The sequence below is a fragment of the Papio anubis genome, chromosome 2, assembly GCF_008728515.1.
Source record: "Papio anubis isolate 15944 chromosome 2, Panubis1.0, whole genome shotgun sequence".
In the NCBI taxonomy this organism is placed as follows: domain Eukaryota; kingdom Metazoa; phylum Chordata; class Mammalia; order Primates; family Cercopithecidae; genus Papio; species Papio anubis.
This window is the reverse complement of record NC_044977.1, coordinates 192,600,826-192,744,093: the sequence shown is the minus strand read 5'-3', so window position 1 is coordinate 192,744,093 and position 143,268 is coordinate 192,600,826. Positions and strand designations below refer to the sequence as shown.

General features: G+C 45.0%; 3 protein-coding genes, 2 long non-coding RNA genes, 2 other non-coding genes and 1 pseudogene across 19 annotated transcripts in view; 2 read left to right on the top strand and 6 right to left on the bottom strand.

The window, feature by feature from the left end:
• The window catches only part of TCTEX1D2 (Tctex1 domain containing 2), a 24,043-nt gene extending 21,544 nt beyond the window's left edge, over positions 1-2,499 (bottom strand). Inside the window, exons 1-2 of one of the 2 annotated variants that reach the window (XM_021935072.2) lie at positions 2,178-2,499; positions 1,393-1,526 (exon numbers count right to left, since the gene is read on the bottom strand). In XM_021935072.2, coding sequence (XP_021790764.1) covers positions 1,393-1,526; positions 2,178-2,311 — 268 coding nt within the window. In that variant the 5' untranslated portion in view covers positions 2,312-2,499. The remainder of the gene's footprint in view (positions 1-1,392; positions 1,527-2,177) is intronic. The other variant, XM_009202037.4, reaches the window with a different exon arrangement.
• Positions 2,500-7,432: 4,933 nt separating this feature from the next.
• TM4SF19 (transmembrane 4 L six family member 19) lies at positions 7,433-22,449 on the bottom strand. 3 transcript variants are annotated; one of them, XM_031663944.1, is made up of 5 exons: positions 21,925-22,449; positions 11,184-11,385; positions 10,733-10,810; positions 8,155-8,324; positions 7,433-7,883 (listed from the first exon to the last, which is right to left on the bottom strand). In XM_031663944.1, the coding sequence occupies exons 2-5, from the start codon at positions 11,382-11,384 to the stop codon at positions 7,703-7,705; spliced, it is 630 nt and encodes a 209-aa protein (XP_031519804.1). In that variant the 5' UTR covers position 11,385; positions 21,925-22,449; the 3' UTR covers positions 7,433-7,702. The 3 variants fall into 3 exon arrangements, with proteins under 3 accessions (XP_031519804.1, XP_031519805.1, XP_003895388.1); XM_031663945.1 differs by lacking the exon at positions 21,925-22,449 and adding an exon at positions 21,051-21,398; XM_003895339.4 differs by lacking the exon at positions 21,925-22,449 and having other exon boundaries at positions 11,184-11,555.
• Positions 7,755-11,108, top strand: LOC103882515. The gene is made up of 3 exons (XR_644379.3): positions 7,755-7,867; positions 8,128-8,316; positions 10,541-11,108. It is a non-coding gene; the product is annotated as an uncharacterized LOC103882515 (long non-coding RNA).
• Positions 22,450-36,724: 14,275 nt separating the features above from the next.
• UBXN7 (UBX domain protein 7) lies at positions 36,725-115,309 on the bottom strand. 9 transcript variants are annotated; one of them, XM_031663936.1, is made up of 12 exons: positions 115,165-115,271; positions 112,602-112,742; positions 89,553-89,700; positions 84,991-85,058; positions 75,821-75,886; positions 73,665-73,777; positions 55,931-56,077; positions 53,430-53,520; positions 52,639-52,766; positions 46,391-46,790; positions 45,904-45,983; positions 38,065-39,684 (listed from the first exon to the last, which is right to left on the bottom strand). In XM_031663936.1, exons 2-12 carry the CDS (start codon positions 112,690-112,692, stop codon positions 39,523-39,525), a joined length of 1,494 nt encoding a protein of 497 aa, XP_031519796.1. In that variant the 5' UTR covers positions 112,693-112,742; positions 115,165-115,271; the 3' UTR covers positions 38,065-39,522. The 9 variants fall into 9 exon arrangements, with proteins under 9 accessions (XP_003895385.2, XP_031519802.1, XP_031519799.1 ...); XM_003895336.4 differs by lacking the exon at positions 112,602-112,742 and having other exon boundaries at positions 36,725-39,684; positions 115,165-115,309; XM_031663942.1 differs by lacking the exons at positions 84,991-85,058; positions 112,602-112,742 and adding an exon at positions 106,495-106,569 and having other exon boundaries at positions 36,725-39,684; positions 115,165-115,183.
• LOC116273957 lies at positions 75,981-76,085 on the bottom strand. Its single transcript, XR_004182452.1, has one exon. It is a non-coding gene; the product is annotated as a U6 spliceosomal RNA (small nuclear RNA).
• On the bottom strand, positions 79,046-82,848 carry LOC110742682. The gene is made up of 2 exons (XR_002520663.2): positions 82,700-82,848; positions 79,046-79,520 (listed from the first exon to the last, which is right to left on the bottom strand). It is a non-coding gene; the product is annotated as an uncharacterized LOC110742682 (long non-coding RNA).
• LOC108584757 lies at positions 113,988-115,877 on the top strand (annotated as a pseudogene). The gene has a single exon (XR_004182386.1). The product of XR_004182386.1 is annotated as a collagen alpha-1(I) chain-like (transcript).
• Positions 115,878-135,190: 19,313 nt separating this feature from the next.
• On the bottom strand, positions 135,191-135,292 carry LOC116273923. Its single transcript, XR_004182426.1, has one exon. It is a non-coding gene; the product is annotated as a U6 spliceosomal RNA (small nuclear RNA).
• Positions 135,293-143,268: the final 7,976 nt, after the last annotated feature.

Sequence of the window (143,268 nt, the reverse complement as noted above, 5' to 3'; positions counted from 1 at the left end):
AGTGACCCATGTTCACGCCACTGCACTCCACCCTGGGCAAAAGAGCAAGACCCTATTTCAAAAACAAAACAAAACAGACAGAGAGACAAAGAGAACAGGGTAGAAAAAGCACAAAATATGCTCTACAGATGTAGTTTGGTAGGGTGGAGGGCTGAGTAAGGGACGTAGTTAAGGATGAGGGAGGAGGGATGGACTGCGGGTAGTGGAGGGCTGAGTAAGGGACGTAGTTAAGGATGAGGGAGGAGGGATGGACTGTGGGTACTAAATGCCAGGCTGAGGAACTGACAGCTTGGGGGAAGAAACAATCAAGAAATAAGGGGAAAGGCGTCCCTGTACTTTCTGGCCTTTCTGAATACTAAGATTTTTTGGACAGTGGTTCCCTATAATGTTTTATTCCACATCTTCACTCTTTCTCACCATCTGTAAAAACTTACATGAGTAAAAGTCACCAAATAATTAGAGAAGACACGGAAGAAGTTGTATTTGATGGAATCCACAGCTAACATTCTATTTAAGTTTTTATTTTTAATAGAGATGTTTAATTTTTTTAATTTTGCTTTTTTTTTTTGAGACAGAGTCTCGCTCTGTCACCCAGGCTGGAGTGTATTGGCACGATCTCAGCTCACTGCAACCTCCACCTTCCATGTTCAGGTGATTCTCCTGCCTCAGCCTCCCAAGTAGCTGGGACTACAGGCGCCCGCCACCACACCCAGCTATTTTTTTGTACTTTTAGTAGAGATGGGGTTTCACTGTGTTAACCCAGAATGGTCTCGGTCTCCTGACCTCGTGATCCACCCGCCTCAGCCTCCCAAAGTGCTGGGATTACAGGTGTGAGCCACCGTGCACGGCCTTTATTTTGCTTTTTAATAGACATGAGGTCGGCCAGGCGTAGTGGCTCACGTCTGTAATGCCAGCACTTTGGGAGGCCGAGGCGGGTGGATCACCTGAGGTCGGGAGTTCGAGACCAGCCTGGCTAACATGGAAAAACCCCGTCTCTCCTAAATATACAAAATTAGTCAGGCGTGGTGGCACATCCCTGTAATCCCAGCTACTCGGGAGGCTGAGGCAGGAGAATCGCTAGAACCCGGGAGGCAGAGGTTGCAGTGAGCTGAGAACGCACCATTACACTCCAGCCTGGGCAACAAGAGTGAAACTCCGTCTCAAAAAAACAAAAAAACAAACGACATGAGGTCTCACCATGTTGCCCAGGCTGGTGTTGAACTCTAGAACTCACGCAATCTTCCTGCCTTGGCATGCTAAAGCGTTGGGTTTACAGGCGTGAGCCACCATACCTGGCCCCAATGTCCTTTGTTTAAAGATGGACAGGGGGGCAAATGGGTAACACTGAGTCTTTGAAGAGAATGTGTCATTTCCAGTTATCAGCATGATTACCTTTTAATTTATCTTTAATGTTTTCTGATAAATGTTTTGTGAGCTGAGGCATTTCTTCTGGAGAATATTGAGCATTTGCCAGTTCCTCCTTGAGCACAGCATGGATACAGTCTTTCACCACAGAGGGCCTGAACCTGAATGGAAAAATTTGTGAACATCTAGTTGGTGACTCCAAAACCCCAGCTTACCTTCACACCTCAACTTCTCCCATCTGTCATCAGTACCACTTAATCCTTTTTGATATTTTTTATTATAAAATATAAACAAATTAAGACAAATCATAGGCCACATGTGTATCTTCAACCTGGACCTGCACTGAACTTCAACACATTCCAACTGATGCTCCATCTGGAAGTTTATTAGGCAACTCAATACATCCAGTAATGAGCTTCTCATACTCCCCTCTCCCTCAAAATAAAATATATATTTGTTGTCAATCTTGTTCTGCACACTTTCACAAAATAAAATAAAATAAATAAAATAAAAAATACGGCAGAATGGCATTCTTAGTATTCAGAACCTTTTCCCAAGATAACTAAGCATATCTTTTCTGTGTTCATTCTACCCAAGGGAAAATTTCTGTATGAAATTTGTATCACTTTTTCTGTGAGTTACCAAGAGAATAAAAATAAACAAAGAAATTTGTATCACATTATAATCAAAACTCCTGGTTTCCATATTTGCCAAGCATCAGATTCAGCAATCCGGTTTCAAACAACAGAGGAGACTGGGACGTGTTTTTAAATCTGCGTGCGTGAGTGTGTAAAGTGAGTGATGTTACAGACCCAGCTGAGTGCCCTCTGCTCCGGCCCGTGAGCCTTAATCCCGGGAAGGTCTCGGTGCGGTGGTCTAAGGGCCTCCGGATCCCGCCTCGTAGGACTTTGCACACATGCAGCTCCCGCGCCGGGAGGGAGCCCATCCTGGCACCCGTGCGCACACGGTAACCCTCGAATCACGGCTGAACGGCATCCCACGCGATGGCCTCCTGCCCCTATTCCACCCATCTCCTTACTCGGGACGCCATCCTGGGTTTCCCAGGGCCAACCATTCCCGCGGCGCCACCCTAAGACGCGCCCGGCGCCCCAACACTGTGGCCGCGGGTGGGGTCCCCTGCGGCAGGAGGGCCGTCCGGACGTCAGAGCGGGGCCGCCCTCCCGCCTCGCGCCCCCCGCCCCGCAGACTCCGCGCGTCCCCCGCGCTCCTTTCGTGGCCCAGGTCCCAGGCGAGCTCCGCCCCTCAGACCAGCGCGCCCGAGGTCGCCCCGCCACAGCCCGTCCTCTACCCGCCTCTGCTGGAAAACAGGCCGCAGAATATAGGTGTTCTCCGGCTCCGAGTTCTCAGCCTCGGGGCACCCTGTCGCCCACCACCAGCCACCCTGGTGGACGTGGCCATGGCTTGACCCCTTGTCCGCGCGGTTTCGGTGACGGCTGCCTGGCGGCTGGCAGCCGCGCCGGCAGCTGGAAAGCGTCTCCAGGGTCAGGGCCGCTCTCCCGGCCTGCTGGAAGCTCCTGCGAGCGGGAGTGCCTGCCTCCTCCCGCTCCTCGCCCCGCCCCTCCCCTGCCTCGCTCCTGCCTCTGCCCTGTCTCGTCTCTGCCCCACCTTGCCTTGCCTGCCCTGCCTGGCTGCCAGCCCTGCCCTGTTGCCAGTCTGGTCTCTGCTGCCAGTCTGGTCTCTCCTGCTCCTCCCTGCTCCTGCTCTGCTCCTTGCCCCTGCTCCTGGCTGCTAGTTCTGGTTCCGCTCCCTGCCCGCGCCTGCGCACCGGCTGCTGGGCGGGAACTGGTCGCGGGTCCGGACGCTTCCGCCCGCCTTGGGCGGTATCGGCCGCTCAGCGGTCGGAGAGCCACGGGGCCTGGGAGGCCTGGACCTGAGGCACAGGCTTGCGCAAAAATCACAGGGGCCGGGAGCGGGGGCTCACGCGTGTAATCCCATCATTTGGGGAGGCCGAGGCGGGCGGGTCACCAGAGTCAGGAGGAGGTCAAGACCAGCCTGGCCAACGTGGTGAAACCCTCTCTGCTAAAAGTACAAACGTTAGCCGGGCGTGGTGGCGGCGCCTGTAAGCCCCGCTGCTCCGGAGGCCGAGGCAGAATAAGCTATTGAACCCGGGAGGCGCAGCCTGCGGTGAGCCGAGATCAAGCCACTGCACTCCGGCCTGGCGACACAGCGAGACTCCGTCTCAAAAAAAAAAAAAAAAAAAAGGAAGGAAAGAGACTTAGGGTGCATTCCCTGCTTTTTAAATTATGTATTTATTTATTTTGAAACGATGTCTCGCTCTGTCGCCCAGGCTGGAGTGCGGTGGCGCAATCTCGGCTCACTGCAACCCCCGCCTCCCGGGTTCAAGCCATTCTCCTCCCTCAGCCTCTCGAGCAGCTGGGACTACAGGCGCCCGTCACCTCGCCCGGCTAATTTTTTTGTATTTTTAGTAGAGACGGGGTTTCACCATATTGGCCAGGCTGGTCTCGAACTCCTGACCTCAGGTGATCCACCCACTTTGGCCTCCCAAAGTGCTGGGATTACAGGTGTGAGCCACGGACCTGGCCAGAGCCTGGGGTTCTCTAACTCGTTTCTGGGGCCTGCCCACCACTTTTCTTGCCAGTGCCCATCTTCCAGGTTCTTCCCAGGCTGCTTCTGCCTGCCTTCTCCTCTTCCTGCCCATCATACCACACTCTCCCACCAGCATGTCCTTCATTCCGCTCTGACTCTTCTCACCACCCAGCCTAACCTGACTGAAAACCCCGCAGCAGGAGAGCAGGAGGCCTCTGCTTCTAGGTGCCCTGTGAGAAGCAGCTGTGAGGTCGGGCTCACACCTGTAGTCCCAGCACTTTGGGAGGACGAAGCGGGCAGATCACCTGAGGTCAGGAGTTTGAGACCAGCCTGGCCAACATGGTGAAACCCCACTTCTATTAAAAATCAAAAAAAAAAAAAAATTAGCCAGGCGTGGTGGCGTGCACCTGTAGTCCCAGCTACTGGGGAGGCTGAGGCAGGATAATCAATTGAACCCAGGAGGCGGCAGTTGCAGGGAACTGAGATCCTGCCACTGCACTCCAGCCTGGGTGACAGAGTGAGGCTCCGTCTCAAAAAAAAAAAAGGAGCTGTGGCATTACAGTTCACCACACCAGCCTGTGGATACCTCCGTCCCCTGTTCGCTGGGCCAGCTCTCTGAAGACTCAGCTCAGGCCGGGCGCGGCGGCTCACGCCTGTAATCCCAACACTTGGGGAGGCTGATGCAGGCAGATCATAAGGTCAGGAGTTCGAGACCAGCCTGGCCAATATGGTGAAACCCCGTCTCTACTAAAAATACAAAAAAAAATTAGCCGGGCATGGTGGCGTGCGTGCCTGTAATCCCAGCTACTCAGGAGACTGAGGCAGGAGAATTGCTTGAACCTGGGAGGCGGAGGTTGCAGTGAGCCGAGATCGCACCACTGCACTCCACTCCAGCCTGGCGACAGAGTGAGGCTCCATCTCAAAAAAAAAAAAAAAAAAAAAAGAATCAGCTCCGGTGCAAGCGAGGCCTTCCTTGAGTTCTCCCAGGTGCTCTGCCAGGAGGTTTGTTGTTCCACCGAGCTCTCATTGCACCTGCGTGAGCTGTAGCATGGCCCTTTGCATATGATGCTCGAATCACTGGTAGATGTGTTTGTTTTCGACCTAAACAAGAGCTCTTCAAGAGCAGGGTAGCATCCAAGGGCAAGGACCACGTCTTGGTCACCTTTGGATCCGCAGTATGTATGGCAGTGCCAGGCACAGAGTGGGTACTCATTATATACAATTTGGGTTTTGCAGGGGTTGTTTTTTTGGCAGGGTCTCGTCGCCCAAGCTGGAGTGCAGTGGTGTGATCACAGCTCACTGGAGCCCCAACCTCCCAGGCTCAAGCTATCCTCCCACCTCAGCATCCCAGGTAGCTGAGACGATGTCACCTACCACCACCGTTGGCGAATTTTTTAGTTTTTTGTAGAGACAGTGTGTTAGGCAGTTCTTGCACTGCTCTAAAGAAATACCTGAGACGGGGTGATTTATTAAGAAAAGAGATGGCCAGGCATGGTGGCTCACACCTGTAATCCCAGCACTTCGGGAGGTCAAGGCAAGTGGATTGCTTGAGGCCAGGAGTTCAAGACCAGCCTGGCCAACATGGCAAAATGCCGTCTCTACTTAAAAAAAAAAAGTGCCAGGCATGGTGGTGGGTGCCTGTAATCCCAGCTACTCAAGAGACTGAGGCAGGAGAATTGCTTGAACCCGGGAGGCAGAGGTTGCAGTGAGCCGAGATGGTGCCATTGCACTCCAGCCTGGGTGACAGAGCGAGACTCCATTTCAAAAAAAAAAAAGAGATTTAATTGGCTCACAGTTCTCAGGCGTTACGAGAAGCATACCACCCACATCACTCAGCTTCTCAGGAGGCCTCAGAGAGCTTTTACTCATGGCAGCAGGTGAAGAGGGAGCAGGTGAGTCCCATGGTGAGAGCAGGAGCAGGCGAGAGAGAGGCCAGAGGTGCCACACGCTTCTAAATGACCAGACCTCGCGGGAACCCACTATTGCAAAGACAGCTCCAAGTTGTGAGGGAGCCACCTCATGATCCACACGCCTTCCGCCAGGCCCCACCTCTAGCACTGGGGGTCACAGTTCAACATGAGATTCAACATGAGATTTGGGTGGGGACAGACGTCCAAACTGTGTGGACAGAGGTGATGCTCCTCAGCGTCTAGTTGTTGAACTCTGGAACACCAGTGCAGAGAACGCTGGTGTCTTCGTCTGCCAGGCTGCTGTTACAGAATACTACCAACTGGGCCACTTAAGCAACAGAAATTTATTTTCTCAGTGCTGGAGGCTAGAAGTCCAAGAACCAGGTGCCAGCAGGTTTGGTGTCTCCTGAGGCCTCGCCCCTGCGCTTGCAGGCAGCCGCCTTCTCACTGGGTCCTCACAGGGCCTTTTTCTTTGAGCCAGTGTAGAGAGCTCTGTTCTCTCTTCCTCTTTTTATAAGCACACCAGTCCTCTTTAATTAGGGTCCCACCCTTATGGCCTCATTTAATCATCTGTTGTTTTTTTTTGGAGATGAGGTCTCACTGTGTTGCCCAGATTAGCCTCAAACCCCTGGTCACAAGTGATCTTCCCACATCGGCCTCCCACAATGCTCAAATGACAGGTGTGAGCCACTGCGCCCAGTCTTATTTCACCTTAATTACTAATTTAAAGGTGCCATCATGGCCGGGCGCAGTGGCTCACACCTGTAATCCCAGCACTTTTGGAGGCCGAGGTGGGTGGATCACTTGCAGTCAGGGGTTCGAGACCAGCCTGGCCAACATGGTGAAACCCTGTCTCTACTAAAAATAGAAAAATTAGCGGGCGTGGTGGCACGCGCCTGTGATCCCAGCTACTCAGGAGGCTGAGGCAGGAGAATCGCTTGAACCTGGGAGGTGGAGGTTGCAGTGAGCCGAGATCTTACCACTGCACTCCAGCCTGGGTGACAGAGCGAGACTGTCTCAAAAAAAAGAAAAAAAAAAGTGCCGTCACCAAAGACTGTCACAATGGGGGTTGGGGCTTCAACCTACGGATTTGGAGGAAACACTATTTAGTCCATAATAACTGAAGAACTTGAATTTAGAAGATGGGGGTTGGGGCCTGGCACAGTGACTCACGCCTGTCATCCAGCACTTTGGGAGACCAAGGTGGGAGGATCACTTGAGGTCAGGAGTTCAAGACCAGACGGGGCAACGTAGCAAGACTCCATCTGTACAAAAATTAAAATCAGCCAGGTAGAGTGGTGTGTGCCTGTAGTCCCAGCTAGTCAGAGGCTGAAGCAAGAGGATCACTTGAATGCATGGGTTCTAGGTTACAGTAAGCTATGGTTGTGCCACTGTACTCCAGCCAGGGGAAGAGAGCAAGACCCTGGCTCAACAACAACAGAAAAACAGGGAGATGGGGGTCGGGTGCTGACTTCACCTGAATTTCACTGTGTGCTTTTGTGTAGCAAGCCTGCCGCCCTCTGAGCCTCAGCTTCTCGACGTGTAACAAGCGGCCAGTTGTATGGGATTGTCAAGAAGCTGAAACGAGATCCTGGCTGGAGGGTATTTTATGAACTACATATTCCTACACAATTATAAAGACTTAGTTATTTGTCCTATCCATGGATCACCTGGAAGATTACAGTGTGGTTTAAAATGCATTCTGTCACTCAACCGACATGCAGTGAATTTTGTTGTCATTATTTCTCCAGAGATACCCAAAGAGAAAGTTGGTTTATAATTTGTACCCACTCCTTGTAGAAAGGATTCAGGCAACCAATGATGAAAACACCCCTGCTTGAACGAGAAGGTTCTGCCTGTCACTTCTCACAGAGGCTGCAGAAAAGGCCCAGGAGGCTGTTGATGACGTGAGCGACCACCAGGAGAAGCTGGAGCAGGCTGATGCACAGAAGGGCGGAGAAGAGGGACACATGCCAGACAACAGCTGTAGAGGGCTCCAGGCAGACGGAGTTCCAGAGCAAACGGTCATACAGATAATTCCTATCCCAAAAAATGAGGAGACCAGGGGTCGGGCAATAAGTAAGGAAAGCCAAACAGGCAACCCCAGTAGAAAACGGGAGCCTCTCCTGACTGGGTCATGGGACTGGGCTCCTGAGGGTGACCATTCCTGCTGCCTTTGCAATTTTCTGAGCATCAGAGGAGCAAGATGCTAGGATGTGTGACCCAAAGGAGCTTGTAGTTCATCTGTGTGTCTTTTTGTCTCTCCCTCTCTCTCTCTGAAAAGACCAAGCCCGAGCCTCCACCCATTTACCTACTATGCAGGTCTTTGAATGGGTAACCATATTTCCAAGCTTGTGTCTGATTGAAGGATGAAGTGTCAAACATGCAAAAAGGACCATCTTTCAGAGCAGCTCCAGAAGTGACAAAGCAAATCAGGGCTCCAAGTAAAGCCAGGCCACTTGACAACAGAGCAGTAAGCACCTGCGGAGGGAAGGAGAAACGGCGAGCTGAGATGGGGTCGCGGCTGGGGAGCCCGTGGGGCGGTCTGCACAGGTCTAACGTCTCTGGTCTCAGGCGTTCTTCTGTCCTGTCATGGGGGAGAATTCTATCCATGGCACACAAGATAGAAGCATCACCCAAAGTGGGGAGGCCAGTGAGCGGTTTCCAGGTAGAGCCAGGAAGGGCTGGGAGAGAAAGGACCAAGAAGGAGAATCGCAGACTCTTGGCCCCAGATCTCCCTGACTCAAGTTCGCCTGAGCTGCTCGGCAGGTTGGCATCACAAACCTTTTGCGGATTACAGCCGTTCAGCCTCTGAGCTAAAGAGGCAGGTTATCACAGGCCCGCCTCTGACTCTTCTGAGGAAAAGGTGCATTTTCAAAAGTTCCAGACTCCCAACTCTGATTTTTCTGTTTTTCAAATCAAGGATAAAAAGAAGGAAGGCAGGGAAGGAAGGAGGGAAAGAAGGAGGAAAGAAGGGAAGGAGAGAAGTGGGAGGGAGGGAAAGAAGGGAGAGAAACAGTGAGAGAGGAGCTGCAGTCAGACCCTGAAATGACTCCACTTCTGTCGCTGCATTTCTCCAGCCAAGAGCTCCCGTGGCGATCAGTGTGTGCCCTCACTGCCCTCCCAGAAAATAACTGGGTTTCCTTCCTTGACAGGTTTCTAGCCTGCTTCTATATTGCCTGCCTTCCTCCCTCCCTCCTTTTTTGAGATGGAGCTTCACTCTTGTTGCCCATGCTGGAGTGCCGTGGCACGATCTCAGCTCACGACAACCTCTGCCTCTGGGTTCAAGCAGTTCTCCTGCCTCAGCCTCCCGAGTAACTGGGACTACAAGTGTGCGCCACCACACCCAGCTAATTTTTGTATTTTTAGTAGAGACGGGGTTTCACCGTGTTGGTCAGGCTGGTCTCGGACCTTGTGATCCGCCTGCTTCAGCCTCCCAAACTGCTGGGATTACAGGTGTGAGCCACTGTGCCCGGCCCATATTGAATTCTTTCTTAGGGTTCTAGATATTTTTCTCCCTCCTCCAAAAATGTGTATTTTAAAAATCTGAATAACACCTACATAGCGTTTTTCTTCGGAGTCATGGAGTCATTTTCCCATTGATGTCAAGCTGGTTTGGAGTTGGGGAGGGACTGGAGAAAGGTGTATAGTAAGTTTTGACTCTGAGTTAAAAGATTCAAGATGAACTAGTAAGCCTAGGGCAGTGGTTCCCAAAATGGGGTCCCTGTCCAGCTGCATTACATCACCTAGAGAACTTGTTAGAAATGCAAAACTTCCTGCTCCCCCGACTCCTGAATCAGAAGCTCTGGGGAAGAGCCCAGCAATCCGTGTTCTGGCAAAAGCCCTCCAGGTGGTTCTGATGCACATTCAGTGTCAGAACTACGTGCCTCAGGGAAAGCCAGACGGGACTGAGAACAGACAGTGCATGAATGAGGACAGTGAAAGAAATGTGCAAGTGTTTATTTATTTAGAGACGGAGTCTAGCTCTGTCGCCCAGGCTGGAGTGCAGTGGCGCCATCTCGGCTCACTGCAACCTCCGCCTCTCGGGTTCAAGCGATTTTCCTGCTTCAGCCTCCCAAGTAGCTGGGATTACAGGCCCCTGCCACCACGCCCGGCTAATTTTTGTATTTTTGGTAGAGAGGGTTTCACCATGTTGGCCAGGCTGGTCTCGGACTCCTGACTTCAGGTGATCTACCCATGTCGGCCTCCCAAAGTGCTAGGATTACAGGCGTGAGCCACCGTGCACAGCCTATATTTAATTTTTTAACATGTAACTGAGTCAGTGGGCTTCCCAACACGTGGGCTGCAGATATCAGAGCAGGCTGTGGAGTTACCGTAAGGCCACAGATTTATGTCTGAGACCGAGTGTGTGTGTGTGTGTGTGTTACACACATATACTGAGATCTTTCAAGTTTATACAGTTGCTGCTATAATTAATAAGTTACAAATTTATTCTGGGCCTCAGTTTATCTGTAAAATGGAAGGGTTAGATTAGAATCTAGTGATTAGATGATCTCTGGAAAAGTTTCCTGTTCTAAGAAAATATTAGTTAAAATAACTAGGAAAATTTCCATCAATGACACGATTACAGTGTCATAACTCAGTCCATATTGTCCAGCACGCTGAGAGAGTAACAGTTCCTCCCACTGGTACAGACATCTGGGCTTCACTAAGCACTACTCCCTTGCCTTGCTCAGCTCCCATTTTACAGATGAAAGCCTGAAACTGGAAAGATGAAGCAACTTGCCAAAGAACTTAGCATTACTGAGGGTCACAGTGAGGACCTGACTTCAGGCCCCAAGACCAAAACTGCCTCTTTACCATCCTGCCTCTAGAGTAATAGAGGTGGAGACATTCTCGGTGTTAGAAGAGTGGAATCTGGTGCTTACGCTTCGACAGAGCCCACTCTTACTGAAGCAGCCGTATCTCCAGCCCATCAAGGAGATGAGGATAGCGGCAGTGAGTACCTGCAGGAGAGAGAAGAATGTTGAGATGGGGAAATTTACTTTGCCAGCTGTTTCTAGGTGCTGCCCACAGCTGTTGAAATAGAGTGGCTGGGCACCTCCCATGAACTCAGTTGTCCTCTTGACTCTGACTCCGGGGACCCACAGTTGGATGACTAGCCTGATCTAACGCTGTGGATGTGTGGATGTTAACTTTCACACCTGACCTGCCTGGTCCCAAGTTAGTCTTCCTGTCTCTTAAAGCTTCTGCAGACCCAAGACCAGCTTGTTAGAATAAACTTTCCTGCAAGGAATCAAAACACTTCCCGTGCCACCTTCCTGCTCCCCCTCCGGGATCTCTTTGAGAGTTCGCGTTCAAGGAACCCCAGACACTTACCATGAGGCCTCCTCCCCAGAGCCCAGTTCCCAGCATGGCGTGCTTGCCAATGAGGCCCCTCAACAGGTAGGTCACATCCCAGTTAGGACAGAGGAGTGCCATGTTGGCCCCAGCAGCAAACAGGGCTGCAGTCCCAAGGCTCAGCCCCAGGATACGGGAGCAAGTCCGTGAGCGTGCCGGCGTGCAGGGAGAGGACAGCATTCTGGAACAGATAGAGAGTCGCGGCAGCGCTGCTGTCGGGGGATGGGGGATGGTCCGTGAGCCCGTGAGCGTGCCGGCGTGCAGGGAGAGGACAGCATCCCGGGACAGATAGGAGTCGGGGCAGCGCTGCTGTCGGGGGATGGGGAAGGGAACTCCAGCAGCATGTGATGGCTGGGGGGAACACTACAGAAACCGCCACCTTCCAGGGACAGACCAATGAGCCAAGCAACCTGCTTAAAAACTCTGCTCCTTAGGAATCTTCCCCAGGGACTAGGATTTAATTGTTTCCTTTTCTGCTAACTCCTGTCCACACATACATAGTTTTCATTCCATCATATTTTGTTTATGCCTCTATTACAGCCAGTGATTATTTCTATCCGACAAAAAGAAATGTTTAAAGGTGGCTTCATGATGTCCATTGTCCCCACTTCTTTTTTTTTGTGTCGGAGTCTCGCTCTGTCGCCCAGGCTGGAGTGCAGTGGCCGGATCTCAGCTCACTGCAAGCTCCGCCTCCCGGGTTCACGCCATTCTCCCGCCTCAGCCTCCCGAGTAGCTGGGACCACAGGCGTCCGCCACTTCGCCCGGCTAGTTTTTTTGTATTTTTTAGTACAGACGGGGCTTCACCGTATTAGCCAGGATAGTCTCGATCTCGTGAGCTTGTGATCCGCCCGCCTCGGCCTCCCAAAGTGCTGGGATTACAGGCTTGAGCCACCGTGCCCGGCCTGTCCCCACTTCTATTCAGCGTTGCGCCGGTCCTAGCCAGCGCAGTACGAAAATAAAAGAAAGCAAAAGCCATACAGATAGGAAAGAAAGAAGTAACATTGCCGGCCAGGCGTGGTGGTTCACGCCTGTAATCCCAGCACTTTGGGAGCCCGAGGGGGACAGATCATGAGGTCAGGAGTTCAAGACCAGCCTGGCCAACATGGTGAAACCCTGTCTCTACTAAAAATACAAAAATTAGCCAAGCATGGTGGCAGGCGCCTATAATCCAGCTACTGGGGAGGCTGAGGCAGGAGAATTGCTTGAACCCGGGAGGCGGAGGTTGCAATGAGCTGAGATCATGCCACTGTACTCCAGTCTGGGTGGGTGACACAGCAAGACTCCATCTCAAAAAAAAAAAAAAGTAGCATTGTTATTATTCACAGATAATGTGATCACATTATGTAGAAAATCCTAAACATTATTAGAACTAACAGGTGAGTTTAGCAAGGTCATAGAATAAAAGATTAATATACAAAAATTCTATTCTATTGCATTTCTATATACAAGCAATGACAAATTGAGGATTGAAATTAAAATATATTTACAATAGCATAAAAATATAATACATATGGATGAATTTAACAAAATATCTGCAAGACCTATATAGTAAGAATTGCAAAGCATTGCTGAGAAAATTAATGGAGACCTAAATAAATGGAGACACACACCATGCTCCTGAACCAGAAGACTCGCTGACATGTTCTCCCTAAATTGATGCATAGATTTAAAGCAATCTCAGTCAAAATCCTAGGAGAGTTTTGTTATAGAAATTGACAACCTGAATCCAAATTTATATGGAAATGCAAAACAATTTTGAAGATTAGCCAAAGGAGTGTTGAAAAACAAAGCTGGAGAACTTACGCCATGTGATTTCAAGACTTATAAAGCTACAGTAACTGAAGACACTGAAGTCACGGCGTAAGGAAACATATATGGACTACTGGAACAGGCTGGAGCTCAGAAATAGACCCAAGCCATGACAAATGATTTTTTTTTTTTTCTTGAGATGGAGTCTCACTCTGTCACCCAGGCTGGAGTGCAGTGGCGTGATCTTGGCTCACTGCAACCTCCACCTCCTGGGTTCAAGCGATTCTCCTGCCTCAGCCTCCCAAGTAGCTGGGATTACAGGTGCCCGCCAGCACGCCTGGCTAATTTTTTGTATTTTTAGTAGAGACGGGGTTTCACCGTGTTAGCCAGGACGGTCTTGATCTCCTGACCTTGTGGTCCACCCGCCTTGGGCTCCCAAAGTGCTGGGATTACAGGTGTGAGCCACCGCGCCCAGCCGATAAATGATTTTTTAAGAAGATAACAATTCAGTGGGAAAAAGTCTCTTCCACAAATGGTGCTGGAACAATACATATGCAAAACAAAACTACCTTCACTGTTACTTCATAACAGATTCAAAAATTCACTTGAAATGGAGCATGGGTCTAAAAGCTTTATAAAATTTCTAGAATAAAACAAACACACTGGGACCTTGGGTTAGATAAAGGTTTCTTAATAAAATGCAAAAAGCACAATCCACAAAACATGATTAATCAGACTGCTTAAAATTTAAATGTCGGCTGGGTGCTTGCCTATAATCCCAGCTACTCAGAGGTTGAGGCAGGAAAATCGCTTGAACCCAAGAGGCGGAGGCTGCAGTGAGCCGAGATCACGCGACTGCACTCCAGCCTGGGTGACAAGAGCAAGCGACTCCATCTCAAAAAAAAAAATCATGCTAAATGAAATAAGCCAGACACTAAAGGACAAATATTGTATGATTCCACTTATATGAAATATTCAAAATAACAAATTTACAGAGAAAGAAAGTAGATTGGAGGTTACCAGGGACTGTGGGGAGGACAGAATGGGGAGTTATCGTTTAATGGTTACAGAGGTTTGGGGTTTTTTTTTGTTTTTTTGTTTTTTTTTGAGAAGAGTCTAACTCTTGTCACCCGGGCTGGAGTGCAGTGGCACGATCTCAGCTCACTGCAACCTCTGCCTCCCAGGCTCAAGCAATTCTCCTGCCAAGTAGCTGGGACTATAGGCGCCCGCCACCACGCCCAGCTAATTTTTGTATTTTTAGTAGAGACGGGGATTCACCATGTTGGCCAGGCTGGTCTTGAACTCCTGACCTCAGGTAATCCACCTGCCTCGGCCTCCCAAAGTGCTAGGATTACAGGCGTGAGCCACCACGCCCAGTGGTTTTGGGGGTTTTTTAGAGATGCAGTCTCAATATGTTGCCCCAGCTGGTCTTCAACTCCTGGGCTCAAATGATCCTCCAGCCTGAGCCTCCAGAGTAGCTATGACCAGATTTGGGCCACTGCCCACAGTTTAATGGTTACAGACTTTCTGTTTGGGGTGAAGAAAAGTTTTGGAAATAGATAATGGTAATGGTTGTACATCATTGCAAATGTAATTACTGTCACTGAATTGTACACTTTAAAATGGTTAAAAAGACAAACTTGATGTTACATACTTTACCACAATAAAAAATCAATTTAAAAACTTGCAATTACCCAAATGTGGTAATCCCAGCACTTTGGGAGGCCAAGGCAGGTGGATTACCTGATGTCAGGAGTTTGAGACCAGCCTGATCAACATGGTGAAACCTCATCTCTATTAAAAATACAAAAAATTTGCCAGACGTGGTGGCAGGCACCTGTAATCCCAGCTACTCGGGAGGCTGATGTAGGAGAATCACTTGAGCCCAGGAGGCAGAGGTTGCAATGAGCAGAGATCTTGCCATTGCACTCCAACCTGGGCAACCAGAGTGGAGCTCATATATATAAATAAATATGAATTAAAACAGGACTAGTAATATTTGGGCAGACGCACGTCAATGTGGATCTGAAAAAACTCAGCGTCATGACATCCGCAGGAAGTGGCCTGTTGCCACTGTGCAGTTCTGTTACATGTCTGTCTCCCCTTAAGGCTCTTTATTTATTTATTTTTAATTTTAAAAAATTTATTTTTGGCCGGGTGTGGTGGCTCACGCCTGTAATCCCAGCACTTTGGGAGGCTGAGGCAGGCATATGACCTGAGGTCAGGAGTTCAAGACCGGCCTGGCCAACATGGTGAAACCCCGTCTCTACTAAAAATACAAAACTAGCCAGGTGTGGTGGTGTATGCCTGTAATCCCAGCTACTCAGAAGGCTGAGGCAGAAGAATCACTTGAACCCAGGAGGCAGAGGTTGCAGTGAGCCGAGATCGCACCACTGCACTCCAGCCTGGACAACAAGAGTGAAAGTCTGTCTCTGGAAAAAAAAAAAATGTAATACAGGTGAGGTCTCCTTATGTGGCCAAGGCTGGTCTCAAACTCCTTGGCTCAAGGGCCCTCCCACCTCAAACTCCCAAAGTAGTGGGATTACAGGCATGAGTCACTGCACTTGGCCCCTTTAGGCTCTTGACACTCCTATAACACATTGCTTTGCACTTAATCAGAAATATGTGTATATAGGCTGGGCACAGTGGCTCATACCTGTAATCCCAGCACTTTGGGAGGCTGAGGTGGGTGGATCATGAGGTCAGGAGTTTGAGACCAGCCTAGCCAACATAGTGAAACCCCATCTCTACTAAAAATACAAAAAAATTAGCCGGGCGTGGTGGCGGGTGCCTGTGGTCCCAGCTACTCGGGAGGCTGAGGCAGGAGAATGGCATGAACCTGGGAGGCGGAGCTTGCAGTGAGCCAAGATTATGCCACTGCACTCCAGCCTGGGCAACAGAGTGAGACTCCGTCTCAAAAAAAAAAAAAAAAAAGGCTGGGCGTGGTGGCAGGCGCCTGTAATCCAAGCTACTCAGGAGCTTGAGGCAGGAAAATCACTGGAGCCCGAGAGGCAGACGTGGCAGTGAGCCCAGCCTGGGTGACAGAGCGAGAGTGAGAGCGAAAGAAGGGAGGCAGGCAGGCAGGCAGGCAGGCAGGCGAAGGGAAGGGAAGGGAGGAAGGAAATTATATATATATATATGAGATATGGATCAGAGGCTCTCTCTATATATGCACACACACATATACACATATAATGTATAATGTGTGTATATATGTGTATATGTACGTACACACACACGCAGTAGTCCTCCATATCTGCAGCGGATATGTTCCAAGAGCTTCAGCAGATACCTGAAACCACAGATCATACCAAACCTTGTATATTCAGATGCTTCTCCACTTATCATGGGGTCGTTCTCCTATAAACCCATTGTAAGTCAAAATATCCTAAGTCCAAAAGGCATTTAATGCTGGCAACATAGTAGACAGTACCTGACTCACAATGGTTCAACTTAGGATTTTATTTATTTATTTATTTATTTATTTTGAGAGAGGGTCTTGCTCTGTCACCCAGGCTGGAGTGCAGTGCACAATCATTGTTCACTGCAGCCCTGATCTGGGCTCAGGTGATCCTCCCACCTCAGTCTCTTGGGTAGCTGAGACCGCAGGCATGCGCCACCATACCTGGCTAACTTTTTAGTTCTGTAGAGACAGGGTCTCACTATGTTGCTCAAGCTGGTCTCAAACTCCTGGCCTCAAGTGATCCTCCCACCTCCACCTCCCAAAATGTTGGGATTACAGGTGTGAGCCACCGCGCCCGGCCCCAACTTACTTTTGACTTTATGCGGTGCAAAAGCAATGAGTATTCAGTAGAAACCGTAATCCTATCATAACGTGTAAGGAGTTAACTTATGATGGAGTTAGGTCCCTAGAAACCTGTCGTAAAGTTGGAAAATTAGAAGTCAAACCTTCATAAGTAGAGGACTGTCTGTACTATGCTTTTTCGTATACATACGTACCTACAGTAAAGTTTAATTTATAAATTAGACACAGTAAGAAGTTCACAACAACAATAATAAAATAGAACAGTTGTAACAATATACTGTAATAAAAGTTATGTGGATGTGGTCTTTCTCATTGAAAATATTTCACGTAAGTTTTTTGAACTGCAGTTGACCACAGATAGCTAAAACCTTGGAAAGCAAAGCTGCAGATAAGGGGGGATTACTTTACATCACACATAAATAATGAAATATTTCAGAGCATAAAGAATTAAACATTGGGGGAGGGCCAGGGCTGAAAAACTATCTATAGGTACTGAGCTCACTACCTGAGTGACGGGAATTACTCATACCCTAACCTCAACATCACACAATAGACACGTGGAACAAACCTGCATATGTATCCCCGAATCTCAGAAGTTGAAATTATATTTTTAAAATTTGCATCAAAGGCCAGGCATGGTGGCTCATGCCTGTAATCCTAGCACTGTGGGAGGCCAAGGCGGGCAGATCACTTGAGGTCAGGAGTTCAAAACAGCCTGGCCAACATGGTGAAACCCCATCTCTACTAAAAATACAAAACTTAGCCAGGCGTGGTGGTGTGCACCTGTAATCCCAGCTACTCAGGAGGCTGAGGCAGGAGAATCGCTTGAACCTGGGAGGCAGAGGTTGCAATGAGCCAAGATAACACCACTGCACTCCAGCCTGGACCACAGATCGAGACACTGTCTCAAAAAAAAAAAAAAATTGCATTAAAAAAGAATTAAACATAATGAGTAAACTATATGTAACTTGTGTGGGATAATTAACACCCATGTAAACACAACCAATTGTAAAACATATGTCATTACCCATCACATCATTGATGCTCCAGGTGTGTCCTCTCCAATCCTGCCTTCTTTCTGGATTCCTTCCTAGGAACCACTATCCTATATTTCATCTTCATGATACCCTTTTAAAAACAGTTTTACAACTTAGGAACTCAAAATTTTTTTAGAAACTTGGTTTGTCGAGTGTTTTCTATTTTTTCAGACCGTAGTTTTTTTTTTTTTTTGGAGACGAAGTCTCGCTCTGTTGCCCAGGCTGGAGCAGTGGTGCGATCTCAGCTCACTGCAACCTCCACCTCCCGGGTTCAAGCGATTCTTCTGCCTCAGCCTCCCCAGTAGCTGGGACTACAGCCGCCCACCACCATGCCCAGCTAATTTTTGTATTTTTGGTAGAGACGGGGTTTCACCATGTTGGCCAGGCTGGTCTTGAACTCCTGGTCTCAAGTGATCCGCCTGCCTCAGCTTCCCAAGTTGTGGAATTACAGGCGTGAGCCACCGAGCCCAGACAGACTGTAGCTTATGGTAAAGACGACAAACACTGAGACAGAACACTGAGCAGGCTGTTTAGTTTCAGGGTATGCTTTGGCTCCTCTCCCTCACCCTACCCCACAGCCCTCAGTGACTTTTGCTTCCTCTAATCTCAGCCCATGCTCATCTCCTGCCCCTCCCCTCCCCAGAGGGAACTTTTGGCTGCAATTCTTCGATTTCGTTATGATGAGTTGCCTTGACCGCATGCCCTGTCCATTGGGTATTAGCCCTCCAAGCCATGTCTCCCACAGTGAATAAAAAGCTTGTCCCAGATGAAAAGGAGTCTGGATCTCAGCAGAGGGAGGGGTGTCCTGGGAAGAGGTGAAGGGGTAGAGGAGAGGAGGGGTGCACAGCGAAAAAAGGAAAAATCGAAACAAATCGGAAAAATCAAATCTCAGAAAAAGAATCAAAAGGAAAAAATCAAAAGCTCAAAAATCGGAAAAACAAAATGTCAGAAAATTAAAGGAAAATCAAAATCCAGACAAAGAAAAAATCAAAAGGAAATCGAAATCCAGATCAGGAAAAAAGTCAAAATCTAAAAAAAATGTCGGAAAATCCCGAGAAGTCACGAAAAATCGCGCGAAAATCAGAAAAAATCCAGAAATCAAAAAAAAGTCAAAGTCGAAAGAATTTCTCATAAAGGCGAGATAAAAACTCGGCGGAAAGTCGAGACGCAAAGGTCAAAGGAAAGGAATCCGGAAAAGATCGCGTCAGAAGTCTAAAGTCCGAGGCTCACCGAAAGTCGAGGCTCGAAGTCGGAAGTCCGAAATCAAGAAGTCGTCGGAAAATCAAAATCCAGAAAAATATCCTGAAGATGGGAAATAAAAGGAAGAGGAAAAGGGTGTCCTGGGAGGGTGGAGAACAGGAGAAGTGGGGAGGGTAGAGTGGGAGAGGGAGAAGTGGGAGGGTGGGGGTAGGAAGGGGAGAGGGTCAGGGGAGGGTGGGAGGGAGGACTACGGGGGGCTGGAGAGGGGAGTGCAGGGGAGGTGGGGTGGATGCGGGTCGCGGTGACCGAGGTCAGGGCAGGATCAGGGTCAGGAATCAGGAAGGAATGGGGTGGCTGAAATCTGAGCCTGTCCTGCTCCTGAGCAGGAGTGACTGGGCTTGGCCCCCCTCACAGCGGCCCACAGTGCTGCGATGCCCCCTGCATGTCCACACAGCCTCCCTCCGAGATGGTCCCATCATGCAGTGCGAGGCTTTCAGTGTGTAATTCTGTGTTGAGGCAAATTAACCACCCAGGGTGTCAGCAACTCTCAACTTTAACCCACTGCCCACTCAGATGACTGACGGGGCCCAGGAAAAAGATGGGTGTGTGGTGGCCTCTCAAGCGGGCGCTCTAGATCATAGGGCCAGGAGACGCCCTAGTGCAGGAACACATTTAGTGCCTTCAAATCACACCACCTTTGAGAAAGGCCTGTCTAGACACTTCACCAACATCAACCCCCTGACAATCTACACAAACTTTCCCATCAGAAAAGTCTTTTTTCTTTTTTTTTTTTTTTTTATGAGACAGAGTTTCACTCTTGTTGCCCAGGCTGGAGTGTAATGTCCTGGTCTCGGCTCACTGCAACCTCCACTTCCTGGGTTCAAGCGATTCTCCTGCCTCAGACTCCTGAGTAGCTGGGATTACAGGTGCCCACCATTACGCCCGGCTAATTTTGTATTTTTAGTAGAGACTGGGTTTCTCCAGGTTGGCCAGGCTGGTCTTGAACTCCTGACTGCAGGTGATTCACCCGCCTCGGCCTCCCAAAGTGCTGGGATTACAGGCGTGAGCCACCGCGCCCCGCTCAGAAAAGTCTTAAAGGGGAAACTAAAAATGATGGACAACGAGGGGAAAACTACCAGGTGGAGCATGGCTTTTGGATGAGTGGAATTCAGAGGCTGGCTGTCCGCCAATCAAACACTAAAAGCGCTTGCCGTCGTGTGAATTTCACCTCCTCTTCCTGACTTTATTCCCCCTAGAAATCATAACATTTTGGAGGCAGCACCAAAATGTGAACCAGGAGGTGAGCAAAGAGGAGGGCTAATTTGATATCTGAAGAGACAAGCAAGATCAGAAGGTAAAACCTTAAAACCAGGCTGTTGGGGAGTTCCTTGTTCTGTCCTGAGGCCCTGGCTAGGTGAGCAAGTCATCGTCTAGATGTCAGGGCAACAACAGAAGTGATCAGCTCAATTCCATGGAGGAAGAGAACGCACATTCTCTACCCCTGTGGATCTCCCTGCCACCTAGCAAGCCTTTTCTTTCATTCTTTCTTCAGTCAGATGTTTATTAAGTGATCATTACCTGACAGGCACTTGCTGGGGGCTAGGGATATAATGATGAAAAAGATGTAATCCCTTTTCCTGAGGAGCTTAAAGTTTACTGGGGACACAGCTAAGGCAAAAAGCAATTCTGGTTTTTTGTTTGTTTGTTTTTTGAGACAGAGTTTCGCTTGTCGCCCAGGCTAGAGTGCAGTGGCACAATCTCGGCTCACCGCGACCTCCACCTCCCGGGTTCCAGCGATTCTCCTGCCTCAGCCTCCCCAGTAGCTGGAATTACAGGCACGCACCACCCCACCTAATTCTGTATTTTTAGTAGTGACGGGTTTTCACCATGTGGGTCAGGCTGGCCAAAAAGCAATCCTAATGAAGTGTGGTGAGTGTTAGAGCAGACACGAGCAGGGCCGGGGAAGGCCCCGACCCCAGTAACGTCAGGTGACTGTGAGGGGATGGTCAGGCAGTTGTTACTCTGTCTTTCTAAAATAATAATTGGTCACAGCCAGCGTCAGGGAAAGGCAGTCTCCCAACAGATGGAAAATACCTGAACCTGGTGATCAGCAGCTTCCTGATAAGAGCTCAGGGGCTGGGCGTCAGCGCTCCAGCAGGTGCACTAAGAAGCAAAATGGCGGAGTTTAGCGGGTTCGTGAAGGTCCTCTAGCGCCTCTCCGCTGGTAAGGGCAAAACGCCTCAAGTGAGCATGCGCAGGACTTCAGTAACCCCACTGCGCATGCGGCCCCTCCCAAGTGCCTGTGCGGCAGACTCAGGGCGTGCAGACAGCCCACCTCAAGGGAAGATCAGGGCAGAAGAGATGGAGACCGCGGAACCATCCCCATGTAGAAAACCCAAGTCAAGGACTGAACAGCACGCTTGGGTCTCTCAAGTCGCGCACTTGGCCCTCTTCCAAGTGTACTTTACTTCCTTTCATTCCTGCTCTGAAAGTTTTTAATAAACTTTCACTCCTTCTCTAAAACTTGCCTCGGCCTCTCCCTCTGCCTTAAACCCACCTCTGCCCCTCAGCTGAATCTTTCCCCCGAGAAGGCAAGGATTGAGTTTGCTGCAGACTCGCTGGATTCGCCGCTGGTTGCAGTAAGTACCAGGCAGAGGCATCCAACTTAAGGCGTCATGGAAGCACATGGAGGAACCGAATCCTATCTGGCAGAAGCAAAACGAAGCCTCCCGCAGGAAAGGCTGCCCATGCCCACACTTGATGGACAGTGAGGTACTAGGCAGGGAAGAGTATCCTAGGTGCAAAGGCCGGAAGTTGACAGACTGAGGCAAAAGGAGAAGGTAAGTGAATTGCGCAGTCACACAGCCGCCAAGCTGCAGAGCCAGGCCCGCTGGAGTGGAAACGTGCACTCTCGTCTGTGAGGCTGCGCTGTCCCTGGCCGTCACCTCACCCTTTCATCTCTGCTTACCTGCATCTGCTGTCAAGGCTCAGAATGGGAGAGAAAGAACCTGGAGCAAGGCTGCCTCTTCAGAGGAGGCTCCGCTCCTGCAGCCCCGGGGCTGGACGTGATGTTGTCGTCCCAGGACTCTGTCCAGGAGGGCCAGGGAGGCTCTCTATATACGCAGAGGTCACCCAGGCGTGTGTGTGCGCCCACGCCCCTGCCCACAGCCTGCATTGAAGGCGCTTCCGCTCCTCAGAGAGCCCTGTCCTGATGACCCACCCTCTGCTCATTTCCATGTGATTCTAAGGCAGGAAACAGGAGGCCTCATGAGCTCCACGGTCCTGATGAGTCACTGGATGCACCCGTGAGAAACACCTCACCCTCCGCTCTCCCCAGGCAGCAACGCTTTCCACAGCCCAGCTGTTCCTGTCCTCATCTGCCACCCCGCAAAGAATCTGGGCTCTTTGGCAGAACAGCACCAAGCAGGGCAGCCACCCCTTTTTCCTCATCACTCTCCTTACCTTGTCCTTGGCTGCCTCGACGTGTGGCATGGTTCCTGTACTAGGCTTCTAACTTTTTTTTTTTTTTTTTTTTTGAGACAGGGTCTTACTCTGTCACCCAGGCTGGAGTGCGGTGGCGTGATCTCGGCTCACTGCCAGCTCCACCTCCCACACTCAAGCAATCCTCCCACCTCTGCATCCTGAGTAGCTGGTACTACAGGCACCTGCCACCATGCCCGGCTAATCTTTGTATTTTTAATACAGACGGGGTTTTGCCATTTTGGCCAGGCTGCTCTCTGACTCCTGACCTCAGGTGTTCGCCTCAGCCTCCCAAAGTGCTAAGATTACGGGTGTGAGCCACCACACTCAGCCTCCTAACTGTTTTGTTCAAGCCCCAGGCCACTATCATCTTGCACCATACTCTCACTAAATTTCTGAGGATTTTGTGGTGCTCTCTGCATGGGAGATTGGTGACCCTCTATGGACAAGCTCCTATTCAAGATTCAGTTCAAACATTCCCAGTGAAGTCTGCCAGGATTTCTTTCTTTTTTTTTTTCTTTTTTTGAGAAGGAGTCTTGCTCTGTCGCCCAGGCTGGAGTACAGTGGCCGGATCTCGGCTCACTGCAAGCTCCACCTCCCAGGTTTATGCCATTCTCCTGCCTCAGCCTCCCAAGTAGCTGGGACTACAGGCGCCCGCCACCTCGCCCAGCTAGTTTTTTTGTATTTTTTAGTAGAGACGGGGTTTCACCGCGTTAGCCAGGATGGTCTCGATCTCCTGACCTCGTGATCCACCCATCTCGGCCTCCCAAAGTGCTGGGATTACAGGCTTGAGCCTCCGCGCCCGGCCTGCCAGGATTTCTTTACTCTGAGTTAGATACTTCTTTCTCTATGCTCCCATTGTGTTTTAAACATCTAGATATCATAATGCATGTATACAGTAAAAGTGCAGAAATCTTTTCTTTTTTTTTTTTTTTGAGAGGGAGTTTCGCTCTTGTTCCCAGGCTGGAGTGCAGTGGCACAATCTCAGCTCACCGCAACCTCTGCTTCCCTGCTTCAAGCAATTCGCATGCCTCAGCCTCCCAAGTAGCTGGGATTACAGGCATGCGCCACCACGCCTGGCTAATTTTGCATTTTAGGTAGAGACAGCATTTCTCCATGTTGGTCAGGCTGGTCTCGAACTCCAGACCTCAGGTGATCTACCTGCCTTGGCCTCCCAAAGTGCTGGGATTACAGGTGTGAGCCACAGTGCCTGGCCTAAAGTGCACAAATCTTAATGATAAAATCTGATGAATTTTTACATGTACACGCAGGTGAACCAGCACACAAATCAAGATACAGGACATTCTAAATCCCCACAGGCTTCATTGTGTCTCCTGTCATTCATATCCCTTGTCCCCTGTGTTAACTTTCATTTTGGCTCTTACAATAATTGGTTAGGTTTCAGTTGTTCTTGAATTTCACATAAATTCAATCAAACAGTTTCCTTTTTTAAAAAAAAAAAAACACAACAGGATTTTGCTGTGTCATCCAGGCGGGAGTGCAGTGGCACAATCATGGCTCACTGAAGCCTTGCCCTCCCAGGCTCAAGTGATCCTCCCACGTCAGCCTCCCGAGTAGCTGGGACCACAGGCAAGCATCACCACGCCAGCTGATTTTTTTATTTCTTGTAGAGATGGGGTCTCGCCATGTAGCCCAGTCTGGTCTCGAACTCCTGGGCCCAAGTGATCCTCCTGCCTTGGCCTCCCAAAGTGCTAGATTACAGGTCACTGCACCCGGCCCAGTGTGGCTTTTGTGTGTGGCTTTCTTTACTCAATATTCTATATGCAAGATTCATCCATCATGTAATTTATTCTTTTATTGCTGAGTATTATTTCGTTGGATATTACAACTTTTTCTACTCTTGATGGACTTTTATATTTTCAACTTTTGCCTGTTATAAATAATGCTGCTATGAATATTATTCTACATGTCTTTTGACAGAACTATGCACTAATTTTTCAGAGAATATACTTAGGAATAGGATTGCTATCATAGGGCAGGTGAATATTTAATTTTGGCAGATATTGCCACACAGATTCCCAAAGTACTCCTACTAATTTACATGTCCACCAGCAGTGTGTGGCAGTTTCCATTTCTACACATTCTTGCAAACATTTTTAATTTTAGGCATTGTGGTGGGTGTTTAATGTAATCTCCTTGTGTTTGAATTTGCATCTTCTTGATGAGTAAGCACCTTTTCATATATGTATTAGCCATTTGAAGATCCTCTTTGAGAAGTTCCTGTCCATGGTTTTTGCCCATTTTTGGTTATCTTTTTTTCTTACTATTTTCTAGTTCGTTATAATTCTAGGTATGAGACCTTTATCAGGTAAACTTATTGTGAATGTTTTCCCCCAGTTTGTGGTTTGACTTTTTACTCTCTTTATTATGTCTTTTTTTTTTCTTTTTTTTTTAATTTTATTTCTTTTTTGAGACAGTCTAGCTCTGCCATCAGGCTAGAGTGCAGTGCCACGATCTTGGCTCGCTGCAACCTCCATCTCCCAGGTTCAAGCGATTCTCCTGCCTCAGGCTGCCGAGTAGCTGGGATTACAGGCATGGGCTGCCACACTCAGCTAAGTTTTGTATTTTTAGTAGAGATGGGGTTTCACCATGTTGGCCAGGCTGGTCTTGATCTGCTGACCTCGTGATCCACCCACCTGAGCCTCCCAAAGTGCTGGGATTACAGGTGTGAGCCACCACGCCCGGCCTTAATTATGTCTCTTCATGAAGAGAAAGTACTGATTTTAATTCAGCTCCATTCATCTATCTTCTTTTATGGTCAATACTTCTAGTGTCCGTTTAGGAAATCTTTGCCCACGTCCCACTGGAGTGTGACTCACTTCTCACTTCATGGCTGTGAGGCCCTTGCAGGCAGGGCTAACTCTGTATGTTCCCAGCCTCACACAGAGCTTGGAACATGGCAGGAGCTCCAGAATCACTCGATGAATGAATTCATTCATGCGAATGCGTAAAGTAACACACACCGTCTCTGCATGCAGATTTTACTTCCAGTGATGAAAACAATTATTGAGAAACCCCCTGATGCACATATATGAGAAGGGATCATTATAACTGACTATCACAGGTTAATTTTTTAAAATAAAATTGGAACCCTTCATTAATTTTCGTGTCATCCTTGTGTCGTCCCAATTTTAGTATATGTGTTGCCAAAGTGAGCACAGTTTAAGTCTTCTAAACTGTTTGTGAGTTGCTTTCTATATAAGAATTTCTTTCTTTCTTTTTTTTTTTTTTTTTTCAGATGGAGTCTTGCTCTGTGGCCCAGGCTGGAGTGCAGTGGCCGGATCTCGGCTCACTGCAAGCTCTGCCTCCCGGGTTCCCGCCATTCTCCGGCCTCAGCCTCCCGAGTAGCTGGGACTACAGGCGCCACCACCAGGACCGGCTCATTTTTTGTATTTTTAGTAGAGACGGGGTTTCACCGTGTCAGCCAGGATGGCCTCGATCTCCTGACCTCGTGATCCGCCCGCCTCGGCCTCCCAGATGCTGGGATTACGGACGGGAGCCACCGCGCCGGCCGAACAAGACACTTGTTGAAGATCAGGCACGTGAGACGAACAGGCCGCCTGCGGCCCGCGTGGGGTCTGTGTCTTCGCTTCCCCGTGGAGAGCCTCTGGCTGCCTCGGAAGAACGGAGCATCCTTTCGGCGGACGGTGCCCGGTGCGGAGTGAGGCTGCGGGCGGCTCTGCCGGGTGCCGGGGGGCGCGGACGGGAGTCTGAGGACACCGTGACCGGCGGGCCGGGGCTTCCCGAGGCTGAACCGTTTGGGAGGCGCCGTGGCCCACACCGGGAGTCCCAGCACTTCGGAGGCCGGTGGAGCACTCGAGGCTGTGGCCGCCCGAGGCCCCCCTTACCCGCGGCCCGGACGGAGCCGGTTCTTCGCGACAGGGGAACCGCAATAGAGAAACAGTCACTCAGGCCGAGGCGGCTGTGCGGGAGGCCGGAGTTTCCTTATCACTCAGATCGGTCTCCCTGAGCGCTGGAGGAGCAGTGTTTAAGGAAAACTTGCTGGGTGGGGAAGCCAGGGACCCAGTGCTCACTGGTCAGGGGTGAAATCCCGGGGAGTCAGAGCTGTCTTCCTGCGTGAAGTCAGTTCCTGGGTCGGGGTCACGAGATCAGACCAGCCAGGTTATCGATCCGGGTGGTGCCAGCTGATCCATCAGGTGCAGGGTCTGCAGAATATCTCGAGCTCTGATCTTAGGAGCAGTGTAGGGAGGGTCAGAATCGTGTAGCCTCCAGCTGCATGGCTCCTAAACCAGAATTTCGAATCCTGTGGCTAATGTTAGTCTAGTCCCCAGGCAAGGAGGAGGTCTGCTTTGGGAAAGGGCTGTTACTGTCTTTGCTTAAACTATAAATTACAAACGCAGTTTCTCCCAAAGTTAGTTCAGCCTATGCCCAGGAATGGAGGAGGACAGCTTGGAGGTGAGACGCAAGATGGAGTCGGTTCAGTGGAATCTCTTTCACTGTCATCATTTTGCAAAGGCGGTTTCAAGGCCAGAAATTTGAGACCAGCATGACCAACATGGTGAAATCCTGTCTTTACTAAAGATACACAAATTAGCGGGGCGTGGTGTGCACACCTGTAGTCCCAGCTACTGGGGAGGCTGAGGTGGGAGGATTGCTTGAGTACCAGATGTGGAGGTTGCAGTGAGCCGAGATCGCGCCAATGCACTCCAGTCTCAGTGAGAGAGAGAGACTGTGTCTCAAAAAAAAAAACAAAAAAAACACTCGGCAGAACAGGCTAGACAGATAGATGTTCCATTCTGGGGTATATTGTGGGATCTGGAGGTGGGATTTGAGCAAGAAACTGAGGAAGCTGATAAAATAGAATTCACTGGCAGAAGAAAAAGAGAGAAGATGAAGCAGCGAGACAACTAGGCCAGCTGTTTTCTAGAGTTCGCCAGATAAGAGTGACAGGACTAATCAGCCTCCTGTAGGTGGACTCCAAACTCAACTGAAAGCTGACAAGAGAGCACATTCCTTTAATTGGAGGGAGGAAAAAGGGGAAGATTATGTTGAAAGGGCTGCCATTTATACCAGACCACTGAAGAGGAAGTTAGGGTTTTCTCATTAGTATACACATATTGTAAACTTCTACCCACTCAAACTAGATTTCTGCCTCCAACACTGCACTGAAACTGTTCTTGGTCTCCAGTAATTTCGTGTCTCTGATGAACACTTCACTGTCCTCTTGACTCTAGACACAGTTGGCCACAGGATCCTTCTTGAACATTCTCACTCTTGGCTCCCTTGGCGCCCCACTCTGGTGTTTGTTTTGTTTTGTTTTGTTTCCGAGACAGAGTTTTGCTCTTGTCCCTCAGGCTGGGGTGTGGAGTGCAGTGGTGTGACCTTGGCTCACTGCAACCTCCACCTCCCGGGTTCAACCAATTCTCCTGCCTCAGCCTCCAGAGTAGCTGGACTTACAGGCACGCGCCACCACACTTGGCTAATTTTTGTGTTTTTAGTAGAGATGGGGTTTCACACTGTTTGCCAGGCTGGTCTAGAACTCCTGACCTCAGGTGAGCCCCCGACCTCAGCCTCCCAAAGTGCTGGGATTACAGGCGTGAACCACTGCGCCCGGCTGAGAATTCTCCTTTAAATAAATTGTTGGGGAGTTTACTTTTCGGCTGAGACCTGAAGGATAAAAGAAAGTGACATGCTAAGACGAGGAGAACTCAAGCAGACAAAGTGCCTCGGCTGTGGAGCAGGAAGCTGTTTGATGTCGGGGTTTGAGAGAAAGCCAGTCAGCTGGCAGGCAGGGGGCAAAAGGGGTGGCACGAAGCAAGGAGCTTGGACATTCTTTTTTTTTTTTTTTTTTAGACGGAGTCTCGCTCTGTCGCCCAGGCTGGAGTGCAGTGGCCAGATCTCAGCTCACTACAAGCTCCGCCTCCTGGGTTTACGCCATTCTCCTGCCTCAGCCTCCCGAGTAGCTGGGACTACAGGCACCGCCACCTCGCCCGGCTGGTTTTTTGTACTTTTTAGTAGAGACGGGGTTTCACCGGGTTAGCCAGGATGGTCTCGATCTCCTGACCTCGTGATCCACCCGTCTCGGCCTCCCAAAGTCCTGGGATTACAGGCTTGAGCCACCGCGCCCGGCCGGAGCTTGGACATTCTGAGTGGAATGAGAAGCCAATATGTGGAGAACGGGTCGGAAGAGAGTAAGAGCAGAGACTATTGCAGTGGTCAAGAAAAAAAGCAGGTCACTTGGACCACAGTAATGGCAGTAGACTGAAAAGCAGGTTATATTTTATGCATTTTGGAGGTAGAAGTTAAAGGACTTGCTGTTGGGCTGGATATGGGGGAATAAGCAAAAGAAAAAGACTTAAGTTTCTGGCAGGTTCGTAGGTAGTGGTGTCATTGCAGGTCTGGGTGGGGAGGCGTCATTTTAGATGTAAGAGTGACACTTCCAACTGTAGGTGTCGTGTAAAAAGTCGGACATGTGAGTCTGAAGCTTGGAGGAGAGACGGGCTGGAGTTAGAGACCTGAGAACTCATTGGCTTTATACACGGTGGTTGGTACTATGAGAATGAGATCACTGAGGGAGAGTTAGAGGGCCAGGTCCTGGGGATCACCACCATAAAGACCCAATCAAGGAGGCGCAGGCAGTGAGAAGAAACACCAGGTCAGGTGCGGTGGCTCACACCTGTCATCCCAGCACTTTGGGAGGCCAAGGCAGGTGAACCACTTGAGGTCAGGAGTTCGAGACCAGCCTGGCCAACACGGTGAAACCCCATCTCTACTAAAAACACAAAGATTAGCCAGGTAAGGTGGTGGGCATCTGTAGTCCCAGCTACTCGGGAGGCTGAGTCAGGAGAATCGCTTGAACCCGGGAGGCAGAACTTGCCGTGAGCTGAGATTGCGCCACTGCACTCCAGCCTGCGCGACAGAGTGAGACTCTGTCTCAAAATTTAAAAAAAAAAAAATAAAGAATTCTCTATTGGCTCCTTTTCTGTATATTTTTAAAATTCTATTAGAATCAAATCTGTTTTTCCACGTATGTTTATCGTCCGTGCTCCCAGCTAGAAAGTCAGTTTCTTGAGGGCACAGGATGGATCTGTTTGGCCCTGTCACACACATCCCTGTTATTTTCCCCGTCACATACACCCCTGTTATTTGGCACATCGGAAGCACTGGGATGAGAAATGCTTCCACAACCCATCACTGCAGAACTGTGAGCCAAGCAGCAATCCCAGTTTTTTTTGGGGTTTTTTTTTTGAGATGGAGTCTCACTCTGTCACCCAGGCTGAATGCTATCTCAGCTCACTGCAACCTCCACTTCCCAGGTTCAAGCAATTCTCCTGCTTCAGCCTCCCGAGTAGCTGGGATTAGAGGCACCACAACCACGCCTGTTTTCTGGTTTCTTTTGAGACAGAGTTTCGCTCTTGTCGCCCAGGCTGGAGTGCAGTGGCATGATCTTGGCTCACGGCAACCTCTGCCTCCTAGGTTCAAGCGATTCTCCTGCTTCAGCGTCCCGAGTAGCTGGGATTACAGGCATGTGCTACCATGCGCAGCTAATTTTTGTATTTTTAGTAGAGACAGGGTTTCACCATGTTGGCCAGGCTGGTCTCGAACTCCTGACCTCAGGTGATCCACCCGTCTCAGCCTTGCAATGTGCTGGGATTACAGGCGTGAGCCACTGCAGCCAGCAGCAATACCAATTTCTATTATACCATATAATCATAACTCCTGTCTTTTTGTCCATTAATTATCTTTCCTTCACTTGTTTAAGCTAAGTCCTTAATTAACTATTAGTAATTACCACTGGTCTGAAAAATTAGACACTTGAATTGCCCAAGTATGTCCAACACAGAATCATACTTACCTAACAAGGCTAGCTTACCCAATGTTTCTGTAACAACTGGACTAACATTTACAGAGTGTTTACCATAAATGTGTGAAATACCAGGAAGAGCAGAAAAAAGGCTAGCAAGCATTAGGCTGACAAGGGGACTACAAAGTAACCTTTGTGAATCAACAGGAGCTGACCTAAACGAGAACATGGGGGGTGGGTGGGGGCAAGCTTTTGGAATCTAAATTGTATTACTGAAAGTAATATCCAGAGAGTCTTATCTTGCAAAAACACCACCACAAAAAAACTAATACTGAAAAGTTTTTGTTTTTATTTCCAAGATCAAATATTACAACAGGACATTTACATGTATTTATAAAAAAATGCAGCAGTTGAATGTATAGATCAGAGGTTTCCTTGAGTTTGGTCCCTCTCTCAGCACAGTGAGCTGATGTCTTCAAAAGACTTATCGTCCCACTCCCCTCCCTCCCCCACCCCGATGTCCCCCCCACCCTCCCCGTTTCAAGTTGCAGTATTCATATAAAGCAACTGGGTACAACACAGCAAGAATATTCACAATTTGGTACAGCCCAAACCAGAGGATCACCAACGGACAGCAAGATCCTCCTTTTGGAAATTATTTACCCATAGACTATGTAGATCTATAGATAGATCACACCCAGTTATCTAAGATTTCCCTGGTTTTAGAGCAAGTGGAAGTTCCATTGAGTCTTAGCCAGCAGTTACAGCTCTGCTTTACCTAACGGCATGTTCTTCTCCTTTTACAAGGTTAATTTTCTACCGCCTCCATGTGTCTTCAAATTTAAGGCTTTCCCGAGCACCTTTATTATGACTTACTAGATATACAGGAGGGTCTCTAATGTGTCTTGAACAAACAAATTTAGTGGATGGTCCGGCTGCCCCTTGCTCAATAATCCCAAAGACTTCTTCCCAGCACTGAGAAGAGCTGCAGAAATCAATGATATCTCCTAGCACCATGGGAGAAAAGGTCCAGAAAACACAATTCGATGTGCATTTTAGGGAGCACTTGCCAGAAACGTTACAATAGGAGCACTGTCCTGGTTATCTTCTTGGATTCAATCACAAATCTAGAGCACAGATGAAATTTAGAGCCTGTCCTGCACTAAGAATGCAAATCTCAGTAAGACCCCCCCGCCCACACACTTTGTCCAGAATAAGCTGAGCACACAAACATCCCAGGGAATCTCTAAATACTGTTAGGAACTGCTTTAGAAAACACTTTAAAGCAAATACCCCGAGCTGACTTCACTCAAGTCCCCAACCCACCCTCATCCCTATCCCCCCAGAAATTTCATTCCTTGATTAACTTCTCTGAGTAAGATGTAAAGTGAGGTTTGGAAAATGACATGAGACATGTTTAAAAACACAATCAATGAAGACATGCCAGAATTGGACATCCCAGGTGATTCCAAATGCATTGTTCAAACTGAACTCATACAAAGCATGCACAGAGCCTACACAGACACTGCTGAGAGTTTCCATGGAACCATCAATACCTACTCGAAGAAGGACTTTCCGAAAGGGCAAACAAAACAAAAAAACACCGATGTTTACAATTTGTTAATAACAACAACAACAAAAAGCCATTCTGGAAAAAAAGATTATCAGAGAAGTGAAGAAAACTGTGTCTCACAGATTCATGCCAAAGCTTGGATGGAAGCCCCTCAAAGTCTAAGTATCACGTTAGCATCAACTGGTACTCATTTCTCTCTACCTAAGACTAGAAGATTCTCTCACAGCTTTACTGTTTCCTGGCAAGTGTTTTCAACAGCCTTTCCAGCTGAAGGGACAAACCCAGGAAAGTAACAAGGCCCAAGACCCCAGACGGGTAAGATAAGCAGCCCCTCTGAGAAGCTTGCTACTCATTCACTGAAAGTGGAGGTCACATACTACTTTCACTCTCATTAGCAGGTAAAAAGGGATTTTCTGACGGCAACAGTCACTCTGTGTAAGGTTTAACTTTACAGGGCAGTAAGTTATCAAAAAGTTATCATTAAAAGCATATGATTAGTGTCATAAACATATTTATATTTGGAATTACACCATTTGATATTTCCATTAAGAATGCAAAGCTTTGAGAAAAGCATCCTGTAAAATCATGTTGCTGAAAACAGGAAAGTATCCAACTGAGTGTAAATGGTCTAATGTCATCAACCTGAAATGGACCCTGGTGACAGGCACTATGGAGCCAGCTACCTTGATTGATAGAGAGAAAAAAGCAGAATGGCAGGGAATGGTTCCAGATCAAGAATCTCTCCCTTATCAGTTAAGAGTTCCATACTGAGCCTATGAAAAAAGCAAATTAAAAAGATTTTAAGAAAGGGAGAATTCGATTCCAGGTCAGAATTTATCTAATGATTTGAAATGTTTCCCATTTACCATGTCTAAAAAATGAATGACTCATGCTAACCCAGTTGGATTAATAACTTCTTTTGATGAGATAAAATATTACTTAGGTTTAGTCCAGCTTAGCTTGACTATTCTTCCCATTTGAAAATCCAAATGACCTTTAGAAGGGATATAAAATACCCAGAGTATTGTGATCTCTAGAGGAAATACAATTAAACAAACAATAAAAACTTGCTGTTTGTTGCCAAAGAATTAAGTACGACAATATCTACAACTTCTCATATTTATAGATTAACATGTGATGGTTCTTGGGAAAAATACTATCACTGGTATTTGCCATCTCTAATCCTAGAAGTAAATCTGGTTATCTTTTGAAAATACTTTCTCATTACAGAAATGCTAAATTATGTTTATTAAAGTAGTTCAAATTGGATTACCCAACTCTATTTTGAAATCAATATGGCAAAGAAAGGCCTGTGCCAAAAATCATCACATTTATAAGAACACCTGCAATTTGAAGCAACAAAACAGTAACCGGTAGGCCACAAAGAGAGTGGGCATCACAGAGCTAGCCATTCTCTAAGTGAAACCAGAGAATTCTCCTTAGTTAGAGAAAACATGAGCTATAAAAGTAAGTTTGCCTCAAAAATTTCCTTCAATTTTATAAAAAATGAAGATTGTTACATATTAAGACTTTGACATGGAATTTCTTAAACATAGCCAATTACATTAAAAATCATAGCTATTTTCAGAGAATGAATGTTAAAAGTGAATGGTGGAGAAGGAAACTAGAAAGCAGGATTACAAGACTTTCTAATTAAAGAGTCTCACTGTCACATTCAATAATCCAGCCATGTAAGTTCACTTCACAGGAAAACCACCAAGGACATTATAATCTCTATTTTTAAAAAGACGTCAAGAAATTCTTGATTCTATACTGTCTCTGTAGCAGGACTGACACACAGGTGAGTCAAAAACCAAAATAACCATCACTGAAATACCAAATCTCTATATAACAGAAGAAACCAATATACTGGCATGGTACACTGTTGGGTTATTTGCAGTTCTAAAGAACATTCTTGCCACTATTCTAAAATGTGTACTGTGCAACACCACGTTTCATGGCAAGACAATAACTGAAATGCTAAGCAAGGCAATCCAGTGAAGTCGAATGTCCATAGTACACAGCTGTCTTCAGCCTATTCATCAAGGCTGGTAGTACCGGAAAACTGCCATGTTCACCAGAAGAGCTGGTTCTTCCTATGCTCATTACATTTTAGTTTTACATAAGACTACTAATTCATCAGCCTGCACCCCATGATCTACTACTGAGTAGTTAAATGATGGTCAAAAAAGGCAGAGAGAGGGTAAGAATCACATAATAAAGATACATTCTATGGGATAAAAAACGTTTTTAAAAGTCAGCCTAATTGTATCTTTAAAAAGTTGCTTCTGCCAAAACCAGGAGTGAATCTTACAACTTATACAAACCAACTTCCCAACAGGCCAGTAAAGTACTTTAAGTACACAAGTAAAAATAAAATTTAGTGCCAGTGTTAGTGACATATTTGGTTCTCATTTACATTTTAGTCATACTCAATACTGATTAGGCACACGGCATTAAGTTTTAAAAAATAATGAATTGTTCAAAAGATTATTACTAGACCTATAACTATTATACTCTCCTCTTTGGAGGTTTCAGTCATCACAGTAAGATTAGGAGCAAGTTACTGGTCAAATGATACCTGAACACAGGAGAAAAAAAAAAAAAGAAAATGATTAACCAGCACACTTTTAATTAGCCTAGAGATAATATGCAATAAAGGGGAGAGACTGGAAGCGTAAAATTTTGGAGTGGAAAAAGGACTTCAGAGATAATCTAATTTGCTGGTCTAGAAAAGGCTGAGCACTATTAATCTAGTCCAATTCTCTCATTTTTCAGATGAGAAACCCAAGATTAAGAAGAAAGAGAAGTGTGAAGTAACAACTAGCAGAGCTGTTACCCAAGTACACTCACACCCCTAGTGCCCTTTCTGCATATAATATGTACTATGCTGCGCATTTGATTTGTACCTGTAGAGAAATTAAATCTTCCTCATTTTTCAGTTGCTAGTGGCTCCCCCTGGCATTTTTCCGAAGTGTACAAGTGAGATCCCTGCTAGCTAGAAACGTTTACTCCGGGGGATCAGTAATCCTTTCTTACTTGGGTACTGGTTATGCCTTACTGGCAGAACTTCATGCCCTAAATCTAAAGTTACGAAAGGTGGAGCTAAAGAAATAGGTGAGTCAAAAGAAAATCTGAGCTACAGTGCTTGCCACTTTTCAGTCTTGCTTAAGACTTTGCTGACTAAAACATACTCTTCCCTTTTCCTAAGCTTGAATAGGTAAACATTTACATGCTCTCCAGTTATTTCATGTGTAGTGTGTCTCCCTAACTGGATAAAACAGGCAGGAATCAGATCTCATTTATTATTTTTTGAGACAGAGTCTCGCTCCCTCACCCAGGCCGGAGTGCAGGGGTGTGATCTCGGCTCACTGCAACCTCCGCCTCCCGGGTTCAAGAGACTCTCGTGCCTCAGCCTTCCCAGCAGCTGGGATTACAGACATGAGCCACCATGCCTAGCTAATTTTTATATTTTTTAGTAGAGACAGGGTTTCACCATGTTGGCCAGGCTGATCTCAAACTCCCAACCTCAGGTGATTCCCCCACCTTGGCCTCCCTGGGATTACAGGCGTGAGCCACCACACCTGGCCAGGAATTAGATCTCAGATTTCAAAATATTTCCAACTTCTATAAAGAACTCAATAGCTAGTTGTTGATGTCTAAGTCAAGGAAGAATTATATACAAGATTTAAAAACATACACACCGAGGGTTCAATAATCTGGTATGGATGGGACACAGAAAACAGAATTGTAGGCCGGGCGCGGTGGCTCACGCCTGTAATCCCAGCACTTTGGGAGGCCGAGGCGGGCGGATCACAAGGTCAAGAGATCAAGACCATCCTGGCCAACATGGTGAAACCCTGTCTCTACTAAAAATACAAAAATTAGCCAGGCGTGGTGGCGCTCGCCTATATTAAAAAAAAAAAAAAAAAAAAGATAATTGTGTCTTTTCTGAAAAATGTTTAAAAAAAGAAAAAATTCTTTTTTTACCCTTTTCATTTATTCTTGGCAAATAATGCCACATAGCAATTTTCCTTTCACATCTTCACCAGTGCATCATTTTAAAAAAGCAATAATCAGCCTCTCAAAATAATGGCATAAATAAACATTTATAGGCATAGTGCAAATCCCAAAACTTTAACCCAACTACTTCCTCTATATTTATGGGAACAAAACTAAATGATAATTTACAAAGCCCAACAATGAGAAGATAACCATTTGGGTGGCTTGATTCTCTTGCTATCGGAGAACACAGCACGGACGTTGAAACGGTATGGACTCTGGATTCCAATTCCGATTTGCCACTCACTAGCTGTGACATCCTGAATAAGTAAGTTCTCTATACCTGTTTTCTTAACATGGGAAGAAAATATATATTTCGTACAATTCTTAGGGAGACTGAAGAAGAAAATGTACATAAAAGTAATGCCAGTTACTCAGTATTAAGTTTCCTGTTCTTTTCTCATTTGGCACTGTTCTTTCTCTTCTCCAGTTCCTTCTGATATCAAATTCAAAAAAGTATTCCTCTCACTTTTTTCCCACTAGTTTTCTTCTTCTTCTTCTTCTTTTTAAAATTTGAGATGGAGTGTCACTCTGTTGCCCAGGCTGGAGTGCAGTGGCACAATCTTGGCTCACCACAATCTCTGCCTCCCAGGTTCGAGCCATTCTCCTGCCTCAGCCTCTGAGTAGCTGGGATTACAGGTGCCTGTCATCACACCCGGGTAATTTTTGTATTTTTAGTAGAGATGGGGTTTCTCCATGTTGGTCAGGCTGGTCTCGAACTCCTGACCTCAGGTGATCTGCCCACCTCGGCCTCCCAAAGTGCTGGGATTACAGGCGTGAGCCACCATGGCCCGGCCTTCCCAGTACTTTCCATTCCATCTCCCTGTATTTTTCTCTTATCACTCTCGAAGTCTATCTTTCTTGTTCTTTTCCTCTCTAGTTTTTTTTTTTTTTAACACTCTCTTTCAGCTGTGTCCAACACCCACAAAGAATGACTATTTTTAACTAACCTTACTGACCTCATTTAATCTATTCAATAAAACCTCTGCCCTAAAGAGCAAGGAAACTTGCAGAGGAAATAAGGCAAACTGGAAGACACCTACTCTGTCAGTGGATTGAACTCTTGAGCAAGGCAATACTCCTTATGGACTCTTCTCGTGCACAATCCGTAACTATTCCCATGGGCCTCTATATCAACCCTGAGATAATTACACTCCTGCCTCAAAATAAAATAAAACAAAGCCCACCACATCTTGTATTGTAGACAACCCAGCTGCATGTTAAGCTGGGTGAAAGTACCATGCTGTCTTTTAAATCACTTTATCTCTACTTAATCATCTCGCAGTAACCCAAGTTGAAAAAGTCACTTTGGTTTCTCATCAATGAATATGCACGTGCTGAACATGTCAGAAAGAACTACACCCTCTCACTGATGAACATGTTGTCAGTTCTCCCAGCTGTTCTATCAAGAGAAGCTAGAAGGTAAAGAGAATGAAAGAGAGCCCGACAGGAAAAGCGGCTGACTTGACATGTTTGAGCAAGCTGGGCTCAGCTATGACTTTGCTGGAGTACAGATGGGCACCATCAGAGCGCAAGGCTGAGCAAACCTCCTCTTCTTACCCTGTGCCTCCCTGAATTTTTAGATTTCTGACCTTGTCTGCTACCAACAAATGTTTTACCCTCCAGTGCACCTTTGATAATATACAGCTCTATTCTTCAAACGGCAAGTATGTTATCCAAGTTCAGAGATACAACTGAGGAATGAACATGAAAACCATCTTTCACTCAATAAATCAGAAGCTGCTAGTTAAGCCTCAAGAGCCTATGAAAAAACACCAAAGTGTAAGTATTAGTCACCAATCTAAAGAGAGAACTCTGACTCAAGGTAGAAATGAAACTGTAATTATATAAATATATTTATAAATATTTATACAATTATATACTTATACATAAGCACTTACACAGACTTAGAAAAAAATGTAAGAACATTAATTCAAAAGGACTCACTGAAGAATAAACAGAACTGTCCATGATTTCCTTGAGGAGATACATAACTCATTCTTTTGGGAGGGTTCCTCAAAATTCAACCATTAGAAACCATAGTCTATAACTGTGTACTAGCAACACATAGCATCTTTTTTTCTTCTTTTCCCCAACCCCCTAATTGCCAAGAGAGCAATCTTAAAGTAGATGAAAACCTAAAGGTCTCTAAGCAATAGCTGAGGAACTTACGTTCCTCGGATAAAAGAATCAATCTAAATCCTCAATTGACAAAAAGGTCCATTTAATATTTTCATTTTACAAGTTAAAACTTCTAGAATCACGACTACCCCTTCAGAGGATTCCATTTAAGCTCAAAATATGAACTGAGCATAGGGTGAAGTTGGTGTGTAAATGGTATTCTACAGATTCAAGATGGCCTCTTCTAAAAAACACCGAAGAAAGCTTTCACCAACTCAAATTTGATTTTCAGTTTTGTTGGCAGAAAAACCCCACAACATCTGAAAATGACTAGCACCCTCCGCCACCCCCCCTTTTTACTAAATGTTGTCTTTTGAATTGAGTTTAAAGGTCTTCCCCTTACAGAGGCTTTCAGTTCTGATACCTTTTGAAAGAAAACAGCATGCGGACTCATGTTCAATTCAGTCACCACAGCCTTTCAGAGACTGTTCCAACCAGGGGCAAAAAATGAACCATTATTTCTAACCAAAAGAACATGGTTAGCAATTCTCAGCTGAATGGTTTTCTTTTTCCCCAGGGACATACCTAAGTATGCCTGAAACACCACAGGACAATCAATAACCATAGTGGTTACAATTACAAGCCATTGTACTACATGATTATTGACCAGCTGCCTTCCTACAGATCACTGCAGACTCGGACAATGGAGGGCTCCAAAGGAGCTAATCTGCTGTGCTGGCAAAAACAGCAAGCATCTTCCCATCCCAGTCACCACGACAGGTTCACTTAATCTCCATTCCTGGACTAGCAGGATCAATACAGAGTAATAAAGAAAACTCTCTCAGCTAGGACAATGAAAGTCACCCCGTGCTATATGCTCCATATTTAACACTCATTCCGCCAGTAACACATGTCATGGAAATAGTTCTTACAGCTGGGAACATGAAAATCCTTTGAAAAAAGTTTTTAGGTATGATGAGCAATAATTACAAGGGATGCTTTTTCCACAGAAACAAAAGCCTGCATATTTTCTTAAGTGATATTTCCTACATGAAGAACACAACAAAACCAAATCCACGTTAGAGAATTTCTTCTCCCTACTACACATGGGGGCTTACAAAAAAGGGAGGGTTGTTCTTACTCTGAATCTAGCCATTCCTTTGCCCAAAGAGTCTGGGGAGTAACGTTAACATTTGATCCCAAAAAAGTGCCGTGCAAAAGACCACTTACTGGGACACACAATTCCTGCTGCCAGTACTAGGAGAGGTCTTATTCTTACACTTCAATTTGGTCACCAGATTAGGTAAGAAAGTGTAGGGGGAGGGGGAAGAGTACAGAGTGGGGAGGGAGAAAACAGAAGAGAAAGAAACAAAGGGGGAGAAAGAGACTGACTACAGGAGAGATTAAGAAATAAGAGAAGGAAGGTGACTTGCTTGCCCAACTTTGGCTCTGTGGTCCTATGAGCCAAAATGCATACTTAGTGACATGGTATCTCACAGGAAAAGGGAAAAAAGGGGTAAGCTGAGAGAGGTCAAGCCATGGTGTTAATTTCTTTCCTGTACAAAGACAGTCTCTTGAGGACAAAGGCCTGCCTCTTGCAATGTAATATCATAGTCCAGATGAGATAATTTCCTTCGAGGAAAGTTGGTGAGAAGTTCAAAACGTTCATTTGGATATCCTTTAGACTGGACGTGCTTCACCAAAGCCTATACAAACAAGAGAAAGACAAAGCCATTAGATGGAAATAAAAGGAAAGAGCATATTAGTGAATTAAATATAAAACATTCTCTTTTTCATCATATTAGATCAGCTATTAAGTGTAAGTTCTCTCAGATAACCAAAGCTTGCCCTTGTGGAAGGGCCACTAGAAACCTTTGGACGGGGAGAGAAATCGGTACCCAATTACGTACAGCCATTAAGTGAGACTGAAATACACAGTTATTATTTGTCTCCCCAATACATACACCCAGTCACTATTTATAAAATGAAATTATTGTTCTCATTTTTAAACATTCTATCCGTTTTCCTTTCTTCCTTTTATCAAGGAAGGCAAGTCCTTCATTCTACCTACACCCAGTCCTTCATTCCACTACACCCAGTCCTTCGTTCCACTACACCCAGTCCTTCGTTCCACTACACCCAGTCAGCGAACCACTATACCCAGTCCTTACGTTCTACCCCAGTCGCCATTCTACCACCCAGTCCATTCCACCCAGTCCCCGCCATTCCACCACCCAGTCCTTCCCCAGTCCTTCGTTCCACTCCACCCAGTCCTTCGTTCCACTACACACCCAGTCCTTCGTTCCACTACACCCAGTTCCTCATTCCACTACACCCAGTCCTTCATTCCACTACACACCCAGTCCTTCATTCCACTACACACCCAGTCCTTCATTCCACTACACACCCAGTCCTTCATTCCACTACACACCCAGTCCTTCATTCCCTACACCCAGTCCTTCATTCCACCTACACCCAGTCCTTCATTCCACCCAGTCCTTCATTCCACTACACACCCAGTCCTTCATTCCACTACACCCAGTCCTTCATTCCACTACACACCAGTCGAGAAAGAAAGATCCTTCCACCCCAGTCCCCATTCCCACCCAGTCCCTTCATTCCACCTACACCCGGTCCTTCCGTTCCACTACACCCGGTCCTTCGTTCCACCTATACCTGGTCCTTCGTTCCACTACACACCCGGTCCTTCATTCCACCACCCCGGCTCTTCATTCCCCACACCTACACCCGGCCCTTCATTCCACCTACACCCGGTCCTTCATTCCACCTACACCCGGTCCTTCATTCCCTTACACCCAGTCCTTCATTCTACACCCGGTCCTTCATTCTACCTACACCCAGTCCTTCATTCCACTACACCTGGTCCTTCGTTCCACCTACACCCGGTCCTTGGTTCCACTACACATCAGTCCTTAAGTTCCCTACACCAGTCCTTTCCATTCCACTGGTCCATTCCATTCCATTCCATTCCATTCCAGATCCATTCCATTCCAGTCCTTCCTTCATTCTACCTACACCCAGTCCTTCATTCCACTACACCCAGTCCTTCATTCCACTACACCCAGTCTTGCCACCTGTGCACTGAATCTCTCCTTGCCTTCTCAGAAACTGGGCCGTTCCCATCTTTTGCAGTTTTCCTCAACACCTCCCTCTCTACTTCCCATCAAACTTCTACACTGCTTGCATTTCAGTAACACAGTCTTCAAGAATCAGCCTAATTAATCTCCAGCCAAAGCAAACAGCCAGGAATGCCTGACCCAAGGGATTCATTCACAGGCTAAGCTAAGCTAGTCAGACTCAAGATTCTGCTTCCAGCAGTTAAAAACAGAGGGTGTCAGGGCACGATTGCTCACACCTGTAATCCCTGCACTTCGGGAGGCCAAGGAAGGTAGACAGCTTGAGCACAGGAGTTGGAGACCAGCTTGGGCAACACGGCAAAACCCCATCTCATCAAAAAATATGGGCCAGGCACGGTGGCTCACGCCTGTGATCCCAGCACTTTGGGACACCAAGGTGGGCGAATCACCTGAGGTCAGGAGTTCGAGACGAGTCTGGCCAACATGATGAAACCTTGTCTGTACTAAAAATACAAAAAAATTAGCCTGGTGTGGTGGTGGGTGCCTGTAATCCCAGCTACTTGGGAGGCTGAGGCAGAATGGCTTGAACCTGGGAGGCGGAGGCTGCAGTGAGCCGAGATCACGCCCCACAGCACTCCAGCCTGGGCAGAGCCAGATCTTGTCTCCAAGAAAAGGAAGAAAAAAACAAACACAAAACAAAACAAAAACCACCGAAAGCTCATCAGCTGTGTTAGATGAAAACGGCCGCAGCATCACCATGATGAACCATGTGGGAGCTGAGGAACAAAGAAAAGCCACCAGGCCGGGCGCGGTGGCTCAAGCCTGTAATCCCAGCACTTTGGGAGGCCGAGACAGGCGGGTCACGAGGTCAGGAGATCGAGACCATCCTGGCTAACACGGTGAAACCCTGTCTCTACTAAAAAATACAAAAAAAACTAGCCGGGCGAGGTGGCGGGCGCCTGTAGTCCCAGCTACTCGGGAGGCTGAGGCAGGAGAATGGCGTAAACCTGGGAGGCGGAGCTTGCAGTGAGCTGAGATCCAGCCACTGCACTCCAGCCTGGGTGACAGAGCAAGACTCCGTCTCAAAAAAAAAAAAAAAAAAAAAGCCACCAGTATGCAGAGAATGGTGTGAAGCAGGGAACCCCAAGAGAAAACCTACAGGCCCCAGAAGAGAAACATAGAGGAAAACAGATATGGTTCTTAAACACTTTGCAGTTCCAGCTGCTAGGACCTACACCACTATTCCCTTCAAATAACCCGTCGTCCTTTTCCAGAAGTAATCATTTCAGTTGCGTTTCTATTCCATGCAGGCATGAAACAGAAAAATCTTCACTGGAACATACCTTATGTGGCTTACCTAAGTTAATCTGGGAAGAAAATAAACTAATCAGAGATAAGATTCACAACCGGGTGCTCCCACCTGTAATCCCCACACTTTGGGAGGCTAGGGCAGGAGGATGACTTGAGCTCAGGAATTCAAGACCAGCCTGGTTTACAAAGTGAGAACCCTTCTCTACAAAAAAGAATTTTAAAAAATTAGCTGGGTGTGGTGGCACACACCTGTGGTCCCAGCTACCTGGGAGGTTGAGGTGGGAGGCTCGCTTGAGCCCAGGAGGCAGAGGTTGCAGTGAGCTGAGACTGGGCCACCAAACTCCAGCCTGAGCGACAGAGCAACCCTGTCTCAAAACAACCAACCAACCGCCAACAACAAAATGACTCACCACAGTTTGCAGTTATGATCAGACTAAACATCTAACACCTCTTTCTTCCTTTCTTTTCTTTTCTTTTCTAAATAGAGACAGGGTCTCACTTTGTTGCCCAGGCTGGTCTCAAACTCCTGAACTCAAGTGATCCTCCCACCTTGGCCTCCCAAAGTGCTGGGATTACAGGAGGGAGCCACTGCACCTGGCCTCCCACACCTATTTCAAAGAATTATCAAGCAAAACTCACTGAACTTACTCCAATTAATTAGTTTCTCTGCTTCGATAAAATGCTTCCAATTAGCTATAGAGATACACCCTGTTTCCTTGTACTTCCTGTTATTGAAGGTTTGTGGGAGCCGTGTGTCAAGCGCCTCTACTGGCTCCATTTTTCAATCAGCGAGTGCTCACCACGTGTCTCTGTGTCACCTTTTGGTAATACTTGTGGTGTTTCTCTTTTTCATTATTTTATCTATTACGGTATCTGTGAACATTCTCTCTGATGTTACTATTCGGTTTTTGGGCACCACAAGCCAGGCCCACACAAGACTGCAAACTTTATGCTCTGACTGCTCCACCTACTGGGAGTTTCCCATCTCCCTCCCTCTACTCAGGCCTCCTTATTCCCTGAGACATGACAGTATTAAAATCAGGCCAATTAATAACCCCACCATTGGAGGCCTCTAAGTACCCAAGTGAAAGGAAGTGTTGTACATCCTCAAAATCAATCAATTGCTAAAAATGATTAAGCTTAGTGAGAAAGGCATGTTGAAAACTGAGACAGACACGCTAGGCCTCTTGCACCAAACAGCCAAGCTGTGAATGCAAGGAAAAGTTCTTGAAGGAAATTAAAAGTGCTACTCCAGTGAACACACAAACAACAAAGCAAAATAGGCTGGGCGCAGTGGCTCACACCAGCACTTTGGGAGGCTGAGGCAGGCGGATCACCTGAGGTCAGGAGTTGGAGACCAGCCTGGCCAACATGGTGAAACCCCATCTCTACTGAAAATACAAAAATTAGCTGGGAGTGGTGGCAGGCGCCTGTAATCCCAGTTACACAGGAGGCTGAGGCAGGCAGAATCACTTGAACTTGGGAGGCGGAGTTTGCAGTGAACTGAGATCGCACCTTTGTACTCTAGCCTAGGCGAGCTAAACTCTGTCTCAAAAAAAAAAAAAAAAGAAAAGAAAGCAAAACAGCCTTACCGCTGTACTGCTGAAAAGGAGAAAGTTTTAGTGGCCTGTATGGAAAAATCAAACCAGTCACAACATTCCCTTAAGCCAAACCCTAATGCAAAGCAAGGTTCTAACTGTCTTCAATCCTATGAAGGCGAAGGGAGTTAAGGAAGCTACAGAAGAAAAGCTGGAAGCTAGCAGAGGTTGGTCCATGAGGTTGAAGGAAAGAAGTCATCTCCATAACATCAAAGTGCAACAAGGTGAAGCAGCAAATGCTGATGCAGAAGGTGCAGAAACTTATCTAAAAGATGTAGTTAAGATAATTCATGAAGGTAACGACACTAAATATGATTTACGTTTGACAAAACAGTCTTCTACTGGAAGAAGACGCCGTCAAGGACTTTCACAGCTAGAGAGAAGTCAGTGTCTGCACTCAAAGGTTCAAACAGGCTGACTTTCTTGTTAGGGGTCATGTAGCTGGTGACTTCCAGTTGAAGCCAATGCTCATTTAACATTCCAACATCCCAGGTCCCTTAAAAATTATGTTAAATCTACTCTGTGTTCTAGAACTGTAAAAACAAAACCTGGAAAGATAGCACATCAATTTACAGCATGGCTTACTGAATATTTTAAGCCCATTGTTGAGACCTACTGCTCAGAAAAAGGATTCAACATATTACTGCTCATTGACAATGCACTAGTCACGTAAGAGCTCTGATGAAAATGTAAATAAAAATGAATGTTGTTTCCAGTCTGCTAACCCAGCATCCATTCTGCAGCCCATGGATCAAGGAGTCATTTCAACTTTTAAATCTTATTTAAGAAATACATTTTGGCCAGGCATGGGGGCCAAATTTCAACTTTGGGAGGCTGTGGTGAGAGGATTACTTGAGTCCAGGAGTTTGAGACAAGCCCTGGCAACACAGCAAGAAACCGTCTCTACAAAAAAGAAAGTTAATTGAGTGTGGTGGTCTACTCAGGAGAGTGAGGCAGGAGGATCACTTGAGCCGGGGTGGGGAGTCAAGGTTACAGTGAGCTACAACCACTGCACTCCAGCATGGGCAAGAGACCCCCCCCACCTTTTTTTTTTTTTCCCAAAGGCTATAGCTGCCATAAATACAGATTCCTCTGATGGATCTGGGCAAAGTAAACTGAAAATCTTCTGGAAAGGATTCACCCGTCTAAATATCATTAAGAATATTTGAGTCATAGGAGGTCAAAATACCAACATGAACAGGACTTTGGAAGAGGTTGATTCCAACCCTCATGGATGACTTCGAGGGTTTTAGAACTCACTGGAGGAAGTCACTGCAAGAGAACTAGAATTAGAAGTGGAGGATGGCGATGGGACTGAACTGCTGCAGTCTCATGAGCAAGCATTAAAGGGAGGGGAGCTGCTTCCTATGGATGAGCAAAGAAAGTGACTTCTTGAGATGGAATCTACTTCTGGTGAAGATGCTTTTAACACTGTTGAAATGACAACAGAAGATTTAGAATACTGCATAAACTTGGTGGATAAAGCTGCGGCAAATTTGAGAATGACTCCAGTTTTGAAAGAAGGTCCTACTGTGGGTAAAACACTAGCAAACGGCAACACACGCCACAGAGAAACTGTTTGTCGAAGACATCGCCAATTAATGCAGCAACTTCACTGCTGTCACATTTTCAGAAACTGCCACAGCACCCATCACCCTGATCAGTCAGTAGCCATCAATTTCAAGAGCCTCCACCAACAAAAAGATGACTCACTGAAGATTCAGGTGATCGTTAGCACTTTTTAGCAAAAGATTTTTAAAATTAAGTCACGTGCGTATTTTTAGATGTAAAGCTACTGTACACTTAATAGACTACAGAATAACGTAAACGTAACTTTTATATGCACCAGGAAACCAAACAATTTGTGACTCGTCTTATTGCAGTGGTCGGAACTGAACCAAAGCAAGCCTGTACTTACTAGCAGTTTAGCTTGCTCTGGAAGAGTGATCTGTTCCCTTTTTCCATCTGGATACCGCAACATCAGCTGTGCTTTTGGTCCTAAAGGAAGGGTTTAAAAAAAAAAACAAAAAACGGGATACAGGAGTTTAAGACAGAGTATTAGTTTAAATAAATATGTAAATAAATACAGCCATTCAGCAATTATTCAAGTGTTTTGCTGGAGTGCAGTGGTGCGATCTCAGCTCACTGCAACCTCCGCCTCCCTGGTTCAAGCCACTCTCCTGCCTCAGCCTCCCAAGTAGCTGGGACTATAGGCACATGCCACCATACCTGGCTAAGTTTTGTATTTTTAGTAGAGACAGGGTTTTGCCATGTTGGCCAGGCTGGTCTTGAACTCCTAACCTTGAACTTTTGAGATGGAGTCTCACGCTTGTTGCCCAGGCTGGAGTGCACGCCCAGCCCCAATATCCAAGTTTGAAGGAAAGTATGTCTATAATGTAACTCACCATTTACATCTATCCCCTCCACTACTCCATCTGATTTTTCAGGTGGCATCTCGAGTATCTCTGAATCCACGGCTGGCAATCCTTGGTGGTTTGTGGCTGTTCCAGTTCCAGGATCAGTTCTGACTGGGGGCTCAGTCAGCGGCCTTCTATTCTCTTCTTTTCTATGCCCCAAATCTTTATGGGGAGACTTTCTGGACTTGGCAAGATTCTCTACCTCTTCTTCTTCATCAGAGCCACAAACGGATATGAACTCCTCACTGCCAGAAAAAAGTTCAGATTCAGATTCTTCATCTGAGCGGCTATCCTGTTTTGTCTGTGTTGAATCGAAATGTGTTTCTTGTAAGGAGGCTCTGATGGCAGCTTCTAGCTGGCTGTCTTCACTTGCATCTATAAGGCTCTCCTGTGAGATGGAGTCATAAAACACAGGAAGAAAAACAAGTTAAACCAAAAAACAGGTCAAACAGCATAAGAAATATCATAGCTTGCCATTCATTATTATGTTCTGCTGACTGTATCCCTTCTACTTTAAGAGCAAGGACTGTGTCTTACATAGCCAAATTGGAATAGAGATATATACGTGTGTGTATACACACACACACAAACACACATATGTTTTTGTTGTTTTTTGTTTTATTTTGTTTTTGAGATGGCGTTTCACTCTTGTTGCCCAGGCTGGAGTGCAGTGGCGCAATCTTGGCTCACTGCAACCTCAGCCTTCCCAGGTTCAAGCGATTCTCCTGCCTCAGCCTCCTGAGTAGCTGGGATTACAAGCGCCCGCCACCATGCCCAGCTAATTTTTATACCTGGCTAAGTTTTGTATTTTTAGTAGAGACAGGGTTTCACCACGTTGGCCAGGCTGGTCTCAAACTCCCAACCTCGGCCTCCCAAAGTGCTGGGATGACAGGCGTGAGCCACCACCCCCAGCCTATATATATCTATATATTTTTTAAGAGACAGGGTCTCACTATGTTCCCCAGGCTGGTCTTGCGCTTCTGGGCTCAAGTGATCATAGGCATTTTTAAAAATATCAAAATGAAAGCCAGGCGTGGTGGCTCATGCCTGTAATCCCAGCACTTTGGGAGGCCAAGGCGGGTGGATCAAGAGGTCAAAAGATCGAGACCATCCTGGCCAACATGGTGAAATCCCATCTCTACTAAAAATGATTAAGCTTAGTGAGAAAGACATGTTGAAAGCTGAGACAGACACAAAGCTAGGCCTCTTGCACCAAACAGCCAAGCTGTGAATGCAAGGAAAGGTTCTTGAAGGAAATTAAAAGTGCTACTCCAGTGAACACACAAATGATAACAAAGCAGGACAGGCCGGGCGCAGTGGCTCACACCTGCACTTTGGGAGGCTTGAGGTGGGCGGATCACCTGAGGTCAGGAGTTGGAGACCAGCCTGGCCAACATGGCGAAACCCCATCTCTACTAAAAATTCAAAAATTAGCTGGCCATGGTAGTGCGCGCCTGTAGTCCCAGCTACTTAGGATGCTGAGGCAGAAGAATCAATTGAACCCGGGAGGAGGAGGCTGCCGTGAGATTGTGCCACTGCACTCCAGCCTGGTGACAGAGCAAGACTCCATCTCAAAAACAAAACAAAACAAAAATCAAAATGAACAAAATCAAGAAACGTTTATGTATTACCTGCCTAGAGAAAGACAAGAATTAAAAGTTTTAACTATAAAGTCAAAACACCACTCTTTAAAATGACTAAAACATAGAGACCAGTGTTTACTTTGTTCACCACTTTATTCTTCAACTAGTAATTCCATTAATTATAATGAAGGTTTTCTTTTTTTTTTTTGAGGCCAGTCTGCTATTAGCCAAAGCCCAGGCTGGAGAGTGCAGTGATCTGGCTCACTACAAGCTCCGCCTCCTGGAGTTCACACCATTCTCCAGCCTCAGCCTCCGATAGCTGGTTCTGGCGCTCCCTGCAACCGGCTATTTTTTGTATTTTTAGTAGAGGCGGTTTCACCATGTAGCCAGGACGGTCGCCGATCTCCTGACCTCGTCGATCCACCGCCTCGGCCTCCCAAAGTGCTGGGATCCCAGGCTTGAGCCACCGCGCCCGGCCATAATGAAGGTTTTCATCATGATAACGAGAAATGCAAACTTCTACAGTTTTTCCCTTTTGGTAAAGTTCTAATGCCATAGATTTTACTAAACTTAATGAATCACAAAATAATGTTGTTTGAGTGGAACTTACTCCTGACTCAAACATACTATAGAGGAAAAAAATTATAAGATAATCTAAAGTTGAACACTGGATATCTCACGATATTACAGAATTACTGCTAATTTTTAAGGGTATAATAATGACATGGTGATAGTATTTTAAAAAATAAAAAAGCCTTTATCTTTTAAATATAAATCCCAGAGTATGTATTAATGAAACAATGAATTCTGAGATTTGCTTCAAAATAATTCAGATATGGGATCTAGAGGAAAGAAGACTGGCCATCTGTTGATAATTACTGAAATAAGCTAATGAATACAAAGAGGCTCAATAAACTACTTCAACTTTGAATATGCTTAAAATTTTCCACAATAAATAGGTAAAAAAAAAAAATGTGGGTTGCTAATAAAAAACTAAAGAAACCACATTTTGTTTTTTACTATCAGGCAATCATGTAGCAAAAAATTAAAGGGAAAAACGTTTTGTGTTTTTTTTTTTTTTTTTTTTTTTTGAGACAGGTTACTCTGTCACCCAGGCTGAAATGCAGTGGTGCAATCTTGGCTCACTACTCCCTCCACCTGCCAGGCTCAAGCAATCCTCCCACCTCAGGCTCCCAAGTAGCTGGGACTACAGGCACAAACCACTACACCCGGCCAAAAGAAAATTTAAAAATAAACTAATTTACCGCCCCTAAAAAGCAAGCAGAGGTGTCTGTGTGACATGCAATGGCTTAGGTGGATCGTAAATTTACAGCAATGACACTGCACAGATAGCGTGTAGCTTGACTTTAAAAATTGTGGCCATGGCAGACACTATCAGGCTCCTATTGAATTTCATTCTCCTCTGATTTCCTTACTTACAGAACCCTAATTAAGTTTATAAAACATGTTCAACTAAAAAATTCATTTTACTAATTTCTCTTGTAGCTGGAAAATAGTATTGAGCAATAGCAGTACTTATTGAAAAATTATAGAATTAAATGCTTATATTAGAAGAGAGAAAGGCATCAAATTAATGACCTAAGCTTCCCCACCTTAAAAAAAAAAAGAGCATACATCCAGGAAAAGAAAATAAAATTAAGCCCAAAGAAAACATAAATTAATAAATGACCTAGAAAGCAAATACAATAGAGAAAAACAAAAAACAAAAACACCACCAAAATCCCAAAGGCAATTGTTGTTGTTGTTTTTAAGAGACAGAGTCTCACTGCTGCCCAAAGACTGGAGTGCAGTGGCCTCACAGGCATGATCATAGCACAGCACATTCCGGAACTCCTGGGCTCAAGCAAGATTCCTGCCAAGCAGATGGGACTGCAGGCACATGCCACACCCCCGCTGGTTCCTTGAGATCAATAAAACTACTAAGCCTCTAGCCGGACTGTCGGGGAAAAAAGGGAAGCCAAAAATTACCAAAAACAGAATTAAGAGAGGGGACAACTATAATCTCTATAGTCATTAATGGCATCACAGGGACTATAATGAACTCGTCAATATAGTAAAATGAACAAATCCCTAGAAAGATACAGCTTGCTAAAGCTTATCCAAGAAGAAACAGATAACCAAGTAGTCAGGTATCCACCAATCAGACTGAATTTGTAGTTTAAAACTTTCCACATGCCGGGCGCGGTGGCTCAAGCCTGTAATCCCAGCACTTTGGGAGGCCGAGACGGGCGGATCACGAGGTCAGGAGATCGAGACCATCCTGGCTAACACGGTGAAACCCCGTCTCTACTAAAAAATAAAAAAAAAATTAGCCGGGTGAGGTGGCGGGCGCCTGTAGTCCCAGCTACTCGGGAGGCTGAGGCAGGAGAATGGCGGGAACCCGGGAGGCGGAGCTTGCAGTGAGCTGAGATCCGGCCACTGCACTCCAGCCTGGGCGACAGAGCGAGACTCCGTCTCAAAAAAAAAAAAAAAAACTTTCCACAAAAAAAACCTCTAGGCCCATGTCGCTTCACTGGTAAATATCATCAAACATTAAGGAAAAAATAATAACAATTCTACAGACACTACTGCAGATAACAGAAGAGGAAGAAACACTTCTCAATTTATTGTGAGGTCAGCATTAACATGCTACCAAAAGCAGAACATGACATTATGAAGCATTCCATGGAAGAGAGGAAACAACAACAACAAAGCGCCCAAAAAACTGTAAATCAAGCAGGACTGCCTGAGGTCAACAAAATTTCTATACTATCCCTAAGGGCTCTTCCTTAAATAGGCACTTTATTATAGGTGATAACTGAAGGAAGTGTTCCTCACATCTTCTCAAACTATTTTTAGGCGGGGCATGGTATGGTGGTTCATGCTTATAATCCCAGCACTTTGGGAGGCCAAGGCAGGAGAATGGCTTGAGCTTAGGAGTTTCAGATCAGGCTGAGCAACATAGCGAGATCCTGCCTCCACAAAAATAAAAAATTAGCCAGGCAAGATGGTGCACACCCGTAGTCCTAGCTACTCAGGAGGCGGAGGCAAGAAGATCGACTGAGCCCAGGAGTTTAAGGCTAGCAAGTTTTTTGTTTTTTTTTTCCCATGTTCTCTCAAGGTTGCAAGGACTACAGTGAGTTAATATTATGCCATTGCAGTCCAGCCTGGGCAACAGTGTGAGACCACATCTCAAAAAACACAATACAATACAGTACAACACAACACAACACAATAAAAATTTTGCTGGGTGTGGTGCTCACGCCCAGAATCCCAACACTTTGGGAGGCTGAGGCAGGAGGATTGCTTGAGGCCAGTTTGAGGCCAGCCTGGACAACATATGGAGACCTCCGTCTCTACAAAAATTTAAAAACTTAGCTGGCATGGTGATGCACATCTGTGGTCCCAGCTACTTAGGAGGCTGAGGTGGAAGGATCGCCTGAGCCCAAGAGGGGGAGGCTGCAGTGAGCCATAATCACACCACTGCACTGCTGCTTGAGAAACAGAACGAGATCCTGTCTAAAGAAAACACAGGCTGGGCGAGCTGCTCACGCCTGTAATCCCAGCACTTCGGGAGGCCGAGGAAGGCGGATCACTTGAAGTCAGGAGTTCGAGACCAGCCTACCCAACAAGGCGAAACCCCGTCTCTACTAAAAATACAAAAATTAGCCGGATGCGGTGGTGCATGTCTGTAATCCCAGCTACTTGGGAGGCCAAGACAGGAGAATTGCTTGAACCTGGAAGGCGGAGGTTGCAGTGAGCCGAGATCACACCACTGCCCTCTAGCCCTAGTGACAGAACAAGACTCCGGCTCAAAAAAAAAAAAAAAAAAAAACAACCCAATAAAACAAAACTATTTTTATCCCTACAGCTATCAAACCCAAATAGCCATGAAAACCTATGTGAGATTGCTGTATCTTTGCAAGTTCAGTCTCTTATTTGTAACTAATCTTGATACCAATTATCAAACATGTCTACCTAGTAATAGTACATTCTAGAAATTAAGTACAGAAATAAATTCTAGGAGGGACAGAGAGCCAGGCCCTAAAACTATATTAACCAATAATAACGCTCAACTATACCACGAGAGTTGTTCCAACAAAAACGAAAAACACCACTTCCAGCCGGCTATGGTGGCGTGTACCTGTAGTCCTAGCTACTCGGGCAGTTGAGGTGAGAAGACTGCTTCAGCCCAGGAGTTCCAGGACAGCCTGGGCAAAATAGCAAGATCCCATCTCCAGAACAAAACACAAAACACACAAAAACCCATCACTCGCACTGCTGTTTAGACCTGGCTATCAGAAGCCCTCCCAGAGCTGTCCCTAAGGAAGTAGATCCCTCTACCACTGGGCTTGCCAGATCAGTCCTCCTGCTCAACCTATTCACATTGCTTCCCTCTAAATCCAGATCTGGGGGCATCTGCCTGCACTCTAGCTGCAAGACAGACTGGGAGGAGTATGAGTATCATGATTTCACCGAGAAGATGGAACTCTCAAATGGGAAATTGAGGAGGATATCTAAGATGCTATAGCCACAAGTGACAGTTGTCCACTAGTTCGATTATCATTACCATCTTAACATCAAACATTTTATGTAAGATGCTTATGACCAATTACATTTATTTTCCCATCACCACCTCCTAATTATACTTACTGAACGGGCACATTTTTTGGGGGGACTGCTAGAAAGTCCATCCAGTTGTCCATGTTCACCCAGAAATCCCGTCACTTGGTCCAAGAAAGAAGATACATCTAACTGGTGCCATTCTACTAGCTTCTGACCTAAAGATTAAAACCAGGATATATAAATATAATATCTATAATCTTTCTGAACATTCTCATTAAGTATCTCTTTCAGCATATGCATAATTAAAGTGTACTGTAAAGACACATCCCCTCCACCAGCTTATGCTATATACTGTCTTCATAACCTAGAAGTCACATCAATTATACTCACCTAACAGATTCCCACCCATCATGATAGAGCAACTATCTTATCTGCTGCTATCACTTACTGCCATTTAGGAAGAAGAGATTCAGAGAAAGCAATATTATATAAAACACAATTAATTAATAAAACCAGCTCCACCCTCTGCTTCTTGGGTGGGATCACAACTAGTATCTGGGCAATCTTAACATTTTAATGATTATTAAAAAAACTTTAAAAAATTCCTTTAAAAAGGTAAGATGAATATATCAGTTATTCTTCAAAAGAACAGAACTGCACAAACATAAAATACTACCATCTCCCAATGTTGCCAGAAAAAGATGTCTTAACTACATACATCAATAGATGTTTAAATAATATAAAGGGGAAAAAAAACAGGAAACCTTCACCTAAATTACTATAATTCTGAAAACAGATCCAGTCAAATATTAAAGATCAATTGAGATAACTGAAAGACAAGTGATAGGTTAAAAGTTGCACGCTGATATAAATCTTACCTGTCCGTGGGTCCAATATGGAAACATAGGGGAAATCCCCTAACTTATAAAACTGTATGTATCTCTGACCTTCCTCACTGTCATGATAAACCTGTTAAATCATTGATATAAAAAAAAAAGTCAGCCTCTAAGAAAAGAACCAACTATAACCTTGTTATATACCAACATCAATTAGCTCTCCAAATACACCTCTGGCATATGTATTAAGATCTCACTCCTACACTAAAGAGATAATGAAGGTCATCTGGTTCGAACTCCTTCAACTTCCTACTTTTAGCACCCTCTGGAAATTTACCATAAACATATCAATCCATTCCTCTTCCTTTCTCAGTTCAGATGAGGTATTCTTCTTCCTGCTCAAGTTATCTGTCAACCTATGTCATTCATAACTCTCAACCATATACATCTTAATAAATCACAATGTATTAAGATTATGGGCCGGTCGTGGAGGCTCACACCTGTAATCCCAGCACTTTAGGAGGCCGAGGCGAGTGGATCACAGGTCAGGAGATCGAGACCATCCTGGCCAACATGTGAAACCCCCATCTCTACTAAAATACAAAAAGTTAGCTGGGCATGGTGATGCGTGCCTGTAGTCCCAACTACTCAGGAGACTGAGGCAGGGGAATTGCTTAAACCTGGGAGACAGAGACTGCAGCAAGCCGAGATCGCGGCACTGCACTCTAGCCCAGCGACAATGCAAGACTCTGTCTCAAAAAAAAAAAAAAAAAAAAAAAAAAGATTATGGCTCTGCATGGTGGCTCGCACCTATAACCCTAGCACTTTGTGGGGCAGAGGTAGAGGACAGCTCGAGGACAGGAGTTTGAGACCAGCCTGGGCAACACAGCAAAACCCCATCTCTACAAGAAGTTTGTTTTTGTTTTTAAATTAGCCAGGTTTCATGGTGTGCACCTATAGTCCCAGCAACTCAGGAGACTGAGGTGGGAAGATCCCTTGAGCCTATAGGGGTTAGAGGCTGCAGTGAGCTATGACTGCACCACTGTATTCCAGCCTGGGTGACAGAGCAAGACCCTATTTATAGAAAGAAAGAAGAAAGAAAGAAAGAAAGAAAGAGAGAAAGAGAGAAAGAGAGAGAGAGGGAGAGAGAAAGAGAGAGAGGGAGAGAGAGAGAGAAAGACAAAGAAAGAAAGAAAGAAAGAAAGAAAGAAAGAAAGAAAGAAAGAAAGAAAGAAGGATTATAAGCTCTAGAGTTCAGCACTGTGCTAAACAATGAGCTGCTTGATCAATATTTGTTGAATAAAATACAAGGAATTTTACCATTAAAATTACATTAAATTTAGGGGCCTGTAAAATATACACAGGCAAATTAATAACATTAATAGCATATCTTACAGTAGGGGAAAAAATTAAGTTCATTTGTAAGTTTTTATTTTCTATAACTTTCCACAAAATAAAAAAATTGAGCTGGCACGGTGATTCATGCTTGTAATCCCAGCACTTTGGGAAGCCAAGGGAAGCAGATGGCTTGGGCCCAGGAGTTCGAGACGAGCCTGGGCAATATGGCAGGACCCCATCTCTACAAAAAAAAAAAAAAAAAACCATTATATGGGCATGGTGGTGCATGTTTGTGGTCCCAACTACTCAAGAAACTGAGGTGGGAAGATCATTTGAGCCCAGGAAGTCAAGGCTAAGCCATGTTCATGCCACTGCATTGCAGCCTGGGTGACAGAGCAAAACCTTGTCTCACAGTAGGGGAAAAATGATACAAGGTCTCTAACCTTATCTCATTAGCTAGGAAGACTAAAGTGACATGTCTAAGAACACAGAATTAAAAAGTATCAAACCCAAGCTAAAATCTAAGTCTTAGCCAAATGCTTCCAATGACCTCAAGATCTTCTATACCTGCACTGTCTCATACAGCAACCACTACCCAGAAGTGGCTACTGAAGCACCTGAAATTTGGCTACTCCAAATAGAGAAGGGATGTAAGTATAAATACAAACCATATCTTGAAGACTTAACACCAAATAAAAGCAAATCATCTCATTATTTTTGTATTAGTTATACAGGTATATTGATTTAACGAAATATATTATTTAAATTAATTTTGCCTATTTTTATTAATCTTTTTTTTTTTTTTTTTTTTGAGACGGAGTCTCGCTCTGTCACCCAGGCTGGAGTGCAGTGGCCGGATCTCAGCTCACTGCAGCCTCCGCCTCCCGGGTTTACGCCATTCTCCTGCCTCAGCCTCCCGAGTAGCTGGGACTACAGGCGCCCGCCACCTCGCCCGGCTAATTTTTGTATTTTTAGTAGAGACGGGGTTTCACCGTGTTGGCCAGGCTGGTCTCGAACATCTGACCTCAGGTGATCCGCCGGCCTCAGCCTCCCAAAGTGCTAGGATTACAGGCGCAAGCTACTGCCCCAGCCGGTTTTACCTTTTTTTAAATGTCTTAATTCATTATAACCCAATTCCTTTCCCTCAACATCCCACACTACAAAAGTAAAATTCTACAAAACTTCTGATTAACTCTCCTTCTCACCTGCCAGAAAATGAAATGTTCCCGGATAATATTCTTCACAGCTTCGTTGCTCCACACGTCGCGGTTGAGGCACTGACAGGCAAAGTCTTGCACATTTTGAATGTTTATCATCAGCCACTTATTTTGCATCTGGCCACACTCTTTGGCCTGCAAAAGTAAAGTTACACATTTGTTAGAAATAATTTCTACTTGGTGACAGATGTTTCCATAGTTGTTCAGAGGTTGTCTTTCACTAAAAATACTAAGTTTTTGCCCAGATATAACATCTAGAGTTTTCAGTATTTATATATTCTATATATTTACTTTGCATATGCATGTATAACTATACTGTCCATTTCAAGCACTTCTCAAATTTAAATTAACTCATTTCTCTTTTATCCAGATATCTGTTATAATGGCTGATCTTTTTCTTTCTTTCTTTCTTTTTTTTCTTGAGACAAAGTCTAACTCTATTGCCCAGGCTGGAGTGCAGTGGTGCAGTCTTAGCTCACCGCAACCTCCACCTCCTGAGTTCAAGTAATTCTCCTGCTTCAGCCTCCTAAGTAGTTGGGATTAAAGGCGTGCCCCAACATGCCTGGCTAATTTTTGTATTTTTAGTAGAGACGGGATATCAACATGTTGGCCAGGCTGGTCTCAAACTTCTGACCTCAAATGACCCGTCCACCTTGGCCTCCCAAAGTGCTGGAATTACAGGTGTGACCCACCATGCCCGGTAATGGCTGAATTTTTAAAGTATGTTTAAACATCTTTACCCAAAAAGGATTCAACAAACTTAAGATCAAGTCACATAATTTTATTCTCTTGCAACCTCCATCAACAAATTTTTTTTTTTTTTTTTTGAGACGTGTTTTGCTCTTGTTGCCCAGGTTGGAGCACAATGGCACGGTCTCAGCTCACTGCAACCTCCACCTACTAGGTTCAAGTGATTTTCCTGCCTTAGCCTACCGAGTAGCTGGGATTACACGTCTGTGCTACCATGCCTAATTTTTTATATATTTTTAGTAGAGAGACGGGGTTTCACCATGTTGGCCAGGCTGATCTCGAACTCCTGACCTCAGGTGAGGCACCCATCTCAGCCTCCCAAAGTGCTGGGATTACAGGCGTGAGCCACTGTGCCCAGCCAAATATACTTCTTTTTAATGAAAGCAATTGGTGTGCATATTTTATTTTGTTTTCTTCAGCATCATTTCTAGAACATTTTTAAACATCATATTAATCTTAATTATTAGGCATATTTGCTATATTGGAGAATCACCCTAAACATTTTAGTGAAAACTGCTGAGAGTTTTTTCTCTTAAGAGTTGTCTTCCTAGGAGCAGATTTCAAAAATTGGGATTACAAGGTCAAAGAATGTTTGAGAATGATCCCCAAACAACTCTACGATTCATACCACAAATATCAATATATCAATCATTAGTGTGTGCCTTTTGCCTGTCAGTCCCTTGTCAGCATAAAGACCCATGAAATGCTGCTGAGTGGAAAACAATGGCAGAAAAGCAAATGAGCAAATAAATGCTGCCTCAAATCTCTGCCAAGGAAAGAACAGTGACACGAAACCACAGTTTTGGAATAACTTTATCCTAGAACAATATTCTTCTCCAAATCAGTGTGACATGGGAAAATCTTACGAATCAATGAATTTGGTGTAATAACAATCCAAGAACACACTGGACATCATTTTGTGGGTATTGAAAAATGTAAGACGGAGAATATCTTCTGTTTTAAGAAAGTTAACATCATCTCACAAATAGCATTTTTTGTATGAATCCCCCAGAATAAATTATTTTCTTTTTTTGTTGTTTACACTTTTTGTAGAGATGGGGGTTTCACTATGTTGGCCAGGCTGGTTTGGAACACCTAACCTCAAATGATCCTCCTGCCCTGGCCTCCAAAAGTCCTGGGATTACAGGTGTCAGTCACCCCACTCAGCCCCAGAATATATGATCTTCTAATATTTGCTTACTGATTCCATGGGTGAAAACCCAAGGTCTAAAAAGAAATATCCTTATATTGAGCCAGGAAGCTGCATTTAACTGGTCAAAGGCTTATTTTAAAATATACAAATATAATAATTTCTTCCTTATAGGAAGTAATATTTCCATTTACTTCCTTATAGGACAAAGATTTAAAAAGTGAATGATAAATGAATAATTAAGCTGCTTTTTTTTTTTTTTTTGAGAGGGAGTCTCGCTCTGTTGCCCAGGCTGGAGTGCTGTGGCCGGATCTCAGCTCACTGCAAGCTCCGCCTCCCGGGTTCCCGCCATTCTCCTGTCTCAGCCTCCCGAGTAGCTGGGACTACAGGCGCCCGCCACCTCGCCCGGCTAGTTTTTTGTATTTTTTAGTAGAGACGGGGTTTCACCGTGTTAGCCAGGGTGGTCTCGATCTCCTGACCTCGTGATCCGCCCATCTCGGCCTCCCAAAGTGCTGGGATTACAGGCTTGAGCCACCGCGCCCGGCCTAATTAAGCTGCTTTAACTACAGAAACAGTATTTGAAAATAAACGGGAAAATGACCATACATTCTAGAGACAGACTAGAGAGCATATATTCCTATAACAGGGTAAATTTACAGAAGTCTGCCCCAAAAACACTGACAAGAAAAAAATGTACAAAACTGAAAATGAATAAAAGTCCAGAGTTTAAAATGGAAGAGTCTTTTTTTGTGTGTGTGCTTTTAAAATTTGTTTACTCACATTCATGCTTTCATTAGCTCAGATTTATTCAACAAATACTGAGTACTCATCATGTTTCAGATACAGTTAGAGATACTGAAGTTATAGCAGTTCTAAAACATAAAAATTCCTGCCTTCATGAAGCTTCCAATGGGGGAGAAACCTAATACTAGCAAAAGAAACTTGGAAATGATACTAACCACACTGAAGATACTGTTAAAAAGTTGTTACTGCTAAAAGGAAGGGTCCAAAGATACAATTTTCAAACAAAACAACAATATTGGGAGGGAATAAAAGAGTCTTGAATAGGCCGGGTGCAGTGGCTCACACCTGTAATCCCACCACTTTGGGAGGCCGAGGCAGGTGGATCACCTGAGGTCAGGAGTTCAAGACCGGCCTGACCAACATGGTGAAATCCCGTTTCTACTAAAAATACAAAAATTAGCCAGACGTGGTGGTGGGCGCCTGTGATCCCAGCTTCTCAGGAGGCTGAGGCAGGAGAATTGCTTGAACCTGGGCAGCAGAGATTGCAGTAAGCCGAGATCGTGCCATTGTACTCCAGCCTGGGCAACAGAGTGAGACTCTGCCTCAAAAAAAAAAAAAAAAAAAAAAGAAGAAGAAGAAGAAAGAAAGAAAGAAAAGAAAAGAAAAGAGTCTTGAATAAGTCTAGAGAGCTCAAGTACAACACGAGGACTATACTTAATGTCTTATACACTGACAATGTGCTCAGAGTAGGTTATTAGGTGCTCTTACCACACACACACAGGTAAAAAGACAATTATGGAAGGTAGGGACAGGTTACTTTGCTTGACTGTAGTAATCATTTTACTATTCTTCATATTATACATCTTAAATATGTACAGTAGGCTGGAGCAGTGGCTCACACCTATAATCCCACTGCCTTGGGAGGCCAAGACATGAGGATTGCTTAAGGCAAGGAGTTCGAGACCACCCTGGGCAACACAGTAAGACCCCATCTCTAAAAAGATTTAAAATAATTAAATACATACAATTTGAAAAGAGAGAGTCTTAAAAAAAAATCTAAGTCTACCAATGATGTGAGTCAAGGACTGGAGGTGAGAATGGGCCACGAGAAAAACGATGAAAGAAGATTCTGGAATCCTTGGAATGGATTAGGCTGTTCTGAATCAACATTTCAAAGCCATTACAATAGAGACCCCAGAGTAAAACAGTGGGAGACCAACATCTCTCCCAGTACCAGTCAGATCAGGAAGGCATGATAAATAAGGGTTTAGGCCGGGCGCGGGGGCTCACGCCTGCAATCCCAACACTTTGGGAGGCCGAGGTGGGCCGATCATTTGAGCCCAAGAGTTCCAGACCAGCCTGGCCAACATGGCGAAACCTCATCTCTACTAACAACACTAAAATTAGACGAGGGTGGAGGTGCATGCCTGTAATCCCATCTACTTGGGTAGCTGAGGCACAAGAATTGCTTGAATCAGAGGTTGCAGTGAGCTGGGATCATGCCACTGCACTCCAGCCTGGGCAACAGGCAAGACTGCCTCAAAAAAAGAAACGAAAATGTACGATTTGAACAAATTTAGTATGTTTCAGTAAATATATATACATAAAGTCAAGAAGAAAATATATTAAAATATACACAGTACTTTTTTATGGAAATGGAAATTACAATTTCATTTTTCCTTATTCATTTTATAAATTTCAATGATTTGTCTAATTTGAATAAAATTAAATGTAAACAATATATAAGTTTAATCAGAAAAATGTTATATATTGCCAGGCGCGGTGGCTCACTCCTGTAATCCCAGCACTTTGGGAGGCCGAGGTGGGTGGATCACCTGAGGTCAGGAGTTTGACACCAGCTTGACCAATATGGTGAAACCCTGTCTCTACTAAAATCACAAAAATTAGCTGGGAGTGGTGGTGTGTGCCTGTAGTCGCAGCTACTCGGGAGGGTGAGGCAGGAGAATCGCTTGAACCCAGGAGGCGGAGGTTGCAGTGAGTCGAGATGACGCCACTGCACTCCTGCCTGGGTGACAGAGCAAGACTCTGTCAAAAAAGAAAAAGAAAAAGAAAAAAAAAATTAGTTACTAAGTAGGCTCTTCTTCACATTTTTGGCTACATATTTTAACTTGCATTTATACTAAATACTTTTGAAATTAACAAAATACTCTTAGGGCTAGGTGCACATGTAATGGGATACCAATTTAAAATGTGGGGTTTTTTTTTCTCTCATGAAATTAGAAATATTGGCCAGGTTCCGTGGCTCACACCAGTAATCCCAGAACTCTGGGAGGCCAAGGCCGGTTGACCATTGGAGCTCAGGAGTTCAAGACCAACCTGGGCAACATGGCAAAACCTCATCTCTACAAAAAATACAAAATTTAGCCAGGCATGGTGGCACGTGCCCATAATCCCAACTACTTGGGGGGCTGAGGTGGGCAGATCACTTGAGCCCAGAAGTTGGGGCTGCAGTGAGCTTAGATCGTGAGGGAGGGAGGGAGGGAGGGAGGGAGGATTACAGAAATTATTCTGATTCTTTCTGCACAATATTCTTTCTGGCATAATCACGATTTCATCAAGGCTAATTGAACTGTTTTAGGCCCTGTGGGTGGACACATAACAGTCAAGAAAACGAAGTCCCTGTGTTCACACAGCTTACAGGATGGTGGGGAAAGAAAACAAAGGAAACGTTCCCTTGCCCAAGTCAGACCATTTGGCCTCAGTGTTTGGCTCACTCAGCTGGTTTTCTTGACTGTGCCAGCTCTTTCCAACATCAGTATGTCCACACTGTATTATTTACTCTTCCCTCAGACCTCCCCACCGTTCGTATTCCCTCGCTTCACTAAGGTTTCTATTCCTATCTCATCCTTTCAGAAATCTTCTCTAATCTTCCTAATACAGTCCTTTCTCCTCACAATTACAAACACATGTGGAACCTATGAAATCAACCTGGCTTTCAATTTAGCTGTAAGAAGACACAGAATTTGGCAACATGGACACATCTACTTGCAAAGGACACTACAAATTTCCAGATGCTTAACTCAATTCAGACCACACACATAAAATGGCCCTGAACAAACAAAAACCAGCCCCCCTCTCTCCTTCCCTTATTGTATTTTATTCTCCTTCTTTTTCTTTTTCTTTTGAGACAGGGTCTCACTGTGTTGCTGAGGGTGGAGGGCAATGGCACCACCACAGCTCACTGCAGCCTCAGCCTCCTGGGCTCAAGCGATCCTCCCACCTCAGCCTCCTGAATAGCTGGGACCACAGGTCTGCACCCACCATGTCCAGCTGATTTTTTTCTATTTTTTTGTAGAGACAGGGTTCCACCATATTGCCCAGGCTGCTCTTGAACTCCTGGGCTCAAGTGATCTACTCCCTTCAGCCTCCCACCAAACTGCTAGGATTGGTACAGGCATGAGTCACTGCGTCCTGGCATATTTTATTCTTTCTTTTTTTTTTTTTTTGAGACGGAGTCTCGCTCTGCCGCCCAGGCTGGAGTGCAGTGGCCCGATCTCAGCTCACTGCAAGCTCCGCCTCCCGGGTTCACGCCATTCTCCTGCCTCAGCCTCCCGAGTAGCTGGGACTACAGGCGCCCGCCACCTCGCCCGGCTATTTTTTGTATTTTTTAGTAGAGACGGGGTTTCACCGGGTTAGCCAGGATGGTCTCGATCTCCTGACCTCGTGATTCGCCCGTCTCGGCCTCCCAAAGTGCTGGGATTACAGGCTTGAGCCACCGCGCCCGGCATATTTTATTCTTTCTCCAAGCAACTACTATAACTTGAAATGAATGTCACACTCTCTCTCCATCAAAGATACACATATGTATTCACGGTTATTATATATGTGTTTGTATATGTTTGTTTTACATTGTTCATAGTCTGTTTCTCCTACTAGATTATAAACGCTACAATGGCAAGGGTTTTATATAATTTACTACTATCTCCCTGTGGCAGAAACTGCTTATCGGTACCAAATAACCCATTCTCCCCTTGTCCCTCTTACTTATAAAACCTCCAATTTTTAACTAAGCATCTGGATTTCCTAGTATCCCTTGCAAATGGGTGTAGCTATGCTGCCAAATTATAGTAGATGGAATGTAATCGAAATGCTGCGTACATACGTTCTTCCTTTAAAGGGAAATGTGTACCTTATCAGCGCTTCCCTCTTCCATGCTGTTTATTTATTTTTTTTAAGTGAAAGTAAGTTTAAGAAAGTAAAGGAATAAACCATGGCTATTCCAGAGGCAGAGCAGCCCAAGGGCTGCTGGTTGCCAATTTTTATGTTTATTTCTTGATTATATGCTAATCAAGGAGTGGATTACTTATGAGTTTTCCAGGAAAAGGTTGGGCAGTTCCAGGAACTGAGGGCTCCCCCCCTTTTTAGAGGATATAGGGCAACTTCCTGATGTTGCCATGGCATTTGTAAACTTCCAGAGCGCTGGTGGGAGTGGAGCAGTGAGCATGACCAGGTCACTCTCATTGCCATGTTGGTTTTGGTGGATTTTAGCCGACTTCTTTACTGCAACACGTTTCATCAGCACTGTCTTCGTGATCAGTTTCTTGTGCTGACCTCCTATCTCATCCCATGACTTAGAATGTCTAACCGTCTGGGAATGCAGCCCACTAGGTCTCAGCCTTATTTTACCAAGTCCCTATTCAAAATGGAGTCGCTGGCCAGGCGCGGTGGCTCAAGCCTGTAATCCCAGCACTTTGGGAGGCCAAGACGGGCGGATCATGAGGTCAGGAGATCAAGACCATCCTGGATAACACGGTGAAACCCCGTCTCTACTAAAAAATACAAAAAACTAGCTGGGCGAGGTGGCGGGCGCCTGTAGTCCCAGCTACACAGGAGGCTGAGGCAGGAGAACGGCGTGAACCCGGGAGGCGGAGCTTGCAGTGAGCTGAGATCTAGCCACTGCACTCCAGCCCGGGCGACAGAACAAGACTCCGTCTCAAAAAAAAAAAAAATGGAGTCACTCTGTTTTAAATGCTTCTGACAATTCCTCCCTCCCTTTAAGAGAACCCTTAATCCTAAGGGTTGCAGAGGGAGAAAGATTCATCTTCTGTAACTTCTTCATGCTTAACAGGGATGATGATATTCCTGCCTATTAGACCTCTTGCATTCAGAATAGACAGAACCTCAGTCTGAAAGCATCTGTATGGAGAGCACCATTTGTAACTCGAGTCCCAACAGAAGGTGGCATCAAAGTTAGCCTTTGGGTTGGGGATTTCCTCAGTACTGACCCTTCTGTGGTTGCCAGAACGATGTTACCAGAAAGGGGTCCAGACCCAGATCCCAAGACAGGGTTCTTGGACCTAGCACAGGAAAGAATTCAGGGCGAGTCTATAAAGTGAAAGCAGGTTTATTAAGAATGTGAAGGAATGAAGAACGGTTACTCCATAGGCAGAGCAGCCTTCCATGCTGTTTAGTAAGCAAATATGGTGGTAAGCCAACTTGAATCATGCAGACAAGGGAAAGCAAGACACAGGGGATGGCAGAGCAAGACAGAAAAAATTCTGCAGCTCTGATCACTTCACAGAGCGAGTCCTGCTGACGGTCTGGACTCCACCTGCTGAAGCTCTGAAGCTGCTGTTTATGGTGGGACATTCCAAGACGGCCGCAAAGGAACAGCTCCCTCTGCAGCTCCCGGCATGATCAACGCAGAGACGGATGACTTCTGCATTTCCAACTGAGGTACCTGGTTCACCTCACTGGGACTGGTTGGCCAGTGGGTGCAGCCCACAGAGGGCGAGCTGAAGCAGGGCAGGGCATCATCTCACCAGGGAAGCACAGGGGGCTGGAGGATTTCCCTTTCCTAGCCAAGGGAAGCCGTGACAGACTTCCTGGAAAAACGGGGCACTCCCCCCAAACACTGCGCTTTTCCCAAGGTCTTAGCAAACGGCAGACAAGGTGATTCTCTCCCGTGCCTGGCTCAGTGGGCTGCACTCCCCCCAAACACTGTGCTTTTCCCAAGGTTTTAGCAAGCGGCAGACAAGTGATTCTCTCCCGTGCCTGGCTCAGTGGGTCCCACGCCCACGGAGCCTTGCTCACTGCTAGCGTGGCAGTCTGCAAGGAGGAGGCCTGGCTGGGGGAGGGGCGTCCGCCATTGCTGAGGTTTGAACAGGTAAACAAAGTGGCTGGGAAGCTCCAACTGGGCAGAGCTCAGCAAGGCCTACTGCCCCTAAACTCCACCTCTGTGGGCAGGGCATAGCAGAACAAAAGGCAGCAGACAACTTCTGCAGACTTCAACGTCCCTGTCTGACAGCTCTGAAGAGAGCAGTGGTTCTCCCAGCATGACATTTGAGTGCTGAGAAAGGACAGACTGCCTCCTCAAGTGGGTCCCTGACCCTCATGTAGCCTAACTGGGAGACACCTCCCAGTAGGGGCCAACAGACACGTCATATAGGCGGCTGCCCCTCTGGGACGAAGCTTCCAGAGGAAGGATCAGGCAGCAGTATTTGCTGTTCTGCAGCCTACACTAGTGATACCCAGGCAAACAGGGTCTGGAGTGGACCTCCAGCAAACTCCAACAGACCTACAGCTCAAGGACCTGTTAAAAGGAAAACTAACAAACAGAAAGGAACAGCATCAACATCAAAAAAAAGGTCATGTACACCAAAACCCCATCTGTAGGTCACCAACATCAAAGACCAAAGGTAGATAAAACCACAAAGATGAGGAGAAGCCAGAGCAGAAAAGCTGAAAATTCTAAAAACCAGAGCATCTCTTCTCCTCCAAAGGATCGCAGCTCCTCGCCAGCAACAGAACAAAGCTGGACGGAGAATGACTTTGACAAGTTGACAGAAGTAGGCTTCAGAAGGTCGGTTATAACTTCTCCGAGCTAAAGGAGGATGTTCGGACCCATTGCAAGGAAGCTAAAAACCTTGAAAAAAGATTAGACGAATGGCTAACTAGAATAAACAGTGTAGAGAAGACCTTAAGTGACCTGATGGAGCTGAAAACCATGGCATGAGAATTTCGTGACGCATGCATAAGCTTCAATAGCTGATTTGGTCAAGTGGAAGAAAGGGTATCAGTGATTGAAGATCAAATTACTGAAATAAAGCGAGGAGACAAGGTTAGAGAAAAAAGTAAAAAGAAACAAACAAAGCCTCCAAGAAATATGAGACTATGTGAAAAGACCAAATCTACGTTTGATTGGTGTACCTGAAAGTGATGGGGAGAATGGAATCGAGTTGGAAAACACTCTTCAGGATATTATCCAGGAGAACTTCCCCAACTTAGGAAGGCAGGCCAACATTCAATTTCAGGAAACACAGAGACCACTACATAGATACTCCTCGAGAAGAGCAACCCCAAAACACATCAACTGTCAGATTCACCAAGATTGAAATGAAGGAAAAAGTGTTAAGGGCAGCCAGAGAGAAAGGTCAAGTTACCCACAAAGGGAAGCCCATCAGACTAACAGCAGATCTCTCAGCAGAAACCCTACAAGCCAGAAGAGAGTGGGGGCCAATATTCAACATTCTTAAAGAAAAGAATTTTCAACCCAAAATTTCATATCCAGCCAAACTAAGCTTCATAAGTGAAGGAGAAATAAAATCCGTTACAGACAAGCAAATGCTGAAATTTTGTCACCACCAGACCTGCCCTACAAGAGCTCCTAAAGGAAGCACTAATGCATCAACTAAGGAGCAAAATAACCAGCTAACGTCATAATGACAGGATCATATTCACACACAACAACTTTAACCTTAAATGTAAATGGGCTAAAGGCCCCAATTAAAAGACACAGACTGGCAAATTGGATAGAGTCAAGACCCATCAGTGTGCTGTATTCAGGAGACCCATCTCACGTGCAAAGACGCAAACAGGCTCAAAATAAAGAGATGGAGGAAGATCTACCAAGCAAATGGAAAGCAAAAAAAAAAAAAAAAAAAAAAAAAAAAAACACAGGGGTTGCAATCCTAGTCTCTGATAAAACAGACTTTAAACCAACAAAGATCAAAAGAGACAAAGAAGGCCATTACATAATGGTAACGGGGTCAATTCAACAAAAAGAGCTGACTATCCTAAACAGATATGCACCCAATACAGGAGCACCCAGATTCATAAAGCAAGTCCTTAGAGACCTGCAAAGAGACTTAGACTCCCACACAATAATAATGGGAGAATTTAACACCCCACTGTCAATATTAGACAGATTAATGAGACAGAACGTTAACAAGGATATCCAGGACCTGAACTCAGCTCTGCAACAAGCAGACCTAATAGACATCTACAGAACTCTCCACCCCAAATCAACAGAATATACATTCTTCTCAGCACCACATTGCACTTATTCCAAAATTGACCACATAGTTGGAAGTAAAGCACTCCTCAGCAAATGTAAAAGAACAGAAATCATAACAAACTGTCTCTCAGACCACAGCGCAATCAAATTAGAACTCAGGATTAAGAAACTCACTCAAAACTGCACAACTACATGGAAACTGAACAACCTGCTCCTGAACGACTGCTGGGTAAATAACGAAATGAAGGCAGAAATAAAGATGTTCTTTGAAACCAATGAGAACAAAGAAACAACATACCAGAATCTCTGAGACACATTTAAAGTAGTGTGTAGAGGGAAATTTATAGCACTAAATGCCCACAAGAGGAAAGATCTAAAATTGACACCCTAACATCACAATTAAAAGAACTAGAGTAGCAAGAGCAAACACTTTCAAAAGCTAGCAGAAGGCCAGGAATAACTAAGATCAGAGCAGAACTGAAAGAGACAGAGACACAAAAAACCCTGCAAAAAAAAATCAATGAATCTAGGAGCTGGTTTTTTGAAAAGATCAACAAAATTGATAGACCGCTAACAAGAATAAAGAAGAGAGAGAAGAATCAAATAGACGCAATAAAAAATGATCAAGGGGATATCACCACCAATCCCACAGAAATACAAACTACCATCAGAGAATACTATAAACACCTCTATGCAAATAAACTAGAAAATCTAGAAGAAGCAGCTGAATCTCTGAATAGACCAATAACAGGCTCTGAAATTGCAGCAATAATTAATAGTCTATCAACCAAAAAAAGTCCAGGACCGGATGGATTCATAGCCAAATTCTACCAGAGGTACAAGGAGGAGCTGGTATCATTCCTTCTGAAACTATTCCAATCAACAGAAAAAGAGGGAATCCTCCCTAACTCATTTTATGAGGCCAACATCATCCTGATACCAAAGCCTGGCAGAGACACAACAAAAAAAGAGAATTTTAGACCAACATCCCTGATGAACATTGATGCGAAAATCCTCAAAAAAAATACTGGCAAACCGAATCCAGCAGCATATCAAAAAGCTTATCCACTATGATCAAGTCGGCTTCATCTCTGGGATACAAGGCAGGTTCAACATATGCAAATCAATAAACATAATCCATCACATAAACAGAACCAATGACAAAAACCATATGATCATCTCAATAGATGCAGAAAAGGCCTTTGACAAAATTCAACAGCCCTTCACGCTAAAAACTCTCAATAAACTAGGTACAGATGGAACGTATCTCAAAATAGTAAGAGCTATTTATGACAAACCCACAGCCAATATCACACTGAATGGGCAAAAACTGGAAGCATTCCCTTTGAAAACCAGCACAAGACAAGAATGCCCTCTCTCACCACTCCTATTCAACAGAGTGTTGGAAGTTCTGGCCAGGGCATCAGGCAAGACAAATTTATAAAGGGTAGTCAATTAGGAAATGAGGAAGTCAAATTGTCCCTGTTTGCAGATGACATGATCGTACATTTAGAAAACCCCATCATCTCAGCCCAAAATCTCCTTAAGCTGGTAAGCAACTTCAGCAAAGTCTTAGGATACAAAATTAATGTGCAAAAATCACAAGCATTCTATACACCATTAACAGACAAACAAAGAGCCAAATCATGAGTGAACTCCCATTCACAATTGCTTCAAAGAGAATAAAATACCTAGAAATCCAACTTACAAGGGATGTAAAGGACCTCTTCAAGGAGAACTACAAACTACTGCTCAGTGAAATAAAAGAGGACACAAACAAATGGAAGGACATACCATGCTCATGGATAGGAAGAATCAATACTGTGAAAATGGCCATACTGCCCAACGTAATTTATAGATTCAATGCCATCCCCATCAAGCTACCAACGACTTTCTTCACAGAATTGGAAAAAACTACTTTAATTCATATGGAACCAAAAAAGAGCCCGCATTGCCAAGACAATCCTAAGCAAAAAGAACAAAGCTGGAGGCATCACGCTACCTGACTTCAAACCATACGACAAGGCTACAGTAACCAAAACAGCATGGTACTGGTACCAAAACAGATTATATAGATCAGTGGAACAGAACAGAGCCCTCGGAAATAGCACCACACATCTACAACCATCCAATCTTTTGATAAACCTCACAAAAACAAGAAATGGGGAAAGGATTCCCTTGAATAATAAAAACATTCCATTTAATAAATGGTGCTGGGAAAACTGGCTAGCCATAGGTAGGAAAGCTGAAACTAGACCCCTTCCTTACACCTTATACAAAAATTAATTCAAGATGGATTAAAGACATAAATGTTAGACCTAAAACCATAAAAACCCTAGAAGAAAACCTAGGCAATACCATTCAGGACATAGGCATGGACAAAGACTTCATGACTAAAACACCAATAGCAATGGCAACAAAAGCCAAAATAGACAAATGGGATCTAATTAAACAAAAGAGCTTCTGCACAGCAAAAGAAACTACCATTAGGGTGAACAGGCAACCTACAGAATGGAAGAAAATTTTTTCAATCTACCCATCTGACAAAGGGCTAATATCCAGAATCTACAAAAAAACTAAAATGAATTTACAAGAAAAAAAACAAACAACCCCATCAAAAAGTGGGCAAAGGATATGAACAGACACTTCTCAAAAGAAGACATCTATGCAGCCAACAGACACATGAAAAAATGCTCATCATCACTGGTCATCAGAGGAACGCAAATCAAAACCACAATGAGATACCATCTCATGTCAGTTAGAATGGCGATCATTAAAAAGTCAGTAAACAACAGATGCTGGAGAGGATGTGGAGAAACAGGAACACTTTTACACTGTTGATGGGAGTGTAAATTAGTTCAACCATTGTGGAAGACAGTGTGGTGATTCCTCAAGGATCTAGAACTAGAATTACCATTTGACCCAGCAATCCTATTACTGGGTATATACCCAAAGGATTATAAATCATGCTACTATAAAGACACATGTACACGTATGTTTACTGCAGCACTATTCACAATAGCAAAGACTTGGAACCAACCCAAATGTCCATCAATGAGAGACTGCATTAAGAAAATGTGGCACATATACACCATGGAATACTATGCAGCCATAAAAAAGGGATGAGTTTATGTCCTTTGCAGGGACATGGATGAAGCTGGAAACCATCATTCTGAGAAACTATTACAAGGACAGAAAACCAAACACCGCCATGATCTCACTCATAGGTGGGTATTGAACAATGAGATCACTTGGACACAGGGCAGGGAACATCACACACCGGAGCCTGTCGGGGGCTGGGGGGCTGGGAGAGGGATAGCATTAGGAGAAATACCTAATATAGATGACGAGTTGATGGGGCAGCAAACCAACAAGGCATATGTATACCTATGGATCAAACCTGCACGTTGTGCACATATGCCCTAGAACTTAAAGTATAATTAAATAAATAAATACATAAATAAGCTACTGTTTGGTTTTTTCCCGGTCTCTCTCACATGCAGTCAAACCTTTACTCTCCATCACCTAAAACTAGATCCTGCAACACAAAGACTCAATAAATATGCATTGAGTGAACAAGTGAATTAATCATTCTCTCTCATCTGGTTAGCATGAGCCACAAAGAATCCTTGAACATGATCTACCTCTAGTTACACTAGTTTCTAAACCTGCAAAACTGTGGCTCACATTCACATCTAATATTGAGGAACAAACCTATGGGCCCTCCTTGGTCAGCCAAAGAGTATCCCTCTAATTTTTAACATTTATCTTTCTAAACTTCAATGACTTAATTTTGCATGTTATCTCCCTAATTTTTATAAAACTAATACATGTATCATTAACCATAATGAAATACCTGCTTTTGGAAGGGAATGTTTATTTCATTTAAAATCTTGCAGATGGTTAAGCATAATATTATCAGTGAAAAAAAAAAAAAGACTGCGGTAAACACAGGCCATGAAATACAAGGCAAAAAAGGTGATATAACCTACAATTCAGGGGACAACATCAAAAGAGATTCCTACTTTCCCTTAATGAGCAAGCAGAAGAGTAACTGCTTCTTCACTCCAAAGTGACCAAATTAAATCAAGCTTAGTTACTGCATCACGTCCTAGAGCAACTCAGAAGCTAATAAAAACAGAAAACATGCCAAAACAAACTAAGATCCTTTTCTGCCTTTCATCTTGCTGCTATTCTCTGTCTCAATGTCTGTATTATCACCAGAATACTAGGAAGAACAGGCAGCTGCCATGTTGAGACCATGAGGGAAAGATGAAGAAAACTGAGGAGACATCTAACCTGACATCTTTGAAATTATGAACGAACACCAACAATTTCTTCAACTCTAAGCTTATTACTGACAAAAACCCATCACTGTTTCGTCAAATTATCATCATTTGGGTTTTCTTTTCCATGCAGCCAAACCACTTTCATGGTTTTCTGACTCAGAAAATTGAAACTGGAGAGCACGCTGATATAGTTTGGACATTTGTCCCCTCCAAATCTCATACTAAAATGTAATCCCCAGTGTTAGGGGTGGGGCCTCATAGGTGGTGTCTGGGTCATGGGGGCGGACCCCTCGTGAATGGCTTGACCCCTTGCTCCTCGTACCATGTGTTACACCGGCTTCCCCTTTGCCTTCTGCCATGACTGCAAGCTTCCTGAGGCCTCACCAGAAGCAGATGTCAGCACCATGTTTTCTATAGAGCCTGTAGAAACGTCAGTCAAAATAATATCTTTTTCTTTATAAATTGCCCAGTCTCGGGGATTCCTTTCTGGCAATGCAAGCAAACTAACACACAAGCTAACAATGAAATTCCTTCTCCTAAACACTTCATGTATGACAGTGTAAAAGTATATCGAAGGACAAATTTTTTAAAAATATAATCATAACATGTTCAAATGTACAGCTGATATACATCGGTTGTTTAAGAAATGGGGTCTCAGCTCATGTCTGTAATCCCAGCACTTTGGGAACCAAGGCAGAAGGATCACTTGACACCAGGAATTTGAGACCAGCCTGGGGAACACAACAAGACCCCCCTCTCCACAAAATACTTTTTAAATTGGCCAGGTGTGGTGGTGGGTGTCTGTAGCCCTACGTATTTGGGAGGTTAAGACCAGGGGATCAATTGAGACCATGAGTTGGAGACTGCAGTGAGCCATGATTCTGCCACTGCACTCCATCCCAGGTGACAGAATGAGAACCCGTCTCAAAAAAAAAAGAGAAAGAAAAGGGAAAGATAGGGTCTCACTATGTTGCCCAGGCTGGAGTGCAGTGGCTTTTCATAGGCATGATCATCACACACTACAGCCTCGAACTCCTGGACTCAACGGATCCTCCCACCTCGGCCTCCCAAGTAGTAGTTTGTGCCACCTGTCGGGCTTGATATACATTTTGCAGTTATTCTTTGGCCTACATGATCCTAACAAGTAAGACTTAACTGAAGGCCAGGCGCGGTGGCTCACGCCTGTAATCCCACACTGTGGGAGGCCGAGGTGGGCGGATCACGAGGTCAGGAGTTTAAGACCAGCCTGGCCAATATGGTGAAACTCTGTCTCTAAAATCAGCCAGGCATGGTGGCGCGCACCTGTAGTCCCAGCTACTCAGGAGGCTGAGGCAGGAGAATTACTTGAACCCGGGAGGCGGAAGTTGCAGTGAGCTGAGATCGTGCCACTGCACTCCGGCGAGACTCCATCTCAAGGAAAAAAAAAAAGACTTAACTGAAATTTAAGTGATTTACATCTATGGAAATGCTATTGTAACTCAAAAGAGCATTAACATGCTATTCAACACGAAAAGGCAAGCTGTGTGAACACCACAACAGAAGAGTATCTAAAATCTTTACTAAACTCCTTCATTTAACATATAATGTGTTCCCCCTAATGCACGAGAACGGGTTCCAAGGATTATTAAAAAAAATTATCTTCCCTCTGCCCTCAGTAAGTCTGTAAGTTAGCGGACAACCAAGTAAACTTACTTTGGAAAGTGTTTCTTTGGGTTTAGTCATGATAAAACCAAGAAGAACTGAGGGTGAATGTGTTCTCCAATTAGAGACACTCTTTTCAAACACACTGGGATCCACACAGAAATATTTAGGCAAAAGATACCTATCAACAATTTACAAATGGCTAACAAACCACACACACTATTCTCAGTAGTAGTCAAAGATATACGAACAAGTGAGATATTTTAAAAAGCTATCAAAATGGCAAAGATTCTAAAATGACACCACACAAGGGTAATAAAAGGATTTCATCAAACAATCTCATATACTGCTGGTAGAAACATATTTCATATCTTGCTGGTAGAAATATATTTCATATATTGCTGGTAGAAATATAAATCAATGTAACCTTTAGGCATATCATGTAGATATACTTATTATGATGCCAATTCCCTATACACTGACCATGTTTTTTTGCTCTTATAAAAATAAAAAATGTCACTGAAGGCCAGGTGCAGTGGCTCACACCTATAATCCAAACACTTTGGGAGGCCGAGGTGGGAGGATTGCTTGAACCCAGGCATTCGAGACCAGCATGGGCAACACAGTGAGACCCTGTCTCTACTAAAAATATTTTTTTTTAATTAGCTGAGTGTGGTGGCACATGCCTGTAGCCCTAGCTACTGGGGAGGCTGAGGTGGGAGGATCCCTTGAGTCCAAGAGTTCAAGGCTAAAGTGAGCTATGATTGTGTCACTGCAGTCCAGCCTGGATGACAGAGCAAGACCCTGCCTCTAAAACCAGTAATTTTTTTTAAAAGGCATTGAAAACGCAAAAGCGTTCCTAGTTAAGGCACTGACTCTCCAACAACTTACTGTTTCAAAGCTGCCTTTATGCATCAAATCAATGGGTGGCCGGAATAGATCTGCAAGGGTAGTTAATTTCTTATCGATAGCTCCTCCATTTCTTAATTCTTGTTCTTGCCGAACTATAACACAGAAGGATGAAAAAGTTTCAGTTAGCCATAAAATAATCATGAATCACATTTAAAAAAAAAACTTCTGTCAGTTGAAGGAATTGCTGTCAACAGGCTTGACCTCAAATACAAAGATCTAATGTTGACTCTGAAAAAAAAAATGCAAAGGGAGACAAGAGGAATCTTAAGACTTGGTGGAATTCCCTATTCCAAGGATACAAAGAAAATTAACTGAAAATAGTCACATAATCAAAGTAACTTCTTCACATATTCAGAAACTAATTAACATGGGAGAGGCTGAGTGCGGTGGCTCACGCCTATAATTCTAGGGGTGGCCAGGGTGGGCGGATCACCTGAGGTCAGGAGTTTGAGATCAGCCTGGCTAACACGGTGAAACCCCGTCTCAACTAAAAGTACAAAAACAAACAAACAAACAAACAAAAAATAGTCATGCAAGGTGGAGCACACCTGTAGTCCCAGCTACTCAGGAGGCTGAGGCAGGAGAATGGCCTGAACCCTGGAGGCAGAGGTTGCAGTGAGCAGAGATCGCGCCACTGCACTCCAGCCTGGGCAACAGAGCGAGACTCCATCTCAAAAAAACAAAACAAAACAAAAAGCATAGGGGAAAACTTTCATCCTCATTTATCTAGTTCTGAAAGCAATGTAAATTCATCTGCTGTTTTTTGTTTTTTTTTTTGAGATGGAGTCTCGCTCTGTCGCCCAGGCTGGAGTGCAGTGGCCCGATCTCAGCTCACTGCAAGCTCCGCCTCCCGGGTTCCCGCCATTCTCCTGTCTCAGCCTCCCGAGTAGCTGGGATTACAGGTGCCCACCACCTCGCCCAGCTAGTTTTTTGTATTTTTTTAGTAGAGACGGGGTTTCACCGTGTTCGCCAGGATGGTCTCGATCTCCTGACCTCGTGATCCGCCTGTCTCGGCCTCCCAAAGTGCTGGGATTACAGGCTTGAGCCACCATGCCCGGCCTCGTCTGCTGTTTTTAGCTATGTTCTCAATCTTTAAAGACTCTGGGCCAGCCACAGTGGCTAACGCCTGTAATCCCAACACTATGGGAGGCTGAGACGTGTGGATCACCTGAGGTCAGGAGTGCAAGACCAGCCTGGGCAACATGGTGAAACCTCGTCTCTACTAAAAATACAAAAATTAGCCAGGCGTGGTGGCACAAGCCTGTAGTCCCAGCTACTCGGGAAACTGAGGGCAGATAATCGTTTGAACCTGGGAGGTAAAGGTTGCAGTGAGCTGAGATTGCACTACTACACTCCAGCCTGGGTGATACAGTGAGCCTCCATCTTAAAAATAAATAAAAAAAAAATAAAAAGATTCTAACAGTAGAGATGATGACCACTGTTGTCACCTTCCACTGGGAGGACACAGGATTCCCCAGATGACTTGAGTCAGTTCAGGTTCCCCATTAATTCTCTCCAAAGTTACAAGACCTATTTGTGCCTCAATGAACTCATTATAAATAAACCACAAAATCAAGCATGGTCCAAGGGTTTCTCATATATCCTCTTAACATAACTGTCCTTTCTCTAGGATTCCATTGCTAAATCAATACTAGATCCTCTAAAACTGTAAGACCAAGATTCTCATTCTAACTTACACACAAAAATATTTCAAACAACTGTAGCCAAAATATTAATAGGCTGCTCTGGGTGGTATGGCTTTTTCTCCTATTTTTCAATCTCTTACAATAACCATTTTCATTATATATTCCTTTCATTGACAGAAATCAGGATCCTGAGGGAAATCAGTTTATTTTATTATAGTAAGCATTTTAAGTATTTATTCACAAACGAATTAAGTTTATCAGTTACCAGATTTCCTACACTATCTCCATCTCCTTTACTATTTTTCTATAACCAAATAGGTTAGAATTTGGAACAGTTCAGCTCAGGGGAGAGTTAATCACATCCTGGATCCATAATTTCACTTTTTAAATAAGGTGAAAACTTAAAGTAATTGGGCCTAACAGCAATCATCTTTTTCTTTTTAATAGGAAGAGAAGAGGGAGATGATAAACTGGTCCATAGATACCTACTAGTTTCAGTCTGAAAATCCCGGAAACCATCAAAAATTGAACGTGCAGGCCGTCGTCTTTTAGGAGCTTTAGGGGAGAAAAAACAGAATTGAAAAATTTAAAAATTAATTTTGAAACTTAATTCTAAAAATGTCCTCATCTAAAAGTATTTTTTTAAATAAAAAATATGAAACCCTTCACGAACTGCATGTCACCCTTGCGCAGGGGCCATGCTAATCTCTGTATCATGCTAATCTCTGTCTCGTACATGTACAATTTTAGTACATGTGCTGCCGAAGCGAGCAGTATTTCTTGCTTTAAAACACTCAGATTCATAATGGTGCCTTCCCTCAAAAAATAAAAAAGTTTAAAAACTTTCAAATCATTCATGTATAATTAATCTGAACATCTTCCATTCAGCCACCTTGTATTACAAATGAAAAAATTCAGGCCCAGTTAAAAGAGACTTGATCAAACTTGTGTAAAAAGTTTACTATCGGCTGGGCATGGGGGCTCATGCCTGTAATCCCAGTACTTTGGGAGGCCAAGGCGGGTAGATCACCTAAGGTCAGGAGTTTGAGACCAGCCTGACCAACATGGTGCGCCCACCTCTACTAAATACAAAAAATTAGCCAGGCGTGGTGGCACATGCCTGTAATCCCAGCGCCTGCCTGTAATCCCAGGCTGAGGCAGGAGAATCACTGGAACCTGGGAGACAGAGGTTGCAGTAAGTCAACACTGTGCCACTGCACTCCAGCCTGGGCAACAAGAACGAAACTCCATCTCAAAAAAAAAAAAAACTTTACTATCCTGGCCAGGCACTGTAGCTCATGCCTCCTGTAATCCTAGCACTTTGGGAAGCCAAGGCGGGTGCATCACCTGAAGTCGAGTTCGAGACCAGCCTAACCAACATGGTGAAACTCTGTCTCTACTAAAAATACAAAAAACTAGCTGGGTATTATGGCGTGCACCTGTAATCCCAGCTACTTGGGAGGCTGAGGCAGGAGAATCACTTGAATCTGGGAGGCGGAGGTTGCAGCGAGCCGAGATCACGCCACTGTACTCCAGCCTGGGCAAGAACAGTGAAACTCCGTCTCAAAAACAAAAAAGTTTACTATCTTAATATCCAAGTGGTGACGTCAGAAAGAAAGAAGATTTTGAGGACACCGCCACGTAGAGATGAAGCCACACACACGCTGCAGATATCCAATTCAGGTTACAGCCTTCAGGATCTGACTGCCCTGTTGTTCGGGTTACAGCCTTCGATCTCCGACTGCCCTGCTGTATACAGTAACTCGACACTCTAAACCATAAGACTGAAGGACTGTTTCTTAGGGATTGGATACAGTAACTCTACACTCTAAACCATAAGACTTAAGGACTGTGTCTTAGGGACTGGACACACGCGCAGAACCGTCAAGACAAAAAACATTTTTAATTTTGGAAACTTTTTTTCACAGGTACACAATGGTTTAATGACAGAAAAGTAAACAGATCCACCTAAGGTATTCTACTACCCCTGTAGAGTGTCTATTACCCAGTCTTTAAATAAAGGCTTTTCATGATTCCCTCAATATGGGTAAGTTATTAAGTTGGCTTATGACAAGGCTGGCCAGCATGTAACCAGAATAATTCTCTGCTGAGAAATGATTAGTATCAAGATTAGACAGAGACTATAGAATCCCCTAACCCGTGTCAAAACATATTTCCCAGTAACTCGTGTTTATGATTACACAGGATAATTATTCACATCCAGCACTACCGAGTAAAAGGCAAAACAGAGCAACAAAAAAATGCCGAACATATTAAAAACTTCATTTTTGTTTAAAACATATTCATATGCATATGATTCCTGTGTATATGTGTATCAGTATTTATGTTAAACAATCACATTATCATCTCTGGGAAAAGAGATTTTGTAATACACTGTCATGTTTTATTTTTTACTTTTTGAGACAGTGTCTCACTCTGTTGCCCAGGCTGGATTGCAGTGGTGTGATCATGGCTCACTGCAGACTCCAACCTCCTAGGCTCAAGCCATCCTCCTACCTTAGCCTCCCAAGTAGATGGGAAAACAAGTGTGCAGCACTACATTCAGTTTTGTTTTGTTTTGTTTTTTAAGAGACAGGCATGTCACTATGTTGCCCAGGCTAGTTTGGAACTCCTGGGCTCAAGGAATCCTCCCACCTCAGCCTCCCAAAGTGCTGGGATTACAAGCATGAGCTACCACGCCTAGCCTGAATTAATTAATTAGTTAATTAATTAATTTATTGTGACAGAGTCTCACTCCGTTGCCCAGGCTGGAGTACAGTGGCATGATCTCAGCTCAGATTCATGGGATTCTCCTCCCAGGTTCAAGGGATTCTCCTGCCTCAGCCTCCCTAGTAGCTGGGACAACAGGTGTGTGCCACCACACCAGGCTAATTTTTGTATTTTCAGTAGAGAGGGCGTTTCATCACCATGTTGGCCAGGCTGGTCTCCAACTCCTGATCGCAAGTGATCCACCTGCCTCGGCACTAAAAGTGCTGGAATTACAGGAGTGAGCCACCGAGCCTGGCCTGAATTTTATTTTTAATTTAAATATTGCACTCTGTGTCCCTCTCTACCTTCCTCCCTCCCTCCTTTCTTCATTTCTATTCAAGAAAAAGCAAGAAATGTCACACTTTTCAATCTTGGAACTATTTTTGATCAAGAGCTCCTATTTTAAATGTATATGGCTTCTAGCAGGAATAATAGAACCTGCCAAAGAATGCCTCTAAAACTAGTTATCTGGCCCTGGTGCAGAGACATGCACCTATAGTCCCAGCTGCCCAGGTGGCTGATGTGAGAGGATCGCTTGAGCCAAGGAGTTCGAGTGCAGTCTGTGCAACATACTGAGGCCCTGTCTCTTTAAAAAAAAAAAAAAAAAAAATTAATTAAAAAAAAAACTGGATATCTGATACCTTTTAACTCTAACAATTAAGAAACTGGCTGGAGGCTCGGCGGCGCTGTGGCTCACGCCTGTAATTCCAGCACTTTGGGAGGCCGAGGCGGGCAGATCACCAGGTAGGGAGTTTGAGACGGTGAAACTCCGTCTCTATTAAAAAAATAGAAAAAATTAGCTGGGCGTGGTGGCGGCGCCTGTAGTTCCAGGTACTGGGGAGGCTGACACAGGAGAATGGCGTGAACCTGGGAGGCAGAGCTTGCAGTGAGCCAAGATCACATGACGGCACTCCAGCCTGGGCCACAGAGCAAGACTCTGTCTCAAAAAAAAAAAAAAAAAGAAAGAAAGAAAGAAACCAAGGATATCTTAGAATAAGAATAGTTGCCTAAGAAAGTACATTATTTTAGGAAGGTAGCACATAAAAGGTAATTTTCTTCTACCTTTAAACTGCCAAAGGTAGGTTGGTCAATATTCCACATTATTTCACATCACCTTTCCAACCTCCCCCTTCTCTATAAGGCACCAATCTGGGTATACTCACTAGTTCCTCTTATTGCTATCCTTCTACCCAACTTCTTTTACTTCTTGGGCTAATATCCCTCTTCCCATTTGTCTTCCATTCATTTACCCTATTTGTAAGCAAAAACCTCTCCTCAGACCACACCACCTCTACCCCTAGGCCTATTACTGTTACCTGCCTTTTCAATGTGGTCTCCTGGCTCTTCCAAGCCATCTGCCACAAGCAAACATCAGTCCTTTGTCCTCACTCTACTGCCCACATAATAGAAGTACTGGTCACTGAAGTCAAAGAGACTAAGCTATAAAGAGCTAAAAGAGATTCAGAAGGAGCTTCAAAGTCAGCATAGGGGAGGGACAGCTGGAGAAAAAACGTCGTGAGAAGAGTGGCACTGTTTTACATATCCACATAGCTGTTCGTATCTGGCTTCAGAGAAGACATCTGGATCTTCAGATCTGCTGCTACATTCCTTTAGATCTGCTGCTATTCTTTCAGTTCAAGTACAGAAAGAAAATTAAAATGTACTCTCATGCAGACATGCAGTTGTAAAAGGGAGGAGTGGGCTTTTTGTTTTAAAAGATGGGGGTCTCACTATGTTGCCCAAGCTGAAGGGCAGTGGCTATTCAAAGGCACAATTCCACTACTCATCTGCACCTGCTCCGTTTCCTCTTCCTCAGGTCATCTGGTGGTCCTCCACTGCCAGCAGGTCACCATATTGATTCCGAGCTCAGTGCAGACACCCAATCAACATAGGGCCGTACAGCCAAGAACTCCTGGGGCTCAAGCCATACTCCCACCTCAGCCTCCAGAGTAGCTGAGACTACATGCCTGTGCCACCATACCCAGCAGCGAGGAGTGTTTTAAAGTCTTAGATGATTGTGGATATTCTTCTTTAATAGTACACCAATACTTACCTATGGTAGTTTCTTAGAGGACAGCTGCAAAGTGGAATCTGAAATCTTATCAATGAGCTTTTCATACTGTTTCATTATAACCCACTGTACTATGTGGTAGGCAGTCTCTAAGACAGCCCCCAATTTTCCCTGTCTCCCAGTATTCGTACCCTGTGTGTGAATACCTTGAGTACAGGCAGGATTGAACAGAATGTAGCAGACTGATGGGATTTCACTTCCAGATTAGGTTACAAAAAGAGAATGGCTTCCATCTTGGGCTGCCCTCTCAGGCTCTCATTTGCTCTGTGTAAAATGGATGCCCCCAGGCAATAGACACCAGAATGAGTTTAGGAGATCCTCCTCCATTCAGGCTTTGAGATGAATGGTAGCCTAGCTGACATGTTGACCACACCCTTGTAGGAGACCCTAACCAAAGGCCACACCCAGATTACTGACCCAAAGAAACTGAGATTGTTTTGTTTTTTGTTTTTTTTCAGGCAGTTTAATTTTGGAACAATTTTTTACTCAGCAATAAATATCTAATACAATTCATCTCACAGTCTGAATGGATCTTTTACCTATGCACAACTCTGTAGTATCATGCACTGGTTATTCAAAAATACTTGTTTACTGAGTAATGGAAACATTTCAAATATTAATGGTTTCATTATACAGTATTTTAAAAATCATGTTAAAAGATCTGTTTCATGTCACCACTGATCTTATCAGAAAGCCTTCAAGTATTGGGAAAGTATCAAGCTCACAAAGGTAGGTACAAAAATTTTTCTAAAATCCTGTTTTTTGCCTGAAAGTTCTTTTTTAATGTATTTTATCTTTTTTTTTTGAGACGAGGTCTCTCTGTCACCAGTAGGTTGGAGTGCAGTGGTGCAATAATGGCTCACTGCAGCCTTGACCTCAAAAGCCCAAGCCATCTTCTCACCCCTCGGCCTCCTGCATAGCTGGGACTACAGGCATGTGCCACCAAGCCCAGCTAATTTTTTTGTTAATTTTTTTTGTAGAGATGGGGGTCTCCCTATGTAGCACAAGCTGGTCTGGAACTCCCAGGCTTAAGAAATCTCCCGCCTCGGCCTCCCAAAGTAATCCCAAAGTGTTGGGACTACAGGTGTGAGTCTCTACATCCAGCCAAACCTCTTTTTTAAAATCACTGATAACAAACACTCTCAGTTGTACTGAAGTAACAAGCTCACATTTTTAAGAAAATGCCAACTGTCAAAGTGTAAACTGATAGTTTGTCAGTGATTTTTCAAGTAAAAAGAATGTTCCATGAAAAAAAGCTCCCTACTCTAACAATCACACAAGTGCTTTTCCTTAAGGTAATCATAGTACTTCATTATACCAAAGTGCTTTGTGCATACATACTATTTCAAACTATATTTTAAAACTGTGTACTCAAGGGTCAAGATTTAATGAAATTAATCATTTTTACTGCTTCATCAAGAACATCATTAAAGAAAACTGCTTTTAAATCAGTTAACTTTTTTTTTTTTTTGGAGCTGGGGTCTCAATATGTTGCCCAGGCTGGTCTCAAACTCCTGGGCTCAAGCAATCCTCCCGCCTCAGCCTCCCAAAGTGTTGAGATTACAGGTGTATGCCACTGCATCTGTCCTATTTCTCTTTTAGAGACAGGGTCTCACTCTGTCACACAGGCTGCAGTGCATAGTTCACGGCAGCCTAGAACTCCTAAGCTCAAGAGATCCTCCCACCTCAGACTCCCAACTAGGACTACAGGCACGTGCCACCACGTCTAACAAATTTATTTTTATTTTTTTAGAGATAAGAATCTTCCTATGTTGTCTGGGCTACTCTCCAACTCCTGGTTTCAAGTGATCTTTTCAACTGTTGCCTCCCAAAGGACTGGGATTACAGGCATGAGTCACTGCACCTGGCCCTGCCTTTTAAATTTTTTTGTAAACTTCATGTAGCAGTGAAGAATTCACTATCTAGTGGTACAGTCTTGAAGCCACTGCATGAATTCAACCAAGAAGCCAACAGTCTGACTCATCATTGTTTCTGAACTATCAGTCTGAATGTCACCACAACGCAAATAATTTGACGTCCAGTACCATGGTGCATGCCTATAATCCCAGCTACTCAGGAGGCTGAGATAAGATCACCTGAGCCTAAGAGTTCTGGCCTGTAGTGTGCTATGCCAGTCAGGTGTCTACACTAAGCTCAGCATCAATATAATTATCTCCAGGGAGTAGGGGGACCACCAGGTTGCCTAAGGAGGGGTGAACTTGCCCAGGTTGGAAGCAGAGGTCAAAACTCCCGTGCCGATCATTAGTGGGATCACGCCTGTGAGCAACCACTGCACTCTAGCCTGGGGCAACACAGCAAGACCCCATCTCAAAAACAAACAAACAAACAAACCCTTAGTACTAGTATTGTAAATTGTTTTAACGTTACAGCCAACCTGAAAGGGTATTAGGGACCTGAGACCACACCTGAACAGTGATTTAAATCAATACTGCCTTAAGAAAATAGTTTCTAAAGACCCATTTCAAGTTATAACATCTAATAACAAAAGGTAAGAATGACTTCCTAACTGTAAAAAGTCATTCTTAGCATCCTCCTTACTGTACATCAATTCAGAGATAAAAAAGGAAGAAAGTGGCCAGGTGCGGTGGCTCACGCCCGTAACTCCAGTACTTTGGTAGGCCAAGGCCAAGGTGGCAGGATTGCTTCAGATCAGTTCCATAGCAGCCAGGGCAACACAACAATGCCCTGTCTCCACAAACAAAACAAAACAATCAGCCAGGCGTGGTGGCACACACCTACAGAAGGCTGAGGTGGGAGGGATTCTTGAGCCCAGGAGTGTGAGGCTGCAGTAAGCTAGGATTGCGTCACCGCATTCCAGCCTGGGCAACAGAGACCCCATCTCTGTAATACAAAAGAAAAAAAAAAGAGTAAAGTGGGACTTTCAAATGGAATTCTTTTGCCTCTGTTCAAAAGCAATATAGCACAGAATTTACTTCCTATAGTTTCACTTGCTCAAAGATCCTGTATTATTCCTTGCAATAAAGAGAAGATAAAGCTTCCAAGGGCATTACTCTTTTGCTCCAAATCTATTCCTAGCATTTATATTTGTAAAATTATGAGCAATCTGGTATATCAACAGCATAATGACTATCCGCATTGAACAGCCAGAAAGCACTTCATTACACTACAGTACTCAGACTTTACAGCTTTCCTCTTGCCTTTTATTTCTGAATCTAGACAGTATATTCTTTTGTTTCTTTCTATAATAAACACCAAAGCTGCCAAGTTAAAAACGTTTATCTCATAAAAACTCTCAACTAAAGTACTTTATCAAATCAAAAGACATACATATAATTTTATTCATTCTTTTGTTACAATGTGTATTTCCTCCTCTGTCTTAGTCTACCCATGAAGGCTACATATGTACCATCCTAAGTAAATTAATGCAGGAACAGAAAGCCAAATACCGCATGTTCTCATAAGAGAGAGCTAAACACTGAGCGTACATGGACACAAAGAAGGGAACAGACACCAGGGCCTACTTGAGGATGGAGGGCGAGGATTGGAAAAAATACCTATAAGCCAGGCATGGTGGCTCGCTCCTGTAATCCTAGCACTTTGGGAGGTTGAGGCCAGAGGACTGCTTGAGCCCAGGAGTTTGGGACTAGCCTGAGCAACACAGCAAGACTCCGTGTCTATAAAAGAAAAGAAAAGGGGAGGGGAAGAAAAGAAAAGAAAAAAGAAAAGAAAAGAAAAAAAAGAAAACAGAAAAGCTACCTATTGGCTACTATGCTCATTACCTGGGTGGTAATCTGTACACCAAACCCACGCAACATGCAATTTACCCATGTAACAAACCTGCACATGTACCCCGAACCTAAAAAAAAGTTGGAGGGAAAAAAGTTTATGTCTCTTGTACTCAATTGTATTTATTTATTTGAGACAGAGTCTTACTCTACTGCCCAGACTACAGTGCAGTAGCACGATCTCGGCTCACTGCAACCTCAGCCTTCCGGTTTAAGTGATTCTCATTGCCTCAGTCTCCCAAGTAGCTGGGATTACAGGCATGTGCTACCATGCCTAATTTTTGTACTTTTAGTAGAGATGGGATTTTGACATGTTGGCCAGACTGGTCTCGAACTCCTGGCCTTGAGTGATCTGCCCACCTCAGCCTCCCAAAGTGCTGGGATTACAGGTGTGAGCCACCTCAACACAAAGTATTTCTCTGCATAATTATTCTCAATATATACTATATACAGTTTTCTGTCTTGGTCTGACCAACCAGATTATAATTCCATCTTGTATTTTTTCTATATAAACTCATGAATAACACATAAACTCTTTGGTTTACAAAAGGGAAATACGTGCTTATTTAACTATAAATTAATCTGATTAAATGTCCCATTCTCTATCACCATTCTCTATCCAGACTAATATCCCAATTTTTTACATGAATTAGGGGTTACGGTGCCCTTCATTCAAATTAGGATTAGCACTTCTAGAAATTGAGAGAGAAGGTATGGCCTATCTAGAGAGTAGGGACTTGGCAGTCAAGCAGGTATCCAGAAAAGGAAAATAATCAGAACTTTTTATCATTATGCATTCCCATTACAAGGCAGCAATTCTTCTTGCTAACATTCCTCCTTTTGGCCTTTTCCAACAAATATCAATTTGAAACATCTGCTTCACTCTTTATGAGTCAACTGTGCAACCTTCTTGACAGGACTATAGAAAAACAAGGTAAGAATTGACACTACACTTCTAACAGTCTCCTAGGAAGCCTTCACATCTTTTGATGGTTTGATTAAAATCCTAAAGAACAAAATCAAATAAAGCTAAGGGAAAAAAGTGAACTTACCACCAAATAATGGTTCTGGTTCCACCAGTATTTCCTGCTTTTGAGGAATTGGGGCACGAACTTCTTCTCTATTAAAAAAGAATGGGAAAATAAAAAATGAAAACTATTTTCTGCTACCTGTTTGCTTCCTGTAATTACTGTGAATATTTCTGCTACCTGTTTGCTTTCTGTAATTACTGTGAATATATTCAAATTAACTTAGTGACTTTTAGAAGCACAGTAATAATGATAAATTTAAGTTATTTTGTTGGTTTTTTTTTTTGGCAGGGGAGACAGTGTCTCACTCTGTCGCCCAGGCTGGAGTGGACTGACACGATCTTGACTCACTGCAACCTCCACCTCCTGAGTTAAAGCAAATCTCGTGCCTCGGCCTCCCTAGTAGCTGGGACTACAGGCATGCACCATCACACCTGGCTAACTTTTTTTCGTATTTTTAGTAGTGACAGGGTTGCGCCATGTTGGCCAGGCCGGTCTTGAACTCCTGAGCTCAGGCAGTCCACCCACCTCAGCCTCCCAAAATGCTAGGATTACAGGCGTGAGCTACTGCATCCAGCTGATAAGTGAGTTTTAGATGGTTTCCACATAAAGCTCAAGTGGAAATGAGTACCTGGAATATATAGCTCAAATGGTTTAGAAATAAAAACAATTTCCCTTTCCCTCTCAAGTTTCCTACCTTAAATTCTGTCAGAAAAAAAGAAAAAAATTTTCCCCCAAAAAATCAGGCAGAAATGAATAGAAAAATATAGGCTTAATAGAAGCAATATCACATTACTACTACATCAAAGAATAATTAAATCATAAGGACATATTAAAATAAACTTTAAAAGGCAGTGAATTTCATGCTAATTATGAAAGAGGCTAACAGGTATGATCTTGGATTATTTACTAAAAAGATCCTAATATACAGAACAAAAAAAGTAATTACTCATCTTTTAAAAGCCTATTTTCTTCAAAGTTTACATTCACAGAGTTTACTGATAATCCATCTCTTCCAGTAACAAAAAACTCATTCAGATACACTGTAAAAATGGTGTGTGCCTTTAAAGAACACTTTATTTTAGGTTGGGCACGGTGGCTCATGCCTGTAATCCCAGTGCTTTGGGAGAGGAGGCGGGAGGCTCACTTGAGCCCAGGAGTTCGAGACCAACCTTGGCAACATAGCAAGACTCCATCTCTAAAAAAAAGAAAAAGAAAAAGAAATAGTTTTATAGTTGTAACTCAAGTATTGAACTTTGCTGATTAATGTTCACAGCAAATAGTAACTTCCTAATTTTCATTATCTTCCTGCTTATAATAAGTATTATATAAGCATGTAAATTCCATATAAATTTATGTTAGCCCTAATGGTTTTCATTCAGGTGTTCTGAATAGTAACAACTAAAGACCTTGTTTTTGATATTTAAGCGTTGGAACTCCAAAACATCCTTTATGAAATGAAGTAGGAATACTCATTTGTCAACAATAACATCCTGTAATCAAAGAACAACCAGTTAAAGAAATTTCCAACAAACCACGTGACTAAAGGATAATTCAAAATTATGTTAAGTACTCTTTCCTGGTGCTCACACACAAAATGTCAATCATCTGAAGAAACAGACAATACATCTATAAGAGGAAGCTCTGTCAATCCTTTCATCAAAAGGAAACAGGCCGGCCAGCCATGGTGGCTCACACCTGCAATCCTAGCATTTTGAGAGGCCAAGGCAGGTGGATTGCTTGAGCTCAGGAGTTCAAGACCAGCCTGGGCAACAAGGCAAAACCCCATCTTTCTAAAAATACAAAAATTAGCCAAGTGTGGTGGCATGTGCCTATAGTCCCAGCTACTTGAGGAGCTCAGGTTGCTTGAACCTGGGAGGCAGAGGTTGCAGTGAATCGAGAGCAGTGAGCAGAGATCACACCCCTACATTCCAGCCTAAGTGACAGAAGAAGACTGTGTTTTTTTAAAAAGAGCTAATTATCTTAAGAAAACTGGGCTGGGCGCGGTGGCTCAAGCCTGTAATCCCAGCACTTTGGGAGGCCGAGACGGGCGGATCATGAGGTCAGGAGATCAAGACCATCCTGGCTAACACGGTGAAACCCCGTCTCTACTAAAAAATACAAAAACCTAGCCGGGCGAGGTGGCGGGCGTCTGTAGTCCCAGCTACTCGGGAGGCTGAGGCAGGAGAATGGCGTGAACCCGGGAGGCGGAGCTTGCAGTGAGCTGAGATCCGGCCACTGCACTCCAGTCTGGGCGACAAAGCGAGACTCTGTCTCAACAAAAAAAAAAAAAAGAAAACTGGCCATTGGCTGGGCGCGGTGGCTCACGCCTGTAATCCCAGCACTTTGGGAGGCCGAGGCCGGTGGATCACGAGGTCAGGAGATCAAGACCATCCTGGCTAACATGCTGAAACCCGGTCTCTATTAAAAAAAAAAATACAAAAAATTAGCCGGGAGTGGTGGCGGCGCCTGTAGTCCCAGCTACTCCAGAGGCTGAGGCAGGAGAACGGTGTGAACCTGGGAAGCGGAGCTTGCAGTGAGCCGAGATTGCACCACTGCACTCCAGCCTGAAAAAAAAAAAAAAGAAAACTGGCCACACACAGTGGCTCATGCCTGTAAACCCAGCACCTTGGGAGGCCGAGGTGGGCAGATCACGAGGTCAGGAGATCGGGACCATCCTGGTCAACATGGTGCAACGCCGTCTCTACTAAAAATACAAAAATTAGCCAGGCATGGTGGCATGTGCCGGTAGTCCCAGCTACTTAGGAGGCTGAGGCAGGAGAATCACTGGAACCTAGGAGGTGGAAGTTGCAGTGAGCCGAGATCACCACACTGCACTCCAGCCTAGCGATAGAGACTCTGTCTCAAAAAACAAAAAAAAAAGAAAGAAAGAAAACTTCTACCTAAACAAAACCTTCCATTATTGTTATACCTCGCTTTACAGCATATATATATATATACACACACACACAATTGTCTCAATCTCAGACAACTGAATTGTTCTATAAACAAACTTTAATCTGACTAAATGCATCAATTAGAAGGGTGGATTAAGCAGTACAGTTGTCCTTACATGAAAAGACTTGATTACCACATTATCTGAGGGTATCTGTACCAAGATTGTCAGCTACCAAGAATGGAAGGATGGAATAGAAAAAAGTGAATAAAGAAAATCATACTTTAGGAATTAGGAGCCATTATTGAATGTTGATCAACTAGCAATACAAACTATCTAAGCCAAAATATATATAGGGGAATTCATTAGGAAAAGATATTCATTTACCAAAACTATTTTTCAACACAATTGAGAAAACACGTTTTATACAATGAGGATAAATATGCTCTCCCACATCAACTATGAATATTTGCCATTTTGTTTTTAATCTTTTTTTTTTTTTTTTTTGAGACAGGGGGTCACTCTGTGTCAACCAGGTTGGAGTGCAGTGGCACAATCATGGCTCATTGCAACCTCAACCTCCCAGGCTCATGTGATCCTCCCATCTCAGCCTCCCAAGTAGCTGGGACTACAGCTGCGCACCACCACGCCCGGCTAATTTTCCTATTTTTTGTAGAGACAGGTTTTTGCTATATTGCCCAAGCTGGTCTCAAACTCTTGGGCTCAAGCCATCCTCCTGCCTTGGCCTCCCAAAGTACTAGAATTACAGGCATGAGCTTTTTTTTTAAGTATTAGGTTCTCATACTGATTTCTGTTAAAAGTCTGAGCTATATTGGGAGTGAAATACATGGCCAACATTAACAGAAAAAACTCTACACGATATTATTTTTATTTATTTATTTATTTATTTTTTGAGACAGAGTCTTGCTCTGTCACCCAGGCTGGAGTGTAGCGGCATGATCTCTGGTCACTGCAACCTCTGCCTCCTGGGCTGAAGCAATTCTTGTGCCTCAGCCTCCCGAGTAGTTAGGATTACAGGCACCCGCCACCACGCCTGGCTAATTTCTGTATTTTTTTTTAGTAGAGACACGGTTTCACCATGTTGGTCACACTGGTCTCGAACTCCTGACCTCATGATCAGCCTGCCTCGGCCTTCCAAAGTGCCGGGATTATAGGTGTGAGCCACCATGCCCAGCCTAGTTTCAAACATTTTTCATGGCAACTCAAAACATTTCTGTGAATGTAGAAAAATCTGTAATTGGGAAATCTGAGCTTTACTGCTACTTAATGCTGTGTAGCTTGGGGAAATAGCTATGCCTCTGCTTCCTTATTGGTAAAATGTTGATAATGCCATCCAATAAGGTTTCTGTTTGTTTATTTGTTGCTGCCATGAGGCACACAGGCCCTGCTGGCCACAGGCCAATCCCAGCAGAGCAGCACCACACACTCCCACCAACCCCACCTCCCCGACTTCACAGAGCCTACATGGTTCCTTTGAGGATTCAATAAGGCAAGACAGTATCTAAAGAATCGAACGTATGTTACTACAAAAATTTCCACTTCATACTTTTTCAGAGGCTTTCAGCCTTTCATTTATTTCAAAACCAGAGAATTGACCTAGCTTTGATAAAAACGCAACTACTTAATGTAGGCAATGGATAGCTCCTGACAATACACATTAGATTCGTACTCTGTGTGTGGTCTGACAGCAGAGACACTTGCTGAACTGGTACTGGGCTCTTCAGCGATTCCTCCACCATCCAAAAACATAGTGACTGCCATTTCCAGATTATTGTTGCACGCTTCAAGCATATGTTTTCCTACACTTTCACTTGCACCTGAAACAGTAAAAAGACAGGAAAAACGTTAAAAAAAAAAAAAAAAAAAAAAGACAGCCTCTTTTTTCAGCTCATATTAGAATTCCCAAGTAAATCAATAGTATTTTTCCCTTTTAGAATGAATTTCTTGTGAAATACACCGAGCTAGAAAAAAAATGCACACATTCTTGAAGTGAAATACACAGAGCTAGAAAAGAATGTAGAAGCATTAAAGAGTAATCATCCTTCATAATAAAACAAAAACTAAATACTAAAGCATTTTTTGGCCACTTCTGGTTTTTTTTTTTTTTTTTTTTGGCCATTTATTTAAGTGGCCAAAGTATATATTTGGGAATAAGCTGAAAAAAGATAAAGAAAAATGAAAGACTACATTCTAGAAAGTTAGAAATGCTTTGTTAGAAAGAATACATTTCAGTTAGCATTTCTGTTTCTGTTAAAAAGAAAGCGTCAGGCTGGGCACAGTGGCTCACACCTATAATCCCAACACCTTGGGAGGCCGAGGCGGCTGGATCACGAGGTCAGGAGTTGGAGACCAGCCCAACTAACATGGTGAAGCCCCGTCTCTACTAAAAACAAAAATGTGCCAAGCATGGTGGTATGCACCTGTAATCCCAGTTACTCAGGAGGCTGAGGTAGGAGAATCGCTTGAACCCAGGAGGCAGAGCTTGCAGTGAGCCAAGGTCATGCCACTGCACTCCAGCCTGGGCAACAAAGCGAGACTCTGTCTCAAAAAAAAAAAAAAAAAAGGCATCTTTAATACCAATGACAAACAAGTGAGAAGGAACATTTTTTTGTCTAAGACATAACTAAGTCAAAATCTGGTAAGAAATGTCAATCTTCATCATTTAAAAATGTCCCTATTACAAACTAACTCATTTGTAAATAAAGTAAAGCTAACGGACTCTGCTAAATGAAACGTAAATTGGTAAGGTCCTTTAAGAAAACAATTTTACAACATGTATTCCAGAAACAAAAATACTCATTCCTTTTTTGACTCAGTAATTTCGGCTTCTAGTCAAAATAAAATAAAATCTACATAAAATACTATATGCATAAACATGTTCATACACACGTCCAGCATAGCTTCAGTTTATACTGAAAAGTTGGAAACAACAAAAATGTCTAATGATAGAATGTAAATTGAACATTTTAGGGCCACGAAAAAGCACCTCAAGCTTTCCATTTGGGATGATTTTTCTTCTATCTGAATTACATCCCTTAGAATCTCCTTCTCTTGATGGTAAATGCTCTTAAGTTTTTGCCTGAAAATGTCTTTATTTCGCTGTCATTCCTGACAGTTTTACTGGGTATATTCCATTTCAAAGCTGACAGCTATTTTCTCTCAGAATATTGAAGACAGCATTCCAATGTCCTCTGGCTTCTGTTGTTGCTGCTGGGAAATCAGTTGCCAGACTACAGAAAAATGTTTTTATAGCAATCTGTTGTTTCTAGTTGCTTTTAAGACCCTCTGTCTTTAGCCTTCTGCAATTTCACTCTGATTTGTCAGGGCTGATTTTATTTATCCTCTCTGGGATTCAGTGGACTTTTACCACTTGAAGATTGTCTTTTATCAATTCTGAAAAAGTCGCAGCAATTTCTATTTGATCGCTGCCTCACCCTCCATTCACACTTATTTCCTCTGTAACTCCAATTAGATGTACGTTACAACTCTTCACTCTAACCTTTATGTCTCAACCTTTCTTTCACATGCGTATTGTCTCTTTAGCTCTCTATGTGGATTGTGGCTAATCTCTTCAATGCTATTTCGAGTTCACACATTTTCCCTTTAGCTGTGCCAATCTGTTTCTTCCCTTGCTCACTGAGCTTTTGATTTCAGCTAATTTTTTATAACTGGAAGTTCTGTTTTTGTTTACTTCCTCATCTGCTTGATCATGTTTTGGAGATCCTTAATTCATACTCCTATTTCAATCTTTCACTTCTTCAAGCATATTAACCAAACTTATTGGAATCACTAAGGGAAAATACAAAATTTCTACAGTTTCTATAGGTCACTATCTCATGTTTCTGCTGGATCTTGCTCACTATGCCACAGTTTTTGTCTGATTTGTGGTTTTTTTACTGTGATGTCATGTGCCTTGACATTTTAATCTGCAGAATTCTGAAGCTTGGGTTGAAGGTACATTTCATCCTAAGAGGATATGATTTGACAGACTTTTCAAGGCACCCACGGGCACTAGCAGAGATCACTTTAAACACATTTCTGACTTGGAAGTTTTTCAAGACCACATGGGAAATGTGACTGTAACAATCCTGTCTCAGCCTCCCAAGTGGCTGAGATTACAGGTGCCTGCCACCACGCTGGGCTAATTTTTGTATTTTTAGTAGAGACAAGGTTTCACCATGTTGGCCAGGCTGGTCTTGACCTCCTGGCCTCAGGTGATCTGCCCATCAGGTGATCCGCCCGCCTCGGCCTCCCAAAGTGCAGGGATTACAGGAGTGAATCACCACACTAGGCCTTAAAAATTTTTTTGAATACATACATTCTTCAGCACTGTTTTTCTCAGCAGCAGGGTTATTCATGTTATCACTCTACATTATCCTTACTGCAAGAAATGGAAGTGCTAACTCTACTCTTACTGTCTCTCATTTGTTTTCTCTTCTGTACTACTACTGTCTCTAAGGCAAATCCTTAATACTTACCTCAATTACTTCAACAGGCTCCTAACTGATCATTATTCCATCTTCCACCTTGCTGCAGAGGGTGTGTTCCAAAATATAAGTCTCATTGTATCATCCTCCTGTTTAAAATCCCTTAATGGCGACCAGGCATGGTGGCTCACACCTGTAATCCCAGCACTTTTGGAGGCCAAAGTAGGCAGTTAGGAGGTTAGGAGTTCGAGACCAGCCTGACCAACATGGTGAAACCCTGTCTCTACTAAAAATACAAAAATTAGCCAGGTGTGTTGGCACACATCTGCAATCCCAGCTACTCAGGAGGCTGAGGCAGGAGAATCACTTGAACCTGGGAGGCAGAGGTTGCAGTGAGCTGAGATTGTGCCACTTCACTCCAGCTTGGTCAAGAGAGCGAGACCTCATTTCAAAAAAACAAAAACAAAAACAAAAACAAAAAAAATCCCGTAACGGCTTTCTTCTGATGCCTGCAGTATAAATTCAAGTCTTTATGATCTGGAAAGCCCTTTGTTGGATCAGGCCTCAGCTTATTTCTCTGGCTTTGCCTTTCTTCTTCCTCATCCTACATAGTTTACTATAGTCAAATTCATTACCTGCTTGGAATGCCCTTATCCTCCCCATCATCCCCTCATCTAGTTCATGCATGCTGAAATCAACAGAAATGTTACTTTGTTCATTTGTATACTCGCCTACCTGCCCATTCCCATCCCTGAGATAACGTTCTATTATATCCATGGATATACTACTAGTAAATGCTGGTTTATTTTCTGGCTCCCCTAAAAGAATAGACGGTTCTTGAACAGAGGAACTGGTTTTCTTGCCTCGGTATCTCCCAGCACCTGGCATCAGGCTTGCTTGCATGTGATCAATGTCTGATAAACTTAGTGATATCTCATAGTACTTTAACTCATTAGCTATACACTAGAGACAGAGGGAGCAGGCCTTAGTCAAAACCACTGGCAACCCTTTCATAACAATTTAATTTTGTACTTTGTGCATATACTTATGTTTTAAAATTAATTTATAAAGCAGTATGGTTACATTCTGGAAATAAATAGCAAATGGATACGCTGGATTAATGGATTTAAGATAGATTTAAAAAGAAGTGAAAATAACATGCTTCAAAAAACTAGCGGATGGCCGAGCACAGTGGCTCACACCTGTAATCCCAGCACTTTGGGAGGCCAAGGCAGGCAGATTAGCTGAGGTCAGGAGTTCAAGACCAGCCTGACCAACATGGTGAAACCCCTTCTCTACTAAAAATGCAAAAATTAGCCAGACGTGGTGGCAGGTGCTTGTAATTCCAGCTACTGGGGAGGCTGAGGCAGAAGAATCACTTAGCCTGGGAGCAGAGGTTGCAGTGAGCCGTTGCACTCCAGCCTGGGGCACAAGAGTAAGATTTCATCTCAAAAACAAATAAACTAGCAGATGACATGGAGTAGCTATAGTCTTTTCTGAAAACTGATAAAGATATATATTTAAGGTGCAAATGAAAACAACTGAATAAACTCATTTCATAAAATATGACTGAAAAAAGGCAGCCAGGTGCAGTGGCTCGTGCCTGTAAACCTGGCACTTTGGGAGGTTGAGGCAGGCACATCATTTGAGCTCAGGAGTTCCAGACCAGCCTGGCCAACAGGGTGAAACCCCGTCTTCTACTAGAAATACAAAAATCAGCCAGGCATGGTGGCAGGCATCTGAAATCTCAGCTACTAGGGAGGCTGAGGCAGGGAAATCTCTTGAATCCAACAGGCGGAGGTTACAGCAAGCTGAGATCACACCACTGCACTTCAGTTTGGGTGACAGAACGAGACTTCATCTCCAAAAAAAAAAAGCATGAATATACAATGTGTGTAATAATGTTAAATCAATAAAAATTACCCAAGAAAGCACCTGATCATTTCACTTAAATCTCTAGAAACGCACATAGTTGACAGTCAACTGTTTTTTTAGTACCAGGTTATATCCATTAAAAAGGCTACTAGTAAAAAACAAAAAATAACAAGTGTGGGTGAGGATGTGGAGAAACTGGAACCACTATGCACTCTTGATGGGAATATAAAATGGTACAACTAGGGTGGAAAACTATGGTGATTCCTCAAAAAACTAACAACAGAATTACCATATGATCCAGTAATTTCACTTCTGGCGATATACCCAGAGAACTGAAAGCAGGGTCTCAAAAAGATATTTACATGCCCATTTTCATAACAGCATTATTCACAGTAGGTAAAACATGGAAGCCACCCAAGTACCCACCAACACATGAATGGATAAACTAAAGTAGTATATTCATACAACGGAATATCATAGAGCCTTAAAAAGGAAAGAAATTCTGACATGAATGAACCTTGAGGACATTATGCTAAGTGAAATAAGCCAGTCACAAAAATACAAATGCTGTATGATTCCACTTATGTGAGATATTTAGAGCACTAAAAATCACAGTCAGAAAGTAGAATGATGGTTGCCAGGGGCTGGAGGAAGGTAGAATGAGGAGTAGGGAGTTATTGTTCAATGGGTATACAGTTTTAGTTTTACAAGACAAAGAGTTATAGAGAGGGTCGGTGGTAATGGTTACACATTATTAATGTATTTAATACCACTGAACTGTACCCTTAAAAATGGTTAAAATGGGCCAAGCACGGTAGCTCGCAGCTGTAATCCTAGCACTTTAGGGGGCTGATGTGGGCAGATCACTTGAGGTCAGGAGTTTGAGACCAGCCTGGCCAACATGGTAAAACCCTGTCTCTACTAAAAAATACAAAAATTAGCCGGGTGTGGTGGGCACCTGTAATTCTAGCTACTAGGGAGGCTGAGGGAGGAGAAGCGCTTGAACCCAGGAGGCAAAGGTTGCAGTGAGCTGAGGTCACTCCATTGCACTCCAGCCTGGGCAACAAGAGCGAAACTCAGTCTCAAAAAAAGGTTAAAATGATAAATTTTGTTATGTAGATGTTAATACAATTATAAAAATTGAAAAAACAAACACCCTTTTGGGAAATTAGAGAAAAACAATTGCCTTTCATTTGGAGTCTGCCTTTTATCGGGGCATATATGGTAATTTAAGTTACACAGGACCAGGGAGGTTTTTCCAAAGAGCTTCATACATTACTTAAACTTGAGAAACATCCTTAGACTTCTTACTCCCCCAAGTGAACATCCCATCAGTTAACCAAAGAGGCCTACAGTTCCTTCTAGTTAATACACTCCTATCCAGCCTTTCCTATGTCCACTGCCACAGTCTTAGCTCAAGCCCTCAACATCTCTTACATGAATTACTGTATCTCACACCTCTTGGCCCCCTTTGATATATAATATGTCATCCCTCCGGTATCCATGGGGCATTGGTTCCATTACCGCCCAAATACCAAAATTTGAGAATGTTCAAGTTCTTCATACAAAATGGTACAGTATTTGCAAACAATCTATACTTTAAATCATCTCTAGATTACTTATAGCATCTAATACAATGTAAATGCTATTACACTGTACCTAATACAATGTAAACAGTTGTTATACTGTAGAAAATAATAACAAACAGAAAAGTCTGTAAGTGTTCAGTAGAGATGCAACAATGTTTTCTGTTTCCCTGAATATTTTGTTTCTTTTTGCTGGAGTACAGTGGTACCATCTCTGCTCACTGCAACCTCTGTCTCCCAGGTTCAAGCAATTCTCCTGCCTCAGCCTCCCAGGTAGCTGGGATTACAGGCGTCTGCCAACACACCCAGCTAATTTTGTATGTTTAGTAGAGACAGGGTTTCGCCATGTTGGCCAGGCTGGTCCTGAACTCCTGACCTCAGGTGATCTGCCCACCTTGGCCTCCCAAAGTGTTGGGATTACGAGGCATGCGCCACTGCACTGCACCTGGTCTTTTCCCTGAATATTTTCAATACACAGGCTAAATTCACCAATACAGAACCCATGGATATGGAGGGCCAGGTGTACCTCCAACACAGCAAAATAATGTAAGTTCAATTGTCTATCTTCCTATTTCAACGGTTCTGTCTTACTGATTGGAAAAGTTTTAATCCCTCTCAAGCTGCATACAAAATTTGTTCCTTACCCCTCCCATTTTATATCCCTCTACTCTCATCTCACCTCTGTACCATCCCCTCAGCCACATGGACCTACCGGCATCATCTAGGCAGTTCCCTTGGTAGGACTTTATAAAGCCCTATCTTTGCATGATTTGGATAGCAGTTGGGACAACAAACCAAACACCCACCTTTCTGTTACGTTCTGAACATTTCCCCTCCCTCCTCACTCTGAAGCAGGAACAAATATATACTTTTCCAGTGAGTCATAATTTCTACCCTTGTCTCTGCTAGCTCTTCTGTCTCTCAAACTTTAAAAGCTCACTCAACTAGCCCAGATCTCACTTTTGTCATCCCAGTTACTTCTTCCTAAGTTCTCAGTGGAGCTGAACCAAAAGTTAAATTGTAGTATATACAAATTTAACATTCTAAATATCACAAAACACTTTAAAAAATGAAATATCAAAACAAAAACACAAATGCAACTTTTTGAAGGAAAGGAAAAGTTCTAATATCCCCACAGCCAACCTTATGTTATGCAACTAAATAAAAATTCTTCGGGCAAAAACAGCACAAATTTGATAAACAATTTCAAGACACATATGCTACCATATTCTTATTCATAAAACCTGAGGCTTTCAGTGTTTCCCTAATATTTGTACACTGTCTCCAGTTACATTGTGTTGTATTATCATACTTCTTCTTCTTCTTTTTTTTTTTTTGAGACAGAGTCTCGCTCTGTTGCCCAGGCTGGAGTGCAGTGGCGCCATCTTGCCTCACTGCAACCTCCGTCTCCCAGGTTCAACCGGTTCTCCTGCCTCAGCCTCCCGAGTAGCTGGGACTACAGGCGCCACCACCATGCTCAACTAATTTTTGTATTTTTAGTAGAGATGGGGTTTCACTGTGTTGGCCAGGATGGTCTCGATCTCCTGACCTTGTGATCTGCCCACCTCGGCCTCCCAAAGTGCTGGGATTGCAGGCGTGAGCCACCGCGCCCGGCCATATTATCATACTTCTTAAATGCTAGTCTATAAAAGTTCAGGGGGCTGGGCATAGTGGCTCACGCCTGTAATCCCAGCACTTTGGGAGGCCAAGACGGGTGGATCACGAGGTCAGGAGATCAAGACCATCCTGGCCAACATGGTGAAACCCCATCTCTACTAAAAAGATACAAAAAAAAATAGCTGGGTGTGGTGGCGTGTGCCTGTAATCCCGGCTACTTGGGAGTCTGAAGTGGGAAAATCGCTTCAACCAGGGCGTCAGAGGTTGCGGTGAGCTGAGATTGCGCTACTGCACTCCAGCCTGGCAACAGAACGAGACTCCCATCTCAAAAAAAAAAAAAAAAGGCTGGGCGTGGTGGCTCACGTCTGTAATCCCAGCACTTTGGGAGGCTGAGGCGGGCAGATCACGAGGTCAGGAGATGGACACTCTCCTGGCTAACAGTGAAACCCCGTCTCCACTAAAAAAATACAAAAAATTAGCCAGGCATGGTGGCGGGCACCTGCAGTCCCAGCTACTCGGGAGGCTGGGGCAGGAGAATGGCGTGAACTCAGGAGGCGGAGCTTTCAGTGGGCCCATATCGTGCCACTGCACTCCAGCCTGGGAGACAGTACGAGATTCTGTCTCGGAAAAAAAAAAAAAAAAGTTCAGTGACTACTGTACTCTACCATTTTAATTTAGACAGCAGCTGAAAATTAAAGGTTTCTTACAGGAAGACTACTGTTGGCTGCTTGTTCTAGCAGAGATGCACAATCTGTTAACATCTGCCTCCCAATGAACCCTAAAACTAGCTTCTCAAGGTATGGACCAAACTTTCTTTTCAGAGAACTCAGTGGCCAAGTTTACACTATTGTGGCTCTTGTCTAAGTGCTCATACTGCACTACAGCACCATAAAAAAGCAGAAAGAACATGTTGATGGTGAAGTTAAACTCACTTCTGCCGTAACAGCAACCAATGCTGGCTACTTTCACTCACAAACTTATCTGGTCATAGGAAATTCAACTTATACCAGGCATGGTGGCTCACGCCTGTAATCCCAGCACTTCGGGAGGCTGAGAGGGGCAGATCACCTGAGGTCAGGAGTTTGAGACTAGCCTGGCCAACATGGTGAAACTCCATCTCTGCAAAAATTGGCCAGGCACGATGGTAGGAGCGTATAATGCCAGCTACGGGAGAATCACTTGAACCCAGGAGGCGGAGGTTGCAGTGAGCTGAGATCACACCACTGCACTCCAGCCTGGGCGACTGAGCAAGACTGTCTCAAAAAAAAAAAAAAAAAAAAGGAAATTCAACTTAAAAATGCCACTGCATATTGTTGCCACCCTTTCCACCACCCTTCACCTACCAGAACTCCAATGCCACTGCCAGGGGAACCATTTAGAGAATTTGTGGGTTCTGATGAGAATCAGAACTTGTGAAGTCAATCCTCAAGCAGCAGACCTGTCAACATTTTAGTCTGCCTAGCCCAAAAGTCTTTTCCTAAGTGCCTACTTTTTTTTCATGTTATTATGCTGCCTAAAATACTTCCAATTCAGAGATTAATTTGGGTAAACAAACATCCTCTTTAAAAATATGAAGACTTACTAGGGTTAAGGATGTATCAATCATTTCATAATCTAAATTAATTCAATCATATTGCCTTCTCTTAGAAGCTAGTAACAATGAATTTAGAGTTGATACATAGAGGAAAAGGGTGTTGATTTAGAAGAAGAGGGATGTAAGTAGCTTTAGTGTCACAAGCGCCTTTCAGGGACGAGGTCAGAAAGGCCTGCAGTACCACGTGAGGGCAACTTAGGGCATGAAAAGACATTAAGCACCTGGAGCCACAGACACAGCAAGAAGTTAAAATTAATGTATAAAAACCTTTGCCTCTGCCCTGCCTTTTTTTTTTTTTTTTTTTTGAGACGGAGTCTCGCTCTGTCCCCCAGACCGGAGTGCAGTGGCGCGATCTCGGCTCACTGCCAGCTCCACCTCCCGGGTTTGCGCCATTCTCCTGCCTCAGCCTCCGGAGTAGCTGGGACTATAGGCGCCCGCCACCACGCCTGGCTAATTTTTTCATATTTTTAGTAGAGATGGGGTTTCACTGTGTTAGCCAGCATGGTCTCGATCTCCTGACCTCATGATCCACCCACCTTGGCCTCCCAAAGTACTGGGATTACAGGCGTGAGCCCACCGCGCCCGGCCTGCCTCTGCCCTGTCTTATGCCCAGTAACAAAGAGAAAATATTCTTCAAATTCCTTTCTGTACTCATGCTAAGGAGTACAGAATAGACATGATTTAGTAAGAGCCTGGAAACTACTCAGATAAACCTGGGTTTGACTCCTACTTCTGTCATTCACTAGTGTGACTCTGAGTAAGTTACTAATTTCTCTAGGCATCAGTTTCCTCAGTTATAAAATGAGGATTTATCAACTTCATGAAGTGCTACTGTGAATTAAGAGAATTCAGGCCGGGCGCGGTGGCTCAAGCCTGTAATCCCAGCACTTTGGGAGGCCGAGACGGGTGGATCACGAGGCAGGAGATCGAGACCATCCTGGCTAACACGGTGAAACCCTGTCTCTACCAAAAAAATACAAAAAATTAGCTGGGTGAGGTGGCGGGCGCCTGTAATCCCAGCTACTCGGGAAGCTGAGGCAGGAGAATGGCGTAAACCCGGGAGGCCGAGCTTGCAGTGAGCTGAGATCCGGCCACTGCACTCCAGCCTGGTCAACAGAGCGAGACTCCGTCTCAAAAAAAAAAAAAAGAGAATTCAGCTGGGCGTGGTGGCTCATGCTGTAATCCCAACACTTTGGAAGGCGGAGGCAGACAGATTGCTTGAGCTCACAAGTTTGAGACCAGTCTGGGCAACATGGTAAAAAACTCCCATCTCTACAAAAAATAAAAAGATTAGCCAGGCGTGGTGGCAAGTGCCTATAGTCCCAGCTACTCGGGAGGCTGAGGTGGAAGGATTGCTTAAGTCCAGGAGTTTTGAGGCTGCTGTGAGCTATGATCATACCACTCCAACCTGGGTGACAGAGTAAAATCCTGTCTCTTAAAGAAAAAAAAAAATTCACATTAAAGAACTTGGGATACCTCTCAATTAGCAGTTAGCTATTAATAGACTGGCCAGGCACGGTGGCTCACTTGAAGTCAGGAGTTCAAGACCAGCCTGACCAACATGTGAAACCCTGTCTCTACTAAAAACACAAAATTAGCTGGGCATGATGGTAGGAGTCTGTAATCCCAGCTACTCGGGAGGCTGGGGTGGGAGAATCGCTGGAACCCAGGAGGCAGAGGTTGCTGTGAGCCAAGATCATGCAACTGCACTCCAGCCTGGGTGACAGAGCAAGACTCCGTCTCAAGAAAGAAAAGAAGACAAGACAAAGAAGGAAGGGAGGGAGGGAGATGGACAGACAGTCCCAAGTTTACAGTACTCTATATGTAAATGACATGGACGTATAAAGTGTGAATATATATAGCTTATGGAGAAATACATTTTTGACAGTAAACAGGCAGAGAAAGACATCTCATTTTTCTTTTTCTCACTCATCTGATGCTGTGAATATGTGTCTCATTCAAGTTAAACACTCATTTTTTTTAAGAGCAGTACAATGAAGACAGCAAAAAACTGTTACACTAGAAAGTGAATGGTATGCATAGAGAAAATGATACATGCAAGGGATCTGCTTCAAAGAAATCTGTAACAGCACTCCAGTGTGACTGAGAAGCATTGAGAGCTGATATAAATGCTGATATAAAGAGAAGTACAGTATGTATTCTAAAATTTCTAAGATTCATAGGTCTATAGAGTTAAACATTACAAGAGAATTTATTAAAAGGATTCTACAGCGAATGGCATTACAACGCACAACAAATAAAACTATAGTAAAGGAAATAACAACTGTAATATTTTGGGGCAGATGATGTCAACACTCAGGGTCCAGAGTTAGAGGATGGGGAAAGACTATTTTGCCATCCTTTCTACAGTCTTCACACAACCATTTAACGTGAGAACCTAACCTTTAGGGAGCATATTCCCGAGATGGTGCTACCATACCACTGGTAACAATCCAAGGTCAGGCATGGTGGCTCATGCCTGTAATCCCAGCACTTTGGGAGGCCGAGGTGGGCGGATCACTTGAGGCCAGGAGTTGGAGACCAGCCTGGCCCACATGGCGAAACCCCATCTCTACTAAAAATAACCAAAATTAGCCGGGCCTGGTGGTGGGCGTCGGTAGTCCCAGCTACTGGGGAGGCCAAGGTGGGAGAATGACTTGAACCCAGAAGGCGTAGGTTGCAGTGAGCCAAGATCACGCCACTGCACTCCAGCCTGGGCAACAGAGCAAGACCCTATCTCTAAATAAATAAATAAATAATGTGACAGGATGACTTCCATCTTTGGATTCTGTCAGGACAGTGACCTGCAAGAGCTTTCCAAAAAAAGTGCCACTACATACGCAGATTTTTTAAAAAGGAAGCACATGCTAAATCTTGGTAAGTCTGAACAAAGGTAGTGCTAGAAAGAAGTCCATGAAGCAAAGTATACCATTCACTTTCTTAAATAAAGCCAAACTAAGCCATCTGTTCCTGTATCATCAGTTGTTCTTAGCGTAACACTTAGTGAATCATTTTAGAAACAGGAGCTAACTGAAAGAGAATTAAAGGTTCCGGTGGTTCTCAGTGTCGAAGCCCTGGAGGCATTCAGTAACATGAGAGACCATTTTTGGTGTTTCATGCCTGGGGAGTTGGGGACACTACTGGAATTTCGTGGAGAGAAGCCAGGGGTGATGTGGTGGACTGAAAAATGTCCCCCAAAAGACTACTCGAACCTTTATTTCAGACTTCCAGCCTCCAGAACCATGACAGAATAAATGTGTGTTAAACCACTCAATTTGCTGTAATTTGTCAGCAAGGCAACTAAAAGTGTTAAACTTCTGGAATGGATAGAACTGTCCTACTGCAATTGCCAATAACACTATCACTGAGCTACACAGAGGAATATGAAGAAGTGAAGGTTAACTGAAAGGGAAGAGGTTGAAAAGTAAGGAGGGCTAAATGATGTAAGGCAAGGAACAGTGATAAACAAGTTTAGTGAAGTTACACATTTTACCTATACACCCGAGAGGTACTTAACAATTACTGATGGATCAGCTGTAAAGAATTTGGACTTCTATCTTACTGCAGTTAGAAGAACATAACTTTTTTTTTTTTTTTTAAGCGGGGGCTAATAAAACAAGTTTGACAAGTTTACAGATTTAAACTATTTGCAAACTTGTTAAAAATGGGCTTACTGGGACTGGGCACGGTGTCTCACGTCTGTAATCCCAGCACTTTGGGAGGCCAAGGTGGACGGATCACCTGAAGTCAGGAGAAACCAGCCAACATGGTGATACCCCATCTCTACTGTAAGTACCAAAAAAATTAGCCAGTCGTGGTAATGCGCGCCTGTAATCCCAGCTACTCAGGAGTCTGAGGCAGGAGAATCGTTTGACCCTGGGAGGTGGAGGTTGCAGTGAGCCAAGACTGCGCCATTGACTCCAGCCTTAGTGACAGAGCAAGACTCCGTCTCAAAAACAAAAAAAGAAAAAAAAAATTAAAAACGGGCTTATTTTGAGGCTCCAATATTGTAGGCAGCGGCAGGGTAGCTTAATCTAATCCAGTCATCTACACCCCATGACAGGAGTCCTACTTTGTTTCTCACCACATGAACCCCCTTCTGAAACTTCCTTTATCTGTCCTTTTCTGCATCTGTCTTACACTTGCTAATGAATGGCACCAAAGGGCATTACTTAGCCCAGCCGTGGCACACAATTTATGATGGCCATTTTCATGCTGCTATCTTCTAGTTTATATATATTCTTACGCACACTGTCTACACTACTCTCAGTGCCAAAAGAAGGACAGTGATCATCTCTTCACTACCATCCAGAAACCAAAGTACAGCAGTCACAGAGACTTTGAAAACAATCATCCTCACCCCTGTACAGAAATGACAGAGACAAGAGGTTACTTTTCCATTCCACATTTTCCCCAGCAATGATACCAAAGTAAGCTAAACTACTTGCCAAGGATATGGGAGTGGATGATAGTTGTGAGAAATAAGCTGAAATTTTAACCTCAGCCTCTAATCCTGGAGTTTTTAAGTTTTCAAATATTGAAAACATTTTTAAATGCATACCAAAAAAAACTAAGTGAGTACAGAGAAATCGAATTATTAAGTTAGGGGATAGATAAGGCAAACATTCATCAGTTCACAAAAGGAACCAGTGGTGCGGGAACTAGTGCTAATGGTGGGAAATGCATGAGCCTAGAAGCCAAGATGCCCGAGTTCCAGTTCCTGTTCTGCCATCACCTAGGCCAGTGCTACCCAAACGGTAGTCCTTAGACCAGCTATCTCTTACTAGTCTGTGACAAGATAAAAATATAAATTCCAGTGGAAGCATTCAGAAACATTTACAGCAATTTGATAGAGTAATTTTATGTCTGTTGAATCTAATAATTAAAAGTTGGGGCGTGAAAGATTTATGGATGGTGGCCAGGCACGCTGGCTCACACCCGTAATCCCAGCACTTTGGGAGGCCAAGGCAGGAGGATCACAAGGTCAGGAGATCAAGACCATCCTGGCCAACATGATGAAACCCCTGTCTCTACTAAAAATACAAAAAATTAGCTGGGTGTGGTGGCGGGCGCCTGTATCCCAGCTACTTGGGAGGCTGAGGCAGGAGAACAGCTTGAACTTGGGAGGTGGAAGCTGCAGTGAGCCGAGATCACACCACTGCACTCCAGCCTGGCAACAGAGCAAGACTCCATCTCAAAAAAAAGATTTATAGATGGTACGTTATTACATGAAAAATGCCCCATATCATTAGTCATCTGAGAAACGCAAATTACGACCACAATGACATACCATTACACACTTATTGAAATAGCTTTAAAAAAATGGCCAGGCATCGTAGCTCATAGTAATCCCAACACTTTGAGAGGTTGAGGCGGGCAGATCACTTGAGGCCAGGAGTTCAAGACCAGATTGCCCAACATGGTGAAACCCTGTCTCTAATAAAAATACAAAAATTATCCAGGCATGGTGGTGTGCGCCTGTAGTCCCAGTTACTTGGGAGGGTGAGGCAGGAGAATCGCTTGAACCCAGGAGGCAGAGGTTGCAATAAACCGAGATCACGCCACTGCACTCCAGCCTGGGTGACAGGGTGAGACTCCATCTCAAAAACAAAAAACAAACAAACAAAACAACCCCAGGCGTGGAGGCTCACACCGGTAACCCCAGCACTGTGGGAGACCAAGGCAGGAGTTTGAGACCAGCCTGGGCAACACAGGAAGACCTCATCTATACAGAAAATAAAACATTAGCTGGGCATGGTGGTGTGTGCCTGTAGTCCCAACTACATAGGAGGCTGAGGCAGGAGGATCACTTGACCCCACGAGCTTGAGGCTGCAGTAAGCTACGACAACACGGCTGCACTCCACCCTGGGCAAGAGAGTGAGATCTTGTACCAAAAGAAAAAAAAAAAGACAACTAAAAATACCAAATGATGGCAAGAATGCAGAACAACTGGAACTCTCTTTTATTATTACTATTATTTTTATTTTTTAATTTTTTTTTGAGACATAGTCTCGCTGTCGCCCAGGCTGGAGTGCGGTGGCGCCATCTTGGCTCACTGGAAGCTCCGCCTCCCAGGTTCACGCCATTCTCCTGCCTCAGCCTCCCGAGTAGCTGGGACTACAGGCGCCTGACGCTACGCCCAGCTAATTTTTTCTATTTTTCAGTAGAGACGGGGGTTCCACCGTGTTAGCCAGGATGGTCTTGATCTCCTTACCTCGTGATCCGCCCGCCTAGGCCTCCCAAAGTGCTGGGATTACAGGCGTGAGCCATCGCGCCCGGACTATTCTTATTTTTTTAATAGAGATGGGGGGGGGGGTCTCCTTTGTTGTCCAGGTTGGCGTCAAACTCCTGGCCTCCAGCAATCCTCCCACAGCCTCTCAAAGCCACTATACTTTCCAAAGTGACTTTAGAAAGTCACTATACCAGAAAGCCACAAATTCTTTGTCAGCTTCTTAGAAAGTTAATATAACTATTATTATACGATCCAATAAACACACTCCTAGGTATTTTTCAAAAGATATTCACACACTTGTACACTACTGTTTCTGGCTTTATTTATAATATCCCCAAACTGGAAAGTATCCTTCATTTGATAAATGCATACACAAACCACAGTATAACTATACAATGGTATACTATTCCCCAATAAATAGGAAGGAACTACGAACCACGACAACATGAATGAATCTCAAATGCAAAAGCTTAAGAGCAAGAAGGCAGACTCAAAAGGCTACATATTGTGATTCCACTTACATGACATTCTGGAAAACAGGAGACTAAAAACAGATTAGGCTATAGGCAGCCCAGCCCGCCAAGTCCTCGCCTGGCTGCACGCCAGCCTGACCAAGCCACAGCCAGAGGACACAACAGCCCAACCTAGCGGGGCCCGTCACCACCTGGTCTGGGGATCATCTCTACCACAAGGGGCTGAGGTACAGCTGCCCTGGGGAGGGAGGGCAGAAGGCCAGGCATGTGGGCTAAACTGGCAGGCCGCCGCAACGCGTAAATGTTTCCACACCAGCAAACATTTACTGAGCATCTATCATGTATAAGAACATTGGCAACAAGCCCTCCAACAAGCCGGTCCCTGAGAGGAGCGTGTGGATAGTGCCTGTGTGGGCCAGCGGACCCTCTCTGGAGCTGCAGGGCCAGGTATCCCACTGGGATGGGTGGAGCTGGCCCCCTCACCCGCTCCAGATTGTGGCCTGGCCACTGTGCCTCTTTTCTTGGCTGTGATGGGCACTGGGGTACTTGTTCCCCTCCTGCCTGACCATCAGGTGCCAGGTGGCTTCACTGTATCCTTGGGAAACTATGGAGCTGGGGCATGGAAGAGTAGGGACATGGCAGAGGCCTGAAACTCGGCTCAGAGCCTCAGGGAGCATAAGGTGGGGCATAGCAGGACAATCCCAGTCTTGGAGACCAGTTGCTTACCTGCCTGGCCTTCAACCCCCATCTGACTTATCCACCTGACAGGGTGAGTGGATAAACCCAAAGTACCTTGGAGCACTTACGTGAATTTTATCAACACTAAGATTCTGAAGTACCACAGGGACAGAAGAGAGCCATCTTGAAGCTAATTGTGTTAGCTAAACAAAGGACAAATTAGAGAGTAATCATTATTCCATTTATAAAATAATTTTTCACTTTTCTTTTCTTTTTCTTTTGAGACAGAGTCACACTCTCATCTTGCCCAGGCTGGAATGCAGTGGCACGATCTCGGCTCACTGCAAGCTCCGCCTCTCAGGTTCCAGCGATTCTCCTGCCTCAGCCTCCCAAGTAGCTGGGATTACAGGAGCTCACCACCATGCCCAGCTCATTTTTTGTATATTTAGTGGAGACAGGGTTTCACCATATTGGCCAGGCTGGTCTCAAACTCCTAACCTCGTGTGATCCACCCGCCTCAGCCTCCCAAAGTGCTGGGATTACAGGTGTGAGCCACCATGCGTGGCCACTCCTGATGTTTTAAGTGCCATGATATTCTCCTGGTTTTCCTCCTACATCTTTGGTTTTTCCTGAGTCTTCTCTGCACTTTCCTCTTTGCAGTCCCCCAGATGTTGGTGTCCCTTCAGCATTGTGTCCTGGAGTCTACTATTTCCCACACTACACTCTCTCCTGCAAGATGCCATCCTTTCTCTTTTCCTAATTTTTTTTTTTTTTTAGAGACAAGGTCTCTCTCTGTCACCCAGGCTGGAGGGTAGCAGCAGGAGCATAGCTCACTGTACCCTCAAAGTTCTGGGCTCAAGCAATCTTCCCAAGTCAACCAGGATTACAGGCACGCACCACCAGGCCCAGTTAATTTTTTTTTTACTTTTTGTAGAGACAGGCTCTTTGCTATGTTGTCCAAGCTGCTCTTGAATTTCTGACCTCAAGTAATCCTTCCACCTTGGCATCCCAAAGTGCTAGGATTACAGGTGTGAGCCACTAGGCCTTGCCTCATCCATTTTTACAACTTTTTTTTTTTTTTTTTTTAAGACAGAGTCTCGCTCTGTCGCCCAGGTTGGAGAGCAATGGAGCGATCTTGGCTCACTACAACCTCCGCCTCCCAGGTTCAAGCAATTCTCCTGCCTCAATCTCCTGATTGGCTGGGATTACAGGCACACACCACCATGTCCGGCTAATTTTGTATTTTTAGTAGAGATGGGGTTTCACCATGTTGGTCAGGCTAGTCTCAAACTCCTGACCTCAGGTGATCCACCCACCTTGGCCTCCCAAAGTGCTGGGATTACAGGTGTGAGCCACCGCGCCCAGCCCCATTTTTATAACTTTAACTGCCATCAATATGACAGATTTCTCACACTTCTTTCTAGATCCAAATATTCACCTGCTTGAACAGCTCCATTTGGAAGTCTTATCAGCAGCACCTTAACTTATCCAAAACTGAGCTAACCACCTTCTCCCCACACCTTTCCCCACACCTTGCTATTCCATACCTTCATAAATAGCACTGTTACATACCTAGGTGTCTAAAACAGAATCCTAAACTTCATTTTAACTCTGATTTCTTCCCTTATCTTTTGGAGTCCACTTCTCTGCCACTAACTTTTTTTCAGGACACCACTATCTATCTTTCCTGGGTTAATACAACAGTATTATACTGATTATACAATACTGATCTCTGAACCTATCTCTTCTCCACTACAGCCAAGTAACTCTTTCTTAAAAAAAAAAAAGGCCGGGCGCGGTGGCTCACGCCTGTAATCCCAGCACTTTGGGAGGCTGAGGCGGGCGGATCACAAGGTCAGGAGATCGAGACCACGGTGAAACCCCGTCGCTACTAAAAATACAAAAAAATTAGCCGGGCGCGGTGGCGGGCGCCTGTAGTCCCAGCTACTCAGGAGGCTGAGGCAGGAGAATGGCGTGAACCCGAGAAGCGGAGCTTGCAGTGAGCCGAGATTGCGCCACTGCACTCCAGCCTGGGCAACAGAGCGAGACTCCGTCTCAAAAAAAAAAAAAAAAAAAGGCCAAATCAGATGTAATTCCTTTATAATAAATACACTTTTAATATATTTTGTAGAGATGGGGTCTCACTATGCTGCCCAGGCTGATCTCAAGTTCCTGGCCTTAAGGGATCCTCCCACCTCAGCCTCCCAAAGTGCAGGAATTATAGGTGTGAGTCACAGTGCCCAGTCTCACTCTTCTAAATAAAACCCTTGATTCCCCACTATTCTCAGAATAAAGCCAAGATTTTTTTTAACATCGCTTACAAGGCCCAATCCAATCTCTCATTTATCTCCTGAAGTCCATTTATTGCACTAGCTGTGCTTTACTCATTTGGAATTATCAATTCCCTAAACCTATTGTCTCACCTCTCTCATCTCTGTCTGTATATATGTCTGCCCAATTCTCTTCCAAGTCTCTGCACGTTCCTCCTACCAGAAACATCTTCCAGATTTTAGATAAAAAATTATTTCTTCTGGGAAGCCTTTCTTGACCTCCCTCTTTAGTGCTCCCATATTAGCTCCTTACCATTCTCTCACTGGATTCTAATACCTATTCATGTGTCTCTATTCCTGTTAACCTTTAAGCTTTCTGAGGACAGACACCATGGCTTGCTCACAATTGTAGCCTTAAGATATGAACCACGCCTGGCACATAGCAGTCTATCAATAAATAATGAATTTAGTAATAAGATTCCATTCGCAACTCAAAATTACCTCCCTTAAATTTCTGAAACTTCAGCCAGGCGTGGTGGCTCACACCTGTAATCCCAGCACTTTGGGAGGCTGAGGTCGGTGGATCACCTGAGGCCAAGAGTTTGAGACCAGCCTGGCCAACAAGATGAAACCCCATCTCCATTAAAAATACAAAAAATTTAGCCGGGCATTCATGTCTGTGGTCCCAGCCACTACGGAGGCTGAGGCAGGAGAATCACTTGAACTGGGGAGGCACAGATTGCAGTGAGCCAAGATCGCACCACTGTACTCCAGCCTGGGTGACAGGGTGAGACTTGGTCTCAAAAAAAAAAAAAAAAGAAATTCTGAAACTTAATTATCACCTATTGAAACTATTGTTAAAATTCCTGAAGTTTTCTCTTAACATCTATGACCACCTTTCCAGACACAGAGAACTTAATCACATTTTAATATTTATTTATTTATTTATTTTGAGACAGAGTCTCGCTCTGCCGCCCAGGCTGGAGTGCAGTGGCCGGATCTCAGCTCACTGCAAGCTCCGCCTCCTGGGTTTACGCCATTCTCCTGCCTCAGCCTCCCGAGTAGCTGGGACTACAGGCGCCCACCACGCCGCCCGGCTAGTTTTTTGTATTTTTTAGTAGAGACGGGGTTTCACCGTGTTAGCCAGGATGGTCTTGATCTCCTGACCTCGTGATCCACCCGTCTCGGCCTCCCAAAGTGCTGAGATTACAGGCTTGAGCCACCGCGCCCGGCCTCACATTTTAATATTAACCCAAGAGAAAGGAAATGTTCCATACAAAAGAATATGAATGAGGCTGGGCACAGTGGTTCACACCTATAATCCCAGCACTTTGGGAGGCCAAGGCGGGAGGATCACCTGAGTTCAGGAGTTCAAGACCAACCTGACCAAAATGGAGAAACCCAGTCTCTACTAAAAATACAAAATGAGCCCAGCACGGTGGCGCATGCTTGTAATCCCAGCTACTCAGGAGGCTGAGACAGGAGAATTGCTTGAACCCAGGAGGCAGAGGCTGCAGTGAGCTAAGATCATGCCTTTGCACTCCAGCATGGGCCACAGAGTGAGACTCCGTCTCAAAAAACAAAAAAAGGAATATGAATGGAAATTGGCCATCAAGCTAAATACTACAAACATGACAGTTCCTAATTTTTATAATAAACATGTACTCACTCAACAATTTGAAAGATTAAGGCCTCTTCTATAACTGAGGTTCTATAATTTTCTGAAGTATGTGATTGCCACTATGCACAAAGCTCTATGAATTTCTGTACCAGTAACCTCTTGTACTCTTCTTAGCCTCTACTTTCTATGCCCTCACATTTGTCCTTACCTTCTAGTTTATTTTGCACCTGTTCTATAGTGTCTATGTATCCCTCACCTTCACTCCATGAATTACTCTGATTACACATGTGCACTAGTTATATGTGTGGTAGATGTCAGCCCAAAGTTGGTGCTAATGGAATACTGCCATGGCTCAAAATACATTTTATTTTATTTTATTTTATTTATTTTATTTTATTTTATTTTTTTGAGACAGAGTCTCGCTCTGTCGCCCAGGCTGGAGTGCAGTGGCCCGATCTCGGCTCACTGCAACCTCTGTCTCCTGGGTTCACGAGATTCTCCTGCCTCAGCCTCCTGAGTAGCTGGGATTACAGGCGCGCACCACCATGCCCAGCTAATTTTTATATTTTTAGCAGATACAGGGTTTCACCATGTTGGCCAGGCTGGTCTCAAGCTCCTGAACTCCAGTGATCCACCCGCATTGGCCTCCCAAAGTGCTTGGCATTACAGGTGTGAGCCACCACACCTGGCTTCAAAACATTCTTTAAAAATTGCTATTTCAGAATAGATCCAGCCGCATATTTTTCCTTCATGTTTTGAGAATTGATATGACTTCTGAAAGTGTTCAACAGTAATTCAAAGCCATGTATGATAAATCAGAGATCAAACAGTAGTATTGTAAAATGTGGAATGACTATAAAAGTAACAAGACTGGTTTTCTTAGGCAGCAGTGAGCTGAAATCACACCACTGCGCTCCAGACTGGGTGACTTAGTGAAATTCTGTGGGGGGGGGGCCCAAAAAGCAAGCATAAATGGCAAACCATGCTGTATATAGCTTCTCAGTATGGTTACTACAAAGGTCGTAACTTCTCTTGGCCACCTGCTTATCAGTCTGACCATGCAAAAACTGTTTATGGCATAATGTTAGTGAGAATTCCAGAACTGTGTCTTTTAGTTGGGCATGGCAGCACACGCTTGTAGTCCTAACTTGCTCTGAAGGCTGAGGCAGGAGATCACCTGAGCCCAGACAGTAAAGGATGCAGCAAGCTATGACTGTGCCACTGTACTCCAGTACTCCAGCCTGGGTGACAGAACAAGACCATCTTTAAAAAAAAAAAAAAAAAGAAAGAAAGAAAAGAAGAAGAAATCTCAGAAATTGTATATACTATGATCTACAATGTAAAAATAAGTACATAAACAAGAAGTGGAATATGTAAAACAAATATTGCTGTTGTGAGAAGGAGGATTAGTTATTTTCCCTTTTATCAAAATTATTTCAGCCAGGTGCAGTGGCCCACGCCTGTAATCCCAGCACTTTTGGAGGCCAAGGTGGGTGGACTGCTTGAGCCTAGGAGTTCAAGACCAGTCTGCACAACAAAGTGAGACCCGTCTCCACAAAAAATATAGAAAGTTACCCTGGAGGCTGAGGGGGGAGGATCGCCTGAACCCAAGAGGAGGAGACTGCAGTGAGCCATGATCAGACCACTGCACTTCAGTCTGCGTGGCAGTGTAAGACCCAATTCATCTCAAAACAACAACAACAACAAAAAAAGTTATTATGATATTGTCTTTTTAATAATCTCTTTTTTTAATCAGCCATTACTGAACCAGGCACACTGATGTGCACCTGTAGCCCCAGTTACTGGGAGGGCTGAGGCAAGAGGATGGCTGAGCCCAGAAGTTGGAAAACAGCCTGGGCAACAAAGAGAGGAGACCTCCATCTCTCAAAAAAAAATAAAAATAAAAATAAAAAATCAGTCATTATGTCATACTCACTGAATCAGAGAGAGATCTGTTCTATTCAGTAAGAAATAAGACTTTTCCAAAATCTTTCAATTTTCCGTTCTATTTCTAAATGCCAAAGAAAAGATAAGACTCACATTTATTTTAATTTTTTTCTTTTTCTTTTTTTCCCTCCTGCCTAAGGAATAAGGACTCACATTTTTGATGATGCATTTGTTTTTACAAGAATGTTGAGCTTCCAAGTAAAACCTCTGTGAAATCAGAGCATAAGCGATTAAGGTCACTATAATTCATCCAGCAATTAATAAATGTAAAATACCTTTTAATCATAAACACTACGATTTAAACATATGTGGAGAGAACTCCAAAAAAATTCTTTTTAAGGCATGTAAAAAAGGCAAAAAGAAACCAATCATATGTTTCTAATGGTTAATCACTAACTTGTAAGAAGAATCCCAAAAATTATCAATAGAAATTCACAGTATTTCAAGAACGCTCTGAGGCATCTTCCTCTGTAGATTTTCAGTATCATTGTCCACTGACTGAGGCCTCCAACTTGATCCAGAAATCAAGCTGTGTAGACTAACAGAAACAGAATTAAAGCAATTAAGTGAGTCAATTCACCTCATCACACTTTGGTTTTTTTGTGCACCTAATAAAAATGTTGCAACAGAAGTAGTAAAGTGGCGTTAAACCAGTCAGAGTTTGGGAAGAGTAGTAATTAGCATAAGAAACTGAAAATTAATTAAATGGCTTTTAGGGCCAGGCACGGTGGCTCACGCCTGTAATCCCAGCACTTTGGGAGGCTGAGGTGAGTGGATCATTTGAGGACAGGAGTTTAAGACCAGCCAGGCCAACATGATGAAACCCCGTCTTTACTAAAAATACAAAAATTAGCCGGGCCTCGTGGCAAGCGCCTGTAGTCCCAGCTACTAGGGAGGCTGAGACAGGAGAATCGCTTGGACCTGGGAGGTGGAGGTTGCAGTGAGCCGAGACCGTGCCACTGCACTCCAGCCTGGGCAACAGAGCGAGACTCTGTCTCAAAATAATAATAATAATGTGGCTTTTTTTCCTTCTTTTTGTTTTTTGAGAAATGGTCTTGCTCTCCTGCCAGGGATGGAGTGCAGTGGCATGATCAACTCACTGCAGCCTTGAACTCCTAGGCTCAAGCAATCCTCTCACCTCAGCCTCCCCAGTAGCTGGGACTACATGTCGGTGCCACTACATCCAGCTCACTTTTTTTTTTCTGTATAGATGGGGCCTCACTATGTTTTGCCCAGGATGGTTTCCAACTCCTTGCCTCATGTGAATCTCCAGCCTCCGTCTCCCAAACTGCTGGGATTACAGGTGTGAGACACCGCGCCAGGCCCAAGTGGCATCATAAACTATCTCTAGGAAATCTAAAGAAAGGATTAATAGTGATATTCACTTCTCTATCAGATTCACTGCGAAAATTTTTCTATATAAGCATAACGCATCAACACTAACTTATATACACAATAATCTTCTCCACAGCAATGATTTGTTAGACATTACGAAATCCTTTATATATTTAATAATTCAATCCTTTATATCTTCAATAATCCAATCACAAAGTTTAAAAATATTAAGAGAAGTTATCATGTAACTCCTCCACCCCAATTTCATTACAAATTTTACTTTACTAACTTTGACCTGATGTTCCACGCCCACAAGCTAGATAACAATGCGTCAAATATCTCATTATCACTGCAAAGCAAAAAAAATAAAGCTAGCTTTAATATAAAACTTTAACTAGTATACAACCTGTAGTAGTTAAAACAATATAAAATTTTACTTAACCAGATATTGCACGTTAAACTCTAGGAACATTAACATGGAAACATTCTCCGCATCTAACACATGCCGAGATAAAGTACAGATCCGTTGAGAAAGGGAACTAACATTCTGACCTCCTTCCAAAATGACAAACTAGAACGGCAAAATTACACTCAGGCACACTGGAGTACTCTTCCCTCAAATCCCTCCACAGAGCACTTCATCATTTGCTCCGCCCTCTAATAACTCATGCAAGAAAAGTTCAGCACCATCAGAGAGAAACAAGACAGAATTCAGAGAATGGCTTTAGGGCCTTTCCTCCAGGCGGTAAGAGGATCTGCGTGTGCCCTTCGCAGGGGTCCAAAGGGAGAGAACAACCTAGGCCTAGGGTTTCGGGGATACTGACACCCAGAAACAGATTTTCTCTCAAAGAAGTTTCTGCCGCCATCCCTATCTTATCAGCAGGAGGCCCCGGCGCCATCGTCTCCGTCTTTATGATTTTATTATGGGGAGGTGGGAAACGCCACCCAGGATTCCTCCAGGCCTCCCCGATTCAGCTTCGGGGTCCCCCTCATTCTTCCCTCTAAGCCGCAGTCCCCGGGTCCTCCTCGGCACCCCCGCTTCTGGCGGCCTATCCCCCGGGAAGTGGACGGGCACGGCCGAACCCACCGGCCTCGCCGTGAAGGCGGGAGGGCCCGAACCCGCCAGGGCCACGGCGATGGCTCCGAGGGGCCCGGAAAGGGGAAGGGCAGGCCGGGGACCGGGGCAGGATGACCTGGCCGGGGAAGAAAGGAAAACGGAGGTGAGGAGACGCACCGCCCCGCAGGGCTGCACCGAGAAGGGAGATGATGAAGGAGGAGGAGGAGGGCGGTGGCCCGGGTGCGGCCCCCCACTCCTCCCGCCCCCGGGTCCCCGGGCCGGCGGGGGCGGCGGACTCGGCCCATTCCCAGGTCTGGGCTGGCGGGGGGCTGGGGGATCTCCCTCCACACTACTAGGAGACAGAGAACGAGGGTCTCGGGAGCGCGGGGGCTGTCTCCCGCCTGAACCCGGAGACCCCGACGCCGTCGTCGCCTCTTCCTCAGGAGGGAGGACGGGAGCTGTGGGTAAAGCCCGAAGGAGGAATGCCTGAAGGTGAGGGGAAGCCCGGGGCAGACCCGCCGCCCGCTCCGGGCCCCCCCCTCCACCTTCCGGTAACCGCGTCTCTTACCGGTGATGGCGGTGAACTGTTGAATTAACCCCTTCAGCGCCGAGGACGCCGCGGAGCCCCCGTGGGCAGCCATCTTACCGCCGCCGCCGCCGCCGCCGAACAACAACACAGACACACACGGACCGCCCTCCCCCACCTCGCCGCGCGGGGTGCGCAGGCGCATTGACCGCCCCTCAAGCCCCGCCCCCAAGCCCCGCCCCTCCCGGCCCCCTCCAGCGGTCTGCGCAGGCGCACTTGCCCACCGGGCCGGAGCGCTCCCCGCTCTCCGGTTGGCTGCTCGGTTGCTGCCTGACCGGTGCATCGTTTTTACCACTGCTGGTGCTTTCCTCTCCGGGCTCCAAGGCTAGTCTCGCAGGCGCAGTGTCGATTCCTACATTCCGAAGGAAGCTTCGGTCTTGGCAGATATTTCGCATTTCAGCTTCGCGAGCTTTGTTGACAGGGCCAACTCCGGTAACGGTATTTTTTCTGCTTCGCAGTTGCTCCGCGCTCTGTTAGGTCCCATCAAAATACAAACCCTGCCTCCTCGCTTTGAAGCGACTCTCCCCGTCCCCGCCCCCCAGCCTCTAGACTAATGGCTCAGCTCATCGACTGTGGCGAGTGAAATTCCAGAGCCCTTCATGCCAAAGAAAGCACCTAGCGCAGGGTTGACACCCAGTGAGTTTTCATCAGCGATTATTTAGTCTGCTTTCCTTAAATAAATTGGCCATCACGTCTCCCGTTAGCGTCTTAGTGAGACCGCAAGAGGTGTCATGTGTATAAAAAGAAACTCTGTATATGCAATGGAGTTGAGAAGACATGTAGAAAGGAGACTGGAAAAGTGTGCTCAAAACGCTGGTAATGGTTACCTTCAGAGAGGAGAACGATCGGCACGATGGTCAAAGCAGACTTTACTTCCAGTTTCTTATTTATCTTTTTATTTTTAAACAAACATTACTGGCCGGGCGCGGTGGCTCATGACTGTAATCCCAGCACTTTGGAAGGCTGAGGTGGGAGAATCGCTTGAGGCAAGGAGTTCGAGACCAGACTGGGAAATATATCAAGAATCCATCTCAAAAAAAAAAAAAATATATATATATATATATATATATATATATATATTCGTGTGTTACTTGAATAATTTTATTTTGTAAAACAGTTACATGAGTGGGGTGCGCTCAAATCTAATGATTCCCCACCTTGCCCATAAAGTTAAAAGAGATTCCGTGCGGCCCGGTGCCGTGGCTCACGCCTGTAATCCCAGCACTTTGGGAGGCCGAGACGGGCGGATCATGAGGTCAGGAGATCGAGACCATCCTGGCTAACACGGTGAAACCCCGTCTCTACTAAAAATACAAAAAAATTAGCCGGGCGTGGTGGTGGGCACCTGTAGTCCCAGCTGCTGGGGAGGCTGAGGCAGGAGAATGGCGTCAACCCGGGAGGTGGAGCTTGCAGTGAGCCGAGATTGCACCACTGCACTCCAGCCTGGGCGACTGAGCAAGACTCTGTCTCAAAAAAAAAAAAAAGGAGATTCCGTGCGATTCTGTTTGTTTTAGCCTCCCACCTTCCAGCCTCCACCCACATATTTTGCATCTTCAGAGGAAAATGGCCCAATAAAAGATGGGATGAGCTATCTGAAGAATTGACACATCTTAAGAGTAAATATGGTATTGGGGAGAATTTAAATAGCCATGTCAAATCAAGGGGTATAGTTTTTTGTTTTGTTTTGTTTTGTTTTGTTTGACAGGGAGTCTCGCTCTGTTGCCCAGGCTGGAGTGCAGTGGTGCAATCTCAGCTCACTGCAACCTCCGTCTCCCGAGTTCAAGCGATTCTCCTGCCTCAGCCTCCCAAGTAACTAGGATTACAGGTACGAACCACCACGCCAGACTAATTTTTCTATTTTTAGTAGAGACGATGTTGACCAGGCTAGTCTCAAACTGCTGACCTCAAGTGATCCGCCTGCCTCAGCCTCCCAAAGTGTTGGGATTACAGGCCTGAACCATCGCGCCCGGCCGGGCTATAGTTTCAGGAAGATATGATTACTGTAAAAGAAAGCAGACTCCAGTAATCCCAGCACTTTGGGAAGCCGAGGCGGGCGGATCACCTGAAGTCAGGAGTTCGAGACCAGCCTGGCCAACATGGCGAAACCCCATCTCTACTGAAATTACAAAAATTAGCCGCTGTGGTGGCACAGGCACCTGTAATCCCAGCTACTTGGGAGGCTGAGGCAGGAGAATCACTTGAACCCAGGAAGTGGAGGTTGCAGTGAGCCTAGATCATGCCACTGCACTCCAGCCTGGGTGACAGAGCAAGACTCCATCTCAAAAAAAAAAAGTATTTTAAGTTCAATGACAGATTGGTCCTGGCACTGCCTTCCAGGTTGCTGCCGTTCTCTAGATGGGCCGAGGAAGGACCTGGACCAGTCATGAATTTCAGAAGCTGATTCCTTCACATTTGATGCAGAGGTGCAAAAACACGCAAGGGAAGAAAGTCAAATCAAGAAAGTGTTACCTCTGTCTCCCTAACCCTTCATCCTAAAGGCTGAGTCACTAGCCAGCCATGCAAAATCAAGCTCCACATAAAATGGTATAACACCATTAACTACAAAAACTAACACAGTGATTACTGTACCTCCATCAGATGGAGAAGCTAGCAATGAGCTCTGCAGGTTTACCAGGTTTATTTCCAGAGTCTTATAATTCAGATTTAATGATATGATTTAGATTAACAGTGCAAGAAAAGGTGATAAAGGCTGTGGCATCCACAACTCCAGAAGGCATTTTTTTAGAAATTAAAAAATAAGATAAAAGAAAATGAGACAGGGGGCCAAAAAGATTCCACGGTGGGAGGTGGGAGGGAAGGAAGGGAAGAAAATGAGACAGTTTCCATGGATAACCAGGGAATGGGGAAAAATAAATAACGAATTGATGAATAATACAACCTTGAAAAGCTTTTTTGGGCCGGGCGCGGTGGCTCAAGCCTGTAATCCCAGCACTTTGGGAGGCCGAGGTGGGTGGATCACGAGGTCAGGAGATCGAAACCATCCTGGCTAACACGGTGAAACCTCATTTCTACTAAAAAATACAAAAAAAAATTAGCCGGGCGCAGTGGCGGCACCTGTAGTCCCAGCCACTCGGGAGGCTGAGGCAGGAGAACGGCGGGAACCCGGGAGGCGGAGCTTGCAGTGAGCCGAGATCGTGCCACTGCACTCCAGCCTGGGCGACAGAGTGAGACTCCGTCTCAAAAAAAAAAAAAAAAAGAAAGAAAAGAAAAGAAAAGCTTTTTTGGATTATTAAAGAATATGAAGGACTGACCGGGTGCAGTGGCTCACACCTGTAATCCCAGCATTTTGGGAGGCCGAAGCTGGGGATCACCTGAGGTCAGGAGCTCCAAACTGGCCTGACCAACATGGTGAAACACCGTCTCTACTAAAAATACAAAATTAGCTGGGCATGATGGTGCGCGCCTGTAATCCCAGCTACTCGTGTGGCTGAAGCGGGAGAATCGCTTGAGCCCAGGAGGTGAAGGTTGCGGTGAGCCAGGATTGCACTACTGCACTCCAGCCTGGGCAACAGAGTGAGACTCCATCTCAAAAAAAGAAAAAGAGAATATGAATATGAAGGATGGGTGCGGTGGCTCATGCCTGTAATCCCAGCACTTTGGGAGGCCAAGGCAGGAGGATCACTTGAGCCCAGGAGCTCGAGACCAGCCTAGGCAACATAGGGAGACCCTATCTCTGAAAAAAGAAAAACAAATTTTAATTATCCAGGCATGGTGGTGCAAGCGTGTAGTCCCACCTACTCTGGAGGCTGAAGTGGGAGGATCACTTGGGCCCAGGTGGTCGAGGCTGCAGTGAGCCGTGATGGCACCACTGCACTCCAGCCTGGGTAAGATATGTGGAAATCACAAGAAACAGTGGAGGATCTAGTAACAGTAGAACTGTCACAACCCATACGTCCAAAGAGATGAGAACAGACAGAAGTTAGTGAAATCCCAAATGAGATTTTTTTGTAGAGCAAGAAGCAATGACCTTCTGTCAAGGGACATGAGCAGCTTGAGGCAATCTCAGAGAAGAGCCCAGGGAAATAAATACCCTGACCGCGATCTCCTCTTCTGTCTCCTGCCGGGAATCCTCAATGGCTGAACCCAAATGGAAGACAGAAGGCACAGCGAGCAGCCCCTGGTAGTTCCCACAGGCAGCCCCGTGGGCAGAGAGCAGGATGGAAAAGAGGAAATTTATGGGCACAGATTTAAAATGGAACGGTCATGGAAATACATTTCAAAACTTGTGGAGCTTTCTGGTTTGTTTGGGTCTTTTTTGTTTCATCCTGTTTTGTTTTTTGAGACAGAGTCTCTCTCTGTCACCCAGGCTGGAGTGCAGTGGTATTATCTTGGCTCACTGCAGCCTCTGCCTCCTGGGTTCAAGCGATTCTCCTGCCTCAGCCTCCCAAGTAGCTGGGATTACAGGAGCACACCACCATGCCCGGCTAATTTTTGTATTTTTAGTAGAGAAGGGGTTTCACCATGTTGGCCAGGCTGGTCTCGAACTCCTGACATCAAGTGATCCACCTGTCTCGGCCTCCCAAAGTGCTGGGATTACAGCAGGGGTGAGCCACAGAACCTGGCCCAAAACTTGTGGAGTTTTAACAGAAGCTAAAGGAAAATATATAACCTTAACTGGTTATATTAGAGAAGAAGACTGGAAAATAAGTAGCGCAGCATTTAATCAAGAAGTTAATGAAGGAACAACAACTCAGCAAACAGGGAAATGTGACAGGAAAAATATGAAGAAAATACAATAAAGAGCAGAAACTGATAAAATAGAATACAAAATACAGAAGAGAGGACTCTTAAAATCAAAAGCTGGTTCTCTGAAATAACAATATTGAAAACCTTTGATAGGCCAGGCGGGGTAGCTCATGCCTGTAGGCCCAGCACTTTGGGAGGCCGAGGTGGGCAGATCACCTGAGGTCAAGAGTTCCAGACCAGCCTGGCCAACATGGTGAAACTTCGTCTCTACTAAAAATACAAAAATTAGCTGGGCGTGGTGGCAGGTGCCTGTATTCGCAGTTACTCAGGAGGCTGAGGCAGGAGAATCACTTGAACCCAGGAGGTGGAGGTTGCGGTGAGCCGAGATTACACCATTGCACTCCAACCTGGATGACAGAGTGAGACTCCATCTCAAAAAATAAACAAAAAATAAAAATAAAAATAAAACCTTTGACAGATTAAGAAAAAAGAGACACAAACAGTATTATGAAAAAAAGACATGGCAGATAGAGCCGTGGCTTGAAAAATAAGAGAATATTATGAATAATTTTATGCTGATGAATTAGAAAATAAATCTACAGTTTCCTAGAAGAAATAATTAACAAAATGGGACTCAACTATGCGTAGACTTACGACCATTAACAAAATGAAATCTGCCACACAAATAACCACACCCCAGTAATTTTACAGGAGATCACTACCAAAAAAGTTAAGAAACAGATTATCCCAAACTCATACAAATGCTTCCAGATAAAGAACAGTGAGAACAAATAGCTCCTTCTTTAAGGGTAGCATAACCCTGATATCAAATCAAACAAAATAATAAATGAGAACTCATCCGCACTGATGACTACTCAAACAGATACCTTAAATTAAACCAGAATTTAGAAATCCGCATATTCACACATACATGTACATATGTTCTTACTGGGTTTACTTCAGGAATGCCAGCATAATTTTACAGTAAAAAGCTCTTTCAAACTGGGCACAGTTGCTCACCTCTGTAATCCCAGCTACTCAGAAGGCTGAGGTAGGAGGACCGCTGGAGCCCAACTGTCTAGGAGTTTGAAGCTGAATGAGCTATAATTGCACCCTGTGCACTCCAGCCTGGACAACAGAGACTCCAGATTAAAAAAAAAAAAGAAGAAGAAAAAACTCTGTCAATGTAATTCACCATAGTAAAACAAATAAGAGAAATTATTTGATTCATTTGATCAGACACAGGAAAACCATTGATATAATGCCTACCCATTCACAAAATTTTTTAAAAACCTTAACAAACTAGATAAAGAAACTTCCTTAATCTAATAAAATGTATCTACCAAAAATGCAGAGTAAACAGCATCATAAATGTCTAATTAATAATTAGACATTTAACGTCACTAAGAATAATGTGTTCTATCATTACGTCTACTCAGTATTATTCTAGAGGGCCTAACCATGGCAGTAAGACAAAAATAGGCAGTAAAGTGAAAACCTATATTCAGGGCCAGGCGCCTTGATTCACGCCTATACTCCCAACACTTTGGGAGGCCTAAGTGGGAGCATCGCCTGGAGCGCAGATGTTCGAGACCAGCCCGGGCAACATAGTGAGACCTCATTACTACAAAAAAAAATTTTTGTTTTTAATTATTCGGGCATGGTGGCACATGCCTGTGGTCCCAGCTCCCTGGGAGGCTAAGATGGGAGGATCGATTGAGCCCAGGAGGTTGAAGCTACAGTGAGCCATGACTGCACCACTGCACTCCAGCCTGGGGGAGGGAGTGCGACCCTATCTCAAAAAAAAAAAAAAAAAAAAAAAAACTATATTCATGTATGGAAAGACTCAATATTATAAAGATGACAGTTTTCCATATATTAATCAGCAAATTCAATTTAATTTCACTCAAAATCCCACAGAGTTTCTCAAGCATTTTTGTAAGGTTATTTTTAAATTCATGAGTAAAGAGTCAACAATAATCAAAACACTTTTGAAGTAAAAGGACATGTGGAGGCCGGGTGCGGTGGCTCAAGCCTGTAATCCCAGCACTTTGGGAGGCCGAGGCAGGCAGATCACTTGAGGTCAGGAGCTCAAGACCAGCCTGGCCAACATGGTGAAACCCCGTCACTACTAAAAATACAAAAATTAGCTGGGGGTGGTGGCACATGCCTGTAATGCCAGCTACTTGGGAGGCAGAGGCAGGAGAATCGCTTGAGCCTGGGGGCAGAAGTTGTAGTGAGCCAAGATCATGCCACTGTACTCTAGCCTGGGTGACAGAAACAAGATTCTGCCTCAAAAAATATATATATATATAAAAAAAATAAAGGTGTAGTAACTAAGACTGCTCACACTGTGTGGTATTGGTAGGGAGTAAACAAACAGAGTACAGAATAGAGAGTCCAAAAACAGACACAAATATATACAGACACTGGCAGAAGTGGCGTTACTAACCAGTGGAGGATAGGATGCACTAGGACCCCGGGACCAGGTAAAATTGGATTCCAATCCCAAATCAGATACAAAAATAAATTATATGTTTCTGAAAGATTTAAATGAGAATAACAAAATGTAAAACTTTCTCTTTTTGTGGGGGGGTTGGGGGACAGAATTTCGCTCTTGTCGCCCAGGCTGGAGTGCAGTGGCGCAATCTCGGCTCACCACAACCTCTGCCTCCCGGGTTCAAGTGATTCTCCTGCCTCAGCCTCCTGAGTAGCTGGGATCACAGGCATGCAGCACTACGCCCGGCTAATTTTGTATTTTTAGTAGAGACTGTTTTCTCCATGTTGGCCAGGCTGGTCTCAAACTCCGGACCTCAGGTGATCTGCCCGCCTCGGCCTCCCAAAGCGCTGGGATGACAGGCGTGAGCCACTGCACCTGGCCGAAACTTGACAAATTTCACAAGAATACATAGGGGCTTATTCTAGTGATTTCAAATAGAATTGCTTTGCACAACTTAAAGGGGATGTCACCCACTCTGTGTCCCAGGAAACGCCCTGCACACAATATGACAAAACCGCACAGCCTTGAAGTTCTGGATTATGAAAGTCCAGATTGAGGAAGGGGAAGATTTTATAACAAAGACATAAAATCAGAAACTATAATGGCAATGACTAATAACGTTGACTTCATTAAAATTAGAAACATCTGTTGGTCAGGTACGGTGGTTCACTCCTGTTACCCCAGCACTTTGGGAGGCTGAGACAGGTGGATCCCTTGAGGCCCAGAGTTCGAGACCAGCCTGGCCAACATGGTGAAACCCCATCTCTACTAAAAATACAAAAACTAGCTGGGCGTGGTAGCACACACCTGTAATCCCAGCTACTCAGGAGGCTGAGGCATAAGAATCGCTAGAACCTGGGAGGCAGAGGTTGCAGTGAACTGAGATCTCGCCGCTGCACTCCAGCCTGGGCAACAGAGTGAGACTGTCAAAAAAAAAAAAAAAAAGACAGACAGACAGAAAGAAACATCTGTAATGTAAGAGGTGAAACTGGGATTTGAACCCAGACAAAATGAATTGACGAAAAGTTTGGGGACGTGATGTGCATAGCAATTATTATATAAAAAGAAAGTTCAAAGAATAAAAACATTTCAGTTATTTTTTCAGCACCTCTCAGGTGGGCCAATCTTGCTACCACCAAAAACACATATTATATTGTAGGACGGGCATTAAGTTGTTTAGGGTATTGGGTATTACATCGGGAAAACCCAATTTAGCTAGCTTAAATATAGGACATAGGGTAGGGCCTATGTCCAGCACCACAGGGCTCCAGCTCTGCCTCTGATTCTCCTGACTTTCCCAGGTCTGCCTGAGCTTTGTTCTAGGCTGGTAGCAAGACAGCTGCAGTAGTTTGAAGCATCACATCCAGGTACAGTGACATGCAAAGGAAGAAGCATTATCTCGTCTCTTCTGTGAGAAAGGACATAGTTCCTAGAAGTCTCTTGGGAGAGACATTCCTTCAAAATTCATCTGAATCGAGTCTGAATTGAGTCACAATTCTGTTCCTAAACCAGTCTCTGCCAAGGGATGTGAGATAAACATAACTGGTGTAGTAAAGCATATGGCTTTGTGGAGGAAGGTGGATACCTCCCCAAAGTTTGGTGCTTTTAAGGAGAAAGAAGGAGGGGAATGAATGTTAATTAGGCAATTAACAAAATCCGCTCCATTCAGGAAGCTTCACTATGAGCACTGTGGAACATTCCTGCACTTCCCTTCGTTCTGATTCCACCTTTGCCTAGAGTCTTTCTGATTGACACTTAACTTTTCCAGATTTCTTGATACTAGGAAAGTACTGAATGAGTATGTCAGTCACTGAAAACATCTCTCTCTCAATATTAAACTTAAAAATTGATATTTTGGTTTAGGGTTAGGGTTTTCTGTTCCTCTGATTTTTGCTATTTCTAGAATGTTATATAAATGGAATCAAACAGAATGCAGTAGTCTTTCGAGTCTGGCTTCTTACACTTAGCACAATGCAGTTAAAATTCATCATGGTGGTGTCTGCGTCTGTATTTTTTTCCTTTTCATTGCTGAGTATCATTCCATCATAAGGATGCATCCCAGTCTGTTTATCCATTCCCCAGTTGAAGAGCATTTGGGTTATCTACAGTTAGGGGCAATTATGAATAAAGCTACTATAAACTCATGTACAAGTTTCTGTATGAACATAGGTTTTTATTCCTCTTTGAAAAACACCTACATGAGGAATTGCTGGCTCATATAGTGAGTGTATTTTTTTTTTTTTTTGAGACGGAATCTTGGTCTGTCGCCCAGGCTGGAGTGCAGTGATGCAATTTCAATTCACGAAACCTCCGCCTCCCAGGTTCACGCCATTCTCCGGCCTCAGCCTCCCGAGTAGCTGGGATTAGAGTCACCCGCCACCACGCCCGGCTAATTTTTGTATTTTTAGTAGAGATGGGGTTTCGCCATATTGGCCAGGCTGGTCTTTAACTCCCGACTTCAGGTGGTCTGCCCGCTTCAGCCTCCCAAAGTGCTGGGATTACAGGTGTGAGCCATCCCACCGGGCTGTGAGTGTATGTTTGACATTATAAGAAGCTGAAAAACTGTCCTGTGATTCCTTATTTTTTATTTAATTTTATTCTTTTTTAGACAGAGTCTCACTGTGTCACCCAGGCTTGAGTGCAATGGCACAATCTTGGCTCACTGCAACCTCCGTCTCCCGGGTTCAAGCATATTCTCCTGCCTCAGCCTCCCAAGTAGCTGGGATTACAGGCGTGATCCACCCACCGCAGCCTCCCAAAGTGCTGGGATTACAGGTGTGAGCCACCGCGCCCAGCCTGGCCTGTGATTCTTAAATGTCAATTTGGGGAAGCTATCTGGCAACCATGACTTTAACCAAGTGATCCAACTTAACATTAATAAGAGTGGGACAACCTGATAATTTTGATGTGATGTGTTAGGAAATGTGCAGTATGACGTATTCTTGGCAAAATTGTACCAATCAAGCCTCTAGGCCTAGTTTCCAGACTACAAAATGTATAGGAAGATCAAGATACAAATTAAAGGAGGCCACGAGGAAGCACTCAGGCAAATCTAGGCTACAGGCATTCATAAGATAACTGTACTGGTCCCTTCAAAAAGTGAATGTCAGCCAGGCTCAGTGGCTCAGCCTGTCCATCCAGCACTTTGGGAGGCCGAGGCAAGCAGATCGCCTGAGGTCAGGAATTCGAGAGCAGCCTGACCAACATGGCGAAACCCCAATCACTAGCAAAAATACAAAAATTAGCCTGGCATGGAGGGGGGGCGCCTGTAATCCCAGCCACTAGGGAGGCTGAGGCAGGAGAATCGCTTGAACCTGGGAGGCAGAGGCTGCAGTGAGCTGAGATTGAGATTGTGCCACTGCCGTCCAGCCTGGGCCACAGACCAAGACTCCATCTCAAAAAAAAAAAAAAAAAAAATTAACTTAATTTAAAAGGCCAGGCACAATGGCTTATGCCTATAATCGCAGCACTTTGGGAGGCCAAGGTGGGAGGATCACCTGAGGTCAGGAGTTGGAGACCAGCCTGGCCAACATGGTGAAACCCCATCTCTACAAAAAATACAAAAATTAGCCAGGCATGGTGGCGGGCACCTGTAACCCCAGCTACCCGGGAGGCTGAGGCATAACAGTTGCTTGCACCTGGGACGTGGAGGTTGCAACTGCACTCCAGCCTGGGCAGCAGAGCGAGACTCTGCCTCAAGAAAAAAAAAAAAAAAGTGAAAGTCAACAAATAAAAACCAAAGCAACAAAAAGTCAAAGTCACAGGTGGAAAACAGATGGGGAGAGAGGGAAACAGGGGAACTGCTATGAATGAAAAGAGTAAAAAGACATTACAAGCAGATGCAAAACTTTGATTGAATCCTGGTCATTAAAAAAAAAAAAATCTATGGAAGACTTTTTTGGGGAAATACAATTATAAAGGGACTCAATATTATGAGATAACATTACAAAGTTAGAATGTTCTTAGATGTTTTAATTACATCATAGTTATAGAAAAGAGTGTTCTTATTTCTTTTTTTTTGAGAGAGAGTTTCACTCTTGTTGCCCAGGTTGGAGTACAATGGTGCGATCTCGGCTCACCACAACCTCCACCTCCCAGGTTCAAGCGATTCTCCTTCCTCAGCCTCCCAAATAGCTGGGATTACAGGCATGCGCCACCATGCCTGGCTAATTTTGTATTTTTAGTAGAGACAGGGTGTGTCTCAAACTCCCTACCTCAGATGATCTGCCCGCCTCGGCGTCCCAAAGTGCTGGAATTACAAGTGTGAGCCACCGCGCCCGGCCCGAGTGTTCTCATTTCTAAGAGATGCACTCTAACATACTTGGGTAAAAGATGATGTCTGCAGCTTACTTTTTTTTTTTTTTCTAGACGGAGTTTCACTCTGTTGCCCAGGCTGGAGTGCAATGGCACAATTTCGGCTCACTGCAATCTCCACCTCCCAGGTTCAAGTGATTCTCCTGCCTCAGCCTCCCAAGTAGCTGGGATTACAGGGAGGCGCCGCCACACCTGGCTAAATATTTTTTGTATTTTTGGTAGAGACGGGGTTTCACCATATTGGTCAGGCTGTTCTCAAACTCCTGACCTCAGGTGATCCGCCCGCCTCGGCCTCCCAAAGTGCTGGGATTACAGGCGTGAGCTACCACGCCCGGCCCACATAATTTTGTAAAAAACAATAATAATAATAAGCAGCTCACAGAAAAAAAGAAAATGCCTAAGTACACACAAAAAAAATCCAAGTACCATGTAGTAGAAGCAGTATGAACAACAGATAGAATGAACAGACTTGTAAATACTTCAATACTGGAATTTCAGACATGGATTACATAATAACTATGTGGCTAGGCGCGGTGGCTCATGCCTGTAATCCCAGCACTTTGGGAGGCTGAGGCGGGCGGATCACCTGAGGTCAGGAATTCGAGACCAGCCTGGCCAACATGGTGAAACCCCATCTCTACTAAAAATACAAAAAAATTAGCTGGGCGTGGCGGTGGGTGCCTGTAATCCCAGCTACTGGGGAGGCTGAGGCAGGAGAATCGCTTGAACCCGGGAGGCAGAGGTTGAAGTGAGCCAAGATCACGCCATAGCACTCCAGCCTGGGCAACAGGAGGTAAACTCGGTCTAAAAAAAAAAAAAAAGAGGAAATTAGGACACACAGAGAAACACCAGGGGCAAGCAAGCACACACAGAGGAGAGACCACAGGAACACGTAGCAAGAAGGCAGCTCTCGCCCTCCGCAAGCCAAGCACAGGGTCCTTCGGGTGAAACCAAACCTACCAGCCATGATCTTGGACCTCCAGCCTTAGGACTGTGGGAAAATAAATTTCTGTTATTTGCGCCCCCAGTCTATGGTATTTTATTATGGCAGCCCTAGCAAACTAATGCAATTCCCCACCTTTGCTGGCCTTGGACTTGGACTTTTTTATTTCACAGCCCCTTGGGGTTTCACTCTGGGTCGTCCAGGCTGGAGTGTAATGGTGCATTCTTAGTTCACTGCAACCTCCGCCTGTCAGGTTCAAGCGATTCTCCTGCCTCAACCTCCTGAGTAGCTGGGATTACAGGCAACCACCACCATGCCCGGTTAATTTTTTTGTATTTTTAGTAGAGACGGGGTTTCACCATGTTAACCAGGCTGGTCTCAAACTCCTGACCTCAGGTGATCCGCCCGTCTCAGCCTCCCAAAGTGCTGGGATTGCAGGCATGAGCCACCGTGCCCAGCCACCACTTCCTTTTCTTTTCTTTCCTTTTTTTTGAGATGGAGTCTCGCTCAGTTGCCCAGGCTGGAGTGCAATGGCACGATCTCAGCTCACTGCAACCTCCACCTCCCGAGTTCAAGCGATTCTCCCGCTTCAGCCTCCTGAGTAGCTGGGATTACAGACGTGAGCCACCACGTCCTGCTAATTTTTGTACAGACAGGGTTTCAGCATGTTGGCCAGGCTGGTCTCAAACTCCTGACCTCAGGTGATCCGCCTGCCTTGGCCTCCCAAAGGGAGGGCTGGGATTACAGGTGTGAGCCACCGCGTCCGGCCTTCCTTTTCTTTTCTAAGATTTGATTTGTCCCACTCATTCCTTACTATCTTGCCACCTCTGTGATGACTTTAAGAGGGATATTTGTTTGTTTTAAAACAATATCCAGCTTTTCAGTTATTCTCATTGTCTATTCAAATACCTTCCCCCACAGATCAGCTAAAAGGTAGAGAAGTCAAGAAATGACAGCAGAGGGACCGAGGAGCTAAGGAAGAGGAAAAAGTGAAGGGCAACTTCAAGGTTTTAAACCTGGGAGGAGATTAAAAAAAGATTTCAAAAAAATAAAAGTAAAAAACAAATTAAAACAAACAAAAAAATGATAAAAAGTTTGTTTCTAGCAAGAGGTCAGAAAGAAAAGCAAATTTTCAGACAACAACCAACTTTGGTTTTTATCTGTACTGGACATGTATAAGCTTTTTTTTTTTTTGGTCATTTGTTCACTAAACAATACAGTATAACAACTATTGCATAGCATTTATATGTTTTTTGTTTTGTTTTGCTTCTTTGAGACAGAGTCTCATTCTGTCGCCCAGGCTGAAGGGCAGTGGTGCGATCTCAGCTCACTGCAACCTCCACCTGGGTTCAAGCGATTCTCCTGCCTCAGCCTTCTGAGTAGCTGGGATTACAGGCATGTGCCACCACACTTGGTTAATTTTTGTATTTTTACTAGAGATGGGGTTTCACCATGTTGGCCAGGCTGGTCTCAAACTCCTGACCTCAGGTGATCTGCCCACGTGGGCCTCCCAAAGTGTTGGGATTACAGGCATGAGCCACTGCACCTGGTCTGATTTTTGTATTTTTTGTAGAGACAGGATTTTGCCAGGTTGCCCAAGCTGGTCTCGAATTTCTAACCTCGAGTGATCTACCCATCTCGGCCTCTGAAAGTGCTGGGATTACAGGCGTGAGCCACCACACACGGCCAGTGTGCATGTTGTTATTAGGTACCCTGAGTAACCTAGACATGACTTAAAGTACACAGGAAGGTGTATGTAAGTTATATGCAAATAGTACACATTTTATATCAGGGGTTTGAACATCCTCAGATTTTGGGGTGTGTGTTTGTGTGTGTGTCTGTGTGTGTGTCTGTGTGTGTGTGTGTTTTGTAAGACAGAGTCTCACTCTGTGTCCCAGGCTGGAGTGCCCTGGCGCAATCTCTGCTCACTGCAACCCCTGCCTCCCGGGTTCAAGCGATTCTCCTGCCTCAGCCTCCTGAGTAGCTGGGATTAGAGGTGATTGCCACCAAGCCTGGCTAATTTTTTTTTTTTTTTGTTAGATAGAGTCTTGCCCTGTTTCAACCAGGCTGGAGTGCTGTGCCATGATCTCGGCTCACTGCAACCTCCGCCTCCCAGGTTCAAGTGATTCTTCTGCCTCAGCCTCCCGAGTAGCTGGGATTACAGGCACCCGCCACCATGCCGGCTAATTTTTGTATTTTTATTAGAGATGGAGTTTCACCATGTTGGCCAGGCTGGTCTCGAACTCCTGACCTCAGGTAATCCTCAGCCCACCTCAGGCCCACCTTGGCCTCCCAAAGTGCTGGGATTACAGGCATGAGCCACCGCACCAGGCCCCAGCTAATTTCTTGGGGTTTTTAGTAGAGATGGGTTTTCACCATGTTGGCCAGGCTGGTCTCAAACGCCTGACATCAAGTGATCCACCCGCCTCTGCTTCCCAAAGTGCTGGGATTACAAACGTGAGCCACCGCGCCTGGCTAATCCTCAAATTTTGATATCCAAGTGAGGTCCTGGAACCAATTCCCCATGGACATGCGAGAAAATTGTAATAGTAAGACATCAAAAGGTAAGAAAGGAATAACATTTTCAATCAAATGAGAATTGCTATATTGTAAGTGTGTATCTTCATACACAAACTCATGTAACAGGAAATATAATTGTATTTTTCTATAACTCAGTTTAACAATTTAATTTTTATTATTCCCATCAGCACCATAGGAAAAATAACAATGAAAAAACCTGTTGTTATTCCCAGACCAGGAAATCTTTATGTAGTCTGAGGATGGGGTAGCCTGTTTACTTGTCATCAGTTCTACCAAATCTATCGGCCATAGCCTTTTTGTCGTCGTCGTTGTTGTTGTTGTTGTTGTTGTTGTTTGAGACAAGGGTCTCACTCTGTCACCTGGACCGGAGTGTGGTAACATGATCATAGCTCACTGCAGCCTCAAGCTCCTGGCCTCAAGGGATTCTCCCACCTCAGCCTCCCAAAGCACTGAGATACACATAAGCCATGGTGCCTGGCTATAGCCTGAGTTTTGTTGGACCCACCTGAGGCTTAGGTTTTAAAATTCAAAAGCTGGCCAGGCATGGTGGCTTAAGCCAGTAATCCCTGCACTTGGGAGGCTGAGGTGAGTGGATTGCCTGAACTCAGGCGTCTGAGACCAGCCTGGCCGACATGGCAAAACTCTGTTTCTACTAAAAATACAAAAATTAGCCCAGTATGGTGGTGTGCACCTCTTGTCCTAGCTACTCAGGGGGCTGAGGCAGGAGGATCGCTTGAGCCTTGGGAGGTTGAGGTTGCAGTGAGCCATAATCTCCAGCCTCGGTAACAGAGGGAGACCCTGTCTCCAAAAAAAGAAAAAAAGCAAAAGCTGTGGCTGTGGCTCACACCTCTAATCTCATCACTCTGGGAGGCCAAGGCTGGAGGATGCCTTGAGACCAAGAGTTCAAGACTAGCCTGGACAACATAGGAGACCTTGTCTCTACAAAAACGTTTTAAGAATGACTAGGTGGGGTGGTACACACATGTAGCCCTGGCTACTCAGGAGGCTGAGGTGGAAGGATCACTTGAGCCCAGGAGCTGGAGGTTACAGCGAACTATGATCACACTGCCGTACTCCAGCCTGGACAAGAGAGCAAGGCTTTGTCTCTCTCTCCTCTTTTTTTTTTTTTTTTTTTTTTAAACATTTTCTTTTTTTTATTTCAGAAGGGAACTAGAGTGAAACCCTTTTCCTTAAAAAAAAAAAAAAAAAAAAAAAACAACACAAAAGCTGACAACTTATTCCTTTCTTCCCTCATTCCCCTAACCTGCTACCATGTCAATGGCATTAGTCAGGAATGCTTTTGGCTGCGAATAACAGAACGTTTGAATACCAGAGGCTTTAGTGATTGAAGATTGTTTCTCTGGGGTTTTTGTTTTTTGGTTTTTTTTATTGAGATGGAGCCTCACTCTGTCGCCAGGCTGAAGTGCAGTGGTGCGATCTCAGCTCACTGTAACCTCTGCCTCCCGGATTCAAGCAATTCTCCTGCCTCAGCCTCCCAAGTAGCTGGGATTACAGGCCCCCGCCACCACGCCCGGCTAATTTTTGTATTTTTAGTAGAGACAGGGTTTCACCATCTTGGCCAGGCTGGTCTCAATCTCTTGACCTCATGATCCACTCGCCTTGGCCTCCCAAGTGCTGGGATTACGGGGTGAGCCACCGCGCCCAGCCTTTTTCTGTTACATAACAAGAAGGCAGGCTGGTACTGGTCCAGTGAGGTCAGAGCGATAACTTGGCCTTTTGCTCGTGTCTGCGGGAAAGCTTTTGCAGCTCCAGCCATCGTGCCAGTGCTTAAGTCACGAACATTGAAGGACAAAGCAAGAGCTTTTCCAGAGCTCCCCAGTGGATTCCTGCATTTTTCTCTTTGGCCCTGATTGTGTTATAGGGCATAATTGCAAAGGAAATTACTTCTTATCCAAGTCCCTCACCTTATGATAATGGGATCTGGGTATTTGTCTAGATTTAATTCCACAGAAAAAGAACTCCCTTTTTTTTTTTTCTGAGATGGAGTCTCGCTCTGTTGCCCAGGCTGGAGTGAGTGGCGCCATCTCGGCTCACTGCAAGCTCCACTCTCAGGTTCATGCCGTTCTCCTGCCTCAGCCTCCCGAGTAGCTGGGATTACAGGTGCCCGCCACCATGCCCGGCTAATTTTTTGGATTTTTAGTAGAGACGGGGTTTCACCGTGTTAGCCAGGATGGTCTCGGTCTCCTGACCTCGTGATCCGCCCACCTCAGCCTCCCAAAGTGCTGGGATTACAGGCGTGAGCCACCACCCCCGGCCCCAGGAACTCCCTCTTACAAAGCAATTCAGGGCTATGGTGGTTTAAAAATATTATCGACCAGGCATGGTGGCTCACACCTGGGAGGCTGAGGTGAGAGGATCACTTGAGGCCAGGAGTTCAAGGCCAGCCTGGGCACATATAGTGAGACCTCATCTCTACTGAAAAAAAGTCAGCACGCCTGACTGTGCACAGTGGCCAGACCCCACGCGCATGGGCAGGCCCGGAAAAGGCAGCACAAGTTCCGACTCCAGTCTGTGGGCCTGGCAGCCTGGCCCCCAACCTTCAGGATCTCCCAGGCCTGAAGGTGGGGCTTCACCAGGGACCTATCCCCTTCCACCCAGGAACGTGTCTGCCTCCTGTTCCCATTCATGGTGCCCAGGCTGTAGGTGCCAAGAGGTGCCTGCAGGCTGGCATCGAGCTGCCCTCAGTCTCCCATTGGCTTCCCTCTTATGCTTGTCAGCACCCAAAGTCTGGAGGGGGCTGAGATGGCCGGGGACTGGTGTGTCAGCACTGCTTTGAGTATGTGCACACCTGGCCAGGCTGTGACAGCACCCAGGCTCAGCCCCAACTTTGCTCTGAGATTGGAGCAGGTGCCAACAGCAGGGAGAAGCCAGACAGCAAGAGCAGGCGCTTCTGAGCCCATGAGGGCTGGCGGGGCCCCCAAGAGTGCAGGGATGCCTCGGTCTGCAGCTGCGGTTTGGGCAGCTGCAGCTGTGTCCAAGGTGGGGAGGGGTGGGGCTCCTGCCTGCTACCTGGAGCAGGAGGCCCAGATCTGCAGCCACAATTTGGGCAGCTGCACCTGGGGAGCTCCCGCCCCACCAACTCGAAAGGGGCTGGGCTCCCACCTGTCTCTGGTTCCCACTGGTCCCGTGGAGTGTGCAGCCCTGGCCATGCCTCCCTGCTGCAGCCGGCGTGATGACAGTAGCCGCTCCAGATGGGCCACCTGCTGCCATCAGGAGAATCACTTGAGTCCAGGAGTTGAGCTGGCAATGAGCTATGAATACGCCACTGCACTCCAGTCTGGGTGACAGAGCAAGAAATAATAAATAAATACAGTATGAATTGTTTGACATACCTTTCTTCAAAAAATGATTCCTTCCCTTAACTGCAGCCGTGATTAAAAAAAGGAAACAAAATGATACCTACTTTCTCTCCCCTTTTGAGTGGGGCCATATTTAATGACTTGCTTTTGATGAAAATGTGGCAGAAGTGTGAGACTTCCAAGACGAGGTCATCAAAAACATGGCAGCTTTCATTTTGTTTCCTCGTACATCACTCGTCCTGGGGAAAGCAGCTGCCGTGTCATGAGAACACTGAAGCAGCTCAGGAACTGAGGCCTCCTGCCCACAGCCAGCGCTGACTTTCCAGCCCCGTTCAAACATTCAGATCCTGCAGCCGCAGCTGACACCTTTGCTAGAACCTGAGGAGAGCCCTGCCGGACCCACCCAGCTAAGCTACCCCCGAATTCCTCACCCACAGGAGCTATGTGAGATAATTTATTACGTAAGATAATACATGTTTATTGTCATTTGAGTAATTGTCATTTTGGAGTAATTTGTTACACAGCCATAGATAACACATTACGGCTCCTCAAGTCTTTCGAAAAGCCTGGATCCAGGGCGATGTGCTCACCTGCATCCACTTGCCTGAGTCCCTCTTTCTTCTCCCCTGTAGAGTTTTCCTGCTGGAATAACATTTCCATTCCCTCTGCTCGCCAGGGACATGACTTCCGTTGAGCTAGGTGCCTCATCTGATGGGTCTCGTATGCCTTTAAAAAAGGGCAGATTCAGCTGGGCGCGGTGACTCATGCCTGTAATCCCAGCACTTTGGTAGGCCGAGGCGGGTAGATCACACGGTCAGGAGTTCAAGACCAGCCTGGCCAATATGCTGAAACCCTGTCTCTACTAAAAATACAAAAATTAGCCGGGCGTGGTGGCGGGCACCTGTAGTTCCAGCTACTCAGGAGGCTGAGGCAGGAGAATCGCTTGAACCCGGGAGGCGGATGTTGCAGTGAGCCGAGATCGCACCATTGCACTCCAGCCTGGGCAACAAGAGTGAAACTCTGTCTCTAAATAAATAAATAAATAAAAGGCAGAGCCACCAACTCAGCTTAAAAGCAACAGGAGCCTAACGGCCAGCCATGCCATCTGTCATCTTCCTTCTCAGACGATATAGGCCAGTTTCAGGGCGTTGGTTGTCCACCCAAGGGGTAAGATGATCACCAACTGATCTAGGCTCTTTGGGGACTCTATGGCTCTTTTTTTTTCTTTAACATCAATAGAGACAGGGTCTCCTTATGTAGCCCAGGCTGGTCTCAAACTCCTGGGCTCAAGCAATCCTCCCACCTTAGCCTCCCAAAGTGCTGAGATTACAGGTGTGAACCACCACGCCCAGCTTTTTTTTTTTTTGAGACGGAGTCTCGCTCTGTCGCCCAGGTTGGAGTGCAGTGGTGCAATCTCTGCTCACTGCAAGCTCCGCCTCCCAGGTTCAAGCGATTCTCCTTCCTCAGCCTCCCGAGTAGCTGGGACTACAGGCTCCCGCTACCACACCCAGCTAATTTTTTGTATTTTTAGTAGAGACGGGGTTTCACCATGTTGGCCAGGATGGTCTCGATCTCCTGACCTCGTGATCCACCCGCCTCGGCCTCCCAAAGTGCTGGGATTACAGGTGTGAGCCACTGCACCCGGCCTCTTTTCTTTTTTAAAAAAAGAATTAAAAATCTTAAAACTTTATGGGACACTTTACGAATTTTAGTTCATCCTTGAGCAAGGGCCATGCTAATCTTCTTTGTATTGTTCCCATTTTAATATATGTGCTGCTGAAGCAAGCATGGCCACCATTCTTTTTTTTTTTTTTTTTTCTGAGACACAGTCTTGCTCTATCACCCAGGCTGGAGTGCAGTGGTGCAATCTCAGCTCACTGCAACCTCTGCCTCCTGGGTTTAAGGGATTCTCCTGCCTCAGCCTCCCGAGTAGCTGGGATTATGGGTGAGTGCCACCATACCCTGCTAATTTTTGTATTTTTAGTAGAGACGAGGTTTCACCATGTTGGTCAGGCTGGTCTCAAACTCCTGACCTCAAGTGATCCTCCCGCCTCAGCCTCCCAAACTGCTGGGATTACAGGTGTGAGCCACCGTGCCTGGCCCTCAGTTCCAATTCTAGTCTAGGGTTAGTGTTTTGTTTTGTTTTTTTCTATTTGTTTTTTTGAGTCATATCAAATAGATATGAGACCCCTGGAATTCTAAGACATCCTGGATGAACTCCACAAATAACTGATACTAACCTTGAGCCAGAAATAGTTGTACAGTAGCTTTACTATCCTATAATTCAAGGTTATTTTTATTGTTAGCCTGTTTCATCTGCAGTAGCAAAATCTAGTTTCAGTTAAATTGGTTTCCTCAAGCACTAAGTGATGCCTACATTCTAAGGGGACTTACTCTAGCACACACACATCCTGCCTCGGGAGGCACCTGAGCTTTGTCATCTACCCACACAACGATCCTTGAATTATCCTCATGGTCTCTGGGCTGCTTCGCCCCCTCCAAGACAGCAGGGGGCGTTCTCCCGCGTTCTCATCTGTAGGGTGCCTTCATGCCTAAGGGTTGTCTGGTCTACCGGTCTGTGTCACCCCTGAGCATACAGGAAATGTTGGGGCAAGGAAAACTCGGAGTTTACCTGAGGCTGTCACCCTTGCTATGTTGTTTTGGAGCTTGCAGGGGTCTGGGGCTCAAGGTGTCGTTCTCTAGGAGCTCACACTGCACCTGAACTTGTAATGCTGCTTTTATTTGAGATGGAGTCTCACTCTGTCACCCAGGATGGAGTGCAGTGGTGCAATCTCGGCTCATGGCAAACTCTGCCTCCCAGGTTTAAGTGATCCTTTTGCCTCAGCCCCCTGAGTAGCTGGGATTACAGGTGCCTGCCACCACGCCCGGCTAATTTTTGTATTTTTAGTAGAGATGGGGTTTCACCATATTGGTCAGGCTGGTCTTGAACTCCTGACCTCAGGTGATCAGCCTGCCTCAACCTCCCAAAGTGCTGGGATTACAGGTGTGAGCCACCGCGCCTGGCCATGAACTTGTAATGCTGCTTCTTCACCACCTCTTCCGACCCAGGGAGTCTTTATTTGGTTTGAGGTCGGGGAACCCTGTCTCACTCAACATCAGGTCTTCTTTTTTTTTTTTTTTTGAGACGGAGTCTTGCTCTGTCGCCCAGGCTGGAGTGCAGTGGCGTGATCTCAGCTCACTGCAAGCTCCGCCTCCTGGGTTCACGCCATTCTCCTGCCTCAGCCTCCCGAGTAGCTGGGACTACAGGTGCCGCCACCATGCCCGGCTAATTTTTTTTGTATTTTTAGTAGAGACGGGGTTTCTCCGTGTTAACCAGGATGGTCTCGATCTCCTGACCTCGTGATCCACCCACCTCAGCTTCCTAAAGTGCTGGGATTACAGGCGTGAGCCACTGCGCCCGGCTTCTTTTTTTTTTTTTTTGAGAAGGAGTTTTGCTCTTGTTGCCCAGGCTAGAGTGCAATGGTGTGATCTCGGCTCACCACAACCTCTGCCTCCTGAGTTCAAGCGATTCTCGTGCCCCACCCTCCCGAGTAGCTGGGCTTATAGGCACCTGCCACCATGCCTGACTAATTATTTGTATTTTCAGCAGAGACAGGGTTTCACCACGTTGGCCAGGCTGGTCTTGAACTCCTGACCTCGTGATCCACCGGCCTTGGCCTCCCACATTGCTGGGATGACAGGTGTGAGCCACCACGCCCAGCCAACATCAGGTATACTTACAAATCTATTTTCTTGTGTTGAGTTCGTTCTGTTTCTCTCTGAAAGGTAGATTTTTGAAATGCAAAAGCATGAAACTAACTTCTTTTTCTCCCAGGTGAACCCTTTCCTGAAGGAAGAAATGGAGAATGGCCCAGATGACTAAATGACGGAAGGATCACGTAATCCAAGGATAGGGTAAAATATTGGTTAATATTTTAAAAACTTATCCTATCATGCATATGCGATGTCACTGAATCTTTTCAACAATTTTATGAGAAATAACCTCTATTTTATAGTTTAGGAAACATTCAGAGAGGTTGGGGCTACACAGCTAGAAGCAGAATTTGGCCAGGCGCAGTGGCTCACGCCTGTAATCCCAGGTACTGAGGCTGAGGCAGAAGAATTGCCCGAACCCAGGAGGTGGAGGTCACAGTGAGCTGAGATCGTGCCATTGCACTCCAGCCCGGGTGACAGAGCGAGACTGCATCTCAAAAAACAAACAAAACAAAAAATAGAAGCAGAATTTGAATCCATGTCTATCTGATTCTAGGATCCTATCCTTGCCATCTCATCGTACAATACCTATAGGCATTTAAAAGTGTAACTTCGGCCGGGCGCGGTGGCTCACGCCTGTAATCCCAGCACTTTGGGAGGCCGAGACGGGCGGATCACGAGGTCAGGAAATTGAGACCATCCTGGCTAACACGGTGAAACCCCGTCTCTACTAAAAAATACAAAAAACTAGCTGGGCGAGGTGGCGGGCGCCTGTAGTCCCAGCTACTCGGGAGGCTGAGGCAGGAGAATGGCGTGAACCCGGGAGGCGGAGCTTGTAGTGAGCTGAGATCTGGCCAGTGCACTCCAGGCTGGGCGACAGAGCGAGACTCCGTCTCAAAAAAAAAAAGTGTAACTCGAATGTTCCAGTTCTTATCAGCCTAGGGGTGCAAATAAGGTCACATTAACACTTACCCACAACTTTGCTGGCAGCTCACCCCTCATTTGCTCACACAGAACCTCAGCTTCCTTCAAAACGCCTCCCCAAAAGATTCTTGTAGCTATCCAAGAATGAGTTTCCTTTATGAAGTACTGCGGCTCCCTCGTCTGTACTCCTTGGCAAGGAGAACTGACACAAACATGATGTTCTTGCTGCTTGCTGTGCCGTGAGTAATAAAGTCCTTTCTCTCACACCAGGAATTGAATGTCCTCCGCCAACAATCATGAAGCAGTAATAGGCTAACTTACTAGCTTGTTAGTAGGGTAAAATCATCCCAGACCTGACACATGGCACAGGCTTGAGGTCAGGTGCTGTGTGGTGGGAACCACAAGAAGCTGTTCGGAGCCCAGTGAGAACTGGGTGCTAGAGACCGGGCCCAGTGGCTCCCGCCTGTAATCCCAGCACTTTGGGAGGCTGAGGCAGGAGGATTGCTTGAGCCCAAGGGGTTTGAAATCACCCTGAGCAATACAGGGAGGTTTTTTTTTTTTTTTTTTTGTAGATGGAGTCTCACTCTGTTGCCCAAGCTGGAGTGCAGTGGCAGTGATCTCAGCTCACTGCAAGCTCCGCCTCTCAGGCTCAAGTGATTCTCCCACCTCCGCCTCCCGAGTAGCTGGGGTTACAGGCTCTCACTGCCACGCCCGGCTAATTTTTTTGTATTTTAGTAAAGATGGGGTTTCATCATGTTGCCCAGGGTGTTTTTGAACTCCTGAGCTCAGGCAATCCACCCGCCTTGGCCTCCCAAAGTGCTGGGATTACAGGAATGAGCCACCGCGCCCGACCAATACAGGGAGATCTTGTCTCTATAAATTTTGTTTTTTAAATTAGCTGGCCATGGTAGTGCATGGCTGTGGTCTCAGCCACTTAGGAGGCTGAGGTGGGCGGATCATTTGAGCCAGGAGTTTGAGGTTGCAGTGAGACGTGATCACGTCATGGCACTCCAGCCTGGGCAACAGAGGGACGCTTTTCCTCTAAAAAAAACTGGAAGAAAGAACTGGTTGCTATAGCAGTGGCTGCCATAAGAAAAAGGTAAACAAAGGAATCCAAAGAGGTGTCTCTACTTTCTCTGCAAATCTCATTAGCCACTGTCCTGCTGTCAGCGGAGACTGGAAAAGCTAGTGCTCTCAAGCAAGAGCTCCCGTGACGGCTGGGCGAGGCGGCTCAATCAAGTCTGTAATCCCAGCACTTTGGGAGGCCAAGGCAGGCAGATCACCTGAGGCCAGGAGTTCGAGACCAGCCTGGCGGTGAAACTCCATCTCTACTAAAAATAGAAACATTAGCTAGGCATGGTGGCACACACCTGTAGTCCCAGCTACTTGGGAGGCTGACGCAGGAGAATCACTTGAACCCAGAAGGAAGAGGTTGCAGTGAGTCAAGATTGTGCCACTGCACTCCAGCCTGGGGGACAGAGTGAGACTCCATCTCAAAAAAAAGAAAAGAAAAGAAAAGAACTGCATTTTCTGGTTTGAAATAACTGATATGAGATGACTTTCTTTCTTTTCTTTTCTTTTTTTTTTTTCTGAGATGGCGTTTCACTCTTGTCGCCCAGGCTGGAGTGCAGTGGCATGATATCAGCTCACTGCAACCTCCACCTCCCGGTTTCAAGTGATTCTTCTGCCTCAGCCTCCCAAGTAGCTGGGATTTTAGGTGCATGCCACCACACCTGGCTAATTTTGTATTTTAGTGGAGATGGGGTTTCTCCATGTTGGTCAGGCTGGTCTTGAACTCCCGACCTGGGAGACCCACCCACCTGGGCCTCCGAAAGTGCTGGGATTACAGCCACCGTGCCCAGCCATGCGCTGACTTTCAAAATATGAGGCTGTCAATGACTGTTGACTTTGAGGTGTATTCAATGAACCAAGTTGTCCCTGACTGATTTGATAGATTTATAACCTGTTCTAGTGGTTACTTGTTGGCTGTAGAACAATCTGTCTTTTCCTAGGAGTGTGGGAACTCTGATTTGCATTGGAAATGTGTCTGTAACTCATTATATAGAAAGGATCAATCTTCCTAATATACAAAGACCACCTAAGGTCAGGTGTAGTGGCTCCCCCTCATAATTCCAGCACTTTGGGAGGCCAGTGTGGTAGGACTGCTTGAGGCAAGGAGTTGGAGAATAGTCTGGGCAACATAGTGAGACCCTGTCTCTACCACCCACCCCACCAAAAAAAAAAAAAAAAAAATTCAGCCGGTTATTGTTGCTCACTCATGTAGTCCTAGCTAATAGGGAGGCTGACACAGAAGGATCGCTTGAGCCCAGGGGTTCAAGGCTGTAGTGAGCTATGATCACACCACTGCACTCCAGCCTGGCAACAGCAACATCCTGTCAAAAAAAAAAAAAAAAAAAAAATCTCCTAGAAATTGAGAAGAAAATGACCAACAAACCAATAGAAAAATAGGAAAAGAGCTCAAATAATTACAAATGGCTCAGAACACTGGGGAAAAAAAAAACTTAACCTCAACCTTAGTCATAATAAATGTTTTCACTTTCTTCTTTTTTTTTTTTTTTTTTTGAAATGGAGGTTTTGGTCTGTCACCCAGGCTGGAGTGCAGTGGTGTGATCTCAGCTCACTGCAACCTCTGCCTCCCGGGTTCAAGCAATTCTCCTGCCTCAGTCTCCCAAGTAGATGGGATTACAGGCATGTGCCATCATGCCCAACTAATTTTGTATTTTTAGTAGAGACGGGGTTTCTCCATGTTGGCCAGGTTGGTCTCGAACTCCTGACCTCAGGTGATCTGCCCGCCTCAGCCTCCCAAAGTGCTGAGATTACAGCCGTGAGCCACCGGGCCTGGCCACGAATGATTTTTTTAAAGCCAAAGAAAAGAGGAGTGGTTAGTTCAGAACCCTTTTGGTTGCCGTAGAAACTTAAGGCTTTTGCTATTACGTAACATTAAAATTGCCACTTCCTCCTCTAAAGACCTAAGTCTGAGATAATTAGCTCTCATCGTGTTCTCGGACTGTGACCTATTCTTCCCAGCCCCAAAGGAACATTTGTTTTTAAGATTATGCTTTAAAAAGTACTACTGGTTTGCGCCCAACGTGTGGCAAGTAAAAAACAAATAAAAAGTACTATTCGTTTAAAAAGTTAAATTCTTCTAAAATCAAACTAGTTAAATTCATGTTATTTTTAGCTTTACCCAAATAAAAGATTTAAAATAAGTTTTCTAAGCATGTGCCAATAGAAGGAATCCATTCATTTTTTTTGTTTATAAGATTCTTTTCCACGTTGTCCAGACTCTTCTCCAACTCCTTGCCTCAAGCAGTCCTACCACATTGGCCTCCCAAAGTGCTGGAGATTCTTGAGATTCTGAGATTTTTAAGCAGTTTTCCAGTCAATAAACTGATAATAGTGTTGTACAAATTAAAGCACCTCTCTCAAGCTTTCTGTGGGTGGAAAGGTTCTCTCGCATGTTAAAACCAAGTTGATTTAGTATCATGTCAGTGCCTCCTGCTTCAATTGTTACACAACTTCTCTCTCTTGATTTGTTGTAATGTAGGTTTACCCTGGACAGTTACTTCATTATGATCTATTTTTAATTATTCCAATGCCCTCCTTTTTTTTTTTTTTTTTGAGACAGAGTCTTGCTCTGTTGCCCAGGCTGGAGTGCAATGTCGGTTCACTGCAAGCTCCGCCTCCCAGGTTCACGCCATTCTCCTGCCTCAGCCTCCCAAGTAGCTGGGACTACAGGCGCCCGCCACCATGCCTGGCTAATTTTTGTATTTTTAGTAGACATGGGGTTTCACCATGTTGGCCAGGTTGGTCTTAAACTCCTTACCTGGCCGGGCGCGGTGGCTCAAGCTTGTAATCCCAGCACTTTGGGAGGCCGAGACGGGCGGATCACGAGGTCAGGAGATCGAGACTATCCTGGCTAACACGGTGAAACCCTGTCTTTACCAAAAAATACAAAAAACTAGCCAGGCGAGGTGGCGGGCGCCTGTAGTCCCAGCTACTCAGGAGGCTGAGGCAGGAGAATGGCGTGAACCCGGGAGGCAGAGCTTGCAGTGAGCTGAGATCCCGCCACTGCACTCCAGCCTGGGCGACAGAGCCAGACTCCGTCCCAAAAAAAAAAAAAAAAAAACTCCTTACCTTAGGTGATCCACAAAGTGCTGGGATTACAGGCGTGAGCCACTGTGCCCAGCCTGATCTGTCTATTAAAAGGAGGACATTTGCTGGGCGCAGTGGCTCACGCCTGTAATCCCAGCACTTTGGGAGGCTGAGACAGGCAGATCACGAGGTCAATAAATCAAGACCATCCCGGCCAACATGGTGAAACCCCATCTCTACCAAAAATACAAAAATTAGTTAGGCGTGGTGGCAGACTCCTGTAGTTCCAGCTACTCGGGAGGCTGAGGCAGGAGAATCGCTTGAACCCAGGAGGCGGAGCTTGCAGTGAGCCGAGATCACACCACTGCACTCCAGCCTGGGTGACAGAGCGAGACTCCATCTCAAAAACATAAAATAAAATAAATAAAAATAAAGGTTCTTTAGTTTTCTCCTCTAGATCCTTAATGAGGCTTAACCTCACCTGGGAATTTGTGAATAAGCATCATTTTTCCACACATACTAATCCATCTTGTCTAGATAGGAGCTTTATAGGTTTGTGCCTTAGACATTTCAAGACACCTTATTCCAGAATCTATTAAAGGAAAACATCTCTGGTGTGTTTTCTTTCCCTCTCTTGTCTTGTAGCGTCAAACCTGCCACCCTAAACTCTGCTGATATAAAAGCCTTTTGCGCAGACCCCTTTGCCAGTTGGCTTCCTGTAAAGTTCTATCACTAAGCGGTCCTAGGAAGGAGGAAGGGCAAAGGAGGCTTCTTCTTTTTTTTTTTTTTTTTGAGACAGAGACTTGTTGTGTCACCCAGACTGGAGTGCAGTGGCCCGGTCCCGGTTCACTGGAAGCTCCATCTCCCAGGTTCAAGCGATTCTCCTGCCTCAGCCTCTTGAATAGCTGGGACTACAGGCGCTGCCACCACACTGGCTAATTTATTGTATTTTTAGTAGAGATGGGGTTTCACCATGTTGGCCAAGCTGGTCTTGAACTCCTGGTCTA

What these genes read in the sequence shown, in the direction of transcription:
- UBXN7 (XM_031663936.1), bottom strand. Translation starts at nt 112,692, where the DNA reads ATGATACTGAAAATCTACAGAGGAAGATGCCTCAGAGCGTTCTTGAAA. An exon ending in AACATTTCATTTTCTGGCAG is followed by an intron (nt 53,521 to 55,930) that starts GTGAGAAGGAGA and finishes ATGATTTAACAG; the next exon opens with GTTTATCATGACAGTGAGGA. An exon ending in GGAGGGGATAGATGTAAATG is followed by an intron (nt 45,984 to 46,390) that starts GTGAGTTACATT and finishes CCCTTCCTTTAG; the next exon opens with GACCAAAAGCACAGCTGATG.
- TM4SF19 (XM_031663944.1), bottom strand. Translation starts at nt 11,384, where the DNA reads ATGCTGTCCTCTCCCTGCACGCCGGCACGCTCACGGACTTGCTCCCGT. An exon ending in TCTGGGGAGGAGGCCTCATG is followed by an intron (nt 10,811 to 11,183) that starts GTAAGTGTCTGG and finishes TCTCTCCTGCAG; the next exon opens with GTACTCACTGCCGCTATCCT. An exon ending in AGAGTGGGCTCTGTCGAAGC is followed by an intron (nt 8,325 to 10,732) that starts GTAAGCACCAGA and finishes TTCCCTCCGCAG; the next exon opens with GTGCTTACTGCTCTGTTGTC.